At 43.8% G+C, this 139,836-nt stretch overlaps 11 protein-coding genes, 2 long non-coding RNA genes and 5 other non-coding genes across 26 annotated transcripts; 9 read left to right on the forward strand and 9 right to left on the reverse strand.

Moving 5' to 3' along the window:
* Positions 1-28,638: 28,638 nt before the first annotated feature.
* Positions 28,639-75,428, reverse strand: LOC109647194 (nuclear receptor ROR-alpha A-like). 3 transcript variants are annotated; one of them, XM_069530514.1, is made up of 15 exons: positions 74,927-75,428; positions 73,697-73,807; positions 72,179-72,254; positions 71,251-71,712; positions 48,786-48,818; positions 38,228-38,313; positions 37,463-37,604; positions 36,624-36,892; positions 36,327-36,528; positions 34,881-35,002; positions 34,235-34,367; positions 33,101-33,208; positions 32,692-32,802; positions 32,422-32,534; positions 28,639-32,091 (listed from the first exon to the last, which is right to left on the reverse strand). In XM_069530514.1, the coding sequence occupies exons 4-15, from the start codon at positions 71,405-71,407 to the stop codon at positions 31,927-31,929; spliced, it is 1,641 nt and encodes a 546-aa protein (XP_069386615.1). In that variant the 5' UTR covers positions 71,408-71,712; positions 72,179-72,254; positions 73,697-73,807; positions 74,927-75,428; the 3' UTR covers positions 28,639-31,926. The 3 variants fall into 3 exon arrangements, with proteins under 3 accessions (XP_069386615.1, XP_069386622.1, XP_069386626.1); XM_069530521.1 differs by lacking the exons at positions 48,786-48,818; positions 71,251-71,712; positions 72,179-72,254; positions 73,697-73,807; positions 74,927-75,428 and adding an exon at positions 45,654-45,803; XM_069530525.1 differs by lacking the exons at positions 48,786-48,818; positions 71,251-71,712; positions 72,179-72,254; positions 73,697-73,807; positions 74,927-75,428 and adding an exon at positions 38,447-38,588.
* trnav-uac (transfer RNA valine (anticodon UAC)) lies at positions 46,146-46,218 on the forward strand. Its single transcript has one exon. It is a non-coding gene; the product is annotated as a tRNA-Val (tRNA).
* Positions 49,144-49,216, forward strand: trnav-uac (transfer RNA valine (anticodon UAC)). The gene has a single exon. It is a non-coding gene; the product is annotated as a tRNA-Val (tRNA).
* Positions 52,757-52,829, forward strand: trnav-uac (transfer RNA valine (anticodon UAC)). The gene has a single exon. It is a non-coding gene; the product is annotated as a tRNA-Val (tRNA).
* Positions 74,476-74,548, reverse strand: trnav-uac (transfer RNA valine (anticodon UAC)). Its single transcript has one exon. It is a non-coding gene; the product is annotated as a tRNA-Val (tRNA).
* On the reverse strand, positions 74,771-74,843 carry trnav-uac (transfer RNA valine (anticodon UAC)). The gene has a single exon. It is a non-coding gene; the product is annotated as a tRNA-Val (tRNA).
* Positions 75,429-78,939: 3,511 nt separating the features above from the next.
* LOC109643905 (snaclec A13-like) lies at positions 78,940-81,013 on the reverse strand. The gene is made up of 6 exons (XM_020109165.2): positions 80,951-81,013; positions 80,590-80,680; positions 80,361-80,497; positions 79,745-79,876; positions 79,212-79,296; positions 78,940-79,090 (listed from the first exon to the last, which is right to left on the reverse strand). Exons 2-6 carry the CDS (start codon positions 80,657-80,659, stop codon positions 79,026-79,028), a joined length of 489 nt encoding a protein of 162 aa, XP_019964724.2. The 5' UTR covers positions 80,660-80,680; positions 80,951-81,013; the 3' UTR covers positions 78,940-79,025.
* Positions 81,014-82,213: 1,200 nt separating this feature from the next.
* On the reverse strand, positions 82,214-84,987 carry LOC109641297 (C-type isolectin Sp-CL4-like). Its single transcript, XM_020105705.2, has 6 exons — positions 84,926-84,987; positions 84,612-84,723; positions 84,264-84,397; positions 83,526-83,654; positions 83,230-83,329; positions 82,214-82,387 (listed from the first exon to the last, which is right to left on the reverse strand). The coding sequence occupies exons 2-6, from the start codon at positions 84,673-84,675 to the stop codon at positions 82,320-82,322; spliced, it is 495 nt and encodes a 164-aa protein (XP_019961264.2). The 5' UTR covers positions 84,676-84,723; positions 84,926-84,987; the 3' UTR covers positions 82,214-82,319.
* A 1,729-nt stretch (positions 84,988-86,716) lies between these two features.
* gpn1 (GPN-loop GTPase 1) lies at positions 86,717-91,762 on the forward strand. 2 transcript variants are annotated; one of them, XM_020105700.2, is made up of 13 exons: positions 86,717-86,927; positions 88,367-88,460; positions 88,560-88,666; positions 88,813-88,850; positions 89,043-89,121; positions 89,213-89,307; positions 89,407-89,452; positions 89,527-89,673; positions 89,958-90,040; positions 90,290-90,329; positions 90,406-90,496; positions 90,894-91,004; positions 91,364-91,762. In XM_020105700.2, the coding sequence occupies exons 1-13, from the start codon at positions 86,763-86,765 to the stop codon at positions 91,468-91,470; spliced, it is 1,203 nt and encodes a 400-aa protein (XP_019961259.2). In that variant the 5' UTR covers positions 86,717-86,762; the 3' UTR covers positions 91,471-91,762. The 2 variants fall into 2 exon arrangements, with proteins under 2 accessions (XP_019961259.2, XP_069386656.1); XM_069530555.1 differs by lacking the exon at positions 86,717-86,927 and adding an exon at positions 87,009-87,142.
* Positions 91,763-96,801: 5,039 nt separating this feature from the next.
* stmn4l (stathmin-like 4, like) lies at positions 96,802-102,161 on the forward strand. Of its 2 annotated transcripts, none has more exons than XR_011243859.1 (7): positions 96,802-96,904; positions 98,041-98,102; positions 98,210-98,305; positions 98,821-99,029; positions 99,288-99,452; positions 99,548-99,817; positions 99,886-99,984. XR_011243859.1 is itself a non-coding variant. In XM_020105699.2 (7 exons), the coding sequence occupies exons 2-7, from the start codon at positions 98,090-98,092 to the stop codon at positions 100,583-100,585; spliced, it is 510 nt and encodes a 169-aa protein (XP_019961258.1). In that variant the 5' UTR covers positions 96,827-96,904; positions 98,041-98,089; the 3' UTR covers positions 100,586-102,161. The 2 variants fall into 2 exon arrangements, 1 of the variants encoding a protein (XP_019961258.1); XM_020105699.2 differs by lacking the exon at positions 99,886-99,984 and adding an exon at positions 100,577-102,161 and having other exon boundaries at positions 96,827-96,904; positions 99,548-99,565.
* On the reverse strand, positions 102,155-104,138 carry il17a/f1 (interleukin 17a/f1). Its single transcript, XM_069530607.1, has 3 exons — positions 103,875-104,138; positions 102,873-103,099; positions 102,155-102,754 (listed from the first exon to the last, which is right to left on the reverse strand). The coding sequence occupies exons 1-3, from the start codon at positions 103,905-103,907 to the stop codon at positions 102,511-102,513; spliced, it is 504 nt and encodes a 167-aa protein (XP_069386708.1). The 5' UTR covers positions 103,908-104,138; the 3' UTR covers positions 102,155-102,510.
* Positions 104,139-108,777: 4,639 nt separating this feature from the next.
* il17a/f2 (interleukin 17a/f2) lies at positions 108,778-110,053 on the forward strand. The gene is made up of 3 exons (XM_020111881.2): positions 108,778-108,916; positions 109,416-109,603; positions 109,720-110,053. The coding sequence occupies exons 1-3, from the start codon at positions 108,884-108,886 to the stop codon at positions 109,937-109,939; spliced, it is 441 nt and encodes a 146-aa protein (XP_019967440.2). The 5' UTR covers positions 108,778-108,883; the 3' UTR covers positions 109,940-110,053.
* A 128-nt stretch (positions 110,054-110,181) lies between these two features.
* LOC109646165 (membrane progestin receptor beta-like) lies at positions 110,182-112,849 on the forward strand. The gene is made up of 6 exons (XM_069530571.1): positions 110,182-110,434; positions 110,832-111,131; positions 111,220-111,332; positions 111,815-111,965; positions 112,037-112,252; positions 112,360-112,849. Exons 2-6 carry the CDS (start codon positions 110,856-110,858, stop codon positions 112,666-112,668), a joined length of 1,065 nt encoding a protein of 354 aa, XP_069386672.1. The 5' UTR covers positions 110,182-110,434; positions 110,832-110,855; the 3' UTR covers positions 112,669-112,849.
* Positions 111,499-113,100, reverse strand: LOC138411215 (uncharacterized). The gene is made up of 3 exons (XR_011243871.1): positions 112,961-113,100; positions 112,406-112,828; positions 111,499-112,262 (listed from the first exon to the last, which is right to left on the reverse strand). It is a non-coding gene; the product is annotated as an uncharacterized lncRNA (long non-coding RNA).
* Positions 113,101-113,193: 93 nt separating this feature from the next.
* LOC109644470 (uncharacterized) lies at positions 113,194-120,825 on the forward strand. 5 transcript variants are annotated; one of them, XM_069530594.1, is made up of 8 exons: positions 113,194-113,315; positions 117,348-117,483; positions 117,781-117,841; positions 117,941-118,010; positions 118,398-118,472; positions 118,728-118,778; positions 118,924-118,998; positions 120,025-120,825. In XM_069530594.1, the coding sequence occupies exons 2-8, from the start codon at positions 117,353-117,355 to the stop codon at positions 120,336-120,338; spliced, it is 777 nt and encodes a 258-aa protein (XP_069386695.1). In that variant the 5' UTR covers positions 113,194-113,315; positions 117,348-117,352; the 3' UTR covers positions 120,339-120,825. The 5 variants fall into 5 exon arrangements, with proteins under 5 accessions (XP_069386695.1, XP_019965425.2, XP_019965426.2 ...); XM_020109866.2 differs by lacking the exon at positions 113,194-113,315 and adding an exon at positions 114,863-115,019; XM_020109867.2 differs by lacking the exon at positions 113,194-113,315 and adding an exon at positions 114,885-115,019 and having other exon boundaries at positions 118,413-118,472.
* Positions 120,826-121,220: 395 nt separating this feature from the next.
* LOC138411223 (uncharacterized) lies at positions 121,221-123,569 on the reverse strand. The gene is made up of 2 exons (XR_011243881.1): positions 122,978-123,569; positions 121,221-121,752 (listed from the first exon to the last, which is right to left on the reverse strand). It is a non-coding gene; the product is annotated as an uncharacterized lncRNA (long non-coding RNA).
* A 156-nt stretch (positions 123,570-123,725) lies between these two features.
* On the forward strand, positions 123,726-130,767 carry znf395a (zinc finger protein 395a). The gene is made up of 10 exons (XM_020109865.2): positions 123,726-123,875; positions 126,620-126,803; positions 126,901-127,046; positions 127,131-127,240; positions 127,490-127,689; positions 127,763-127,863; positions 128,121-128,379; positions 128,581-128,673; positions 128,855-128,925; positions 129,220-130,767. Exons 2-10 carry the CDS (start codon positions 126,630-126,632, stop codon positions 129,329-129,331), a joined length of 1,266 nt encoding a protein of 421 aa, XP_019965424.2. The 5' UTR covers positions 123,726-123,875; positions 126,620-126,629; the 3' UTR covers positions 129,332-130,767.
* Positions 130,768-131,021: 254 nt separating this feature from the next.
* On the reverse strand, positions 131,022-133,043 carry gtf2a2 (general transcription factor IIA, 2). The gene is made up of 4 exons (XM_020111837.2): positions 132,810-133,043; positions 131,983-132,087; positions 131,556-131,714; positions 131,022-131,293 (listed from the first exon to the last, which is right to left on the reverse strand). The coding sequence occupies exons 1-3, from the start codon at positions 132,879-132,881 to the stop codon at positions 131,556-131,558; spliced, it is 336 nt and encodes a 111-aa protein (XP_019967396.1). The 5' UTR covers positions 132,882-133,043; the 3' UTR covers positions 131,022-131,293.
* Positions 133,044-139,836: the final 6,793 nt, after the last annotated feature.

Raw genomic sequence — 139,836 nt, forward strand, 5'->3', positions numbered from 1 at the left:
TGAAGAGTCGAGTCCATCACACGATCACGTCTGCAGCGATAAATCTCTTTTCTTTCTGTAAACTGGTGACGTGCTGTCGAAGCTCACGTCTCTGACATTTGGTCTCAGAGGGAGGATGTACAATCCGAGGGGGGGGGGGGGGGGGGGGCAGAGTTCGTATCAGTCCGATAAACCAGCGCATGAATCTGAACTTTCACTGACCTTTCAGGCGTCGATCGCACTGCAGCGCTCAGGTTAATGACCTGTCAGGCTGACTGATCCCTGAGAGCGCTGTACTGTGACACACACACACACACACACACACAGGTCAAACCTTCTCGTCAGTTGGGAAATGTCTTCATGATATCACACACGTACATGGTACCTCCCCCCCTCCATGTGTCCTGTAGACATTTCTCTCCCGTCAACATTTTCCAGTTCCTCCTGGTAGATCCTGATGTGTTTCCAGGTCGGGTCGACCTCAGGGTCCTTCTGGCGGAAAACCTTCAGTGGATGGCGTCCTGGAGGATCCTCGTCAGGCTCCTTCAGATGGCTCCACTCCAAGCTCCCTCCAAATGAATCTAACTTCGACCAATTTATATTAAATTTCTGTGGCGCAACGGAGAAGCTCATGTTAAAATATCCCTTCTCCAGCTTCACAAAGACGAGAGCAGGTATCAGCTCACCCTGACCTCACTTATTGGTTCGTGAGCTTTGAAGCCTCAGTTTGACATTTTGACCATCTTGGTTTTCATGAACGAGAAGGTACCATATTTAGAAGAGAAGCGGGTGGAGCCACACCTACGACCTGCAACCATTGGGTGATACTAGCTGTCAATCACACTGTGGGATCCACCCCCCCAACACACCTGGTGCTTTCTGGTCTGTTTGACTCCAAATGATCTTAAATGACTAAATGGACATCAGCTGTGTTGAAGAAGACTTGAAACTAGAGACTGAGACATAAACTCCTGAGGACAAAGTTTACTGACGTTATAAAGTGAGAGACTGCTATAGAAACTACCAGTGGAGTCTCCCCCTGCTGGTCATTTACAGAGTGCTGGCTCATATTGGTTCCAATCATCTGATCCTTCATTTCTTTCTTTTACTGAACTATGATGTGAAGTTCAATCTGATTCGTCTTTTATTTTTAGGTTTTTAGATCAGACACTTTGTGCAGAAACACTTTCCACACTCCCTGACTGTAAAACTGACGTTATTTTGCATCTTGAACTTGATCAAAGACGTCTCACTTCAATCGTCTGTAATTTAAAATGCTCTGTATCTCCCGACGTCTCTGTGAATTTCTGTGGGAGAACGACTTGGGAACCGGAGCCTCTGATGACAAACGTAAACACGTTCTGATACTGGATCACTCCTCTTCTGTTTGTGCAAGATGTGGCGTCATGCAGTTCAAGATCCTCCGTGAAGCTCAGGATACGAATGCTGGAAGACTGCGACTTCCTGCTTTGGGTTGACAGACGATTGGAAATATTTCAAACCTTTAAAAATCTATTTCACAGTCAGTTCCTGATTCAGCTTCTGCTGCCACAGCAGGTGAATCACAGACGTCTCACTCTGCGTTAAACTGGAAGATTAGTTTCATCTGTCACACGTCGACACTGCAAACAACAAATCGAACGAATGTTGCCAGTTTTCAAGAGAAGAGTATTCAATATTATATTTCTAATATGTCGATGCAGCCTGATCAGTAGGTTTTGGTCTCGTTGACCGAGGAGAACGAGATGACGTTGGAGTAAATCCTCTTCAGTGACTTGCAGGTTCAGCCCCAGATGCTTGTGGTTCTTTGACAGAAGGAAACCCCTGAGCACAGCTGCAGTCACCCCAACATCCAGACATCAAACTAAAAAGCCACAGCAGCTGACTCAGCGGCCTCATCCTCCCAGGAGGAAGAGGAGGAAGAGGAGGAGGAGGAGGGAGGGAGGGAGGGGAAAAGGCAGAGGAAAGTGCTGTCTTGATTTTGATAAGCAGCCAACGGAATCGCTGAAGCTTTCATCTGGGACCTTGGCAGGGTGGAGTAATGTTGCTGCTGCTGCTTCTCTGTCCGGTTTCTGCTTCACTAAGACAATCAGACAGATGCTAATCCATCTTCATCTCTTACAGCTGCAGCGCTGCGTGCACAACACAGCCTCTGTAGGGAAATACATACAGTACACACACACACACACACACACACACTCTTTGCTGAGCCAGTTCAATTACGTAAAAAATGTCCTTTTGCATTTGGGGATGCAGAGTGACCTCCTCTTCCTCCTCTTCCTCACTTATCTTCAGTGTTTTAATATAATAACAAACTGTGCAGCATCATCATCAAACCAGGATCAGATTTAACTGCTGATTTAGCTACAAAAGACAAAGGAAATGAATTTGACTCAGGGTGAGACTTTACAGATGTTAAACAGATGTAAAACAATCGTTTTATATTCCGTATATTCACTTAAAAACTTAAATCATCAAAAAAAGACAGCCTCAAATACCAGCCTGTGAGATGCTGATCGTACATCATTGTGATGTCAGGTGTGACTCACCAGAGACTGATGATAACACAAAAACTGTTCACTGTGCCTTTGTTTTATTTTTTGAAGAAATTCTTGAGAGAAATGACAAAAGAAGATTGAATGTTTTGATGAGGGAGTAAAAACAGACAAAGGTCAGATGATGGAAAACATGATGTAAAAATATTTCAAGCCTGTTGTCAAGCAGGTTGTTAAGGTCCAGAGACTGATCCTCCTACAGTAAACTCCCCTGTTGTGTGTCTGTTGTGTGTCTGTTGTGTGTCTGTGAGTTAAAGCCGCTGCAGCTCTCTCATTTACCACAGATGCAGCACATCTGTCAGCTGAAAAGCTCTGCATTAAGAAAATACAACCTCCATTAGAGCTTTCCGTTAATGGACGCATCAGTAAGAGGAGGAGAACCTGCAGGAGAGAACATCCCTCTACCTGCTGACATCACTGCGTTAGAGCCGCACACTGAAAGTAAAGATGAACGACGCGTCTCCACTTCCTTCAGAAGTCAAGCTAAAGATTTCAAAAATAGAACGCTGTGGTGAAAGTGGAGCCATGATATTGAGATCCCGCCCATACATGCGCTCGACCAATCAAATAACTAATGAAAACCAAACACTTGAACGTTCATCGGTGAAACATTTATTTAACATCTACTCTTTTAGCTCGGTCCATGTCCCATCTGCAAACATGGTGGATGTGGGGTAGATATTTAATCATAGCATGACGCCTGCTTCACATGCTATTAGCTCAACTAGCAGCAGATCTCATGTGAAATGATGAAGCAGTCGGGTCAACGTTAGCTTGGTTAGCTTCGTGTCTTTGAATTAAAGGTGCAGTCTTTGAAATGTATGGTTTCTATGGTTACTATCCTGCGCTGCACTGATGGGCGGGGCTTTGGAGACAGGAACAGGAGGAGCTCTGGAAGTTTTGTTTGATCCAAATGTGTTTATCCAAATTTTAATGATTTACTGAAGCGATTATATTTTTTCATACATTACATGTCGACTCTTTAATAATTCAGAATTTAAGAGACGGTTGTGGAGAAACAAACTCGACTGTGTCTTAACAGCTGATGATGCTCGTCGTCAGTGGAGGTGATAATTGATTAACAACCTGTCGTCCGTGTGATTTTATGTTTACTTCTCTTTGAGTTGCAACGAATCAGTGTGAGTATGAGATCTCTCTCTCTCTCTCTCTCTCTCTCTCGCTCTCTGTTGATAAAGAATGTGGGATGAAATCAACATTCAGTCTGCGTCTGGCCTCAGAGTCGAAGTGAACCAGTGAACTTCTAATTGTCTTCAGCTGACAATCAGAGCTGCAGCCTGAACGCTAACGGTGTAATTAGAGGCCTGGTTTCACGTCCCCTTTACTCGTTATGATTTCACGAAATTAAATCAATTATTCATCCTTTTAGTCTTCTCCTGTTAAACAATTTGAAATGCTAAAACAAAGATGTTGGAGTCAGGAACATGCACATTACATGTCTTTTTTAATTCTTGATAAAGTGAAGCTGTTTTATAACAATTTTAATTTCGCAGCAGGAGAAGTTCTGCAGATTCTCGATGTAAATACGTTTTCGAATATGTGACACAGCTCCCGTGTTTGTCAGCCTGTCAGTCACCAAGGATTCTTCAATGCGACAGTTCGGTCTGGGAACCTTATCATCTGTGTCTGTCGTTCAGGATGTTGTGGAGATGATGGAAAACATTTTCGTCTCGTTGAATGAGTTTCAATTCGTCAGATCAGCTCCTGGAGGTTAAACTGTGATTTAACAGGAAGCAGCTCTGCTCACTTCACTGTTCACTGTCTGTCCGAGTTGTTTCATTCATGCTGCTTGTCGAGTGTCTCCTGATGCCTCCCCGTGTTCAGAGGGCGACAGACCAAGATGCCTTGTAATCATCTGTCTGTCGCTGCCGAGCCTTGACACAGAGAAGTGAAAGAGGCGACAGGAAATTCAAAGGATGTTCAGCTTCTTTTAGTCACAGACGTCTGCTCTGGTCACTTGTAATTGGACGATGCCAAAACTAAACGACTGGAACATGCATTTCTTTCTGCTGTAGCCAAGTCGCTCTGTGCTTCTGAAGAGAAAGCATGTTCGGATGAAAGAAAGATGGTGGGAGGTGGGTTTCACTCACAGCCACTTTGAGAAACCTGGTAGGAGCACGTCCTGCTTCACAGCAGCTGTTATTGGTTGAGCCTGCATGCCGGCATTTAAACTTCAATCTTTTCTAACAGTCGAACAAGCCACTGATGTTGCAGGATTTCTCTGTGCTGCAGGTTAGTGGTAGAGTTTCTGTCACCATCTCATTCACCAACTGATTTCTGCTCATTAAACAGCCTGTTAAAGCAGGTGCACAGAAATGTTACTGAGGAGACATCAGACTCAAACCTGAGACGTCCATGCTGACAAGTCGCCGCTGCACGCTTCCCTCCATAATTTGCTCTTACACATGTCGTCCCCTCGCTGCTCGCGCCCAATTAAAGTCCCAGTGGAGTGCTGCCAAATTGGTGAGAAAATGTGTTTGGACTCAGATGTCTGTGTGACCCCCTGAAGTAAGAGTGTGTGTGTGTGTGTGTGTGTGTGTGTGTGTGTGTGTGTGTCAAGCTGTTCTGTGTCCAGACTTCATTAGACAGTGATCTCTAATTTGCATCAAATGCCAACTGAATCGATGTTTGTAGTTAATGTCTTCATGGTCTCAAGATATTTGTTAACTGTGTGTGTGTGTATTCAGGACAGTCAGGTGGCTAATGAAGCCTGTGGCGTAACGAGGAGCCAAATAATGACAACGAACTCTCAGGGTGTCCGACCTTGACGAGCTCTTCTAGAAACTGCTCTCCCCCTCTCTCTCTCTCTCTCTCTCTCTCTCTCCCGCTTGTTGGAGACTTAAGTTGTTGGAAATAAAAACAAACTGCTTGTTTTGTTCCGTCAAAGAATTTACGTAACCAATCAGCATCAGCTGTCAATCATGACGTTTCAGCCCGTTTTTTCTAATAACTTATTAAAACCAAACTTATTATTAATACGAGCGTTTGAACAAATGTGCGATACAAACTACCTAAAACTACTAAATTGTTTTGGTCCATGTCCCATCTGCTAACATGAGGGAGGCCGGGTTTATGACCTATACTACAGCCAGCCACCAGGGGGACATTGAGATGCTTTGGGAGCTGTCATGACCGCCTATTTTATGTCTTTAACAGAAATGACAGTGATAATGAACAAGTGTCTCACCTAGAATGTCTCACTTTGCCTGTAAGGTAACATGAAGATGGACATTAAACCTGAACATTAACCTCTAAACGAAGTTTGTGATATCTCAGGGAAACGTTGGATGTGCGTTAAGTGCCAGCGTGATCAGGGTCGGATGTGTCTGCTCAGTTCTGATGAGAAAATGATTGCTCCCATGATATGCACAGCCAGCAGCAGGTAGGGTGGAGAATAATATAACTGGTAATTGTTGGTGTATTACAGACTCCCCTCTCTCTCTCTTTTCATCTGGTCTTTTCTGTTTCTGTTTCTTCTCCGGCTTTGGTGTGTGATTTTCATTTCATCATGTTTCAGGCGTAGTTGCTCAGCCTCGTGTTTGCACCTGCTCCAATTATCTGAAACCTTTTTATCTGAAAGTTACCGGTTGATGATGTTTCATCTCAGAAGTTCCTGTACGATGACTGTGGCCGGGCCTGTGTGATTTGTCCCATTTAAACGCAATGATATCGGAACGATTGTGGATAATAAGCTTCAATTTGTTTCTGAATAAAAGTCAGACATGAAGTCTGGTTTCTACAGATGAATATAAATATTCTCTAAATAAAATCATTCATGGGTCAACTCCTGGTGACGTTACAACACAGAAGTTTCAGGTTCTGGTTAATTAAATCAGGTCGTGTGTGTTGACGCTGCAAAAACAACCTCTTAAATCATTCAGCACACAAGGGACGTCACAAAACTCAGTCTCAGTAAAATGAAGTCAAATGATTCTTGAAAGCAAATTTGACACCACTAAAAACTCAAGCTAGAAATTGTTAGCTGAAACAAGCTAATGTTAGCGATATAGGCTTAACAAGCTGTTAGCTTAAACAAGACGCTTCGCTCGATTAAAATGATCTTGTTTTGCCCAAACAAGCAAACATTAGCCTGAATAAGCTCAAATCTAAACAATATAATCAACAAGATAATGTCTGATTAAGCTTCTTTTTTTTTTTTTTTGCCATTTCCACACGTTGTATTTATGCGTGTCCGTTGTTGTAACTTAACAGTACATAGATCTGTTCGATAAGAGTCCCTGCCTGAAGACATCCACATCTCCATATTCAGTAATAGCGCCGCCTACTGGCAACAGGAAGCGTTCCTCATGTCACAATCATCATTACCATGTCATTTTCATAGTCTGATCTATACATTTGTACACGGCAACAAAATGTTTGGTTTGATGCTCAATGAGCAATTCATCACAGCAACCGCAAAGCACGTGAGCGACCGACGACATCTCACTCATTAGAAGTGTCCGATACAGCCGTGTTAGCCAGCGTCCTGCCCGTGTCCGCACTTTCACTGGGATGCAAAGACCTGCTCAACAGGAAGCTTCGATTGACATTGTTTTAATGGAGCCATTAAGCTCTCATGCTCCAAACTGATTTTCACTCACTGGTGGTCGTTGGCCCGACCCCAGACACTAATTGGTAATAATGTAGTAGACGCTGAGTGTTCAGCTGCTCTCAGGCAGGCACTGAACTCCAGGGAGGCGTCGGAGCTTCTCTGGAGGTGATTGTGTGAACGCAGATGTCCAAGCGAGAGCCTCCAGAGTTTCTGCAGACCTTCACCACCTGGCCCCTGGTTTAAAGAGCGTCTGGAGGAGATTCTTTGCAGGATTCACCGAGAGCGAGCAGGGGGAGTTCTAACACACGACAGGAACAAAAAATAAAAAGAAGATTTAAAAAAAAAAAAAGTTTGTGGCGATAAGAGCTGACACCAGTGATCTCCACAGCTCCACGTCGGAGCAGAGAATCTCCTGAGGCGTTGGAGAAACCGCAGTCCTCTGGAGTTCCTCCGCAGGTCACGTCTGAAAACAGCTCTAGTCACGAGACAGTGTAGGAGTGATAAGACGTTCAGGAACATGGCCTCCAATTTTCCCATCAAATTGAATTTTCTACTTCAGTCGAACCTGGTTCAAGGTGAAAATCTGCCGCGTTCAAAGCCGCCAGCTTTTCTCTGCACGCGTTTCACTCGTTGATGTAAAGTGTATTAATCAGTGCTGCAGAGCCTTTGTGTTGCCGGCTGAGCAGAGCGATGGGAAAGCAGATGAGTGATTGACCTTGCGCTCACATCAAGTTTCCATCCGTTTAGTGAACAAGCTTTGGACTCGGCTTGTGTGAATCTCTTTCTTACGAAGGTTATTTCCATGGATTTGTCTCTTTTATGAGCTGTGGTCTGCTGATGTGTTCAGGTTGTTTGTTGCACAGAGAAACTCTAAAAACTCTGGTGTTTCTGTGTGTTTAATATTCGGAGATACTCTATGGTAAACGCATTATAGACTCAGAGCATTAATTAAAACTGACCTTTTGGAGGCAGCCGCTAACGAGATGTCTTCTCTGCTTTAAATCAAACGCTGAGTTAAAAACTGTTAAATACAATCGATGATCAGGCGCAGGTGGGAAACGAGTTTGACTTCAAAGTTAAACGTTCTGGTTCCTTTAACGACACGCGGAGAAAGTGACGAGCTTAAGATTAGAACGAGACATTTAACCTTTGGATGAGAAGAAAAGTAAAATCGTTTTTCTTTAATGAGCCACAGACGACTGACGCCAATCGACTGAGTCAAAGCTGAAAACATCTGAAATGAACAGAAAACACCTAGTGTGAGTTTACACACGTGTCCAATCCCTCTCTCTCTCTCTCTCTCTCTCTCTCTCTCTGTGTTAGGGTTAGGGGGAGTTATTTCAGCCATCGTAACACTTCCTTTATCCGTCACTATATCTGTTTACACACGTGAACTGAACCACAGACGTGTTCCTGACGTCCACGTCCACGTAGAAGACGAAGACGTCAACTTGGAAAGACAGAAAGTATCCCGGCACAATTTTCATCTTGATGAAAAACCACTCATGTAACAGATGGAGGGACGGTTTTGTCACCTGTCCGAGCTGAGTGATGTCATAGCTTTCCTTTCATTCGCACACACACACACACACACACACACACACACACACACACACACACACAGCCAGTAACCGAGGTGCAGACGGAGCTCGAGTTGAGGAGGAAGAGGAGGCTGCAGGGTCACTGCCCCTCCTCAGTGCGACGCCCAGAAACAATGACAGGATATTTGTGTGGTATAATTCACTCGGCTTTGCCAGAGCTGTAATTAGTCAGACTGTGGCAGAGGCGGCTCATTGTTGGAAGTCGCCCTGTTGGCAACCTCCAGATATCAGCTGCCACATATTTCCCTGCTGCCTCCGACAGGAAAAGATATTAACCCTTCACAGCAGAGAGAAAACACGGCGAAGCTTTTCTGCAACCGTTTCTATTTCCCACCACCAGAAGTTCCAGGAGCCTGGTCCTCAGTCGCAACGTCTCGTGTCCAGTGGATCAACTTCATTTTTATATTGTTGCGTTTCCATTGTCCTGAATCGCGATACTGCATCATAGATACTTCGTGCTTCTCCGTGTTGTTACGTATCTATTGTCACTGATTAAACCTGTCACTTCGTCGACAGCAGCTTTAATGACTTTGCAGCGACGCCTAACAAGAGCGTCGCCAATCACAAAGGAACTTAATGGTGTTTGTCGGACTCGTGTAACGGGAGTCGACGCCGTCAGGGGACGAACAACGGTCCCGGTAAAGAGAGGAGCTGATTGCTTGTGGTTCTCGAGGGTTCTCATCAACGCCGTCCCATCTGCATAAAAAAAGAGGCAGAGAGCAAGAAAACAAAACGGCTAATGAGAGATTAAATGGAGGAAAACAGCTCTCGCTCAGGAGAGGACGTGAGTGAGGTTTGTGTTTTGCTACAAGTTGTTTCGTGCAGATTAACAGAAAATAAACGAGGCGGGTATGAAATGTAAAGGTTGTGTCATATTTAATCGCACATGAAAGCTGTGCTTTTTGCGGAGACGTCAGCAGGTGATGAGGAGGATTCTGGGTGATTACCCAGCTGATGTCGAGGGGTCAAGTCGAGCTCGTCTTTGTTTGCGTCTCCCTCCCTTCATTAAAAATCCATTACGCTTCAGCTAATGGAGACTTAATGAGGACAAGCCTGGTGGAGCGTCCTTCATGTGTGACTCGGGGGAGACTAATCGCTGCCTGATCACCTGATCGGCCTGTTTGGCAGAGCTGGATAGAAACGATACAGAGGAGATTCACAGGTTTTCGTACTCGGGTTCTGGAGATTCTTTCCTACGTTGGTTCTCACAGGATGGAGAAGTCGGAGCCTCCAAACACCTTCACCGGTTTCATGAACACGAACGACGAATGTCAAGCTGCTTTGGTTGAAGTTGTTGCACTTTTACAAATATAAATACGACTTCACTTATCGTGAACATCGTTAACACACCGACTCTGAAACTCTCGTCCGTCATTAGTTTTCGGAATAGGTCTTTCATGTCTGTCACAGACAGAAGTGTTTGAGCCCTCATCACCAAAACCTCTGGAATCTCCTCGTCTTTCCATGTTGACATCTTCGTCTTCTACGTGTCTCTTCTTCTTCATCCTGAGATATTTGTGTTCCTCCAGATTCAGATGTCCGTCACATGTTAGAAACCTCAACACGTAACTCTGACACACACATATATATATATATAAGGTCCTGCAGAACCTCTCTACAGTCTATGGTTCTGACTCATGGTTGAAACCACATCACAAGGTTAAACTGCAGCTGAGCTCCGACAACGACTCACCTGCTTCTCTGATTATACAAACTGCTGCGAGTCATCGGACTGACTTCAGGGATTAATCCTCACTTATAGTTCACACTCACACTCACACACACTCACACACACACACACACACACACACACACACACACACACACACACACACACACACACACACACTCTCCCTCTCTCACACACACACACACACTCTCTCTCCCTCTCTCACACACACACACACTCTCTCTCCCTCTCTCACACACACACACACACTCTCTCTCCCTCTCTCACACACACACACACTCTCTCTCCCTCTCTCACACACACACATACACTCTCTCTCTCTCTCACACACACACACTCTCGCTCTCTCTCACACACACACACACATACACACTCTCTCTCTCTCTCTCACACACACACACCCTCCTGCTCTGTTCTTTTAGCATCATGTTCAGTTTGAATCCCTACATGGATTCATCCCTGCTCACATTTCAAACACTTTCTCCTCCACCTCTCTTTTCCTCCTCCTCCTCCTCCTCCTCCTCCCCCCCCCTCCTCTGGTGGTTGGTGTCTGTCAGTGTAAATCACATTAAGTTGTATAATAGGAGGCTCAGAGGAGCAGCTGAAGCACTGAGGACCATTACCTGCTCCGTTCTCACCAGATGTGCTCAGTAATCGCTGCCTGTTACTGGAAATTAAAGCTCCTGCCTTCCGGCCGCAGCTAATGTCAGGTCGTCACATTATCAGGCTGCCACAGAGTCACAGGTTCAAATCCGGTGCTAGAAGGACGAGATCCAACTAAACATCTGTATTTATTTTGAATTGTTTCTTTTAATTTAGAAAATTTGATCTAATATGTTTGATTTGGTGTTTTTTTAGAAATGATTTATAAAATGTTGTACACACGGATACACAGAAACATTCTACGTAAGAAGTTCCCATGTTCACTGTGATGTCTCCACTTCCTCTCGTCTGTGTCTCGGATATTTACTGTTGCTCCTCATTCTTCTGAATGTGTAGTTTTGTTTGTTTGTCCTTCAGTCGACCACTCATGAGCCTTTTCCATATTTATATTCTATGCGACTGTACGAGGTCTTAGAGCCACTTCCTCTCGTCTTTGTCTTTGCTCGCCGTCTTAACGCTGGCGCGACCTTTTCTCTGAGTCCTGGGCCGAGCGGCGGGTCAGCGGCCCATCTGGACGCTGCTGTGTGTGATGTTCAGGTTGGACAGGAAAGGAGAGGGGACACCTGCTGGGGGCGTGCAGGGGGCTGATGGGTAAAGTGACTCAGCAGCTGAGCGGACAGATCCTCAGAGAACAGACTGTGAATAATCAGTGAGCAGCAGGTTGAGGACGAGGACACGGCACGAGTTCCCTCGAGTCTCAGGACTGAAGTTTACGGAACAAACTCCAGAGGACAGATCACTACAACTCACAAACAGCGACACCGCTACATGCAGATGAATCCGCCGCTGAAAATAGTGCCCAACAAACGCTCCGCCTCTTCCTGTTTCATTAGCCATAGTGAGACTTGCTCGCTCTGACTGACGACGAGGGTCTTCAGGTCAAAGAGTCATTTTATAGAGTAGCGGTTACAAATCAGGGACGGAAATGTTTTCGGGAATGTCTTCACTGATGGAGAACGTCTCGGTATAAATATACCAAATATAAGAAATGCAGTTATGCGACTTTATCTATTCAACGCACAATATTCACATCACAGCATCTTTAGCTTCGTCTGTTCGTCACTTCAACAAGATTCTGCGGAGGAGCTGCTACTGCAACAAATACAAACGCAAATAAATACCAGTACTTTACAGAATGAAGCCAAGCGTCTCTCACTCCTGCAAATATTTCACATTAAAACCCCCTTTTTTTTAAACAAATGAACGGATTCTGTCAGCAGAAACCCTGGAGTGCTTTTTATTTTGAAAGGGATACAGGAAGGGTTGGGACCATATGTTCAACAGATAAACATCAAAACTCAAGCAAAAGATCATTTTCTGTTTATTCGTCTGTGAACCACAAGGTTCATCTGTTGGATAACTCACAAACGTACCTTTTTCCCAACGCCGCCGGTTGTCGCGCGATAAGAACCAAGAGAACGGAAGAGTCGTCGTTCACAAAACTCGACCCTGGAGCTTTCAAACTAGAATGAGAACAGCAGCGATTTGATGTGAAGGCCGGAAAACTCTTGATCCGTGTGAACGTGGCCTAAATTGCCCGTAGATGAATGTTCGTCGTTGAAAGTGGTCGACCTGTACAGGGTTAAGCCCCGCCTCTCGCCCAGTGTCAGCTGTGATTGGCTGCGGTCAGCTGTGAAAGAGCCGTGGTTAATGTCCCCACAACACATGATTCTGCTTCTCTTTTGCGGAGTAACAGATGAAATCTCAGCCGAGACACTGGATCAGGTTTTGTGTTTCCTGTGGCAACGAGGCGTTAAAGTAGGTTCAGGACTGAAGATGAGCTCGGAGAAGTTTGACTCTTCCTCAGCGAGCAGCTTTTTGCCTCCGTCGTTAGAAACATCAAATGAATCCGTTAGACAAACAATCGGTGAGTGTGCAGCACGTCGCCCACGCCGTCCTCCAGATTCCTGCGGAGCGGAGAGGGCGGAGGTTACATCGGCCCACCGCTCTGTCCCGAAACGACCGAGAGCAAAGAGTCAGTCGCAGGAAAGTGAATTCTCGTGGGACGTGCGGCAGCCTGAAGTGCAGGGTGGAAACAGAAGGACACGTTTTAATGGAGTTGTAAAGAGACGTGTAGGAAGTGAGTGTGTGGGGGAGTGAAGGTGAAGAGAGTCTGCAGAGGGAGGAGAGAAAAACAGGAGAGAGGAGCAGATGCTTCTTTGTCTCTCTCCACGGAGCGTTACATTAGCACCACGTTTAACTTCGTCTCCTGCCGATGATCAGTTTGGATTCTCAAAGAACAGCTGATATTTATTTATTTTCTCTACTGCCAGGGGGACGTCGTTCCGTTAAGCTCCTCCCCTGTGGCGGTCCTCGGCGTAGAGGTGTGCGTATTATTCTTCAGAAACATAAAACTGGTTTAAACGCTGCAGCTGCTGCTTCGGGTTTCACGTGTGTGTGGATTCACAGGTGAAACCAACACAAGTGGTCTCAGTCAGAACCATCGGATCAGAGATTCATCAGATCACAGTCATCAACCGTTACAACCTACAACCAAAATGTGGTTAAACAGCGCGGACGTAGATTCACCGGGTGTTTACATCCATCACATTAATACACCTAAAAGAACTCTGGCCATGTGGCGTAAACAGGAAGCAGATTACTCGGTGACAGATGGTGAATCTTTATTTTCTCGGAGCGACAACGAGGTGGAACTGTTACCGACGATCGAGGCCGATTTACGCTTCTGCGTCGAAACTCTTGTGGCGTCGGAGTTTCTTTGCTGGTGCTGAACCACGAAGAAGCATTTGCGTTCACCGCTGAGTCATGTCGGCAGCAAAGTTCACCTCTAATGAATTAACATCAAGATGAATATCGGAGGTCGCTCCTCTGGGAAGAAAAAGACGCAGGGATGTTTCCGAGCTGCGTGTCTGTGGTTCAGCTGCAGCTTCGGTTTAACAGACGTCTGTAACGTCCCAGCTGCTGCGGAACGAGCAGCGGTCCGAATACGACCCTGAAGGAGAAACGACCTGGAGGAGATAAATATCTGCTGAGTCACACAACTTTTTTATTTCATTTTTCAGTCCAACAGGAGCAGAATGAATACAGAGATGTTTGAGATGCTAATGACAGAGTGTGTGTGTGTGTATGAATACATTTAAAATAAATGTGAAATATAAAGATCAGGACAGAACCAGGTCGAGCTGAACACTGGGAGGAAGTGATGTCCATCTTTATTTATGACAAGTCCTCTTGATATTAAGACTCGTGTGAGACGTTTAGCAGAACAGAGATACTTTCACTTTCCATCTCATTAACGTCTTTTTCTTTTCATTTCAATCTAAAATATATAATGTTTCTGCTGTCTCATGTTTAAATACTTAATGTGAAGCACTTGAGTTTATTGTGTGAAATCTGATTCTCTACATGAAGATTAAACCACAATACACAAACAGCAGCTTTTCATTAATTACATTCCTGTTTATCTCGCCGTGTTAGATTCTAATTGTTAGACTCTATTGAATGTTTCAGTCAGATATTTCATAATCGTCTTTTAATTAGCTCCCTGTATTTACTTTATTGTGTTGAATTCCCCGAAGTGTTTTCACTGAGCAGGGTCTAAAAGAAAATCTGAGGGAAGAATAATGATTAAATTTACTGGAGAGAAAAACATTTTATAATTTAAAACCAAATAGATTCAAGTAAAATACATGGAAATATATTTAATGAGGAATTGTTGTATAAATGTTTGAAACAGGTCAGCTCTAAAAAAGTGAAGCCAAATCATCCTGATCACCTCCTGGTGGCTGCCTCCTCCACGTTAGCAGATGGGACATGGACAAAACTAAAAACTCAAAGTAAACACAGATGGTGTCTGTTATTTCAGGTTGTTCTTAGTGTTCATGTTTCTGATCAGTTTGGTTTTGATGGCCACCAGATCATTTTTATAAATCACTTATTTCACTGACACGCACGTCCACGGGTCTCGTGCGCTCTCGTCTCTGTCATGGCAGCAACGTCGAGTCATTTCCTGTTTATCCTGGAGGACGACACTCAGTCATCTCTCCGTTTAAAACACGACCAGGCTCCGAGAACTGAAAAAAATGTTTCTGAGCATTTCTGTCTCACAAAATAAAAAGTGTTTGAGAGTTAAATGCAGTGAAGTGCATCATGGGAAGCTCAGTTAACGCAGGGTTTGTTCCTGCGAGTCGGGGCCGTCTGGCTCGCTGTGCGTGATGTGCTGTAATGAGACGGGTAAACTTCTGCGAGGCGAGGAGGAGCTGAAAGTAGGAAGAAGACGCAGTTTTGAATTATCCAGGTTGCTGCGGCTGCACCGCCTCCCTCCTCGCTCAGATCTGACGAGCAGGAGGTTTTAAATGCTAATCCCGTCGACCTTGAAGCCCTGAGGCGCAACCAACCAGGCACGTCTCTCCTGAGCTTCCTGTCACTCAATAATCAAACACACAGGCAGAACCTCCCCGAACGCCTCCGCACAACTCACCGCCAATGATCCAAACACACAAACGCTGCGGCAAAACCCCCCCAACGATCTGCCTGAGGAAACACAAAGAGGCAAACACACACTAACCAGAACACACACTTTCATCTGCACACACACTCTAACTTGTGTGTCTGCATACGTTAACCTACACACACACACACACACACACACACACTCTCTAACCTGTACACACCTTGTCCATCACATCTTTATTTCCTACAGTATGTGTCTCAGGATGAAACGGATCCTTGGCTCCAGGTTTTCATGCAGTGAGATGTTGTTGGTTTCTAGTTTTGCTCGTGAAGGGATTTAAAGCGTGAGTTCAGATGAACATGATCTCAGTGTCTCCTCAGCGTGAGCACAGCTGCAGTGACGGCAGGACCACAGGGGCCGAGCCTGTGAGAGGCTGAGCCTGGTGCCGCAGCTCGTCCTCCTCCGAGACCCCGACAATCGTCCCCAACGGGGGTCGGCGCCGTCGCCTCCAGCTGTGTCAGAGCGAAACAGTTTACTTCTGTGATCAGTCAACGACAAAGCCTGAGTCCTCGGGGGGGAAAGAGGGAGTGTCAGCATCAGTCAGTTCCCAGGATGAAGCTGTGGAGATTAATGGCAACATGTGGAGTCACCTCACCTCACCTCAATGTGCCGTCTGCAGGGGGCGGTATGTCCTCGGCCTCGGCAGAATGAGAAGACGGAAAGAAAGAAAGAAAGAAAGAAAGAAAGGACCGTGGAGTTTGGAGGAACATCTGGTTAAATTGGCGGACTGGCGAGCAGCATCCCACCGGAGTGATGGCGGTGACCTTCACAATCCAGGATCGTGGAACAGTTCGATGCAGATGAATCCACAACAACATCAATAACTTCAGATCATGGAAATCCTTTCAACTGATCAGCAGCTGCTCCCTGACGCCTCTTTTCTTTTTAGCAGTATCAACTAATCTGACAAAAACAACCACACAGCCTAAGACACACAACAACATAACAACACAAAGAAGAGAAACCCTGAAACACGTCTCCACACTGAACTGCAGCAACGTGAAATGACAGACTCACAAATTGTACTTCAGCAATTTGTGGGAAATTGTCTCCCAGTCAAAGTGTGTGTGTGTGTGTGTGTTTGTGTGTGTGTGTGTATTTAAAGGAACATGCAGGGAGAGGATTTCCCCTCCTGAGTAAGTGTTGCTTTAAATCGCACACACACACACACACATGTTGACAGCGGGCCTCTGTGAACACGCGGCTCATAGTAATAACGTGTTTGCTCAGTCGCCTGCAGCAGCGACACGATGCTTTGTTCCTGTTACGCTGTGAAGACACTTATTTTGTAGACACGACTTTGCAAACAGCAGGAGGAGGAAAAAAAGCTTCTCCTCGGCACAGCGGATTTCCACTGCTCTAATGAGAAACGTGGGAGGATGAGGAGGTGAGGACGGGATGAAGAGTGACAGAGGTGGAGAGGAAATGATAAATGCTAAAGGCAGAGAATTGAGTTGGACTCGTCAGCAGCAGATTTTTACCGGCGAGTCTTTCCTCACCTTCATCGTCTCTTAATCTTCCTCCTCCTCCTCCGGCTACGATTTTCATTCAGGATGAATTCAAAGAAATATCATCTTCCATTTTTCCATCAAACCTCCGTGAATTCTCTGCTTCTTCTTATTTCTGAGGAAACTTGGAAAAGATTTGTCGCTGTCGGCAGTTCCACCGCAAACTTTATTGTTCTCGCTGTTCCTATGATTCAAAACGCCCGACAGGACCCGAGGACGAGAAACGTCTTCTTTACAGAAAGCACACAGGTCTGAATCCCCAGTGACGTACTGCGGGAGACTGTGCTGCATGTGCACTTTGAAAAGGACAAATGTACAAAGTGCATGAGAAGATATAAACCTCACCGACGCAGCAGAATGAAACTGTGACGTAAAAACCAGCGTTATTCAGTCTGTGAATGACTTTGATCCTCAAACTGAACTGATGGCTCCGTTCATTGTCGGACCAGTTACATCATTTCTCACTCGCTTGCATGATGATCGATATGACAACTACAGATCACAGCTGTTTTTCTCGAGTCAGGCATCGTTGGTTGTGTCGTCACTGAGCCGAGTTAAATAAACCAGGAGTGAACTGCTGAGCAGTAACGTCTGCTTCTCCCTGCGTTCGATTCTCACGTGTCCGAGGCTTTCGAGAGAACGCTGCTCTTTTATCCAGACCTCGTGAGGGGTCTTTGATTTTTTTTTGTTGTGGTCCTTTTTGTCCCACATGGATTTTTCCCAGCGCCGCTCGTGTCCGCGGCGAAGGAGCAGAAAGGTCACGGCTGCGGCCTCCCACAGACGCTCCGCGTGTGGGAGCTCTCCCTCCGCACAGGAACGACACCGAAATGTCAGAACGCCCTCTGCACACGTGTGGGTGAGCACACGCAGGATGTGTGAGGAGGCGCTGAGGTGAGGACGGGGGAGGATTCAGACAATCGGCGAGGGGCGGGGCCAGTTGCATGGAGACAATGTGGGATCAGGTGATAAACATCACATCAACATCTGAATCGACGAGTGAAACTTAGACTCTCGTCCGTTTTTAAAATAAGAAACGTGTTCGGTGTGACTCATCCGCTCCTCGTTGACACGGCCTGTGGAAGCTGCAGTGCATGCTGGTCTATTTTCTGCCGCAGCGAAACAAAAGAGTTCAGCTGGAATCAATATTATCAACTGAAATAGACGAAGAGTGGGGAGAGTGGGCGAGAGGCAGCTGAGAAACAACCTCAGCAGCCGTCGACTTCATTCCCGGAAGTTTTGTCGGAGTGAAACAGGAAGTCAGATATTTATTTAACTCTTCAACATTCAGTCGTAAAACTGACACGAACACAAGATGCACATCTTTTCTGAAACCGGGCGTCTCCATGGTTACTCCAAAGAGGCCTAACCTCCCACTGCCCTTAATTAGCGCCACCTATGGAAAGAAATGCAAATGAAACAATTACTCAGGATCCGAATAAATTCTTCCCCATCTGATATTTGCTCCCTGTGTCTCGTTAAAAATCAGCAGCTCCGCATTGTTTGATATCGAGACACCGTCCTCCTCGTTTTCGCCCTCCCCTCGTTCTCCGTGTCACATCCACCTCCTCCGCTGCTCCTCAGACTGACACCTGCTCGTCGGAGGAGGTGAAACGACGGAGGGACGGATGGTGGATGTGTTGAACGACAGCAGAACAATATGATGTCATAACTCACACGCATGGTTTACAGCGTCACATAAACGCTGGGAACGGAAACAGAACATTTCGTTTTCAGGTGGGATGAAAAAACTTTTTACAATGCATTGTGGGAAACAATGAGTCGGTCGTATCGGGCCTAAAATATTTCACCAAACATTCGGACACCGCCCTCAAAATGGCAAATTCACCGTGTGAGGGAGTTTACAGGGATTTCTGATGCACATTGAATACCCTCTCTGCAGGTTGACACAATGCATTCTGGGAAATGAAGAAAAGGACTATCTGAAGTGGAGGAAAATGAGACGAGGTGAATCACATCAGCGGTTCAGCAGGAAGCTGCTTCGCACAACAACATGTTGATTTGTTCTATTGACTGTGCGGAGACCGAGCGTCCACCGAGACGCTGACGTCCTGGCAACTGGATCAATGTCCTTTAAGAGACGTGACGACCTCCTGCTGCGCTCGTGTCCGCGGGAGACTCGCTGCTGCTTCTGTCTCTGAGGATTGAAGTTTAAATGGAAAAACATCCAGAACATCTCACAGGAAACTCAGACTGTAGCTCTGATTATACACAGAACACGCACACGCATGTAAACACGCAGCCAGGCACGCACGACCTGCGTCATGTGACCGACCTCTGACCTTTAAACAATCTGCAGTAATTCCCTCAATCTCGTTGTGAGTGTTTTCTCCCGAGAATAAAAGCATGTCTGTATTTTCTGATACGTGTGTTAAACCAGACTCATCAGCTTCTGTTATTTGTGGAATAAATATATTTTTACCTGGTGTCTATTTATCTGATCCAGTATCAAAGAAAAACATTTTATTTTATTCGTTTATTTAACACATCACATCACCCGTCAATAAAGACGGACGACGTAATCAAGTCATGTTGATCGCCTCCTTGTGGCCGGTTGCAGTATAGCTCATAAACCCTGCCTCCTCCTTGTTTGTGAATGGGACGTGGACCAAACTAAAATTCAAACAGATCTTTGTAATTGTTTCTGTTGCAATTAAGTTTTTATTGACAGCTGAGACACACTCCTGATTGGTCGCGTGCGTGCATGGGCGGGACCTAGATACCGTGGCTCCGAATGACGTCATCGCCACAAGAGGGCAGCGTTCGTAGACAAGATGTTTTAGCTTCATTTCTGCAGGAAGACGTGTTTTGCCATCTTTGCGATTCTCACGTTCATGTGGATAAAACTCCACAGAATCAATAACCCGTCGCCGTGTTGAACACAGATTTCATTTGTTGTTATCGAACCTGGACACACCGTAGCTGCCCCTGCTCCTCCTCAGTACATTTCATTATCAGCTGCTAACTCCATTTCAAGTCCCAGCCTGAGACTAAAGTGTGAATTCGTTTTGCAGTATCGGGGAATCTGCATCGATTTGTGATGCTCGTGGCGCTGACAGATCTCGCCGCTCCGTCTCCTGCGTGGACGGAGGAGACAGGAACACCAGAGCAAACGTTCCGTCCACGATTACACTGAGTGAAATTGAAAACAGAGGTGAGCTGATGTGAGAGAGTCAATCTGAGTTTTCATAATGAAACTTCATCGAGTCATTTTCCCGCGGCGGGCGCGGCGAGCAGCTCTCGCAGCGCAGCACGTTTCCAAACCTCCAGCCGAGTCGATATCACATTTAAAGTGTGAACGAACATATGGTCGACAGCTAGACACAAAAAGTTTTACTCCAGTAATCGCGGCGCTTCTTTATCTCCGCTCTCGCTGCCGACTCTTCATCCATTTATCTCAGCGTGGATCATCAGTTTAAGAAGTGAGTTATCGTTGATATCAGAGCTTCAGCATCTGTTGTGTCTCACAGGAGGGAAGAAAATATTCAAGCTCTGAATCAGATCCAGGTTCCACTGTTTCCCCAGAAAACTGCATTTTCTCTTTTTACTTTCAGTAATTTGCTTCTGTTGATGATGTGTGTGTGTGTGAGTGTGTGTGTGTGTGTGTGTGTGTGTGTGTGTGTGTGTGTGTGTGTGTGTGTGTGGGCGGGCGGGCGGGCGGAAACCGAAAGCACTTAAATCCACACACACACACACACACACACACACACACGCTGGAATAAACAGACATGTACGTCTGAACCCAGAGACGTGAGCTGTGGATCATTACTGTGTTCACTTCTTCCATCGCTGTGGTAACGAGCGGTGCGTTCCATCCGCTAACATGGAGAAGGTTTATGGTCTATACTGTGGTCAGCCACCAGGGGGCGATCCGGATGATTTGACCTCTGTTTTGAGGAGACCTGTCATGTTGTTCAAGTTCATGTCAGCGTGTTTTATGATGAATTTGCTTTAGTTGTGATTATTAACTTTGAAATACGATAATTTCCAGCCTCTGGTGCGAAACTTCAACGTGTTCTGGCAGCGCTGACACAGGCGGAGGAGGGGGTGGTGTGTGTGTGTGTGTGTGTGTGCTGGGGGGGGAGGGGGGGGTCAAGGTCGTCAAGACGTTTTTCGCTTGTAAATTAAATTCTGAGATTAATTTGAGTTCAGTTAACAGGTAAAGGAGCAGATCAGCTGCAGTTCAGTTTGTCAAATGTGGGAATAATTAAATCTGCCTGTATAACTAACACACACACACACACACACACACACACACACACACACACACACACACACTGTTGGATGCAGTGAGCCGTGCACTCAGGCTTGTAAAGCAAATAGCTTCTGTTCCATGCACAGTAAATGTTTCCCAGCTGCCATTGAGGCCGAGGGACAATTTAAATATTTATTACCTGAGATGATTGTTACCACCACCACGCCACCTGCTGTTTGTCTCTCTCTCTCTCTCTCTCTCTCTCTCTCTCTCTCTCTCTCTCTCTCTCACACACACACACACACACACACAAACACACACAGTGGAGATGTCGCTGACTTCCACTACATTTTCAGCGAGCAGGAAATATGATCTGCCATGTGTTGTCGAGTCTCTCTCTCTCTCTCTGTCAGAGTTCACATCGTGATTAAAAATAGTTTCGTGTGAACTACCTCTAACCTGAGGGGAGTGTGGGGGGGGGGCGAAGAGGTCATCAGAGCAGCCAATAAGACCTCGGGAAGTGCAGAGGAAACAGAACTGTGTGTTTGTGTAATATCAGTGATAATGTTTCTGCCTCAGGAGGAATTATAATTATCATTATTATTATTATTATTAAAGTAATTGAGCAAAAAGAATAAAAACATTCGTTAGTTAGTGATTTAAAATAAAAATTATCCAGTTGTATTTATTATTCACGTGTCGACGTCTCACTTGTTTCTACCTGAAAGAAAAAGTCGGTTGACCCTAACCCGTGACTTTAACAACGAGACTTTGACAACGAGACTTTAACAACGAGACTTTAACAACGAGACTTTGACAACGAGACTTTAACAACGAGACTTTAACAACGAGACTTTGACAACGAGACTTTAACAACGAGACTTTGACAACGAGACTTTAACAATGAGACTTTAACGAGGAGACTTTAGCAGCACAAAGATGAGGCGTGAGAATATTCTTCACGTTCTTCATGAGGCTGTTGTTGTTGAGACTTTAGTTTTTGCACCGAGATACAGATTTTTCGCTCTAAACCCAAAAACAAACACATTTATCCCAAATCAATTAACTTTACATGAAATCCAATTATGGTTCGTCAGAGTTAATCCGAGCCTGGACACTGGCGTTCCTGATGGCATTGTTTGTGCAGCAGCTGCGGCTCCAGTCGACGCTCTCGCTCTTGTTAAGCTCTTGTTGATGCTGCACATTAATGAGACCACAGCCGCTAATTCAATTAGTCGAACACAACCTTTTGAGTGCGGCGGAGAGTGGGAGGACGCTCGCTCGCCAGACATTTGTCTGGTGGGTTTGTTTTCTGTTGAGATGTGAGCTTGAACATGGAGCATCTCTGCAGAGAAGCCCCGGCTGATTCTTCCTCCTCCTCCTCCTCCTCCTCCTCAGGCCTCCTCGCTGTTACTGACACCCGAAGACGAAGGTCTAATTAATGTTTTCTCTCGACTGGACCCACTAATAGATAACAGAGCCGAGACGCTCAGGAACACACTGTCATGAGATTAGAAACCCTCCAGGCTGCAGCAACACAAACATTAACACAACAACAGCACAAACACCCTGAGGTGATTTCTGACTACCCTAAAGTTTCAGACACCACAATCTAAATTCTTACATTTCCACAAAATGATCAAATCTGGTGATATTCAGTTTTAACTGCATGATGCTAAAATCCTGACAGTTATTGTATAAACAAGTTTTTATAAAAGTCGTCACATTAATAATTGAAGCAGGTTCTCTCACCTGAAGGTCTGAACCTCGCTTCATGTTTTTTGACCTGGTAGTTTTGTTTCACGTTGTAATTGTGGGATCAGTCATCCCGAGGCCAAAGTGTCAAACATGAAGAAATGAGGCTGAAACATCTCAAACACCAACACTGCCACCTTGTGGTGACGACGTCGCTCGGAGTCAGAGTCTGTGCGGTTAGTGATCGTGGACCTGAGGTATCGACTTCACGCATTTGTCCAATCTTGATTCAGTCTCTGACCCCAAGGTTGAGAAACTCACTGTAACGCGAACATCCACAGAAACACAACAGCGAGCTCCGACGTGCTTCTGGAGTTAAACTCGTCTGAACCTGGCGAAGATAAAACTCCTGATGACTCGTTTCTCCGGGTTCGAACGAAGCAACAATCAATATCTGTATCATTTATGACTCAGGTCGATCGTCCTTTCCAACTTTCCTGAATGTTATTTCCAGTTAGCCTCTCACTCAGAGTGCAGATTAGGATACCCCGAGGCCTCGCAGCGATGGGAGGGGTGGCGAGCTGGGCAGCAGGTCGATGGTTATTGATCCGCCTCATTATTCTGCTCCATCGAACGCTCGCCATTAACTGCTAAATAAAAACCAGATGCTCTCCCTCTCTAACTCTCAGTGATGCTCGGACGCCCGGCTCTACCTTTCCTCTTCATTGTTTAAAAGCTGCAGCTTCTCATCGACTCTTTGTTTAGGCGGCAGGGCTCGGGGTTCCATCCGACCCTCGCGGTTTGGGGGAGGGGGCGTAGTTACTGGCTGTCTTAGATTTGGTGAGTTTTCGGCGGGAGCAGAGGAACTCATGAGGCGGCGGTCGATGGCGCCCGGCAGCGAGTTGCTCTTATCCAGAGAGCACAGATCTAATTCAGCCTCTCCCCTTTCAACCACACACACACACACACACACACACACACACACTGTCAGTATCAAACTATCTCCTCAGTGCTTGTTATCGGTTCGGCCTCTGCTTGCGCTCTGTGAGGATTTGTGAGCTTCTTCAATCTGTTCCGTACAAACGTGTCGCTTCAACACTTTACAACTTTTTATTCTTTTTTTTTTTATTGACTCATATTTTTTAGTTTCTTCTTCACTTTTTTTTTTTTTCACAACATGAGTCTTGCGAATGTGAGTTTTATTAATACTTCGAACCCTCATCTTGTTTTCGGCTGATGTCACTGAGCCTCGGAAAAGGCGGCTCAGTGCCGCCACCATTCGGCAGGTCAGTCCCCGCTCTTACTTTGCCGAGAGTTTGTTTGGTGTTTCTGACTTGCAGCCAATTATCCATCATGCACCAGCGGGTTGTTCACATTATAAAAAAGACAAGCCAAGTTTTCCCTCTATTATAGATTTGAAATGAGTAACAAGATCTTTTCTGGCCAACATTGAATATAAAAGACGATATCATCCCGTGATGTCATAGTGACCTCGACCTTTAAATCCGTTCAGACCTTGAGTCCAAATTTTTATATATTTCTTCACATTTTAAAAATATTCAGTCAATGAGAGTGAGACAGATGAACACCCTGAAAATCTTCAACATGTAAAAACAAATTTTCAAATTTGTCGTAGAACTTGACCAATCACAACAGAGTGTTCCAGCTGACCAATCAGAGCAGACTGGGCTTTATCAGGAGGGGGGCTCTTAAAGAGACAGGAGCTAAAACCAAGTCTGTTTCCTGAACATTTTACAATCATGACACTAAGTAAATCATCAACTTGAATATAAACAGAATGTGTGTCCTATCATAATCCAATAAAAGCAGCTCTGACGATAATGTGCAAAGATTTGTGTCATTGTCATCTGTGTGAAATATTATTGTCAGAACACGAGTAAAACTCCACTCACTATCAATGTGTGGTTAGTTTCTTAACTCTATGAAAGTAGTTTATAGCGCGATAACCTCGACAGCAGTAAAATCCGTTTTTATTATTCCTGCAGCGCCGTGCTCCCTGATAAGAACCTTTATTTCAGATAAATGCGAGTGGCACGAAGCGACTTTAAACTCCAGCGGGGACGTTGAACACATTAGAAGACGGTGAAAGTGTTGATCAGCTCGGCAGATTCGTGAGAGCTGAACGCAGCGTCGCTCTAATTGCAGAGGAAACACAGAGGATGAGAGAAACTTCCCAGATAATCCACCCGACAGACAAACAGATGAAAGAGATCAGCTACTTTTCTTTCAAAATAAAACCAGCTGAAATGGCTGCGACCAGCTCCTGTTCTTTCAAAATAAAAGCCTGATGAGACGTTTTTTTCTACTTTATCCTGTAAAAGTTAATTTGTTTTGATTTAAACATAAAGAACCTGGAGTCACACCTCATCTGATGTTTAGACCTTTTCTATGTTTTGAGTATAAAAAAAAGTCCGATAAAAGTTTATTTTGAGTCTGACGAGAGTTTGTGTGTACGACTCCACCTACAGCAACGCCCAGAGGCAGCATCTCTCTCTCTCCTCCACTTCACTGACTCACCTCTAAAAATCCATGAAACCTCTCAAATGTGTGTCTGAAGCACAAAAAGGACCTGCGGAGAAATCCACACGCATGTTTGTGCTCCGGATGTTTGTCTGCACGCTCATTAATCCTCTGAGAAGAGGAGCGAAGCGACGTGGGAGCTGGAATCAATGGAGCGAGAAATTAGCCCTTAATTAATAAATATTAGTATTCAGCTCGGCCGCTGCTGCAGGAGGAGACACCTGTGAGCATACCAACACAGCGCTGGAGCAACTGCAGGCCGCAGGTGTTTCAGCAGAACACAAACGAGGAATGAAAACAAGTCGAAAGGTAAAAACTGGTGTCGTTGATTTTTCTTTATATGATGCAACTGTTACAGAAAAGTTCTTGAGGCCTGAACAAATCTTGAATATGTTAAAACTGATTAATTTAGAAAAAAATGTTTATTACAAGTTACTGAGGATCAGAAGCAGACTGTCAAAGAAAATCCTCTTTATCGCCCCCTGGTGGCTCGCTGCAGTATAGTTCATAAACCCCCCGCCCCCTCCATGTTAGCAGATACGAAAATCAAAGCAGACGCTAAATAAATGTTTGTCGTTCTTTTCTCGCTGATGTTTGCTCAAGTGTTTCTGATCAGTTTGGTTTGAGTTAGTTAATTAATGATGTAAAAAATCATGATTGGCAGCTGAGATAGATAAAGTACGTGTATGGGCGGGGCCTCTCTCCCATGGCTCCACCCATTATCACTACTGCACAGACTCTGAAAGTCGTCACCACAAGAGGGCGGAAACAAATGAACCTGTCGTGTGTTAACACAGTGAAGAAGTGAATATCTGACTTCAGCCTCAATATCCTCAGAGACGTGATGGAGGTGGATTGGGAGAGAGACGACGAAACCCAGAGTATCTGTGGAAGGACGGACGGACGGGTTGTGAAAATAGACGAGTGGAGGACAAACAGAGAGAAAGTGGAGTGGAGTGGGATGAAAGTGAGAACACGGTGAGAAGTGAGTCAGCCGTCAGTGATAGATCTTCACCTCGACACTCAGGCAACATCAGGTTATTTCTGAACACAACCAGGCTGAAGAAGAAACGACGCTGGGCCAAACACTCACCGCACGCCACGGGGGAGGCTGACAAAACACGCCAGAGAGAGGGGGACCATGGGAAATAAAGAGAGAGAGTGTGGGAGGCGCGGCGAACAGGAGGCCTGGATGAAAACTGCTGAGAGAGGGAAGAGGAGAAACTGCAGCCAGCCACCAGGGGGCGATCCCGATCTCGGTCAACGATAAATATTCATTCGTTGTTTCTTTTGAACAAGTTGTAGAAAGTGAGAAACTATAAATACGATATAATATAATGATGTCATTTCATTATAATCATCCTCAAACAGAAGCTCTGTGTTTCCTTCTGTTAATTCAATGGATCATAGTTCGTGGTGGCTGTGGATCAGGGGGGAGAGCGGTCATCCTCTAACCAGAACGTCGGCTGTTCGATCCCTGTCTTCCCCATTCAGCGTGATAAAGTGTCCTGAAAGTGCTGCACATCGATATAAGAACATTACTTTAGCTTTGCTCAGTGAAATCTCTTCTTCCTCACATATGTTCCTCTGCGGTTTCATCACAGTGACGGTGTGAAGAGAAGCAGATAATCTCCAGACTCTGGAACAGACTGAGGCTATTTACAGTCCGGCTCTGTGCTGCTGCCTCACATGAGCGTGTCTCTCTGTGTCCACACGACGCTGCCAGGCTCCGCTGCCAAGTCTGATCCATCTCATTAACAAACACGCCTCCCCTGCGACTCCCTCCTCTTCGCTGTGTCGTTGTCCTCCTGTGCGTCCTGCTAATTAGAGCCGCAGGGCTGGATGCGGGGGTGAAGAGGTAGAAGAAGAGTCTAAATCAAAGTCTCATTCAGGGGATTCACAGGAAGCGTTTGGTCGTCACATAAACAGACGGTTTTGGCGGCTGTTAGCTCTTCGGCCTCAGGGAATCCTGAGCAACGTGCGAAGATGACGAAGGCCGAGCAGTGACACGGCAGATTAACGTCCAATCAGAACAGATTTATTTATCAATCAGGGGAGAAAAGGTGTCAGGCTGAACTCGACCAAAACCACAAACTAAACCAACACGTTCACGTTCTTATTTCTCTTCTGGCCACCGTCAGGTAGATTCATGCAGGTGTGTTTATGGGAGGCACACGACAGTGTCATCATGCAATCATGGAAGAGTCTGTGCTACTTTAAAAAACATGGCGGCCTCCGTAGAGAGGACCCGCTTCTGATGTAAATATAAAGTATGTAAATATAAAGGTTCTATTCTAGGGTAAAAAAAAACAATTTCTATAATTGAGATGAAACGAACGAGTGAAAAAATCACGAGGATTATTTCATATTAACTTTCTGCCAATAGATCATTTCACCCAAACCTGCCAGGAAATCTAAAAATACATTGAAAGAGGAAAATAAAACAAACAGAACTGAGTAAAATGTGACTTTAAAGACAGAACATGTACAGACTGAGAGCAGGGGACACCTGAGACCTGCAGAGAAAACACAAAACGTCTCTGAATGTGAAAACTCACGAGGATCCATCGACCTCAGAGTAAAACTTTGATCTGTTTGATCTGCAGGTGAAGCAGGAACAAGCCTGTGTTCTACTGCCACCTGCTGGAGAGGAATTCACTTACAGAAAATTCTTATAAACCCAATTTGTCCTCACGTCCTTTCCTCCTCTTTATTTCCATCCTTTCTTTTCCTTTCCTTTTTCCCTTACTCTTCTTCCCTCTCCTTCTTTCCTTCATCTAATGTTCCTTCTTATTTTGTCACCTCTTTCCTCTTTTGTTTCCTTTCTTTTTCTATCTCTCCTTTTCCTTTCATATCCTTCCTAACATCCTTTCCTTTTTCCTCCCATTTCCCTCTTTTCCTTTCCTATTCTTTCATATCTCCTCTTTTCCTTCCTAACTCTTCCCTTCTTTCCTTTCCTCCATTCTTTTCCTTCCCTATCTCTTTCTGACTCTTCCTTTCCTTTCCTTTTCATTGCCTTACCTTTCCTTACCCTCTTTCTTTCCTCCCATCTTTTCCTCCCTTCCGCTCCAACACAAAGGTTAGAGGTCGTTCATTTTTTATTCCTCATGTTTTTACTAAATCAGAAAAGAACCAGAGAAACCAGTGAATGAATTTTCTCTCTTTAATTTTTTAGTATATTTCAGACGCAGCCGTTCTGCTTCGTATCAAAACAAAAGAAATCGCGTTTATTCAACCGGCTCGAGTCCGACACACTGACACAGGTGCAGGCTGAGCAATTACATCACTGGATCATGAGTTTTCATAATCAGAATTACGTTTGATCATTTAAAGGAAAACTCACGATCTTCTCACGAGTTGAAACGTGTTGAAAACCCTGATTGACACGGCTGCTAAAAACATTACAAATATGTTTACAGTCCACTAACATAGCAGCTCTTTGTGGGTAATTATCCCTGTCGACTTACGATTTGTAATTCTGTCCATTTTATTTACAGTCTGTTGAACATGTTACGTTACATGTGATTCTCTCAACAGATGTTAAAATAGTTTTTCCTTTAACGAGTCTCCCTGTGAAGAAACATTCACGTTGGCACAGCTGATAAAATCCAGACCCGGCCAACGTTAAAAGTTAAACGAGCACCACACGTATGTTGAAACATTAGAAACACAAACCTGAACTAAATCTAAAATAGAACAGTGCATATTAAATCAGATTTTATACATTAAGATGCATATTAATCGACAGATAAGGTCTATATTAGAATTTACCTGTGGCCTGTACAAACCGATGAGGTGACGCGAAGAGAGGAAAGTGTGTCATCGGCGAATGTGATCATGTGACAGATGCAGAACTCCAACAACACACTGGATCTAAAGGAGATCTCATAAATTAGAATCTGCACCGTCATGCTCTGTTTTCAAACTGTACACAGTAAAGATAAAATACAACATTTACATTATTGCTTGACGTTCGGTTATGGCTGAAGTGACATCATCGTTTGCCGGAGATTATTTTGTACTTGGACGTGCAGAAGGATAAGATGAGATGAAGCTGGTGAAATAACATTTATCTTTTCAAGCAGGTTTGGTGTTTAAATATGATGTAATGATGTCGATAAAATACCAAGTGAACTTTTACAAGCAAGAGCAATGTTACAGATGTTATTTTAAAAGTGGAATCACTTGTCGTGGTTTCTCAGATGTGTGATTTGTTGGTTCGTGTGTCTGCATAGTTGAGTCGGGCACTGGCTGCATAGCAAAAACAGAAATTGGTTCGAAATGCTGATTGGGTGAAGGTACGATAATTGCGAGACGGTTTAAACTACAGGTGAAAGACCTCAGGGGGGCGCTGTTCTGTTTATTCTGGATGTGGGACATTGATTACTAGCGGGCTAGCATGCTACCATCAGTAGAAGAAATAACGTGGTCGTTGGATTCACCTCGAGACAGAAGTTGGTGAGGAAAGAAATAGTTTGATGCTGAACGTGTCTGATAGATTAGTAAAGTAACAGCTGCTGATGTAAAGTCACTGGAAGTCGGGGTTCTTACGGGGCTGCAGCACCCCCTACTGGCAAGGGTGTGTAACTGCAAAACTGTTAACTAACCAGATAATTGAAAAAAAACTTTCATTTGATTTTCCAGAGAAACGTTTCAAGAGCTTTGAAGAGCATTTGTTAATCCAACTATTACTACATTTGATTTGTTTTAAGAAAAGACAGTTTCTTACACGATCTCTATTTATGATCATGTGGTGCTTATTCAATTATTTGTGAAATTAAAGACAAACTAACTGAGATGTATTACAGATGACATTACAGATTTACGTCTTCATGTGGAACCAGTGACTGAGAGCGTCACACAGACGACGGACATCAGTGTTTCACTGTTTTCACTGGATTTGATGGAAAAAAAGAAAAACAGAAAACTTGTACTTTAATATTTGATGTCTTTAAATTTCCACTCTTTTTTATTTTTAAATCAACCACTAGGTTGGTTTAAAAATAAACTGTAATTCAAAAGAATTCAGAATACATGAGATTCACATTGGCTGAAACTGAGAAATAAGAAAACCTGCACTTCTAAGTAATAACCACTAGATGGTGCTACAGGCTATGTGCTCTCTCTCTGTGTGTGTGTGTGTGTGCTGCAGGATGAAAACAAAAACAACAGTCAGATCTCATGTCTTTGTCACGTTTAAGACTCTAAATACTACACTTCCCATGATTCTCTGTGCTCTGTTTTGAGTTTGTTTGTAAAACTGAACTTCTCCGTTCAGGAGCTCAGACGTTGATCTTTTTTTGTTTCCTGTTTTTCCACAGAGAGAAGGAACCTTCTTCTTCCACGTCCAGGAAATGAAACGTATGTAAATGTGATGATGTTTCATGTGATGCTGCTCTGTCCGGACCTGCGACCCGTCACCTGTGAATTTATGTGAATATCATCTGAATTGCGGGGGACCCGTCGGTGACGACTCATTCGAACTGTGTTAGTGAAGCACCTGTTTGAACCTGAGTGATGCATCAGTTCAACAAACATTCAAAAACATTGACTTCAAACCTTCTTCTGTTCCGGGTGATATCATTTCAGTCTCTCTCCTCTACACGAGCTGAACCTCCGAGGTTTCAAATGAAAGAATCAGCTGAGATGAGCCAGAGTTACAGAACTGCCCTTTCCATCTCTCACACTGTAAACAACACGCCGACGTGAATAGATACAGACGGACGACACGTCTCCGCTTCCTGAAACTCTCCGATACAAAAGCGGCCATCTTGTGATGATGACTTGATTTGCAGTCGGTCTGTGGAACCCTTGAACAAACGTCAGTGAGACGAGACCTTGTTTAACTTCGTCACTTCAGGGCGTCGTCACATCGTCCATCGTTATTTACAGTATGAATCAAATCTGTGTTAACTGACCATCAAGGATTCAAATTCACAGAACTTCAATTTGACACTTTGAAGATTTGATGTTTTAACTGGTTCAACAGTTAAATGGACGGATTTTTCCGACAGTCGCCCCGGATCACGCGTCCGCTTGGTTCGTTCAGTAGTTTGTCCACGAGTTAGCTCACTAGCCACCTTAGCTCACCGGACTTTTCTCGAGGATGTGTGAATGAATTCATCGTGGTTGTAAGAAGAGCTGAGGTGTCGACGAGCTGGTGACGGAAAAACTGAGGTTTCAGTGTCGGAGCTGAAACTGCTTCAGATCCTCAATGCAGGCGAAGAGAAACCACCTGACTCCTCCCTGCGTCCGAATCACAGAGCCGTGAGAGGAGGAGGCGAAGAGTTCACGTCTCTTCCTTCTCAAAGCCTCATCTGTCCAGGAAACGTGCAGCAGAGTCGTCACGTTCCTCCATGACTGTTCAAACCGGCCTCCGTCCGTCTGAATCCAGCAGCTCGCCGCCGGTCGGCTCTGTGGAGCGTTGCCATCGCCGCTCAGTCGTCGGCCTGCGGCGTCACTTCGAGGTCGGCACCAAACAGCTCCTTGTAAAGAGGAGGGAAGTGCGTCCGCACCACGTCGGGGTAAACGGTTCGGAACGCCGTCAGTTTCTCCGAGTGTCGACTGCACAGTGAACGCAGCGCTGATACTTTACATCTGAGCTGAGGACAGGAAGTGACATGATGGTTAATTTTTAATATGTCTCGGTACTGTGGCAACAGTGGGTTCACTCTGTAATCTATTACATCCCAGTGTTGTAATCTATTACATCTCAGTGATCGATGAGCTGAGTTTGAATGTGTTGTGCTGTAGTTCACAACTTTTCCACAGAGGGGCAGCGTGGAGCCATTTTATATTTTGAGTGTTGATGTTTCATGAAAAAAGTTTCTAACAACAAACTGATCAATGTTGAGAAACAATTTACACAACACACAAACCTGTGTGTGTGTTAATGTGTGTGTATTAATGTGTGTGTTAATGTGTGTGTGTACCTTGCTCAGAACTGCGTCTCCTCTGTGGTTCTTCTGCAGGACGTGTTGCAGAGCCAGCTGAGTTTTCTGCTGCAGCTTCTCCACCTGCAGCTTCTCCTGCAGCCAGGAGCGGTCTGCACACACACACACACACACACACACACACACACACACACACACACACACACACACACACACACACACACACACACACACACACACACACACACAGCTGTGAGGCGGCTGCAGATTGTGATAAACAGGCTGAAGTGAGAGAGTGAAGAGACAAACCTGCTGAGAGCAGAACGAACGCTGAGAAGAGAGCGAGCTCGTCCTCCGTCAGGTGCAGTGAACACAAGCTCTTAGCAAAGTCAAACACCGACGTGATCAGATCATCACAACCTGGAGACACACACACACACACACGAATGGTGAGAATGTTTTTTTTTCAACAATATCACAGGATCGCAAGTCATAAAAATATTTATATACAGAGTTCTGTATTAAAAACTAAGTATTTTAATGCAGGAAAATGAAGTAAAGTAAATAAAAGTAATGTTTGACAGTGAAGTAATTAAAAGTCATACAACTATCACAATATAAGAAGACACAGCAAATGTAATTGTACTGTCATTAGTAGAATTAACTATCGTAGTGACTGAGTTCTAACCTCCGTCTGTTAGAACCCTCCCCCTCTCACCTAACGCTCGGAAGACGTCAGAACCTGCAAATTTCCCATCGAAGTAAACGGCGTTGTTCAGCGAGTCAAACACTCGACACATCCGGACGAAGACGACCTCCAGAGATCCTGACAGAGAGACAACCTGAAGATTAATAATGAGTCAACTCTGATGGTGATTTAATGACTCGCGGCTTAGAGCTGGATCCATCAGTCATCACTAATTAAAGCAGATTTGAAGTTAGAGATTTTGTCTTTTGAAATTTGAGATGTCGGGAAAAACATTGATGATCACAAAGAAAATGATCGGAATGAAAAAGTTTGTAAAAAGATCCACAGATCGGCTGCTTTCTACTTCTGTCACCAAGATGCATGAACTATTCTCTGGAAAATCTGTGAACATTTTAAAAATCCCACAAAACCTGAGGGAAGGATGAAGAACCGCACCAACATTAAAGCTAGCCGGTGCAGCGGGAGGGTTCTACGTGGTCGGTTCACCCTAAATATGAAGAAACAACAGATGTAGCTGGAGCAGAACTCCGCTGTTCTTCACACTTCCTGTACGGAGCTAACATCGTGCCAGAACTTCACGAACAAACGATTCCCGACTCACGACTGCTCAACATTGTGTTGCTTCAAATCGACTTTTCAGGCACGCTGCAACACTTCTCCTTAGAAAATGACAGTTCAAGTATTTTGTCAGCTGACATGAACCATAAAGATCTGAATACAGGCGCACTCCAAATTTAGGGGCGGATGGTTTTATCGTGGACAACGGCTACTTGACGCTCATCGTGTGTTTGTAGCAGGAAGCCGTCAACCTCTCGCCCACAGTGTCTCCTAGTGGACGAGAGGTTGAATTACTCATCCTCAGTTGTTGAGTCGTACGAATATGTGTTTTTATACTTGTTGTTCTGTCTTAATGGGATATATTTCTTGTACTTGCAGTAAATACATTTGGCGCTGAACGCTGTTTGCTTTCTGAAGGATAATTAAGGAGGAATATCTTTGTTTTTCTCAGGCGTGTGTTTTGTGTGAGCGCTAGGTGGGAATTAGTAAAACATGTCGGCCGATCAGAAAAATGAATATTGCAGTAAATGTCTCTTCAGTGTGTCTGATGCTTCTCTCAGTGACTTGTGTTAAAGTTCCTCTCACCAGCTTTCAACAGCACGATCTGATCGTTCTGGCAGAGATCCATGAAGCCGTCGATGCGCTTGGCGAACTCCACCACGTACTGGATCGCCTCGGTGATCTTTAGGGCGCAGAGCTGCCACATCACCTCCCTCGGCTGCACACAACAGAGGGAGGAAATCAAAACGACGCACAGACAATGCGGTTAAAACACGTACACACCGCACGGCCACGCCACCTCTTCAGTGACGAGGAGAGCTGGCTGGTCAGCAAGCAAACCTCAACAGAAGGAAAGAGGTCGCAGAAATAAGATTTGACCTTCGTTACTCGAGACGATGACTCTTGGAGAGAGTGAAGGACACAGGAAGTAAAACACCGGGTTCACAGACTGACTCCGCCTCCTCTGTCTTCGCATTATTTGATTGGCTGTTGCTTGAAAAGTTGAGCTTTACTCAACTTCCACTGAGTGAAGCAAAGTGAAGCGTCGGGTCCACAACGCACGACCTCACCACATTCAAAGTGAACGAGCAGCGTTTCCACTGAAGCCTCCGACTGGAACACGCGAGTTCTGCGTTAAAGTTAGCGACGGCTACGTGACAAAGTACAATAACAACGACATGAATGCTCAGATGTGACCATGTGACTTCACAGACAGAAGCAGCGACCTCACCTTGCTCTGGTAACGCTGCACCTCGTCCTGCAGGAAGTTCTGCCAGCTCATCTGCTGCAGCTCCTCCCTCAGGTACTGACACGTCTCCAGGTGAGATCTGGAGACGATCTGAACCAGATGATCTGAAACAACGGACGACACCACAGCGCACTTTGATCACATCAGCCTGATTCCAACTAACTGTAGTTTTTATTATCATCATTTTTAAATTTCTGTCACACGTTTAGTGTTGTTGTTGTTTTATTTATTCTTTCGTTTTATTTTGTTTTTGTGTTCATTATTTAATTATTGACTTGTGTTTTTTGTTGGTGAAGCACTTTGTAACCGTTTTGAGAATAATAATTAATAAGGAGACAATTATTATTATTATTATTAACATGGGGAATTTAAAATAACAATAAACTTTCACTTTAAACCAACTGTAAGTAAAAATAAATTCATCCAATTCAAAATAATTAATTCTGATTTAAAACAAACCATCGCAACGGCAGAGGATCCTTTAATCGTGTTTTTAACATCCGTTCACTGTGACCCAGGAGACGAGTTTGTAAAAGTTTAAATACAGAATGAAACTTTGTCAGGTTAAGAGAATATAAGATAAGATTAAAAACATAATGTTTGTGAACGCAGCTCAGATCAGAAACAAACAGTAATTCCTCTTCTGCTCAGTGTCTCCGTGCTGCTGCTAATATGTTGCTGCATGAATAAATGAATGAATATGAAATAACACCAGATAATCCAGATAATAAAACTGTTGTTCGGACCGGGGCTCAGTGTGGGGACGATCATTTGAGAAATTCTTTTGTCAAAGACAAAATAAAAATCTCCCGGGACAAAGAGAGGAAGATTTCCCACAGCGAGCGCCCGCCACATCCCAATTGTCCCTAATTAACAAAGAGCTAATTACCACACAGAGATTTTAATGAGCTGTGGAGATGAGTTTCCAACCTCCTGCTATTTTAAACCACCTCTGTTTGCCCCACACACTCCTCTCCTCTTTGTCTCCTTCTCAATTCAATCCAAACTACTTTATTTATCCCAGAAGGAACATTCTAGTTTTGCAGTCGCCCAATCACAAAGAAACCAAACAAACACAATCAGCAGCAGCGTTCAGACGTCAGCGTCCACCTCCAGTGACGACAGGTCGAGTTTTAAATCCAGAGCTGAGAAAATACAGGTCGCCACGTTGGAGCTAAGAGAAGCGAGTATTCCTCCTTTTCTCTCACTTCACCTCTTTCAGGATATTCCCTCATCTTTATTTTCCCTCCAGCTCTGCAACCTTCTGCTGCTTCTTTACTTTTCAGAGCAGCTCACACACAGATAACTATCTACAGTTCAGCTCCACTCTTCTATTTGCTGGACCTGATCCATCCATCCATCCATCCATCCATCCATCCATCCATCTATATGATCTGTGACCCCCCCCCCTTGATGCCTGCAGCTCACCCAGTTCGGTCATGGACACACTGGGCGACGTGTCTCCATCGGTGAAGGAGCAGTACGGGAAGAAGCCGTTTCCAGATCCGTAGTCGCACAGTGGTTCTGGTTTAATGCCGTTAATATCCAGTCCTGATTGGTCGGGTGAGGGCAGGATGTCCAGGTAGAACAATCCTCCTCCTCCTCCTCCCCCTCCTCCTCCGGAGTCCGTCTGTTGGTGGAAGAAACATCCGATACATAAAAACTGTAAAATCAATCAATTCATTTCAGGCCATGATTTGTTCTTTTTGGTAAAATGCCACAAACCTTGGATGAGACTGATCCTCCTTCAGGGGAGTTCTGCTCCATGTAGCCCCCGAGCTCATCAGGGAGCTCAGTGAGGCCGTTGGAGGAGAGGCCGTATTGGGGGGAGAGCGGCTCGGCCTCTCCGGGGCTCGGGCTGCTGAGGCCGGGGTGGGACATGAGGAGGGGTCCCTGCTGCTGCTGCTGCTGCTGCTGCTGCTGGAGGCGGTGTCTCTGAACCTCAGCGTACAAACTGTCCCGCTGCTTCTTCGACATGCGACCGAACTTCACCGCTGAAGACGAGGGACAGGACGTGAGGATCTCAGAGAGAGACGAGCTAACGGTTTCCCTCTGCTTTCAGTCTTTATGCTAAGCTATGCTAACCACACCTTGAGTCACTGTGGTCTGGTCACCTGATGTATCTGAGCCACAATATAACTTTTTAATATTCAAACCTCATTTCTAACTTTTGGATCCACATCCGCTTCAGGTCGTGTCTATTGTCCAATAGGACGCAGAGGTTGTGCAGATTGTTGAACTGATGCATGACGTCATCTCGACGATGGGAATCATTTTCTGATCGATATCAGCTTCAGATCAACTCTCTGTTATTTGCGGAGAAGTGAATGTCCCTCAGTAGGAATTGTGAAGAAAACCTCACATGTTCTTAAATATAATAAAGAAGTGAATCTGCCACAGAGGTAAAAAAAAACTTCCTGGAACATTCGCTCCGACCACACGCTTCCCACACACCTGACACATCTGCTGCCTTTTATTTGTGCGTCTGCAGACTAACATGTTGCAAACTGCTGACCACCAGATGTTTCTGCAGGTGAGGGTGTGTGTGTGTGTATGTGTCTCACCGTCTCGGGACATGCCTACAGTCAGACATTTCTGCAGACGGCAGTGCTGGCAGCGGTTCCGGCTCGTTCGGTCGATCAGACAGTTTTTCTGGCGAGGACACGAGTAGGTGGCGTTACTCTGCTGACTGCGTCTGAAGAAACCCTGCGACAGGACGGACAGAGGTTTTAATTCTGCAGAACAGAACGGTCAGTGACACCTGGGTCAGACCTTCACTCGTCTTCACACCAGGTTTCTCCCAAAATCTCGATCTGAGTCCTAATAAAATATTTCGCCAAATTTGAAAAAGATAATCGCTGAGTTCAGGTGAACGTTTGCACCAAATCTGATGAAATTCCCTCGAGGTGTTCTTGAGATATCGTGTTCACGAGAATGAGACGGACGAACAACCTGTAAACTGCTTAATTAATATCCACGATATGACAATAAAAACAGACACTAAGTGGAAGTTACTTCAATATAAATGGTTAATGAGAATGTAAATAAACTCGTGTTTCATGTTTAAAACATCAACAAACGTCCTTTAAATGTCAAACTGTGTCTGAATCAACGTTTCTGGGTTTTTCGCTTCGATGAAACAAAAATAAAATGATTAAACTAAATATGAAAACAAGTAACAAGGGCGTTTTATCTCAAAATTAAAAATATATCTCGTGAAATGAACGCAGAGTGAATCAGACCCGGCGCCGTGACGACCCCTGAGAGGAAGCAGGAAGCTCAGTGTCAAACAGGAAGTGAGACGGTGTCGAGCAAGGGGCGGGGCTTACCTTGCAGCCCTCGCAGGTGATCACCCCGTAGTGGATCCCTGAAGATTTGTCTCCGCAGATTTTACAGGGAATGATTTCGATCTGAGCTACAGAGAAAAAAAAACAAGAGGAACTGTCAGAGATAAACGACAACAACAACAACGACGACACATCTATCAGCAGCTGCACCGCAAACTGTCAGGTCCGTCAAAACATCATCATCATCATCATCATCACTACCATCTGACATCAGACGTCATGTCACAGACGTCAGTGTCAAACGTGTGTCCAGTCGTTTGTATGAAGAACTGAAGGATTCGATCAAATGTGAAATAAGTGTCCGGTTAAGTTCATCAGAGGTGAAACTGCAGCGTCTCAACTTTCAACACATGGACAGTATTTATACACACAGACAGACGGCTCCACTCACACAGGCTATATTTAGAGGAGGGACGTTATGTAAGTGTGTGGACACATCAACACACACACACTGAAAACAAGGAGGTGGAGTCTGAAGCAGCGTTCGTCTCACTGCTGCTCGTTTCCCTCCATATAAGAACAATATCCCCGATTCCACGAATATCTCACCGACCGTTCAAATTATCGGCTCCGCACTCGGCGTGTCTTCTGTGAATTGCCCGAGAAGGTGCGGCGTTGAATCTGGTGAGATTTGGACACGTGACGCTTCAACGTTTGCAGTCATTGTGGGCGGGGCAGCGTGCTTACACTCTTCTTCTATGTCCTCTGATAAACTGCAGCGGCGGTCGACAACTGGGACAAACCCCAGGTCAGATGATTTCAATAACTTGATCTGACCGGTGCAGATGAACCTTCACTGTCGTCTGCCACTGCAAAAATGTATCGTTCTCTTATTTTCTTCGACCCTTAAATCGCTTTGGATGAAATTAGAATAAAATTATTTTCTTGACCAATATGTGAAAAAAATGTACGGAGGCCCCAAAGGGTCAACTGGTGAAAAACAAGCCAAGAATCCTGAGTTATTTTTCCTAATAACAACAAATAATTGTATTGTTTTATGTGAATCTCCTCCTTCCTCTCTCTCTCTCTCTCTTCTCAGTTTCTCTCTGTGCCTCAATGTCTCTCGCCCCCCCACAGGAGGACGGGTTGACCACCTGACCCAGTGAACGAGGATCCACATGATGAAGTCAGTGAACCAGAGTCACATTAACTCAACAGAAAAAAACAGAAGAACCACAGAGACGAGGGAAAAACATTGAAACGTCGATTCGACTCTCACAGCAACAGGATGAGTTGATGAATTAAAACGAGAGCAGCGACATCACGACCCACAAACTGAATCTTTGTTTCCTTCTTCGGCTCGAACATCGAACTTGTTTTATTTAAAACGTCTTTAATATCGATGACGACATAAAATCATCAGATCGTCAACGTGGATTTTTTTAGTGAAAACAACGATGCTGAAAACTTCCTGGATTTTCAACCATCAACCTTCAATGAGACTAAAATCACCTGGTTCGGCCGCTTCACGTCATCAACAACTCACGTCCTCAGTCTTTCATCTGCGTTTGGACTCAAACTGTTTATTACAGAACGTGGCTGTCGCCTCGATGATGACACAGTCTCCTGACGTCGTGGTTAAGTCGCTCAGAGACGAGGGCAGAGGTTCAGAAGTCTGTAACCAGGCGACCTGCTCTTAAATCTTCACACCAGCAACGGCTCAACTCACAAGTTCGAATCCCAGAGGACACGAGTTAGATTTTGTGACGGCGGCGTTCTTGCTGAAATCACCAGCTGCTCTGTGGCAACTTCACTTCATCACATCCGAGCAGCTGCTCTGTGAGAAAATAACCACAGACCCAAGAACAGATGTTCACGAAGAAGAAGAAGAAGAAGAAGAAAAGCAAAAACCTGTTTCATCGTTGTTTCTGTCTCGGTTTTCATTTGAACACAGTTTATCAGTTTCAGATCATCGGCAGCAAACAGCCCAGAGCTGAGCACAGGGCTCACACACACACACACACACACACACACACACACGCTGCAGTAACAGTTTCAACATCAAACGTTTCGTTGAACAAAGCTGTCGACTGAAATTAGAACCAAAGTTATTTATAACTTCTAGATTAGTGCAACAACTGCAAACACAAACTTCTGGATCTGGATCACAGAGAGTTCAAAAAATAGAAATATTAAAAGACCGAACGAGGCAGAGAGCAAAAGTGTGACGGACCATGACGGTCTGGAGCCGAACATCAGGCGTGAACGGCTCCTCGGACCAGAGGAGGAGTTCTGGGTCTGGATCAAACTGAACCTGGTTCTGTTGGTTCACAGTGAAAACACTTTGATGGACAGTTTGGATCAATCACAGGAAGCAGAGACACATTGAACCATAGAAGAAGAAGAAGCAGCTGCAGTCTGCACCTTGTCTGTGTTTGGTCTGTTTCCAAGTGTTTTTGCATCAGATGATCAATCACCTCACTTATTTTTAATTTTTTTAAGACTGTGGGATTTTGAGCATTTTCACTGAGAATAATTTTTGGATCGCGATGAAAAAAACTCAACATATTTAAGAGTGAGAGCGATCTGCTGCGGGTTGACTGGATTTAAAGGAGCTGACGGAGCTGCGAGCTCGACTGTGTGATGTGCAGCAGATAAACTGTTTTCTTTGATTTATCGTGTGTCTCTAAATCATCTTATTACACAATCAGATAAATGATCACATTTGTCAGTTTTGCTTGAAGAATTAACAATTAATCCAATCATGAAAATACTGATTGATTGACTTTACCAGCTGTTCGTTCACTGAGAACGTTCCTGTCTCTGTTTCTATCACAGTCAAATGAATCTGGATCAGCGTTGAGATTGTTTAGCGTTAACGCTTGTGATATTGATTTTTTCCGCTGACCTTTGGTTTGATGAGTGAGATGTGACAACACGTCGTCCTCTCGTCTGCTCGGCGAGTCTTTGCATCAGCAGAGCCGAGAGGAAATTGTTTTAATGACTCATCGGCTGTCAGAGCGGCAGCCGTCACACTCACAAAGCTTTCATGTTTGTCCGTCTGCGACGAGGCCGCTGTGTTTATCGGAGGAGCGTTGGACCAGTGTGTGACTCTCCCTCGGAGACCTAGACCTCCCTCAGATTAAACTGCGTTCATTCTCTTTCGTCTTCTTTTCTTCCTCGTCAGCGCGTTTCCGTCAAACTAAGAGTCGAATGCGACGATTTGCTTGTTGGCTGCAGATCCTCGTCCTGTCTGACCGAGGCTTGTGTTTACTGTGTTTACGACACAGACTGCAAATAACAGTGGGCAACATAAAGGCTCCCCCTGGTGGCTGGCTACTGTCAATCATCTTCACATACAGTGGTTTACGAGAAGAATCGCACTTTGACTGTAAGCACGCCTAGCATTAAAATTAAAAGTTGGAGGCACCTCAGTGCAGAAAAAGTAACTTTATCCATCTCCGTACTTTCAGTAGCACGTTGAGCTAATGCTAGTGAGCTATCCATGCATTTGCTGGCTCAAGTGATTGTTGAATTGTTCTGCTCTGTGCTACGCTGATTTGGATCCCTGATGATTGTGTCCTGTTACCTTTACCATCAGTTCTGTTCTGCAGCAGCTCCATGGTCTCTCTTTAAAGACAAGCAGGACCTGAGGTGTGTTTCCCTGAGAACTCTGGGGGATTGTTTTCTCTTTATCTATTATTGAACTGTCTGATTATTTTATTAAGCTGCTTCCATCTTCATTGTTATTATTACAACTCTACTTCAAAGCGGTTCCTCCGTTGCACTTCATGTTCCCGCTCCTCCTGCTGATCAGAGCTGTGGCTGAGACTCCAGCTCATGATGCAGCCGATATATTTAACTTTCTTCTACAAACAGAGGATGAAGTTTCTTCCTCGTGGGCCGGTGAGGTGAGATCTATTCTCCCCCTCAGACGTTGCTGACAGCCTCTGTTGTTTAATCTCCTTGGCGAGCTTCAACATGATCTCAGCGTGGATGTAATAACGGCAGACATATGGCACATGGAGCGCAAACACCCTCGTTAAGCCTGTCGGCAGATGAAGCGGCAGCTTGTTCCTCAGCCACAGTTGGTGGTTCAGTTGGACACTTCTCCATCAGGTCGCACAGTAAAAGTCTCTGCTCGACATGAGTTCATGTAAAGGTTCACTGTCCAGTGACCAGGAAAACATCCTCCTTTGCTTCAGAGTAATGTTCATTTCTGGAGACATGCACGACAAAGTCCGACCAGAAGAGCTGATCTGGATCAAACTGAAGCAACCAAAACACTTTAGAAGACAGCATTAAACAACAGAAGAAGAAGAGGAAGCGGCTGCAGTCTTCACCCCCGACAATAAAATGTTTGAACCACGAGGACATTTGGTGCTTTTGAACTAGTTCGGACAACTGACAACACGTTCACGTCAGACTCCGTCAACAAACCAATCAGAGTCAAGTACAGGTAGACGACGCCCACGTAGGTGATGACGACAGGACGTACGTTTGTCAGACAAAATTCTTTAGTCCCTAAATTACAATGTGAAACCAAAACTAACAGATCAAATGAAAGTATGGAACAAAGACATGAAGCTTCAGACTCTCAGGAGAGGAAACGTCCCGAACACGAAGCTTCTAATGGAACAAAGAACGTCTCAGCCTCTCGTACGTCGACACACTTCCCTCAGTTCTTATCTCCACCGTCTTTGTTCTGACGCTGTTAGTGAAATCCTCTGTCCTGCACCAACACAAACTTAAATATTATTCCACAGTAATGACGTTCAGAGCAGCAGACGAACACTGGAACCTCCAGTTTTCCCCGTGGATGCAGCAGATGCTCATGTGTAGATTCCACTGAATAATGTGTAACGAGCAGTATAGCGGCGCTAAAGTGAAGGCTAATGAGCTGCAAGGATTTTACGAGAGCCACCGCTGTTTACACCAAAAATGCTAAAGCTCGGGCAAAACGAGTCCCTGATGGATAAATTAACTGACGCGCAGAAAAATAAATAAAGTTTTTCAGAGACGATCAAAGAGCGACGAGAAAGGAGGCCGTGAAGACGCCACTGTGCTTCCAAATGTGTCAAGGTTTACTGTGGAAACACAAGATCACCCCCCACCTCCCGCTGCATATCTGAAGTTTACTTCAACTTCTACTTTCTGCTCCGCTGCTGAATTATCGACATCCCCCGGGTTTAAATGTTCTGTTCTTCCTTTGGTTCAGTCCCATTTTTTCAATCAAAAGCTGCTTTTTAACGTGAAGAAGTTAAAAACTGTAACGTGTGGCTTCAGTTTCTGTTTCAGTTCACAGCTCAAAATGTGAAAGCACAACCAGGACAAAAAGGTTCCGAGCCGAGAACCGAGACACAATGAAAAACCCTGAGGTCACATGCAGAAAACTTACATGTATGAAACCAAACATATTGTGCAACTGTTCTACTGCATCCACAGAAGAGGTTTAATGATTATATTTTAGGTTTCACCTAAAGTGGACGTGGATAACTCCTGGAGGACACGTTGTTCTTTCAACAGGACGACTCACAACTACTCCAGACAAACAGAAACATTCGAGTGTCCGTCATCGACTCAGAGTTTTAGATTGTTCAACCGCAGTTTGTCAAAAGTTGTAACGAGCAACGACAGGACGAGAGAACGCGCCAGGTGGTTTTTTGACGTGGGCGATATCAGACGCGTGAACCTCAGAGCACGATGGTCGTGTGGTTCATTTGCTGTGTGAGTTTCAGACGCTCTGTGTGTGTCCCCCCCCCCCCCCCCCCCCCCCGAGGACAGTTAAATAATCTCCTGGCTGTTTGTAATCCTGTGACATAACAGACTGGCTGAGAGCCTCCTGCACACACACACACACACGCACGCACGCACACACACACACACACACACACACACTAATTTCCAGCTCTTGTTTCGTGAAAATAAAACATATTGGAAAAGTTTTGTCGGGCAGTTTATGTTTTAATGTTGTTGCCATAACAACCAGAATCTACTTCAGCGGCCACAGAATTCAAACAAACTGAACTTTTCACTTTTTCTTTTCCTGCAACAAAACCTGTTCCACGGAGCTGAAGCTGACACTCCATCCCTGTAGGTGGCAGTAATGTGCCAATTTCTTATTTACCGACTTTTAAATTCATCAAATTTTGCACACGAAGATTTTTAGCAAACATCTCTTTCACTTATGATTTCTCTCAATTGTGCAGAACTTCTTTTGTCAGCGGTTCCAACGTTTAGTTTAATAGTTTAACTGAGCGAAACAGTTTTTTTTTGGTTTTGATGTAGAAATTCACAGAAGCAGTCTGAGAACAGGCAGCGATGCCTCGTCAGTGGGAAAGAGAGAGAGACAAGGAGACACTTCCTGTCCAATCTGGAGCCTCGAGTTAATGTCGACATTGGACGTACGAGCTGTCAATCACACAGAACCACGCCCCCGTGCACTTCGTGGTCTTAGTTATAAAATGAGAAGAAATTTTCTCATCGACTTCTAGAGAAATATTTTTTTATATTTGTATTTTATTTATATAACAACAGTTAAAACCTCAAGAAAAACGAAGAAAACTCCCCTCACGTTCAGCTATCACCTCCTTTTTCCTTCTCTCACCTCCTTTCCAGCTCCCTCTCTCTCTCCTGTTTTCTCACCTCCTCTCTCCTCCCCTCACCTCCCCTCACCTCCTCTCTCCTTCTCTCACCTCCTCTCACCTCCCCTCTCCTTCTCTCTCATCCTCTCTCCTCCCCTCACCTCCTCTCACCTCCTCTCTCCTCCTCTCTCCTTCTCTCTCCTCCCCTCACCTCCTCTCTCATCCTCTCTCCTCCTCTCTCCTCCTCTCTCCTCCCCTCACCTCCCCTCACCTCCTCTCTCCTCCCCTCACCTTCTCTCTCCTCACCTCACCTCCTCTCTCCTCCCCTCACCTTCTCTCTCCTCACCTCACCTCCTCTCACCTCCTCTCTCCTCCTCTCTCATCCTCTCTCCTCCCCTCACCTTCTCTCTCCTTCTCTCACCTCCTCCCTCCTCCTCTCTCCTCCCCTCACCTCCTCTCTCCTCCCCTCTCCTTCTCTCTCCTCCTCTCTCCTCCCCTCACCTCCCCTCACCTCCTCTCTCCTCCCCTCTCCTTCTCTCTCCTTCTCTCACCTCCTCTCACCTCCCCTCACCTCCCCTCACCTCCCCTCACACTTCTTCACAGCGAAATTATTTTGACTGGACATTTTCCCAGAATAGAATCTGAAGCTGAAGGTTTCATGTTTCCAACCTGAGGAAACACGTGTGAAACTAAACAGTGAAAACACGAAGCTACAAACACAGAGAGACGAACTCAACCTGGAACAACAAGCTGCTCATCAACATCGTCCTGTGACACAACAAACTACAACTAATACTGAAAAACTTCAGCAGTGACACACACACACACACACACACACACACACACACACACACACACACACACACACACACACACACTCTTACCTTTCATGGCGGAGATGATAAAGTACATATTTGTCAGGCCTGAGTTTCAGGAGGATCCTCGTTGTGTCACCAGCAGCAGCTTCTCTCAGCTCTGACATCATCCTGAGCTGCTGCTGCACAGCATGAGCAGCCATGTGACCGTGACGTCACCGCCCAGCCCCGCCCTCCCCTGGCCTGCCCCCTCTGATTGACATGCCTACCAGCCAATGAGAGCGGCCGGTGTGTTTGTTTTCATACAGTAAATCACTGTCAGACTCGAAGTACAGATGTTTCACAGAACATGTATTTAAACTACAAATATTGATATTGATATTTGAAGGTTTTTTTAAAAAAAAGCCTATATTTACTTTGTTCTTCAGAACTTTGGAGGGACGTAGAAATGTATCAGCAAAGAAAAGCGAACCTCTAACTTTAACTCCAAAACCAGAATCATCTGGAGATATTTAAATCTGAGATCTGTCGCTTTGTTGTTGGGTTCAAAAAGGATCCACTGGTTTCATGGTGTAGTGGTTATCACGTCTGCTTTACACGCAGAAGGTCCTGGGTTCAATCCCCAGTGGAACCAGAGCTTTCTGTTATGGTTGATGTGACACGCCCTCTAACGAAGCTGACACGAGGCAGTTGAACAATCACACCAGAGACTGGGCTTCATCAGGAGGGGGGGGGGGGTCTGTAAGAGCCAGGAACTAAAACCAACAGAGGATAATAAGTGGTGGAGTTTCAGCAATGGACACACTGAGGAATGTGATGTTTAATTAAAATTATCAACCTGAATTTGAGCATAATCCGTCTCCTTCTAAACATGAAGAAGAAACTGTGGCAGCTTCAGTCGTCATAAAAACTCAAAAGGTGTTTAGTCAGTCTGGACTGATGTAAAAAACATGGCGTCCTCCGTAGAGAGGGTCCCCTCCATGTTAATATAAAGTATTTAAATATAAAGTATTTGAATATAACGGGTCTTTTCTGGGGTAAAGAAAACTACAATTCATACAATTTAGATGAAATGAACTCGTGAAAAACATCATGAGGATGATTCTACAGTAAGTTAGTTCCCTTTCACCTGAATCTTACACACTGGATGTAAACACATTGTTTGTTTTATCTAAACACAACAGGAACATGAAACTAGCAGCTTGAGGATCTTTGTGGAACCTTGTGAAATTTCTCGGCGACCAGTGGCGGCTGACTTCCTGTCGCACTTGTAACGCTGATGCTGACGCTACCCACAAACGTCACCATCACTGAAGTTTGTTTATGGTTTGTGTTTCTCACATCCGGACAGAGAGTGGCGCCCTGATAAACACAACATTACACAAAAACAACCACATGGCGAAGTCTCTGCCGCCACCCACCTTCTCTGCGGTTCGCATAGCAAGCAGTTCAAAGAAACAAAGAGGGAGATGAAGTATGAAGACGTGTGTGAAATGTGAGAGGAGAAAAACCACAAAGAGTCGCCGGAGATGAAGATAGCAGAGTAAATGAAGAGATGGCGTTTCAGCAGAAAAAGTGTCCACCAATCACATCCAGCCATTCGTCCATCACACGCTCAAAGTTTTCAAATACTTGATCATTCGTGATTCTTCATAAGATTCAACTGCTAAATGACTGAAGTGTGGTTTTCTTAGTTATTTATAATACAAATAATCGTTCAACTGTAAAATATTAATCACATTTCTTTGCCATAACTGTTTGATAACAACATCTCGGGAATCACTGAAGTTTTAAAATAATTATCAGCCGATATATCGGGATCAGTATCTGCTCCCAAAAATCAGTCAGGCTTTGAAATGTACAATCTGTGTCTCATCTAAACATGAAGTGACCTCAGGATCTGAGGGACGGAAATGTGAGATAAAAACTTCAGACCAGTTTTACTTCTATCGACCTGCTGATTCAACATGTTGCTCCATGTTGTTCTCGTGTGTCTGAGCCGTGGAGAACAACAGAACTTCCACTACAACTAAAGTTAAATAAGACTCAGCAGTAACTGAGCGAACTCAAGCAGCTCCAGCTAACTGGCGTCTTTACCCATCATCCCACACTGCTTCATAAAACAAATCCCGTCTGAGCCGCGGAGCTTCGGTGAAAACGATTAAACTCAGTGAAAACAGCCGACCTCGGTAAACGCCAGCGCCTGAAGGCCGAACGACTCCTGGCAGCAGAGAGAGGAAAGTGAGCAGCAGCAGGAGCTTCATTCTTCCTGTAAATTGGCAGAACAGGAGGAAGATTTACTCTTCGAAAAGCTCGACGTCTGGCGGCGGAGCCCCCCCCCACCCACGTCAGAACGGGTCAATAGACTCCCGGCAGCACGTTACGAGTTGTTTGGAAAAAGCCTCCACGGCTCCCAGAGGATCAATGTTTCTCTCTGCGATGATCCCAACCTCACATTCATTATCCGTCTCTATCAGCTCTAATGAGAGCGACTCGACTGAGGCAGCGCTCCCTCGTCACTCATTTATCCTTATCTCCCTGGAACACTCTCCGCTCAACACGTTCTTCTGTAAAAAAAAAAACTAGTTCCAGACAGGAGGAAACTTAAAGTGTCAGAGCACCACAGAGACCAGAACCTGCACCGGCAACAAACCCGTCCACTGAGCCGACTCCACCCGCCCTCAGATTCTCACCAACAAATTAAGAGATTCGCTAACACTTGATATTAGGGAACACACAAAGTGAACATATCCCAACAACTTGATTGTAATTCATGTACAACAACTTCCTTACTTACCATCAATAAGCAGTAATTAGGAGGTTATTGAGGTAAAACTGTTAGTTAATGGAGTAGCTGCAGAACAAGGTCATTAAGAATAAGGCATTAATAAGTGTTTTATAATGAATAATAAAGATCCGATATGCCTCTAATATCCAGGCTAATAAGCAACTAGTTAATGGTTGATATGTGTTCCCTGATATAAAGTGTTACCGTAACTTTCTTTCAAACAAACTGAGGATGATTCATTTCTCAGATATAAACGCTCTCACACTGATAAAATCCTCAGCGCTAAGGATTCTGGGAAGTCAGTGCATCTCCTGGACTCACAATTTGAAACATAAACAAGTCTTTCACACCCACGTCCACAGGAAACAGTGTCGGCCACATAAACCAGAAAGAACAGGAAACAGGGAACTCACACGTGTGCGTCTTCTTCACTGCAGCTGACAAACCTGCAACACAGAAGAAACAGATGTGATCAGCCGTTCACACTGAAAGAGTGAAGTATAAACACACTTCATCAGAAAACATAAATATACCATCACATTGAGTGACTGTTTACAAACCCAGCAGCTCCACACACGTAATCATCTGGAGATAATCAACCAACAGTTTGATCCAGTATCTCATTAAATACGACATGATGACTTTGAGTTATCACACAGGAGGTGCTGGGTTCAATCCCCAGTGGAACCACAGCTCTGTGGTACGGCTGAATCACTGAGGTGAAACTTTGTTATCGAACAATTCGAAAGCGGAATATCGACCCAGCACAGAGGTTTCATGGTGTAGTGGCTATCACGTCTGCTTTACACGCAGAAGGTCCTGGGTTCAATCCCCAGTGGAACCAGAGCTTTCTATTATGGTTGGTGTGACACGCCCTCTAACGAAGGCCGAGCGGAGGCCGACATTTCCTACACGTCCCTGAAGCAGCTGACCGATCGCAGCGGAGCCGTTCAGTCCCCAGTGGAACTGGAACTTATGTCTGAAACTCACTGATGATAAAAATCAATTAAAAGAAACACGTGTGTCACAGCATGGATCAAGTTTTGGGCCAAAAGATTCAGGTCTCACAACAGAGAGATTGTGTTGTTGTCATTACGCACGTTTCTTTGTTTTGTATTTGCGAAAATAAAACGCATTCGTTTGCTAATGTTGTTTTGTTTTTTGTGTTCGGCAGAGAATCAGCGGCCGAGGTCGTGACGGACACGTGTTGGTCTGTAACTAACAGAGAAAGTTGTGGAACGACAAGAACACAATCTTCCTGATGTTACACCTGAAACTTTTGGTGATCCACACGGTGATGTCAGTTATCTGGGAGTTTAAGATGTAAGTTCTGGCTCCACTGGGGATTGAACCCAGGACCTTCTGCGTAAAGCAGATGTGATAACTACTACACCATGAAACCTGTGTGACGCTGCCTCGTTCACTGAGAACAGAATTCTTTAGGCTGAGTGAGTTCTGGACCATCATTTAAAAAAAAGGACAGGGGAAAATGCCGACGATTCATTGCAACATTTTATGGTTGCACCAATCCACGTAATTATAATTTCTGCTTTTGTTTGTCGGACACACAATGTGAGGGCGTTTCACTTTGTTATAAGTCCTGTTGTGTAACTGTTGTGTAAGTCTGCTCCCTGCTACTGAGCGGAGGACGCTGAGACGAGGAAAAAACGAAAAGGTGAAATAAACGATCTGGTTGATTTCATTGATCAACAAACACAAAAACCTTCCTCAGCAGAAAAACACTCTGCTTCTTGTTTCCAGTTCCATTCGTCGTCGTCGTTCATCTGCAGCGACCTTTGCCTCAGAAAATGAAACGTGCTCACAAACACTCCCCCCCCCCTGCAAACGCTTCATATTTCAAAGAGGTGATAACAGCCGTTGTCTTCACGCACCTACACGGCTTCATCATGGAATCTAGGCCAGATTAGAATATTCATTATCTCTGACCTTTTCAACTCCAGGCTGCAGGAGGAGCAGCTGCAGAGAGAATATGTCGGTGAGAAGAAATGAAGACGACGAGCTGAGGAGGAGAAAACCACCTCCACAGACTCTGATGAGCAGGGCCGCACCTGTGCATGAGTGTGGGGGCCCGTTTCCACGCTGGGCCCCCCTTTATGGTTGTTCTGCTTTTCTTTGTGTTTCTTTTCAGTTTTGCTGCGTTGGTGCGTGATGAGGTTTCTCATCTGTGGGCAGTTTTGTTAATTAACTAAAAAACCTCCGTCCACACGCATCACTCGACCTTTCACACTGACAGTCGGTGGTTGACACAAAGACTCGAGCTGCAGCGTTAATCACCTGGTTGTTGTGAATAAAGATTGATTCAATGTTTTGTTGAACGTCGATGCTTCTGTTTTTCAGAGTCCGTTCACTGAAGCTGTGTCAGGAGAACGACGAGCGCTCAGTCCTGCAGGCGGCAGCAGCTTCAACCTGCACCGTCTACAACTCGTGTCAGCGACTCTGACGTCTGTTTAAAGACATGAAACGCAGCAGGCTGACAACAGCGGTGGAGAGAATCTGCCTGTCTCCCTCTGAGCCTCGGCACCGATTACAGCTCACGCTTCTCATAATTGTTCAGAGCGAGCGGCTCCTCGTAACAATTATAGTGTATGAGCAGCTGCTGCCAAAGTCATTTCACTGCTGCTCATCAGGGAGCTCGAAACAAAAAGAAGGGAAGAGGCTGAAACGAGAAACAGCCTTCGTCTGGCTGCATCAAATGAGCTGAGGATTTAAGATGGCGCAGATAAAACGAGATTTAAGGATTAATGACGGGAAGCGAGTGAACTTTCAGTGACTTGTTTTAAAGTAACAAGAGGAACTGAGTCAACGCAGCGGCTGAGGACGACGGAATATGAAATTCAACGCAGACAAGATAATGTAGATTACCCCACTTCATGACCTTTACATGATTTACTCATGTTTAATGAGACTTTAGATTATTTCTCTCACATAAACCTGAGTAAAATAACATTTTAAGTCATTTCCGCATATTTGTTCTGTATTGAGGATCAATGTGTCACTGTCTCTGAGTTTGGAGACTCGTGAAGGAATCTGTCAAACACACAAACCACTGGATCTGAAACCGTTTTCTCAAACGTCCCGAGCCACACGAGGTACTGCACGGGGTTTCTAACACGTGACGGACGTGAAACTGGAAGAACACAAATATCTCAGGATGAAGAAGAAGAGACATGTCAGCTTGGACAGACTTTCCAGATGTGAGAGATTCCAGATGTTTTGGTGATGAGGGCCGACGCCGGTGTGGATGAGCCGTAAACATCAACACGGATCTTTCCACAGCGGAGTTTAGACGTCACGTCCTGAACTACTGCGTTTAGTTTGAGTTCAAATTAAAAACAGAGAATATGATGAGTTGGTGATTAAAGTTCTTCAGGGTCAAAACTAAAACTGCAGAGTCTAATCTCACTGGAGCTGGAGTTCATGAGCTGATAACACTAAAGTACTCACACACACACACACACACACACACACACACACACACACACACAGCTCCTGTTTGTTTCCTGTCTAACCACAGTAACGTTCGCTGACACCTCAGAGAGCGACGCATTAAAGAGAAGAAGCTTATTACCAGCAGCCAAACACAACTGACACACTGCTGCTGCAGCTGAACTCTGTGGACACAGGTACAGGAGACGACCCCGAGACACACACACACACACACACACACACACACACACCAGTGTTTATCCAGAGTGTTGCTCTTGTCAACACGAGGCGACATAATAACAACAGTTCAGATCAAACACAAAATGAATCTTCTGCACTTTGAATCAAACAAACAGGAGGAAGTGGTTCATGGTGATGAAGTGACGACAGAGAGTCACTGTTTCTGAACAACAATGAACAGATAAGATACATCAGGCTCTGACGCACACACACACACACACACACACAGAAGTGAGTCTCAATCTGTCTCTTGTGTCCTCAGGTTTGTGGCTCTTGTATCTCATTAAATGTGACATCAATACAGAGGTTTCACAGTGGAGTCGTCAGGTCCTGGGTTCAAACCCCGGTGGACGGGTGAGACCGATAACGAGCCACGCCTCTCACTCCTGGTCAGTCAACGTAAACACTGATCACAACCAGAATATAAACACATGCACCTGAAGTCTGTTTACTTTGCTCTCGTCCAAATCAAATTCAACATCCAAGAGAATCAATCAACATTTATTTATATAGCACCTTACAAAAACCAAGCGTTGACCAAAAGTGCTTCACAATTGCAAATCCAAAATACACAAACAGCAAACACGGGACAAGAACAACAGTTTCATTTGAAGGCTCGCTCAAACAAGTATGTTTTTACATACGTACATTACTTTGATGGGGTTCAGCTTCTCAGTGAACGAGGCAGCGTCACACTGGTTTCATGGTGTAGCAGTTATCACATCTGCTTTACACGCAGAAGGTCCTGGGTTCAATCCCCAGTGGAACCAGAACTTATGTCTGAAACTCGCAGACAACTGAAACAACTTTCATCATTAGTATCAATAATGTTCCCCGAACACAGACGTGAGCCAGACATATATATATATATATATATATATATGTATTTAAAGGTACAGTGTGTAGAATTTAGTGACATCTAGTGTTGAAGTGTCATGTTGCAGCTGAACAGCCCTCCCCTCCCCCTCTCCTTCAAAACACAAAATAGAAACTGTGGTAGACTTTAATTTTCATAAAAACTCAAAAGGTGTTTAGTTTGTTCAGTCTGGACTCATGTTAAAAACATGGCGGCCTCCGTACAGAGGGTCCCCTCCATGTAAATATAAAGTATTTTAATATAAAGTATTTTAATATAAAAGGCCTACAACTACAATTCATACAATTTAGATGAAACGAACTCGTGAAAACATCATGAGGATTATTCTCCATTAAATTTCTGCCAATAGTTAAACTTTTGTCTTTACTGTTTCTGCAGAACGGAAACTTGCCGTAAACCAGCTCTGACTGAGTCGGACCTGTTTAACTGTGTAATGTTACTTTCAATACTTTCCTAATTAATAAATAAATAAATAAATAAAAGAATAAAACGTGGTTGTCGTTACAAGAAAACCTAAACACACACTGACTGCTGACGAACCGGAGGGAAGAGAAAAGTTTCCACTTTGTTTCTGGACAAATTTGGAGCCGAAGCTAAAACCAAGTTGTGGGATATGAAACCAGACGTGATGTTGCGTTGTCAGCTCCGATGAAACCTCCGTTACACGAGATATCAGATCGTGCACATCACAGCTCGGCCCGGCAGGAAGACGCGTCCTCATCACGCAGGTCAACTCTTATCTCACATCACAGAGAATCACAGGAAGCAGGTGGAACACGCTGCTTGTTCCACTTCTGATCGGAAACACGTTGACAGATAAAACCGAGAAGCTGCTGTCGAATATTTCAACTTTAAAACGATTCATCACATTTCATAATCACGAGGATGTTTTGATGTTCTTGTCTACAGAAGGAGACGAAGGTCAGAATATTCAGAAAATTCTCTTTGTGTTTTCGTGTCTTATTCAGAATAACATCTTGATGAGGTTCATATCGATGTGGTGGTAGTAGATTCAAATTTAAACTCATGCTGAGACGTGTTTGTGTCCACGGTGAAATTATTTGGTTCAACGAGTTTTCACGTTTGTGTGTAAAAAATATTGATCGGAGCTTCCACATAATTTTTCATTTTGCTTCCTACCTGCTCATAGTCTTTAGTAGATTTTCTGAATCTTTCGGGCTCCAAACTCTTACAGCCTCAAACGTCAACATCGCTCTGTGTAACAAACAGGGGAGAAGGATTTAACATGCGCTGAATGGAGCCGTCCTGGCATCCATCTTTTCAATTTTCAGGGGTGGGGGGGGGGGGGCGTCAGGCTGAGTTTAAGCGCTCTAAACTGGTAGACGATAAGTTAATCCTTTTATCCGTGTCATTGCCGCGGGGCGACTGAAATAAACGCTGAAGTGGGAGTTGAGAAGAATCTGGTGAAAGAGTAAAGTCGATGAGCTGCAGCCGCGAGAGAGGAACAGGAAGATACTGCGGAGAAACCAGAAGGAATCAATGAAGGTGTTTAATAAGACACACAGCTTCATCGAGGTCACACTGCGAAACTCTCCATCCAAAAATGAAGCTTTCACCTCAGGGAGTTAAAACAAGGTTTTATCTACATCGCCAACTAGTGGTTTGACTGTGTAACTGCAGAGAGACACAGCAGTGAGGGCCTCATATGAACCGGGAGTTAGATTTTTTTATCTTTCTGTGCCTCTTTTCATTTCGAGGTTGCAAACACGGCGTCGTGAGCACAGAAGCCGAACAAGCAAAGTTCTGTGTCGACCAATCAAACGCCGGAGATTTCCCACCAGCACAGACGCAACGTTCCTTTAACATCAAGCTTACGCTTCATCCGTCGATCCAAACTTTCACTGCTTCAGCTGAAACCTGTCACTTCGACTGCTGCCGTGCCCTCGAGCAACACACTGACGGCCAAAAGCTTTACAACTCTGAGCTCAGCCAAGTTAACAGACACTTCTGTCTGTTCTGCCTGCGTCCGGAAATAAATCAGTGTGTGAGTGAACGGGTGTGACAGTCGTTCCATCCATCGTGTCGACCGTGCGGGCGACTCACCTGAGCTGCAGCGGAGCGGCTGAATAAATCACAGCAGCGTCTCCAGACACACACAGGAGCTAAAAACAGGAGAGCGGAGGCAGAGCGCGGCCGACTGCTCGTCCCCGAGGACGCTCCTGGAACTTCTGAAATATCTGTGCTGCCCTGAAAGGCCGCGAGCTGCCGCACTCTCAGGTACGCCGAGAAAAATGGATTGAGAAATTGTATTGCCGCTCCGACAAATGACTCAGAACAAAAACATCAACTCAGGAAAAATGTTTCTCAGGTGTTGTCTGACAGAACGAGCCTCTTTCACACCTGGTTTAGTTCAGACCTTCAGATTTAAGCTCCCTCTGACTTCAAACGTGTCAAAGTTAGTTTGACCTGCAGCTCAGAAATGTCGACTGCATATTATAGATAAAGAAGATTTCCTGCGATGGAACCACGTTGTTTTTTTCTCCTTAATCACTGACTCTCTCTCCTCGACTCTCTCCCTGCTGAATTCGCTGCGCTGGTCCGGAGGAACACAGATTGATGCTTCTGGCCTCATTGTTAGCCAGTGACCAATGGTGTGATGGTACGTGGTGGGGGTGTTGTCATTAATATCTCCCCGAGCTCGGGCCGGAGCGGAGCAGCTCCGACTCCATCTTTATCTTCATCGACCGAGCCGCAGCTCGCCAGGCCAGGTGAGAATCCATCATGGCTATTATTACCTGAGGCTCCGCACTGCATCCATCTCACACACACACACGCACATACACACGCACACACGTGTATTTCTTTCTGTAGACGTGAGGACACACATTGACAAACTGTATTCCCTCAACCTTAGATTATACTACAGACTATATGAAACCGATAATTAAATGAAGATGTTTATCAAAATGTTCCTTTATAACTTTCGTTCTTTATCGTAAGGTTCCAGTTTTCCAGGAAACTGAGGCTGAGTTTGGAAAATGATTTAGAAAAGATGTTCAGCTTCAATCACAAGACAAGAAATTTTTCATGCGTTCAAATAATTTTAGGCCGCGTTCTGAAAAGCTGTTGAACACAGCGTAAACAGCTGTCACCGTGGTAACAACAGCTGGAGAACAGGGTCACTTCAGCTTCCATGAACAGCCTGAGGCCCGAAAACCACGAGGCCGCGCTGTTTACACTGATTCACTGTGTTTCCTTTGTGTCTCCTCCTCGGAGCCGACGCTGTCAAACATCATCCTTTGTCGTATTTAACACATGAGCTTGTGCAGCTGTGACAGGACCCTGAAGGCAGCACGAGTTTCCCGAACACTGATTGACTCAGCCGCTCGTCCTCGGCTCAGGACGGAGCTCGGCCTGCAGGGGGCACCGTGTTATTTAACACACAGGCTGAACACGAAGCCCACGAGGAAAAAGAGGAAAATGAGAAACTGGTTTGAAATGTGTGAACTGAGCGAGGAGCGGCGCAACAAGAAGATCGCAGATTTTTTTTTTAAAACGAGGTCAGAACGTAACTGATGCTCAACTTCCTTTACTCCACCTTCGATTTTAGATGATTCAGGTCCACACGTCCAAACTGTGACCAGACATAAACATCCTTTCCTCAGTTTTCAAGATTTGCAGCTTGAGGAGGAGAAACTTGGTGTAGAAGTCTGAATCACATGATAACGTCCGTCATCAGAGACTTCAGGGCGACGTGACTCAGGAGGTAAAGTGGTCGTTTCATAATCACAGACACTGAATCTGTATCTGATGCTTGCGGCATCAGACTGTGACCAACATTCACCACAGGTCTGAGTCACTGATTAATAAATGAAACAGATTCCTGTTTCGCTCGTGTTGCCTTCAGGTGTTTTCACGTCTCTGTCTCATGGAAACACTGAAGTTTCTGTACAGTTTCTATACGTTTGTTGTTAAACTCTACAAACAGCTCGGAGGCTTCGCGTTGCATCAGGGTTTCATCAGCCACGAATCAGAGAGCAGCAGAACAAACAAAGCTCCATCAGGAGCCTGAACGCAGCATCCAGCTGTCAGAGAAAAAAAAAATAATCAAAGACCGAAGCATCTCTGTTCAACGGCAGCCAAAAAAAAAAAAAAGTACAAAATAAATAAGACCCAGTGAGACGAATCAAACACAGATAAATCCCATCAGACGAATCAGAATCTGGAGCCAGAGAGAAAAAGAGATTCACAGGCTGGAAGTCCAGAATCTGCTGGAAGAGGAGACGACTAAACAGCTTCTCATTGGCTGAATCTAACCCCGACATGTTCCTGTGAGAGTTGTGATGAGCACTTTATTAGGAACACCACAGACCAGGTGATGTCACGAAGGAATCGCAAACACAAGCGACAGATTCCGCATCAGGCGTCTTGGGCTCAGCGGCACAGACGGGTTGAGGAGTTCAGACATCCTGAGACGAAGCGGTATCGATAAGTCTTTTAACGTGTGTGACGGAAGCTGAACGCATCGCGAACGAGGACGGAAGCGTCAGTTGCGTCTTCAGTGTGAAAACTGCTGCAGATGGTTTGTGAGGACGACACAAGCGTCTCCTCCTCCATCTGCTCCCAGCAGGCCGAGCAGGTGAAAGGTCACAACTCCACCCACCTCGCTGCAGGGAGGTGAGAGCCAGGACAACGGATTAAACGCACGCTGTCGCACATCTACACTGACACAACCTCATCACCGTTACCATCACTCACACCTTGAGGACATTTACATTTTAAAAACACCGGAGTGACTCCTCCTCCTTCTTCCAGGTCACAAACGGCGAGAAGCAGCTGAAGAGGGAAACAGTCGACTGATGGTCCGACACATAAATTCACACAGAGTCTGTTGAAGCTGCGTTCAGCCTCCTGCTCCGTGTTAATGCATCACAGTGAATTCAAATCCTTAAACGCAACATGCTGCTAAAACCTCGATTTTTAAAAACCGAGATGTCGTCTCCTGACGTGCGGAGCAGCTTCTGTCTGAGGCCGAGAGGTGACTCACAGCTTCTTACAAAACATGTACCGATTCAAAATGAAAACCAAACACCGCCTGGACACGTGTTTGTTTTATCGGGCGACGCGGGAAACGAGCGTTTCATAGTTTCCTCATTATGAGAACAGAGGGAGGTTTTCGATTCTTTTTCAGACAGAACGAGAAAAGAAAAGTTTTCCTTGAAAAGAAAAAAAACTAATTTGTCTTGGAGAAAAACTCAGGGTTTGTAATTTGTTCTGGTTTCATCGAAAGGTGAAGCTGCAGAGTTCAGATGTTCCACAGGAGAAGGATCCTGGGTTCACTGTCATTAAGTCATTTGAATTGACTATTTCATAACCACAGTGTTTCTGCCAGAAATATTTTACCTCCTCTGAATGTGACGAGGTTACAAACTGTAGACTGAAACCTGTGAGTGCGTCCGTTCCAACAAAGACACATTGAATACCAAAGAGTTCACAAGATATGTTACCCACAGTGCATCACACACTGATCTGTGAGCTGCTGTGTTGAAGCCTTCTGTCTTTAAGGAGCAAAGGACAGGAATGATTTTCAGTTTTAAATGCTGGAAAAAAAGAAAAAAGGTTCCTGGAATGACACCTTCAGAGGAAACAAGAAGCAGGAGGCGTCATGATTCAGAGGAAGATCACAGGAAGTCAAACTGTTTCCTCTGGAAGCTGAAGCAAATACTGGAGACCTTAACTCCCACAGCCGATCCCCCCCCCCGACAGAGTCCATGAATCACCGATCGGACCAAAATACTTTTGGCCCCAAACAAATTCACTTTCCGCATCCAGGCAGAAGTGAAATGACCAATCAGAGCGCAGGAGGCAAGAGGCGACGCCCAGAATATTAACGAGGACGAACACAACAACACATTTATATTTCACAAAATATCTGTTTATTTATTTTTAATTTTAAATGAACCAAATGTTCCTGTGAACCACCTACACACACAAACACACACACACACACACACAGACACACACAAACACACACAGACACACACAAACACACACAGACATACTCACACTTAATAACGGAGTGATGACACACTTTTCTGATAAACAACTTTGTCTAATTCCAGTTTCCGTCTTATAGAAACGTTGTTAGACTGTGTGTGTGTGTGTGTGTGTGTGTGTGTGTGTGTGTTTGTGTGTGTGTGTGTGTGAGATGAGCTATCATGCCTGATATTATAATTTAAAAGGGTTTGGAAACGCCAGCCTCCTACTCACACATGTGGCTGAGAGATAACACACTCACTGGACTGTGTGTGTGTGTGTGTGTGTGTGTGTTTAATATCAGTGATAATGTTTCTGCCTCAGGAGGAATTATTAATTATTATTAATATTATTATTAAACTCAGGATTTGACCGCTGACAGCTTGTTGTTGTTGACTCTGTATTTCAGAGCAGCCTCAGTTTCTCTCTGGTTTGGTTCGTTCAGCGTCGGAGAATAAAACTCAGTAAAGTTTGTCTCCGAGCGAAACGCACACGGTCTCACCTGCACACGTCTGTCACCTGAGGACAGAACGTCCTCGCGTCCTTCTGAAACACTCCCCTGCTCCTGTCGTCGCTTTGTGCCATCAATCATTGTGTCTGTGTCGACTTTCTCACCGAACGTCTCATCTGAGAAACACAAATGAATCAATACCGGGAGAAACTGCCGAGGCCCCGCAGGGCGAACGAGTGAGCGGAGAAAAAAAAACAGAAAGAGAAAGTGAAACATCTCTTTCACTTCAACTTTGGTTCACTTTGCTCAAAGTTACAGGACGACCTCCTTCAGAGAAATGATTTTACAGACGTGTGTGTCTGTGTGTGTGTGTGTGTGTGTGTGTGTGTCAGGTCAGTCTAAGAATATCAGCTCAGGCCGAACCCTCCTCTGTGAAAAAATGGGAGTAACCACCTCATCGATCACCAGCGACTCAAACAGACGACTCCTCTTCGCTCTCCTCCGTGGAGACGAGCGTTGATCAAGGTGAGAGCTGCACCTGAGCGAAGTCTCTGCCGAGGAGGAAAACTGTTTCTCAGGAACTCGATTCAACTAATTGGGTTTTCACAGGACAAGTAAGAAGGAATCAGGACTGTCCATCCTCCATGAAGAAGAAAGAAGTTTCCTATTGAGGGAGACAGGACGTACAGAAAACTTTCAAAATAAAAGTCAAGAAAGACTGAAGTCTCCCGGGTAGAGGACAAGAAAAGAGAGTGATTGTTTTTAGGAGGAAACCAAAAAGGAAATACACTTCCTATTTGAGGATTGAAAAACAGAAGCTTCCTGGGTTCAGAGCTAGGAAGGAGGAAGCTTCTGATTATTAAAAGAAGGAAAGGAGGAGACTCCATCAAGGAAAAGAGGAAGGAATGAAATGAAATGCAACAGGAAACTTTCTATTAAAGGGGAAGAAATAAAAAACCTTTGTAAATTAGGGAGCAAGGAAACAAACTTTTCAGGGTGGGGATTTAGGGAGAAGCAGCAGGAGAGAAGCTTCCAATGAAAAGCTTTTAATCAGTGAACATGAAGGAAAGTTCCTTTTAGAGAGAAGAGGACGGAGGAAGATTCACTGTGGTATTTTCTGAAACCAAGCAGTCAACAAAACTCGTCTGTTGGATCATGAAGACGCGGACAGAGCTCACTGGGATTTCTGTGATGTGAACTTTGAAACAGATCACATCGGATCTGAGGGAACACCTGAAGTCAAACTCTAGAAACAGTTGTTCAACGAGAGCAGGTGAACAATCAGCGCTGCAGAGGACGAACCCTCCGGGGACAGTGAGACATGAAGTGAGACATCGACAACTTCAATCATGAGCTCGTTAGATTAACAACATTTTCTGATCTCAGAGTCTGAATCAAGCTTCGTGTCTTTGTTCCGTAGTTTCATTCGATCAGTTTCGGTTTCACGTTGTAATTTAGACGCTGAAGAATTCGGTCTGACGTCCGTCCGTCCTGTCGTCATCACCTACATGCGCTGCTTCTACCTGTACTTGACTCGGATTGGTTCGTAGACGCCGTGTGACGCTGGCGTGTCGTCAGTTTGGGGGGGTAGTGGTGTTTATATCATCGGAGGTGCAGACTGCAGCTGCTTCCTCTTCTTCTTCTTCTATTGTTTCACTGCAAACAAGCAGAACCAGGGTTCAGTTCGATCCAGACCCAGAACACCTCCTCGTCTGGGCGGACTCAATTTTGGTTTCGGTTTGTTGTGGTCGTTGGAAATAACGCTGTCTTGTTGATGTTAGCTTAGCATTAGTACTAGCATCAGAGTCTATGCTGTCAAATCTCTCTATGAACAGTGTGAAGTTCGTGCTCTGCAAAAATACAAATACAAAATCTGTTTACATGTAACCTTAACAGTCACCTCTTACACAGAGAAATCAAATCAGTGATTGACACGTGTGTGTGTGTGTGTGTGTGTGTGTGTGTGTGTGTGCAGCTATAAACAGACACACTAACACAGTTTGTCACCTTGAACGCTCATTTCTGTTTTTCTGCAAATGAAGAACTGAAGAATAAGCTGGACTGATTTCTGTACAACACACACACACACACACACACACACACAGTTTTTTCATCTCGGAGAGAAAAACAAACATCTTTGCATCATGTTTGTCTCCCTGGTGGATTCACATGGAGAAAAATAATCAGACGCAGAAGAACTTCTTTCATTTTTCTTTGGTTTCAGAGTCCTGAGGGACACACACACACACACACACACACGCACGCACACACATACACACACACACACACGCACGCACGCACACATCTGGATGTGTGAGCTTCTGCTGCAGCCATTAAAAAAATATTCATCCCTGAGTTTTTGCGTAAACAAACTATTAAACTTGATTCACATTCATCAGTTTAACATAAATAAGAGACTAACAATGAACCCAGTCTATTTAAAACGATCCTGGTTTATGTGATATAATGTGTTTGATGGTCGGAGGACGAACCTTCAGTTCCATTTTGAACAGAAGGAATCTAAACGAGCTGAATCCACAATTCAAGTTTACATGAGAAAAAACCAGACCAGCCTCACCTCATCAATACAAATGGAGGATTTTTGGCAAAGGGAAGTATTTCTGCTGATTTCTGTGATTTAAAAAAAAAAACAAAACAAGGAGCACGTGTTGGAGACATCATTAACACTCGCTCGTGGTGAATCCGGCTGCGTTCTAACATTCGGCTCATTCCGGAGGTTCTGCAGAGATCAGTGCACGTCTGAAAATGAGCCTCGCTTTTTTCAAGCTCTTTCTTCACTGAAGCCGCTCGTCGACGGGCTCTGTGAACTCTGGGTTTTCTCAAAACACCACGATGTCACCATTGGTCTGTGAGCTGCCTGACAGCACAAACGTGTTGTATGTGAGTGTGTGTGTGAACACCAGACGACTAAAAGCTTCAATGACTCTGTGACCTTCATCTAATCAGTGGAAATAATCCAATTAATAATCTCATCAACACGTCCGAAGAAACGAGAAACTCTCTAAGCTCAGACTCTGCAGTGTTTCAGACGTGTGTTGTGACGTCTGAGCTCCACTGAACCATTTTTTTACGTTTCTACTCAAAGTGGATTTAAGAGTAAATTTAGTGAGAACAGACTCGAGGCTTCATCGCTGAGATTTTTGCTCAGGTTTTGTATCAAAGTCAGAATTTAGTGACGTGACCTAAGAAACAAACTGATTGTTTCAACGCCGCTAACATTCATCACAGTGGGACGTTCAGCCCTGATCCGACACTTCACCTCCAGCGTCTTTCAGCTTTAATCCGAATTTTTCCGCTCTGCGTTTCCTCGCCACCGCCTGGCATCACCCCACGTCTGCGCCGACCCAACGAGATAAACCGTTGTGACTGATGAAGACAATTAGTGTTTCCACACTGTGTGCGAGAACAAAGGGGGAGACGAGAATAGCTTCGTATGCAAATCAACCCCCAACATCCACTCCGCCTCCATCGACGCCGGAAAAAACGCACTGACATCAAAGGGAGCGGCTGACATGGCTGCGCACTGATCAGGGCTCACAGACGTTTAAATGAAGGTTCCCTTTAATCCAGCAGGGAAACTTCACCCGAGCGCACGCACACGCACACACACACACTCACACGCACACTGACTGCATGTTTGTGGTACCGCTGCAGAGATAGAGAGAAATAAAAGACGCCACCGTGTCAGCAGCTCCGTGAGGCTGCACATCATCCATGGAGCGTTTCACCGTCTTCATCTGCAGCCGTGCTAACATGTTAACGTTGGCCTGCAGCTGCCGTGTTCAGATGCTTTCTCACACCGGCTTTGCATTTTGCATCACAGTTAAAGCCACGAGCACGTCTGCGTTGACTTTTTGCAAAGTGAAGCCTCCCCCTGTGGCCATTTTCAGCTCGTCACGGCGCTAACCCAACCGAGTTTCATCTGAGGGGCTGCATCCTTCAGAGGCTGCGTTTGAAGACAAATCCGCATCACTGGCCCGTCTAGACTTTCCAAAATCTGAGGCTCGTTCAGAAGCATCCCTCCGTCCTCAAGAAACAAAGGCTCCAACGAGCAGCTCCTCCTCGGCCGAAACTATCACAGGATTCATCGAGCTTCAGTGACGAACCGCTTTTCTAAGAGGTCACGATACTGGCAAGCGACAAGATGTACGATGCTTGATTATCAAACTTTAACTCAACTGGAAAACTAACTACACACGTTGAAAAAAATAAATTAAGAGGCATTTAAACTATTCTCTGTTTCTAGGCAATGGCAGTAAAGGCAGGGCAGGCCGGTGATGCTGAGGATGAGGGACTGGGACATATAAACCGCGCCTCCTCCACGTTAGAAGACGGGACATGGACCAAACTAAAAAAAGAAAAGTGCACGTTAGATGAATGTTTCTTAAAGATGGTTTTGGGTAATTCTTATTTTCAAGAGTTCATGTTTCTGATCACTTTGGTTTCAATTAGTGATTTAATGATATAAAAATGGGCTGAGACGTCGTGATCGTTAAGACTGATCACTACTGAGCAGGTTCTGGATCGAAATGACATCATCAACACAGGATGGCAGCAGTGGTCTCTTCTAATTCAGCTTGTGAGTGCATTACTGCCACCTACTGACCTGGAGGTGGACCTGCATTAGTCTCTCTCTGAGTGAAGCAGTTCTTGGTAAAACCAACGACAATTCTTGGCTTGTATCGTGTTCGGTGCAACGCAACTCATCTGCGGAACCTCCGAGGACTCCGATGTCAGCGTCAGAACTTTGACGACTGAAATATGAAACTGCTTTTTGATTTTTGATGAACACGTGGACGTGTGCACACACACTGACAATAACATAAATCTGGGTTCAACAAAACAAAACTTCTTCAGGCTCAATAATGCATCTTAACCTTTTGTTACTGAAGGAGGAAAAATAAGTTTAAATTGATCTTTAGTTAATAAATCAGTTAATGTTGAATCGTATGATCGTCCTGCTATCAGACGCCCGTCACTGAGACAGATCGTCCTCATCATTTCATCATTAAGGACTGAACCTTCGTTTTATCTGGGGCACGCAGCGATGGAGGAGAAACACAAACCGTCTCACACATGGGAACTGTCGCATCACAGTCGTCAGCTGAGAGCTCCAGTTTGAAATAAAAGTTTGATTTGGGAGATTTTAGGTCTAAGAATGAATGAATCAGGCTTTAGTTCAATACTTGTAATAGACATTCAGTCAGTTATGGTGAAATCTTTGTTAAAGTCTATAGTTAGTTCTGGTTCAGGTCTATAGTTAGTTCTGGTTCAGGTCCTGAACCATCTCTGCTGCTATAGGTCTAGACTGCTGGTGGAACTCCCATCATGCACTGAGCACTTCTCTCTGTCTCTCTGCCCCCCCACACTCATTTATTTATTTTAATACATGTCAATGACTACTTCACTTTGTACTCCCATAGTCTCTCTCTCTTTTTCTCTCTCATTTCAGATATCTCTCACCCCCGAAATTCAGGACAACAACTTTTACCATTATTACTATTATTAATTACAATATCTCAGTAATTCATTATGATATGAATTGTGTTGTTATCAATAATAATTAATAGTCTTTACACTGTTGTTTACATTTTAACTAGTCAGATCTGATACCTGATGGTGCTCAAGTGTTCCCAGTCTCTCTCTCTCTCCCCACTTCCTCCCCCTCCCCACTATCCCTCTCTCTTCTCTCCCCTCTCTTCCACCCATCTCTCCTCACCTCGCCTTTTTCTCTGCTCACCCCCGGTCGAGGCAGATGTCTCCACATTGAGTCTGGTTCTAGAGGTTTCTCTCTGTTAATGAGGGAGTTTTTCCTCCACAGTCTCAAAGTGCTGCTCATTGTTCAACTGTTGGTTTCTCTAGATTTTGATTTTAAGGTCTTGACCTTCTATGTAAAGAGCCTTGAGATAATGTACATTATGATTTGGCGCTATACAAATAAAATGGAATTGAAATTGAATTGAATCTTTCAGGTCAGTTACGACTCTGAGCCCTGTTATCTTCTTCTGCGTCTGATCATGTGATCGTAACTCGTCTCCATCTGATGCTGCAGCAGGATCGAGTTCCGACAGCGATAATTAAATTTCCACCACAGCTCTCCTCTGTCTTTATCAGGGGGCAACAAGGCGTGTTCAGCCAAACAGCCCCGCCGCCACACAACGGAGCCGCCGACACGCTAATTAACAGCTGGTTTCAGACCAGAGTGAGAGGTAATTAGCATCAGAGCCCAGTAATTCCCCTCATGGAGATTGAAATGGAGGAGGAGGAGGGAGTGTGATGTGAGATCAGATGAAAACAAGTAAAAAACTCTAATGAAAAGTTTGACTCTGAATCTGTACGTATCTCTCAATCAAAGAAAAATACCCGTAAAATCTACACCACAGGTGTAAACAGGAAGTCCTGTCATACCGAGACAAAACGCTCTGCAGGCTGAGACACGACAAGCAGAAGATAAAGGTTCAAGGTTTATTGTTCGTAATGAAGCTAAGACTGAGAACAGGATATGCTCTGGCAATCAGAACCAATCAGATCACAATGATTGATGCAAGTCCATCAGTGCTGAGACCTGCTTTCAAAATTGTTATGCAAAGAAAATGAAATTGTCAGAACATATTCACTGATCCACTGTGTGGACCACCATCAGCAAAATATGACAAAGAATGTTTTAGTTCAGCAGAATCAACAGAGCATTGCACCATACTACTTGGAAATATGATTCTATGTCACATTGTGCTGATCATCAAACACTTTCCTGTTTACTTAAGGATCAGTGGGTTTAGTCTTGTTCTCATTTAGGCCTTTTGTGTTCCGAGGATAAATGTCCATGACTGTAGGTCTTTTGTTGAAGAAGTTATCAGTCTTAATTCACATTTTATTTACATGTCACATATCTTATTTGCTTATTTCGGCTCTTCTAAGAAAGTATATATTTTCCAACGTCTAATATTCTTTGTTTGGGTCGATCTTGTCAAAAGTGGAACGGTTCGTAAAATATTTATCATTAATCACTCGTGTCCTGCACTCTCCATCTCTCTCCCTTCCACCCATCACAGAACAAGTGGGTGCCCCGGCACAAGGAGCAGGGCCCCAAGACCATTGGCCAGATCCACAAAGAGACTAATCTGGAGGGCCGACAGTTCAACAAGCAGCCCGACCGACGTTGTGTTTGAAATTATTATAATTGTTCGAAATATCTTGTCTCCCTCCCTCCATCAGAGCTGCTGCGGATGGACCCCGCCGAGCAGCAGGGCAAAGACGTGGCCCTCCAGTCTGTTACTGGCTTCTTTGTGTGGCTCCATGAGGTGAACTAAGGCTGCCGATCGCTGAAACTGACATCAAACTCTCCTTTCCATCTGTTCTCTTTGTTCCTGTGAACTGTCAGCCGTGGGGTCACTATCCCTGATAAACTGGGTGCTGTTGTATGATTTGTTTTCACGATGAATGGGATATGAGAATAAAAGATGATGAACACATGCAGCAGGGCCTGAGTTAGTGTTTGCCTCTGATCCAGTTTCCTTTATCAGTCTGAAAAGCTGAAACACAATGTTTGCATTTGGCTTAAGTTAAAATAAATATGGAATAAATTCACTAAAATCATGTGGCCGTTCAAATCCTTTCAATAATGGTAAAGCAATAGGAACTTTGCTTTATGAGAATAAAAGTAAAACTAAAACGACGACTTAAACATTTTGGTGTTTACGCTGAGTAAACTGTGTGTGACGCTGTTGTATCTGTTTAACAGCAAACACGCTCAGAACGATTCAGAACCTTTAAATCCCTCACGTCAGCTTTAAAGTCCGACCTTTGACCTTCCAGTGGAGGAAGGTCAGCTCTGCTGTCAGTCAATGACGGCCGAGCTTTCAAAAGCACACAGACGTTTTTTTCTGGAGCCGGACGAACAAACCTCTGCAGATACGTTGAGTTTAAATGAGCTGGTTTTTACTGTGACCAGAGACATTTGATTTAAAACAACTTTACAATTCAAGTCTGGCTGCAGTTTAAACAAATCCCACGGTTATGCAGGATTAAGATCTCGTGTCACATTTCATGTGCAAAAACAACATCATTGTGTGCAGGACATTTAGAAACTTGAATGTGGTGCTATGTGAACAGATATATAATATTCATACTAAATCATGACTCGTCGTTCGGGAGCAGAAACGCTGTGAGAGGGGAACTGATGCGGTTACAACACATAATTCAACGACGCCTTTCAGAATTGAGTCAGTGTCTTAAAACATCCATACAACAATGCAGTGAAGTTCATACATGACAAACCGTTTGTTAATGCAGGCTGGACAGATTTATTTTTTTAACTTTTTTAGTGTAAAATCCAAATATGTTTTCAATAAATTTGCTGATAATTCTACATATATTTGTGGATTTCTTTTATGTATTTAAAACAATAAATGTTTGTGTGCGTTAGGTGGATTTTTTTTTTTTTTATAGTAATATGAAAAGAGTAAATTCTCTTAAAAATTTTCTGGAGTCATTCATATACAAACCACGAGACACATTTCTGAATCTTCCCATACACATTGATAATAGTGGGCCATGGGAGAAATAACTTGAAGACCGTAACTTACCAGATATTCCTTGAAGAAAGAGTCTGGATCTTCATTGAGGTAGATGACAAGGCTTTTCAAGATGCACTCCCTTTTTGGTGTTTATGTCATCACACTAAAACGGGGGGGCAAAGGTCCAGACAGAATTTAGACAAATGTGAGTGTGACAGTGGCACAAATAGAAGAGGTTGTCTGAAGGCCAGAGGGTAATAAATGCTGAAGTGTTTCAAAGCAGCATAGCTCACCCCGAATCCTAAACTCCCCCAATGAGCGAGTAATTGCATCACGCTTACATATATCTCTAATTGCCAGAAAGTCTTTGATGCTTTGCTCGTCCTTTTTCCTTGAAGATCTGCTCGTCTGAGAAGAGGTCCAGCTGAGACATGGACTTTGATTGCAGTGGCTTGATGGTGATACGCAAGAACTCTGCATTCACCTGAAAAATATTGACCAGTTGACGATAACCAGTTGTTGCATCACTATGCATTTACTGACTGACTTCACCGAGCTGGAATAAGGCTTGCCACCAGAAAGAGAACAGAAAGAAATGAATGAAAAATAGATTTCTAAAATGTTTACATGTTTACGCTTGTTGAACGTGTGTGTTGATTGACTTACATATTATCTTTTGCTCGCTAACGTTTTACTGCATTTACAGTTACATGCTCTTCTACGGCCAGGATCTAGAATTTCTACTCCGACCAGCCAACAATCATGTTTATTTCATTCGCCCCAGAACTGCTGGTTGGACACGGGGCTGGGTTTAAAAAAACTATTCTCTGATTCAAATCTTTGAATGTATACCTTTTCATGTGCATGACCCCTTTGTTCACATAAGAATAACCAACATTTTAGTCCCCGGGGGTAAAGTTGAAAAACCAAAACACTAATCAAGCCAAAGTCACTGTGTGAAAGGTTCCCAACCCTAAATTTCGAATTGAACCCCAAATCTGAGCGGTCTAGATCAAGGCCAAGTCATTTTCCAGGTAAACCCTAAAACATGGCGGTGACAGTAGCATCTCTGCTGCAGAGCTGCGGCCGGTGTAAACAACAACTCCGTGACTCGGAGCCGTTCCACTGGATTGTATTCCACTGTGGACTTTATGCGGCTGGTGTTTCCCGAGCGTGAGAGGGGAGGGGCACGGATGTTAGCCTGAAAAGAATCAGTGGCTATGAGAGCTCATAATTCATAAACGTATATATGACACATTGTGGCTGTTAAAAATGTCCGTGACCTGAGACTAACGCCCAGTGGTTATAGACCTGGTCAGGTCACCATGGTAACTCACTATATCTTAACTATCACTCTGCAGCGAGGGAAAGACGATGGTTACCTAGCTAGCCAGATTGCCCGCGAATTACGACTTGACTAAAAACGAATGTTGTCAATATTACGGAATGCACATTATTTGTCAGCAGGATACCTTAGAAACTACAACAAAACATATGTACTTACCAAGTTTCAGTCTTACAACTGGTGGAGAAAGTTTTGCTTGCAGCTCGAAGTAGACTGACAAAATGGCTGCCGAAAAGATCGTGAGAATCAACCACTTGGGGGCGGTCCCCCAGTTAAACTAATTTATTTTGCGTTTACGAATCTGATGAGTGAAACAATTTTTGTGTTACATCTGTTAAATATGTATGAACATTGTTTAAATAGATATATATTAATAAACCAAACGATTTTTTAATGTGTCGCCTCTAAGAAGGGCTTGTTAGACAGCTGTTACGTAATCGACTCTGATCGGAGAAACTCAGTGAAGCTTCATCAGATCTCTCTCTCTCCCTCTCTCTCTCTCTCTCTCTCTTTCTCTCTCTCTCTACCAATAACGAGATGCAGGAGAATCTTCTGTTTGACTCTTGACTTTGACTCTCAATGGTCCAGATCAACAGACCGAGGTTTAGTTCGACCAGAGGAGGAGGTGATCTGGGTCTGGATCAAACACAGTGAAAACACTTCTTTGGATAGTTTGGACTTTTGGACCAATCACAGGAAGTAGAGACATCATTAAACAACAGAAGAAGAAGAAGGAGAGGAAGCAGCTGCAGTCTGCACCTCTGACGATATAATGTTTGAACCACGAGGACGTTCGTTTGGTGCATTTGAACTAATGATGGAGAAACGTTTCTGTCCGTTTCAGCTCCCGACTTCACAACACACACTAAACAAACCATGTTGTCATAGTAACAGGTGTTCCCGTTTTTTCCATTTCACCAGTTTTTCAATGTTCAATGTTTATGTTAGATTCACTCATTCATCACTTCATTACTGCTGAGACACTGCGTCATGTGAAGACGTCACAGTCCAGGACCAGAGTCAGGTCTGGTCAGACATAAGAGTGTTAGAGTAGAGTTGAGGAGCAACACGAGTCTTCAGGAGCTTCAGCTCGACCAACCACAAACCAGAACAGACGATGGTCTGTGATTGGCTCCAGAGCTGGAGAGTGAGCTCCTGTGATTGAGTCCAGACCCAGAAGAAACTCTGGAGACAAACATTAGTGACTGAGACTCTGGAGGTCAGGGGTCATCAGTGGAGGTCATGTGACCTTTCCACAGAGAAGTCGTTAATAAACAAATGAAAAATAATAAATGAGTTTGAATTATATCTTTTTCGAGATATCTGAATACACGTCACTCCTTCAGATGAGATCAGAACAAACTCTCATATTTGTTCACACAAACACTCACAAGAAACAAAACGTTCTTTCACAGTTTGACTAAACCAAATCTTCACCGTTTACAAACTGGAACTGCAACTTTTTCACACAAATAATCAAATTATTATAATCAATTATAAATTGTGACGAATAATTATTCTGTCAAACCTTGAATCATTCTCACATTTAGGGTTTTGGTTCTGAAATGTGTGATGTGATCAACAGAAACTGGACAAAGATGGAAAAACTAAATAAAGCAGCAGCTACACATGTTTTCTTCTCTGGACGATAAAGAACCAAACATCCTGGATCACCGGTTCTCTGCAGCAGCAACATGAACAAACTAAGAATCACAATCCACAGCTCCTCCAGCTGCAGCTTCACTCAGCGGCCCTCGGCTCGGAATGTGTCCGACTCTCAGTCACTAACAACGGCTTCAACAACACCAAAGTTCCGGTCACTTCACAAACTGCTGCGTTCAGGTGTCACACGGAAGCTGCGCGTAAAACCAGGTTGAGGACGCACCGTGGCACAGCGCGCTCCATCCCACCGTGGGAACTTCCACCGCAGCCCGACACAGTCACATCATTCACCGCGAATAAAACCACCAAGCACTGCTCCTACCTTTACTGGAGCCCGAGCTGCGCGCACTCCTGCCCGGCGTCTGCTGCTCTCCGCCCCGCTCCGCCTCCACACTCAGCGGCGTCTCTGTGAGCGGTGTGCCCGGCTCAGAGCCGCTCCTGCCCGGCTCGCTTCCTGAATCCTGCGGGGACGACTCCATAAATGCACCGAGAAAAAAAATAACACTGTGGCTCGAACAAATCCCTCTCCGAGATCCGTGGGTGTCAAAGCAGCAAAACTAGAACCGACGAACCGAACCGGGAGTAGGCGGAGCGGTGTGTTGGAGCGGCGGGAGGAGCGCGTCTGACAGGCGGCTATCAGGAGGCTCCTGCCGGCGCCACTGGAGGAGAAGACGCCGGGCTGACAGCGAGGGAGGGCGGCGCTGTGGAGGGATCCGACCCGAGCAGCTGCTTCAGATCCACTTCACCAGTGAACCGACACACATCTGGAAACTCCAACTAGTCGCTATGGAAAGTGAGAATTAAAGGGAAAGAAACTGAACTTCATCACCTCAGTTTAGAATCAAGTTTCCACACGATTCTTTTATTCTAAATTTCCTGATTTATTAAACAAGTTGTGCAAATAATGTTCAGAGTGAAATTAAGTTAACTCAGATGCCCTACATCTTTTCAGTTAAAATTAATATAATAATAATAAACCGTGTTTATACAGCACTCTTTAAAAGCTGAGTTTGACTATAGAGAAATAACAATCAGCAGGATGCAATGTGACATGAGTCAGAAGAAAACTTGAAAATAAAAGTAAATTAAAGGTGAAAAACTGATAAAAACACAAAAGCAAATCTGACACGTGAAAGCAAATCTATAAAAATGGGTTTTAAGAAGTGATTTAAATGAAGTCAAATGTAATATGAGGTGTTTTCTAAGTCAAATATACAAAAAGATCTGCTGCTGCACAGAGAGACGTTCACCTGTTGAAGCTCGACTCGGTCCACTGGAACCAGAAACTTAGAGAACCAGTGGCAGCTGCCATCGTCGTGAACTGGGCTGTAAAAAAACACAGACAATAACCACCGTTAAAAGGTGCGTGAACAGAATTTAGAATTTAAACAGGTACGATGTCAACGTCGCTTATGTTGACGAGGCCCAACCGCCACAGCTGCACTAACGTCAACGGTTCTGGAGACACGAGACTCAGTCGGACAGAGATTTACTAGATAAACAGTCGTCTGTAAATATTGTGTCTCAGTTCAGGGGCCACATCCTTCGGAGGCCCCCCCCCCCCCCAATAATGGAAGGTATAGGTAGGCAGTATAGGTTGTAAACCCCGCCTCCTCCATTGAGCAGATGGGACCTGGACCATGTCGATCCTCTGTGGACCAGATTTACCTTCTCGATCCGGTGAGTTGGGTCACATTTGAGAAAACTCTGCCTCAGTAGAGTCCCCAGTGATTCTGTTCGTCTCTGACAGTTCGAACAACATCAGACTCACACAAAGTATAAAACAAACTAAGTGTTTTATCCCATCTAATCAAAGTCGTCATTAAGAATTGGTTTTCATTTAGTTTGGACCCGAGCAGCCGCCTCCCTCTTCACCTTTTCATCACCAATTTCCTTTTTTGCCAAAAGCTTCACAATGCCTGGAACATTTGAACGAGAGGATATTGCTCCAGATTTCATCACTTTAATTAGCTCAGATGAAATAAAAGAGCTGGATATGATGATTATGTGGAGCTGAGGCGTTTGGCAGTCGTCTCTCGCCCGCAGTGAAAAGCCTCAGGAACGCACACGTTTCTCTCATTTTAATGTCACCCAGGGTAAAGAAACCACCCACCTGCTCCACACGGCTGCTTCTGCTAAACTGCTCTCAGATCTCAGCAGAGACACTTTGCGTTGTAATCTCTATTGAAGCATTTTCATGCATGAAAATCTAAACAGCGGAGAGAAAGTTTCTTCAGCTTCACACACTTTAAAGCAGGGGCCTCAAACTCAATTTACCTGGGGGCCGCTGGAGGCAGAGTCTTGGTGAGGCTGGGCCGCATCAAGTACTCCACAAAAAAAGGTTTTCAGGTATTTAAAAAAGTACAACTTATCCACTCTTCTCAATCTTTGTGATGAACAGTTCTTCAACATGAACGGTTTCAATCAAGTGACTAACGCCGCTAATTCACTTTGGCTAACTTGACAACAAACGCCACCGGAAGCTGTCAGGGCGAGCACGGCCCGCGCAACGACTCGACAAAAAGGTGCATTTGAGAAAAACGCGTGGGCCGCACTGACACTAAACTTTGACGTCAAGTAGGGAGCCGCAAAATATGGTCCAGCGGGCTGCGAGTTTGAGACCCCTGCTGTAAAGACTGAGTGTTGTTGACTCGTGTTTACGCTGATGGGAAACTGTCTCCTTCAGAATTACATTTATTCATATTTTTAATCACGAGAAGAGGAAGAAAGTCAGAAGCTTCAAAATGCAAAGTTGGCTGAATATTTACGTTTACTGGGGGGTTGGATCCAGTGTCGTCCATTAACCAGAAGGTCGGTGGTTTGATCCCCTGCTCTTCAACTCTGCATTCTGAAGTGTCCTTGTGCAAGATACTGAACCCCTGAAATCACATGTTAAATAATATTAACACACGACCATGCAGCAAACGTTTAGGAGTCTGTGTAACTTGTGTTTTTTGGTTCTTGGGACATTCCAACAGAACTTTAGGGGCTCTAGTGTCAATGGAAGCTTCCAGAGCAGAAGGTTTTGAGTTCCTGAAGAGGTTCTGCAGTCAGTTACCAGACAGTCTTTATGGAACAGCTTTATGAGGAGGTTACTTCTTGAAGGTTTTCTTTAGGTTCTGGTTCCACTGCTTCTTCAGGGACTCGATAGGTTCTAGATTGTGTTGAGGAGGTCGGTCTGTGTTTGAAGGTGTGGGACGGATCTCTGGTTTACGGTGAATGACATAAGATTCTACAGTGGTTCTCAATGTGTTCATGCATTTTCTTCCATGTATAAAATCTAAGTTGTCATTGGGAGAAACTTCAGTTCTGCAGCATTAGTTGTAGGAGCTGGACTAATATGTTATATATATATATATATATATATATATACTAATATATTTTAGTTTGAAAACAGACATTTTCAAAATAAAATGACGTATTCTGGCTCTGTATCAGTTTTAAACAAAGTCCACAATAACGTGGCCAAAAACGCAGAGTAAGTAAATAGGAAGATGCACATGATCTCAGTACACAGGATTTTCATCTGAATGAAAAGTGAAACGTGTGGTTTCACTGAGGATTGAACTCAGGACCTTCTGCGTGTAAAGCAGACGTGATCACCACTACACCATGAAACCACTGTACTGAATGTTCATCAAGATACAGGACTGTGTCTGTAGGATTTATTCAGAACGTTTAATTATAAGTTTGTTTGGTTCCTGGGAGTGAATGTCTGAATCTGTATATTGGACGCACAGTTTCCTCATATGTGTCTGGGTGTTCATTCTTGTATTTTATAAAACTTGACTGGTTATAGTCAATGACTTGTTTTATTACATTACTTATTTCAGCCATAGACTTGGTTCCACTGGGGATTGAACCCAGGACCTTCTGCGTGTAAAGCAGACGTGATCACCGCTACACCATGAAACCACTGATTGCGAGACTCGAACCGATGATGCAACAACCCCCATATGAATTGGTCCAAGTCATCACTTTGGCATGACGTCACTCACAGTAGATGAGTTTTGTCTCCTGCAGCGGAGACAGACGTCCTCGTCTACAGCTTCCTGAACCTGTGACCCTCTCTCTGTGTGAATCAGAACAGCCTGAGCTCCCGATCATCACTTCAGAGATGCAACAAACATGAGTCTTCTTTTCATCGTCTCTGCAGGTTCACAGCAGGGACACAGGACGCCGCACAGGAAATGAAGCTGTGATGTAATCGCAGTCTGATTTTCATTCCTGAGCTTCCGACTGTCGCCTCCTCTCTCCTGACAACAACAAAAGGCTCCTCCCCTCAGGTTATTGACTGCTGGGTTCAATCCCACATCCCATAATAAGAACAGAATGTTTTTTCAGTTGTTGCTCTGGGTTCTTCATCATCGTCATCATCATCTCTCCTCTTCATCAGTCCCTGCTCACACACGTGTGTGTGCATTGCAGCTGTAATTTATCTTGACGAACGACACATGAACAGTGAGGTCAGAAAACAATGAGATGATTTTCACTTCCTCTGGGCTCAGCTGGGTCGAGTGGAGGTCAGGTCCCAGGATGAAGTCCCTGAAAAACATGTAAAGGAACTTTTATACTTTTATACTATACTTATACTTTGATACTTTTATTTTAAAACTCCTCACGGTCAAAATTAAAAGGTAAAACTGGATTCATCAACGAAAAACAATTTGATTTCATTGATTCTATGATGAATTTTTTTGACGGATTCATCTTTTAAAAAACGGCTTCGGTTTCATTCAAACATAAAAACATAAGAGGAGAAATATTCTCCATGTTCTGACTTAAAACAACGTGTTGGAGGCTCTGACGTCGCTTGTGTCGGTCGTTCTGTTCCAACAACTTCAACAGTCGATCTAAAAAAAAATACACATTTCCAACAAGGCTCACTACAATAGGTTATACACCCCTCCTCCATGTTAGCGGATGGGACGTGGACCAAACAAAAAGGTTAAAAAAAAAAAAAAGTTAAATGTGTTTCTCAAATGTATTTTTTGTAATTTCAGATAGTTCTTCTCACACTGATGTTTGTTCAAGTGTAAAAAAACTCTCTGAGACTGACTCCTGATTGGTTAAGCATGTGTATGGGCGGGACCTCGATACCACGGCTCCACCGACGCCAAATGACATCGGAAGCACAAAATGGCAGCGTTCGTATCCGAGATATGTCGGCTTCATTTTTGTACAACGGGAGGAAGTGGAGATGCATCGTCCATCATAATCTACAGTCTATAAACCTGTGAAGACGTCGTCCTCCACTAACACATGATCATCTCTGATTGGACAGTTTGGATGTGAGCTAGTCGTCATCAGTTACAGGAAACACAGTAGAGTTTCATATGGATCTCATTTCTAGAAGACGATGTTCAGAGATTTTTAGTTTTAGCCATCACTGCATGTTCATCCCATTTCTTTTCCTGCCGGTGGAGAAGCTGTCCTGCTGCTCACTCTCTGTGTTTTACATATTTAAGACTTAAAAAGATAAAAGATGGGATTTGTTTTCGTACAACTTTGTGAATAATCTACGTGCGTCTACATCATCCTGATGGAGCTCAGTTCATTAAATACAACACGGTTCATCCGTCTCCTCGTCTCTTACATCTGAGCCTGTTTCCTGCTCAGATCATCTGCTGTGATAAATAAAAGCTGAGCCGATAGAAGAGCAGTGATCAGAGGAAACTGAAGCTGCTGCAGCTTCGTCCTCTCACAATAACAGAGCGTGAGTCATCGTCAGATTAGCAGCTCAGTTCAATAATTCAACGCTCCTCTGTAAGCATGAATTATTGAGTCTGGAGACGGTGTCCTGCTCTGTGAAACCACTCGACTGAATATTTAAATGTGAATACATTTATCTGAAAAAGTGCCTTTGACACAGTAACGCTGCTGATGTCAGGTACTGTTGTATCCAGAGTCAGTACTCAGAAAAAATGCAGTTTCTCTGAAGCGATTAAAACCGATGAACGACACATAAACCTGTCGTACAGATTTCATTTTCAAAGAGACTCCAGATTTATATTGAGGAGCATTGGAGAGATCATTAAGAGAAAAACTGTGACGGGGGAATTTACAGAGAGGAATAAATACACAGGTCCTCACACTGATAATCTCATCTGAGCTCTCCAGGGACGTCAAGGTTCATCAGGAGAAATGTGAAACTCAATCTGTAACTCTCATTGTCACAACAACTGAGGAGCCAGAAGATGCGACAGTATACGAATGAGCGAGAGAGAATAACTGAAGGTGCGATCGATGGCCGACACATAACTCGACACATTAGTCTGTTTGTTTGGCAGCAGGATGAGCAAATACTTCTTTTTCTTTTTCTTTCTGTGAATCATATGTGTCAATAATCTGAATCCAGCACAGGAAGGATGATATTGGTTTGATGTGAGGTGAAGATGTTAAGGTCTGTGACTTGTTCTGGTGTTCTGTAGTTGAACCTGCACAGGCCGGAGATTCCGATGAAAAGCTGCTCATACGTTCCTGTAACCATCTGCACACCATCCTCTTATCATCTTCACATGAATCACTAATAGAGTGTCACAATCATTTCATCACACTCAGCCCTGATGAAACACAAACTACAAAGGGAAGTTTTTAAATTATAATGCTGTGCATTAGCACTCACTGAATATTTTCTTTCCTTTTTAGCCGGATGCATTTTAATAAGACGTGCTGCATAAATTTGCATTTTTCTGAAAACTCGGAGGAGAGTTGAACATGTGAGGAAGGAGGCTGAGCAAACCGGACTGTTGCTTATTGTGATTTAACTCTGCTGCGTTTTACGGTTTTATGTCGTGTTTCTACAACAACTTTTATTTTTGACACGATGCAGTTCAGACAGGTTCGCTCCTTACATGTGATTTCACTCAAGTCCAATGTTGTGTTCATTTTCAAAAACCAATGAACCAATCAGATGTTTGCTGGTGAGATTAAAAATCATGATGTCAACTTCCTGTTCCTCAACGGGCGCAACTGTCTGCTGGGTAAAACTGTGTTAGCGGGTCATTCTTCATTTCCTCTCCTGATGTTCTCAGTTTGTTGTTCTACGCTTCGTGTGCCTGCGCCCTGAGCTCAGTCTGACAGGCTCACACCGCCTGGTTCATCTGTGCAGCCCCTCTACCACTGGGATGCATTCATCTGTCAAACGGGATCTGCCCCGGAGCTGCTTCAGCTGGATTTGGTCGTGAAGACGACGAGTTCCCACGCTGCTTCATGATGTCCTAGGTTTTTAGTTGTTTTGATTGAGGGACCCCTTGTGGCCAAAGTTACACATTGTACGTTTCATGAAAGCGTAGCACGAAGCCATCCAATGAACTTTGGAGTCTGAGGTCACGCCCCCTCGTTTCTGAACATATGTTTTTCTTAGACGAGTATTAAGAGGTCAGAAATGATTGTTACGACTTCATCGGAGTTTGAAGAATCTGAAACATGTCGTCTTCTATCTCTTCATCTCGTCTTCACTGACGTGAGACTTTATTTGAGTCCCAGATCTTGTTGAAGATTCATTCATGTCAGTAACATCAAGACAGAATTTTCATCCAGTTAATATGTTCATATTGAACCTCACAGTGTTTTTATTCTTATTGTAAATTAATAGTTTGCATAATTAAAATGGTCGCCTCTCAGTGTCTTCAGTGCTGTTAGGGTGTGAGTGACAGCTGTGCTCTACTTCCTGGTGTTGCAGCACCACCTGGTGGCTGCTGGGTCCATGAAAAATGACAACACCACAGAAAATAAAATGTTTTTTTTTGTTTCTCTTCCTCATTATGTTTTAATAATTGTTTTGTGGGTCACAGAAGATGAACGTTCAAGACTGTAGTGGAGTAAAAGTTTCATATTTAACAATTTAATTGTTGTAGAATAGAAATATGAAGTATATATACATATATTTAAGTATAAGAATAGTGTACATATATATATATACTTCAGTATATAGTGAACTCATGTACAGCACTTCACTAACTACTGTGTAAATTCTACTGAACAAAAACATTGCTGAACAAGCAGCATGTTTGATGCTGAACATTTATTGCAGTAAATATCAACTTCTGTATTCCTTCAGAATTACATTGTGAAGCTGACTGGTTCATGAGACGATCACATGACCTTCTGACAAACAAAGTTCCGTGTTGATGAACATGGGACGAAGTTCCAGTGACCCCCTGGTTGAGACAATGTAAGTGTTAAGTATTTGAATATAAAGTATTTAGATACAAAGTAATTAAATAGAAAGGACTCATTCTAGGGTATAGAAAACAGCAATTTGTACAATTTATAACTTACAAAAAAGCTCGACACAGTCATTGTTATCTGAAGGGTTTCTGAGCGCCACTGGTCCACTTCCATCAGTCCACTCATAAGTCCCGTCCTGAACAGAGAAATCATTCAGTCTGATGTGAGTGAACATTGAACCCCCTCAGTTATCTGCTCAGTCAGATGTTGTTCAGTGAAACTGACCAAATCATCGTCCTCTGATAAAATCAATATATTTACAGGTTAATAACAGCAGCTCTGCTGTATATCTGGAAATATAAATGACATTAACAGGTAAATGTGTGATCAGGTCGTCTTCTTAACCTCACTGCTTCACAGCCTCGGACCCTCACTGAGCAGCTCAGGTCACTGTTCACCACAAACACACTGAACCACTGAGCTGAGGTTTCACATCTACACTCTGTGGAGGCACTTTGATCAAAGCTCAGCTTTGGGTGGAGAGACGTGTTGTTTCATTGTTGATGGAGGAGTTAACGTGAAAGAAAACACGTCTTTAGAAATCTAATTTTAACTTCACGTGGACGTAGTTTCTCACTGCTCACCTGTTGTCTTCTGGCTCCGACCCAGTACGAGGCTGTCTCAGATTTTTCAAAGATCATCATACACATCGCTCTGTAATGACTCCAAAAAATCCCGATCTTCACCAGATGACCACCTTCACTTTGGCAGAAACTCTGAAAACAACAACAACAATCAGAACTTCACCATCATGTGTTCAGTGTTAAATAAGAAATTAAAATATTGAAAAACTGAAAATAATTTATAAAGTCACTGAAGAAAATATAAGAACTGAACTTATTCATTTTTGAGTTTTATCAAATAACATTTAAAAAGATGTTTTAAGACGTCCACTGATATAAATATAATTACAGCTTCATAACAGCAGCTCTGCTGCGTATTAAAGGTAAAAACATGGTGTGACGTGAGTGGCAGTCTCTCCAGGAGCTCCGTCTGTGTAGTGTCTTGATTGTTCATAAGTTTCTATTTGGAAATAGAATTAGATGAACATATTAAAATGTGCGATCACAGTGAAAGTCACTGCTTCACAGCCTCTGACCCTCACTGAGCAGCTCAGGTCACTGTTCACCACAAACACCAAGTGTTGCTTCATGAGGTTTATTTTCTGTCTCTACACTGATGTGTGTGTGTTTTCATCACCTCTGCATCATCAAACGTTGCCTTGATCGGTGCTTCCTTCATACAGTGACTGGCGTCCAGACGATACCATCCTGGATCACAAGATTCAGGTGACATAATACTCTCGCAGTATTTGGGAATGTTCCTCCGTATGATTCCTGATTCCGTGACACAAAACAAAGAAGTGCTGTCAGTTGTGTGTCTGTTGTCTTTGTCAAACATCATGTTGTGATTTGTGTTTAATAATTACCGGCTGCAGAGTTCCTCATGAAGCTTAGAGCCACCAGAAGAAGGACGGCAGTTACCGGAGCAGGACGCATGGTTCAGACCTCACAGAGTTTCTGAATATCAGTTCAGCTCTGTTACAAATTATTTCTCGTCAGACATTTTCTGATGCTGAAATAAAGACTTTTTAAAAGTGTAAGTTCTAAAGAGAACAACCAAAGAGCTGTTAGAGGCGTGTGAATGATGTGAGTGATGTAAGTTAGAGAAACACCTGTGACGTGTGATGTTAATATCATACATTTCATGTCTCTACTCGTTCTGTTCTCCACAAATCTCAGATCAAATGTATTTTTCTGTAGAAACATCCAGAGACAAAGAGAACTCACCTCAGACGTGATGCTGTTGTTCTACCTCCGTCTGGATGTCTCACCTGTGACACTTAAATATTCTCCTCTGATGCCTGAAAACATTTAGATTTTAATGTTCAAACACAGAAAAGAACAGAATGAAATATTAAGTGACATTAACTTAAATAATAAACATGTAGATGTGATGATTTTACTGTTCAAATATCAACACGACTGTGTGTGTGTGTGTGTGTGTGTGTGTGTGTGTGGACAAACAGCACTAAAACCTCAGGCGTCTCTACTCAGCGTCTACATCAGGACACAGCTACTTTTCAAAAATAATGTCACTGCTTCATTTAATGGGACAATAAATAAAACTGTTAAAACTGAACATCCTCATAAAATAATATCAAAGATGTGAAACTTTGACTCTGCAGCTTCAGCCTCACTCATTCTCTCCCCCCACACCAGATCCCCTCCCCCACCCTCATCATCTCCAGCACACTGTTGCGCCTTCGACAGGACGCTGAACTTTTCTCTTGTTCTTTTCTGTGTTTGAGCTTTAAAAATCAACCTGAATTCAGGGACCCAGACGTCAACATTTAATACATTAAAGTGTCAAAACTCATCCAGACTGAGGAAGAACAATGAAAAACACCAACACGTCTGAGATGGAGCATTTTAAGTCACAAAGATGTGTCTGCTTTCATCTTTTTCTGTTGCAACAACCATCAGAGAGGTTTGATTTCCCTCTTTTGCTTTATACAGATGAAGAAGTTGTTTGTTTGTCTTCAAAGCAGCATCACCATCATCCTGCTTCATCAAAACACAAGAGCAGCCTCCAGCTTTGAATCTACATTCTAATCCAACTGTATGACAGAGTGAAGGTAGAGCTGCTGTCAGTCAGATGAAATGAGCCACTTGATGAGGTGATTAGGAAACCTTGCTGTTATTATTATTATTATTACTATTATCAGTGTGTTATTTTCTGATATCTCAAATAAAACAGTAAATGTCGTCATGATGAAGTTTTTTTTGTTTCTCTTCCTCATTGTGTTTTAATAATTGTTTTGTGGGTCACAGAAGATGAACGTTCAAGACTGTAGTGGAGTAAAAGTTTCATATTTAACTCTGAATTGTGGTAGAATAGAAATATGAAGTATATATATATATATATAAGTATAAGAATAGTATATATACACACACTTCAGTATAGAGTGGAAGTGAACTCATGTACAGCACTTCAGTAACTATACTGTGTAAATTGTACTCAACAAAAACAGCAATGAGACAAGCAACATGTTTGATGCTGAACATTTATTGCAGTAAATATCAAAGCCTGCGTTGGTGGAAGTAACAGTGAACCAGAGGGAACAGTGGAGAACACTGGCTCATCAGCTTGAGACAATCATCCTGCCTTTTGACACACAAAGGGCCTTCTTGAAGAACAGGGCAGTTCACTCCATCGACCATACACTGAAAAAGCAAGAGGACACATCACATTCAGATTCAGGGTCATGATGGGTTTCAAGTTCAATATCTAGAATTATTTTCCACAGTTGAACAGCAGCTGTTGGAAAACTTTATAAAAACATTATTTTCCTCATTTTGGGTCATTAAGCATAGAATGCTGCAAACAGCAACTTCATTCAACTGCTAAAAATCTCTTAAGTTCACAGATGTGTGATACATACAGATTCGTGAAGGCACCATTAATGCTTAAAACGACACACATGCAGGTTGTGAAATAACACATGCTGCCTTCCAGACGACACCTTTTCATCTTCTTACTTTAGCGAGACAATGCCAGGCCACATTCTGCACATGTAGCAACAGCTTGGCTTCTTAGTGGAAGAGTGAGGGTACTGGACTGGCCGGCCTGCAGTCCACACCTGTCCCCCATTGAATATGGTTTGCATATTAAGAAGCATAAAATAAGACAATAGGTCTTCAGACCATTGAGCAACTAAAGTCTATTATAAAGCAAGAATGGGGAAAATAGCACTAAGACTGCTCTTGTTCAGGTTATCAATGACATCGAGATAAGAACTGACGAGGGCAGAATCTCAGTTTGAGGATAACTGGATATGAAATTCTGTATTCAACACAGTCAACCACAGCATATTTCTAGACCACTGGAAAACTGGATCAGATATTCTGGCACTTCACTAAACTGGTTTGACCCTTTAAAGGTCAGTCCAGTGTGACTCGGTTTCTTTTTTTTAATATTGGATTTACTTAAAGTCCAAATGGTCATTATTATGTTAACAGTTTTCTTGCTTTTTAATTCAAACCTCTTTTCTGTCATTTTCACTTACTAAATCCCATCATCTCCATACAGTCCTGCCTCTGATGTAAGGCTCCAAACCACCTTTTATATGGCACCAGTCCACTTCCATCCAGCCACTGAAATGTACCCTGAAAAGAGAAATCAGTCAGTTTGATGTTAGTGAATTATGAATAACCTCAGGCATCTACTATCAGATTTGGTTCAGTGCAAGTCACCCTCTCTGAAGGCCATTTTGCAAAAGCTCAGTTTTGGCTGGTGGTCATTTCATTTTGGACAGAGGGCTTAATGTTTGCGTGTACGAACTCTGAGACTCTTACTGCTCACCTCTTGTCTTCGGGCTCCTATCCAGTACTGATACATGTTTGATTGGATGACCACCATACACGTCAGTTTGGTGGAGTCCATCTCATTCCTGATTGATACAAGAAGACCACCTTCCTTTTGACAGAAACTCTGAAAGCAACATAAATAGGATCAGAATTAAGTCAACGACTATGTGTTCAGTGTTGAATAATAATACAAACTACTTCAAATTATTATGTGAATAAATTCAGTGCAACGACAGAGCAACGACCCCATCATAAAACATCTGTAAAACTGAGGACACCTGCAAACAATGGCTGTTATCCCTCTTTACAACTTGTATCAGAAATGTAGGTGAGATCTGCAGTTGTTGTTCCCACAAGAGGAAACCAGGAAACCATTTACACGTGAGAACAAACGACAAGTGACTCAAAGGTCAAATTTATGTTTAGCTAAAGTCTTACTAAACAATAACGAACAAAGTTGAAGAAGACTCAAATGATAAAAATTTGCTGATTAGCAATCTGTTTACTTTCTCTTCTTCTGTTAAAGAACACAACACAGTCACTTCCCTGAGCTTTTCAATAATTTCTACACAGTAAGAAAATTCAATCTGGTGCATTAATAAAATATTTCTTGTTGATGAAACTAGGAAAGATTAAGCTTGTTGCAGCTATGAGCTGAGCTTCATACACTCTGACTATCTGAGCAGGATGAGGTTTATTTTATGTCTGTGATAATTAACTGTGTTTTCTTCACCTCTGCCTCGTCAAACGTTGCCTTGGTCGAGATTCTCTTCACACAGCGGCTGCTGTCCAGACGATACCAACCTGAGCCACAAGATTCAAGTGGACTCTCCTCACATTTTTTAATCAGCATTTCCCTTAATCCTCCTGCAACACAGAATGAATAAGTGTGGTCCATTTTGTGGTGCTGTTGTCTTACTAGAACATTATTACCTACACCAAGGATGCTATGTTTTCATTACTTATCAAGCACTGAACCATTTAATTCATTTTATGTCTGTTTCTTGAACAGAGTGAGATATGATATCAGCTATGCTGGAGGTATGTCCTTCTGCTTTTGTGTCTTGTGTTTGCATCTTACCTGCTACAGGGTCCGTCATGAACATCACCAGTAGGAGGACGACAGTTACCAGAGCAGGACGCATGACTCAGAGCTCAGTGATTCTCACAGCCGTCCACAACTGGAATATCAGCTGGAAACATTTCTGAGTCAGTGATTAAAATGTGGTCATCCTCTTACGGGCATATGAATGATGTGTGTATTAAGTGTTTAAGTAAATAAAACGCCTGAGATATGAGGTTAATTTAAAAAAAATATATGTTTCTCAAACAAATATCAGATCTAATTTCTTTTCATTTTTTTTCCAGAAACATCCAGAGACAAAGAGAACTCACCTCAGACGTGTTGCTGTTGTTCGTTGTTCTACCTCCGTCTGGATGTCTCACCTGTGACACTTAAATATTCTCCTCTGATGCCTGAAAACATTTAGATTTTAATGTTCAAACACAGAAAAGAACAGAGTGAAATATTAAGTGACATTAACTTTAACGATAAATATGTAGATGTGATGATTTTACTGTTCAAATATCAACACAACTTTCTGTGTGTGTGTGTGTGTGTGTGTGCATCATTTTTATTCATTTGTTTTACTGTCGATTTAAATGCGGTTTTCTTACTCTTGGAACAGATGGGTGTTAATGTGGAAACAGGGAACAAACACAGAGAACATGAGGCCAAGATAAAGAAGTGTGTGGATTACCTCTAAATCATCATCATCATCATCTCTTCATATAGCGGCTGCTGTCCAGACCATCCTGAACCACAAGATTCAAGTGGATATCTCGCTCTGCAATCTTTTAAGAATCTGGTTCCGAATGACTTCAGATTGTACGATTTCTGTGTCTGAGTAGAAAATCATTTTTTGACTTGTGTTTGATTCTTTGCAGCTGCAGACGTCATGAAGAACAAAACCACCGGAAAATGGACGACAGTTAACTCAGCAGGACGCATGGCTCAGAGCTCAGTGATTCTCACAGAACTCCACAATTTCAGACATTTCACAAGTTTTTTTTGATGTTCAAATGATTTATTCTTAAGAGTATAAGTTGTTGATCCTCATAGAGATTTGTGAATGATGTATATTATTTGTCAATTAAACTGATATACAACGTTAATATTATTAATTTTGCCTCAGGGGTGTTGATGCGGTTCGTTGCTCAACTTCCACTTAAATGTTCTTCTCTGATGCCCTGAATACATTTTGATTTTAATGTTCAAACTCAGACAAGAACAGCCAGTAAACAATAACTTTAATAAACATGAAGATTTGATTTTACTGATCAAATAAGTACAGGACTGTGTGTGTGTGTGTGTGTGTGTGTGTGTGTGTGTGTGTGTGTGTGTACACTAATGTAAATTTAAAAAAAAACTTTTTTATCTAAAAAAACGTTGGTGTGGATTTAAATGTTTCCTCACTTCCTGAACATAAAGTTGACACCTCACATGCCTAAAAAAAGGATGAATAGTTTTAACAGTATTATTTATCATCCCATTGAATGGTGCAGTGACATCCCAGAAAGGTACTAACTAACCAGCATAACAATGTCCGTCTATTCTGGGGATGGGGAAACCTTTTACCGTCAATAGTCATTTCAGTTTTTATAACGTCCTTTAGGGTTATACCAAATCACAGAGCACATATAACACTTACCTTCTCTCTTTGGTATCTACAAGTGATGATGATTTGTACTATTTCTAACGGAAAATAACTTTCACATCACAATATGTCCTTATATTTATAACAATGGTTTTTAGACTTGCTCATACAATCAACATGTGCCCCTGCACTTCACTTCACGACATTTCTACACAAACCACTACAATGGCAGCATTTTTTAAATGTAATTTCTAGATTTGTATTCTCTTGTCCACCTCATTCTGACCTGCCTGCTGCTGTAACGTATATAATAATAATAATAGTAATATAGAATACTGTTATGTCATGTGCACATCTATCCAATGAAGATACTAATAAAAAAGTAGGAATAATAATAAAGTATCTATCTATCTGATAACTTGGTGGTATACTTGTAGTAGTATGTACTCACTGATGTGTACTCAGTGTACTCACTGATGTGTACTCAGTGTACTCCTCTTCATCCGCCCACCGCCTCCCGTTTTACGACAGTACCAGTGTGTTGACAGCAGGCAGTTGCTACAACATCCAGCATCATGGCGGATGTGTGTGGTCCCGGTCCAGAGGAGCCTTCAGTGGGGAACCAGGAGAGTTCCGCGGCGGGCGGAGACGCTGGAGCACCGGCGGCTGCTGCCCGGGACTTACCCGTGTGTCTGATCGTGCTGGGGATGGCGGGGTCCGGGAAAACCACCTTCGTTCAGGTCAGTTAGCTAGGGCAGCTAACGGCGGCTAGCCGCACGAGTCAGGTTACGATCAACAAGCAGGGAAAGATGGTGGATTTAAAAAAGTTCTGAACTCCACCGACCCCGGGGTGTGTGAGAGGAGGAGGCTGCTCTCATGCTCGTTATCTTACCGGCGACTGTCGCTTAGATTCTGTCAGCTGCACGTTGTTATGATGCTAACTGCAGGTCGACAGGTTAGCTGTTATGATTCTGTTAGCAGGAGGCTAATCATGTATTAGCTGTCCGTATTAATATACTAGCTGTAGGTAAATAGGTTAGCTGTTTGTTATCAATAAACTAGCTCTATGTTATCAATGAACTAGCTGGTATAGTATTAATATACTAGCTGTAGGTAAATAGGTTAGCTGTTTGTTATCAATAAACTAGCTCTATGTTATTAATGAACTAGCTGGTATAGTATTAATATACTAGCTGTAGGTAAATAGGTTAGCTGTTTGTTATCAATAAACTAGCTCTATGTTATCAATGAACTAGCTGGTATGGTATTAATATACTAGCTGTTGGTTATTTATAAACTAGCTTTATGTTATTAATGAACTAGCTCTATAATTAATAAACTAGCTGGTATGGATCTGTTAGCGGTAGCCTGGAAAGATGGTGGTTTAGAAAAGTTATACATTAAACGGATCTCGGAGGATACGACAAGACAATGACTGACTGTCCTCATGCTCGTTAGCTTACCGGTTAGCTGTAGGTGATTAATATGCTAACTACAGGTTAACAGGTTAGCCGCTAACCGTTAGCGGTTGTAGCTCTGTTAGCTGCAGGTTAGCAGGTTAGCGGTTGTGGCTGTGTTAGCTGTGGCGTTTGAGATTTCTGTAAAAACGGCGACGTTTAAACTTTACTTCTTCTGCAAAACTCTTTTCACGACACTGCCCTCGTGTGTGTGTGTCCGTCACTCACCGGATCTTCACGGAACCGGAACCGAGATTCTGTCAGAACTTTTCCCGAGCCGTACGGTGGCCCCGAGGGTCAAACCGCGATGACATAAATCCAAAACAGCATTTCGTGTTCCGGTTTGACCCTCGAGGCCTCCGTAGCTGCAGGTGACGAGCAGGTGACGCTTCAGACTCAAACTGTAGTTTACTTAGATCGTCGACTGTAAACGAAGACGGACGCGTGTCCACTTCTGAAAATATCTTGGATCCAAACAATCTTACACGATGATCATCAAATGAGTAATAAAAACCAAACTTATCGGAAACAGGAACACTTGTCCGAACATCAGAGAGATAAGAACAACCTGAAATGACAGGAACCATCTTTGAAACGTTTGTCTTTGGGTTTTTAGTTTGGTCAATGTCTCGTCTGTTAACGTGGAGAAGGAGGGGTTTATGTCGCACACTGCAGACAGTGGAAAGCTGTTCTTTCTGCTCAGAGACTTTTCTGTTCTCCAGAGGCTGACAGCTCACCTCCACTCCCGGAAAACTCCTCCGTACGTCATCAACCTGGACCCTGCCGTCCATGAAGTCCCCTTCCCCGCAAACATTGGTGAGGACCAGCCTATTTCCTGGACAGAACATTCAGAGTGTCCCTCCTGGTCGCTGTAATCTCCAGTGTGTGTGTGTGTGTGTGTCCTCTTTCCTCCAGACATCAGGGACACTGTGAACTACAAGGAGGTGATGAAGCAGTACGGCCTCGGACCCAACGGAGGCATCGTGACGTCACTCAACCTGTTTGCCACACGCTTTGATCAGGTGACAAAAATAAACTAAAGCTAAAGTTCTGTTACAGTTTTATCCAAAGTTTAGTTTCCAGACGCAAAAATCCTGACAAACAACCGACTGAACTGAACCGCGATCATACATGTGACTGTGTGTGTGTGTGTGTTCATGTTGTGCAGGTGATGCAGTTCATAGAGAAGAAGCAGCAGAATCACAGGTCGGTATCAGTCTGTGTTGTTTCTGCACAGATCCGTGTTTTCTGTAAAGCTGCTTATGACAGATTCATCCTCATCCTCGTCTAGTGACAGTTTCCTGTTTGACTTAGTGGTTGCAAAACAAAATGTTGCGGATGCCCCATAGACTTTGTATCTCGTTTGTTGTTGTACCTGATGACCTTCGACCTCTGCAGGTACGTGTTGATTGACACCCCGGGTCAGATTGAAGTCTTCACGTGGTCGGCGTCTGGAACCATCATCACAGAGGCTCTGGTTGGTTCGCACTCTGCATGCTGGCTTTTTTTTTTTTATTCTTCACCGATCATGTGACGGTCATCTTAATTTCATTGTGTGTGTGTTTCAGGCGTCGTCTTTCCCCTGCGTCGTGATCTATGTGATGGACACGTCCCGCAGCGTCAGCCCTGTCACCTTCATGTCCAACATGCTCTACGCCTGCAGGTACCAGACTGAACTAACTACAGAGGCTTAGATGTTGTTGTAATCTAAAATGGACACGAGCTCAGAACTGAGTCTCGACTGCTGTTTGTTTTTCTTCAGTATTCTCTACAAGACCAAGCTGCCCTTCATCCTCGCCATGAACAAGGTGAGGTCACTTCCTGTCCGCTGTTGAACCGTTAAGGTAAAGCTTATCTTGACTCGATGACTCGTCGTTCGCAGACTGACATCATCGACCACAGCTTTGCGGTGGAGTGGATGCAGGACTTTGAGGTTTTCCAGGACGCTCTGAACCAGGAAACGTCGTACGTGAGCAACCTGACGCGCTCCATGAGTCTGGTGCTGGATGAGTTCTACACCAACCTGAGGGTAAGAGGAGCGGCTCAGACCACAGAACTTTATCGACTTATAGACTCAGTCTTTGTAAGTAAAGTTACTTTGTGTATAACGACACAAACTGAGGAAGAATTTAAAATAGAAGTAAATGGAAATAACTTAAAGGTCTGAACAGGAAGTCAGTTCTTTTTATAAACATCCAATCAGGTGACTGGATGTTCGGGTCCAGTGGATCTGATCAGTCTGTTAACGGTGGTTTAGCAGGACGCAGTCTTGACGACAGAAACGTCCTGACGGTGTTGTCCCTGTGTCTGCAGGTGGTGGGCGTGTCCGCAGTGGCAGGAACCGGGTTGGACGAGCTGTTCGTTCAGGTGGAGGACGCGGCCAAGGAATATGACAGGTCAGTGGGCGGGGTTAACACTAGTCACTGCAATGTTAGAAATGAACTTTAACTGAACAAATAATGAATTTACTATTTATGCTCAATGATAAAGTAATTCACCAAATTGTAAAATATTCTTGAGTTGATTATAATACATCTGTTATTATTCTTGTAATTATCTCTGCAGCCTGATTAAAAAGACTGGAGATGTTTCAGACTTGAATCTAACATCTCATGTGTTGTTTGTCTCACGTCTCTCTTCCTCAGAGACTATCGTCCAGAATACGAGAGACTCCGCAAACAGCTGGTGAGTGTGTTCGTGTGTTTTCTGTCTTTTCTTTCCGTCTGTTTGTCCAAGTTTTACCTGACGTTCTGTCCGTCAGGTCGAGGCTCAGAGCGTGAAGCAGCAGCAGCAGCTGGAGCGTCTCAGGAAGGACCTGGGAGCCGTCAACATCACGAAGACACCAGCTACAGGTAGAGCAGCAGCTTCCTGTCATTTCATCGAGGAGTTAATTATTATTCGCTTTAGAAAACTTTCAAAGACTTTATGAATTAATGAACTGGTCAAGAACAGATTTTTTTTTGTAGAACAATTTTTAAAAGTCACATTTCTGTTTTCTGTGACATTGTTATATAAAATTTCAAACCTGTGAATCATATAAAAGAATCTTCTTTCTGCTGTTTAATGTCTCGCTGCCACCAAGAGCCACCAAATCAGTGTCTGTATTTTATTTCTCAGATTTTTCATACAGAGAAAGAGGAGAATAAAATTTAAGAAAATGAAACTGAATTTTATAAATGACACAGACAAACAAACGGATCGGTGATAAAATCTTTTCGTCTAATTGACGGGTTGACTTCCTGTCCACAGAGGAAGCTCACATCGATGGACCCAGTGACCTCATCATGACTCGTGGTAGCCGTGACGATGGCGAGGAAGAAGAGGAGGAGGACAGTGACACGGATGATATTGACCACAACGGTGAGAAGAAAAAAAAAAAAAAACACCTGAAAAGATACAGAAACGTGTTCAATTCATGACCTGACTCAAGTTTCACTGTCAAATCTGCAGTTTCTGTTGCAGTGATTTTTTTTTTTAGCTCTTATTGAGTAATAATCAAACTCAAACAACATGAAATGAAAACATGAAATAATTTTCAATCTGTTTCACTTTGAGTTTTTTGGCCTGAAAATCTATTTTCTCAAATGGGCTGCTTCTGTAGTAGCTGCTCTCTTCCTGCAGAGGGCGATGTACACAGATATAAACTAAACCTCATCGATTCACCTGAATTAACATGAAGAACCTCCGTCAGCTCTGAATCTTCCTTTTCAATCTTTCAGTGACGGAGGAGAGCAAAGAGAGCGACGCTTTCGGGAACTTCCTGAAGGAGAGGAAGGAAGTGGTTCAGGTCCGAAACAGGAAGAGCGCGATACCAGAGGGACCCTGACCTCTGACCTCTACAACCTGACTGTGAGCTGACCTGTGAGGGAACAGTTTCCCTCGCTGTGGTACAGACTATTACCTGGAGCAGATACTGTGGATGTACAGGTGTCGGATGAGCTCCAAGGAGCTTCCTGTCTGATCAGGTGACCTCTGACCCTGTGATCGGCTGCTCCTCAGTCCTTCCTCATTATATAAGTTATATTTTTATATCAAAGCAGAATCTTCTACTCTTTTTGTTTTCCTCCACTGTTGATGCTTGTAGAACTGAAGGAATCAAATAAAGCTTTCAGTCCAGATGCTTGTTCGAGACTCGACACTTTACTGATCAATAATCCTGACGATCGAAAACAGGACTGAAGGTTTGATATCGGCTAAAACAAACGTGATCAACATCTGATCCTTGTCATCACTGAAAGTTCTGCACCGTAAACACTGATTGTTGAATTCTCTTGTTGAAGCCTCGTGATTGAGAGAAGACAACAGAACGAAGTGAATCTCCCACTGTATCGCATCAGGAGGTGTTTGACTTGATGTTATTGATCTGTGAGGTTTCAATCAGTGAGGTTTTAATCAGTGAGGTATTGATTAGTGCCGAGCTCAGACAGAAGCCGAGTGTCTTCACAGACGGAGGCTGTGGTTGTGTTTGAATGTCTCCATTCATGTCTAAGCTCTGTGAATGGACCCAGATTGTCCGCCTCCCGACCATCTGCCAACGCTCTGCCAACACTCTGCTCCTCTTTGTCGCCTCCACACTCCGGCAGCGTGGTGGGACTGAAGAGCGGCTGAGTCACTTTCTCCTCACTTTGTTCTGTCAGTGTGAAAAAAGCTGCTGAAAAGAAAATCAACGAATTCATAAAATACTGAAACAACAAGAAATGTTCAGCTTTATATTCAGGTTTATTTGTAATGAAGGAAAATCTCCAGCCGACAAGAATATTTCAGACTTTAACTTTGCTCACTTCGAGCGTTCATCTGTGCACAAAGGAATTCAAAGTGCAAAACTCTGCACACAAAATGCTGCGCAAATGTTACTCTGCATGCAAAGTGTCAGTCGCATCAAATCAGGTTATCATGCATCAGAATCACATCGTTGTTTGTGTCCTTTAAACGGTTCCATGACACGATGAAACGTTACAGAAGAGAAAAACATCATGAACCTGTTTTTAAAACCAAAGAAGGAATGAAAACCAGTTTTATAGTTTGTTGTGTTTATTGTTTACTGAGGAACATGAAGAGTCCGACTTTAAAGCTCCAGTGTGTAAGATTCAGGTGAAAGGGAACTATTGGCAGAAATCTAATGTAGAAGAATCCTCATGATGTTTTCACCAGTTCGTTTCATCTAAATTGTATGAAATGTAATTTTCTTTACCTCAGAAAAGACCCTTTATTTAAATACTTTATATATAAATACTTTATATTCAAATACTTTATATTTACATGGAGGGGACCCTCTCTACGGAGGCCGCCATGTTTTTAACATTAGTCCAGACTGGACAAACTAAACACCTTTTGAGTTTTAATGACAACTGAAGCTGCCACAGGTTCTTCTTCATGTTTGGAAGGAGAGGGGGAGGGGAGGGGTGTTCAGCTGCAACATGCAACTTCAACACTAGATGTCACTAAATTCTACACACTGTCCCTTTAAACTTTTTATCTAAATAAAAAAATACACAACTGAACTGAAGTTTTCTCTGTCGATCCACAAAGTTTGAGTTTTATTCAAAGCACCGAACACAGTGCACATGTATGTAACATGTTTGACAGCAGGTGTCACTCAGTCATCAACGTGTTGTGGAAAGTTCAAACGTGACGATGTGAATGCTGACGCAGCGCTCGCACGATCGTTTTACCGTCTCAGCTTTTTCTTCAGTTGTTGACACAGCTCCTGCAAACGATTTCAACCATTCACATCAAAATGTTCCACACTGTGTTTTATAGTAAGTGCTTTATGAAAATGTGTTGTTTCAACCTTTATGAAGAACCTTGTATTATTATTAGATTATTATTATTATGAGCTGAACTCTGGATATTTCTGTAAACTCTCTCTCTCTCTCTCTCTCTCTCTCTCTCTCTCTCGCTCTCTCCGCCTGCAGCAGTGAATCACCTCCGCTGACATTCAGCCCACACTGCTGTCTCTCCTCTCTCTCTCCTCCTCTGCGTGCAGCTCGCTCGCCCCTCCCTCTCTCCTCTGCAGTGGGCTCCAGACACGACCAGCAACAGAAACACTGAGAGTCACGACGTCTCACCGACACAAATAAAACACACACACACACACACAGATACACTGGTTTTAACCGGTTTAGATTCCTCTTGAGCTGCCAGCGTCTTGCTCACCGGCCCCTCAGCAGTGCTCATGAGCGGGGATTGAACACCTTTGTGTTAATCCGGGATTCCTCAGATCAGAGTCTGTATTTTTTTTAAACTTCCTCGAAAGTTCATTCTCACGCTGGAGGCCCGACCGTCGGCAGCAGGGTACCTCAGTATGCAGACTGGAGGAGCTGGGGATTGAACCACAAACCTCTGGTTAGTGGACGACCCGCTGTTCCTCCTGAGCACAGAGTCACATGTGAGTTCTAGTCTGTTTCACCAGAGGAGCAACGACGATTCTCACATGAAGGTTCAGTGGCTGCTGCTCAGCGTGTCTGAAAACTGTGAATAAAGATGGATGACGTGACAGCTCCCAGTTCACCTGGATCGCCCCCTGGTGGTTGCCTGCTCTATAAAACCCCCGCCTACTCGTTAGCAAGTGGACTTTAAGTCAAGTCAAGACATCTTCGTTGTCCCCTGAGGGCAATTTGTTGCACAGCCAGCGAACAGTGAACGACAAAACCCAGGAGCAGAAAAGAACAATATAGATAAATGCAATAGAAACGAAAAAAGTATCTCAAAGACCAACGACAACAGAAACAAATCTTTTAAATCTGTGAGAATCCGCAGCAAGAGGAAGCAACAGAAACTCTTCTTGACGGCTTCATTCACTTTTTATTCGTGATGGACACGAACCCAAACCAACAGATGAAAGTAAACGTGACTCAATAAAACAAGAATTAAAACGCTGCTGTCGAGTCAAATCAACATTAAAGCTGCTGAGCCTCCAATAACAGTACGTTAGTTCACATCCAGTTTCCACGTGCGACTCAAAGGTCCGTCTGTCGTTGTTTCAAGATATTTATATGTTGAGATAATTAATATATTAAATTATGCACGACCTCGACAGATTCAACACAAACACACCTCATGACCTGATCAACATCATGACTCATGTCTTTCTTTCTTTCTTTCTCTCTCTATCTGTCACATTGTGATGACATCACTGTGTTGAGCTCGGTGCACTGACCTCATTCTCAGTGACATCATTGCTGAGACTCCAGAGATGATGTCATGATAATGGCTTCCCGTTATTGCTCTTCTACAAACCCCGCCCCCTGCAAGCCCTTGTTTATACACACGGCCGTTCCATTCTATTCTGTTCTGTTCTGTTTTCTTCTGTTCTGCTTCACATCCACTGGACAGAAGCAAAACTGTGACATAAAACATGTTTCTGCTGAACACACACACACACACACACACACACACACACACACACACACACACACACGGTGTGGCTCAGAGCTCTCAGCTGATTGGCTGTAGGTGACATCATCAGTTGGTATGTGGGGGTTTCTCCTGCTCTCTGCTGCAGCATCTCACTCACCTCCACACACACACACACACACACACACACACACACACACACACACACACACACACACACACACTGCAGCTGCATTACATCATCTGGTTCAGTGTGAGGACAGTGTGTTCTACTCTGGTGCATGATGGGAGCTGTAGTTCCCTGCTGTCATGTTTCTCACGTGTGCAGGTTTGAGGATTGTCGTCATTGTCACGGTTACTCTGTTGTTATAAAATATATAATCCTAATATAACGACAATTACTTTTTAATCTTCAGGACCGTTTACGCTGCAACCAGGGCTCAGCCTCAGCTGTCAATCATGACGTCTCTGCCCGTATTCATATCATCAAATAACTGATGGAAACAAACTGATCAGAAACGTGAACACTCAACGTGTGTTCTCACGATCATAACGTTAAAAATGTGTTAAATCTCTCTTTGTGTCTGTGGTCTCCCACGTAAAATCTTTTTGAGTTGAAAATCCTCAAGTGTGTTTAAGTTTGGTCCGTGTCCCATCTGCTAACATGGAGGGTGGTGGGGTTTATGACCTGTACTGCAGCCAGCCACCAGGGGGCAATTTAAATACTTTGGCCTCCTTTTCAGGAGCTGTCCATGCGTGTGGACAATGATACACTGCTGCAACTACAGGTGGCGCTATAGTGACTTAATACAAATGGTCACAACGAATGTTTTCCAAAAAAACGTTTTCCTCTGAAAAACAGCATCGAGATGAACGTGTTCGAATCAAACTTTATTTCTGTAAAGAAGCTGAAGAACGACGAAGAGGAGCTGCAGCGTCTGAATGAAGAGAGCGACAGACAGACGATGAGTTTATCTGCCGACTGCAGCAACAGATGGAGGCGTTCACACACACGATCACACAAACACACACACACACACACACACTCACACACTCACACACACACACTCACACACACTCACACACACACACTCACACACAGTCAGGATGAGTAACTGTTCATTGTCAGCCTTTAAATTTAGTGCTGACATTTCCTCAGAAACATCAAACTGACAAACCAGATCAAACTGGATGAAAGCAGCTCATCACTCTACCTTTTATTTCAGATTTTTTAATTCTGTGCGAAGGTTTTTTCTTTGCATGAGTTTGTGTCACGGCATCGTCCTGAGAACCGGAGGAACGATGCAGGTCAGCGAAGTGACCCGCAAACGAATTCTGCAAACACACGAGGAGAACAGGTCACTGACAGGTCAACATCACGAGTACACGATAAACACTACAGGTACAGGTACAAGTACAGGGGAACGTCAAACTACAGGTACAGGTGCAGCAGTGTAAAGCAACGTTATGAGCAACACTGACAGAGTGTGTGTGTGTGTGTGTGTGTTTGGTTGTCTTTAAACTTAATTATCCTCTTTATGAATAAAAATCATTTTCAGTTGATGTTTCTTCACCAGGATGAAAACAAAGATGTCATATTGATTTTTAAAGTTTTTATCTTTTTATTCAAAATTCTGTTTCTCACGATTGTGTGTGTGTGTGTGTGTGTGAGGAGATCAGGATTATTCCTCTGAACCCACTCCTCCTCCTCCTCCTCCTCCTCCTCCTCCTCCCCCTCTTCCCTCTGCTCTGCCCTGTTGGACCAATCACAGCCCAGTATCCCTGGCAGCCAATCAGATGGCTGCTGGGTGATGTCATGCAGCAGGCTGCCTTGTGGTGCTGATGCTGCTGAGCTGCAGATCCTCAGTGTGAACAGAGAGAAGAGAGACGAGCATCACTGCAGGGTGAGTGAGCCTCTCACACACACACACACACACACACACACACACACATTTCTACTTTTATTTGTTGTTTATTTGTTGTGTACTTGATGTTTACTTGTTTTTTAGTTGTGCACATATTTGCAGCAGCAGCTTTTCCTCAGATTCGCAGCGCAGACGAGCAGATGAACATGTTTTTCTGTTTTTGTTCTTCTCTCGTTTGTTCATCTGCAGCTTCTGCTCGTCATTTTCATGTTTCCTTTGTATTTCGTCTTTGTTGCATCTTTTATTTTCTTAATTTTGTATTTTTGGTGAGTTTAGTTCTGGAGCTCGGCTCTGCAGCAGGTGATGCGCTTACTGGCAACAATGACATCATCGCTTAGTCCTCATGCAGGCGCGCACACACACACACCCACACACACACACACACACACACACACACACAGTGTTCAGTTAGAGAAGAATCCATCTGATAATTTTAACAGATTCAAGTTTTTAATCTTGTTTCTGCAGAAAAACAAATGTTTTATTTGCTGTTTTTCAGTTTTTGCATCAGAAGAATCCATTTTTAGATTTATGATGTGAACTCATATTTGATGTTGGATGTAAATCTCTTGATTCCTGATCCGAACAGTATAAATAAGTTTAACCTGCAGCTCTGGGTCCAGTTTAATGTTTTAGCTCCATCGTTTAGTTAATTTGTGAGCTCGAGGCTCATGATGAGGAAACTGTAGATTCTGACCCAGTTCACCTTCACTGTTGCTCAGTTCCAGTTGCAGCTGCAGCTTCGTGTCTGTTTGCTGCTGATTCAGATCTTCACACCTCAGAGGATTTTAACCTGAATCTGAAGCTTCTGCTGAATCCATAACGACAGCAGCTCAGATTTGTGTGAACGAATCATAAAACAACAAAATCTGTCTCATGAACAAAATCTGAGGTTTGAATTAAAATGAAGTGAATTCATTTCTCAGTCTCTAAACAGAAACTCTAGCAGAAGTACAGAGTTTGCAGGAAACAACAATAGATCAAAAGAGGAAGTGATGCATTAGATCAGATGATGTTTCTACCTTTGAGGAAACTGAAGCATCTCAGTGTTTCCTGCAGCTTGAACAGACTCAGTTTCTCCCGAGTTTGACTCGTGTGTGTGTCTCTGTCCTCAGGACGTGACTCTACCTCACCACAGTGTCTTTGACTGGAAACTGCAGCACCATGACTCTGGCAGGTAAGACTCCTCCCTGATCACTGATTATTGATTTCCTGACTGATTACTTCGAGTTGATTATTTTTATTAAATGTGTCACCTGCAGTTTGTATCTACGCATGTTTCAGCATACAGAGAGAAGATGCGAGAGCTCCCCCTGGTGTCTCTCTTCTGCTCCTGCATCCTTCCTCAGCCCAGAGACACCACAGTCGACAAGAAGGAAGGTCAGTCCCACGCTGTTCTGTTCTCTTCTACTCTGTTCTGTTCTCTTCTACTCTGTTCTGTTCTCTTCTACTCTGTTCTGTTCTCTTCTCTTCTACTCTGTTCTGTTCTCTTCTACTCTAGTCGTCTTACGCTCAGAATCGTGTGATTAAACAAACCCTCCTCCTCCATTTTCCTGCAGAGCAATAAAACATATGGTTTTATTTCCTATAATCATAAACAAAACAAGTGGATTTCTACTGAAGCTTCAAATCAGATGAAACCGTTACTGAAACATTATTTACTTCTTCTTCTAAAGGTTCATCACATAAAACTTGTGTGAACAGAAGATTAGACACAAGTGAACAAATGTTTCTCTGACAGGAAGTAAAGTAATGTTGTTACGTTCTTCATGGAAATATTAATTATTTAAAGATGCACCGGGTTTAATGGCCTGTGTACAATAAATTAATATGTTCAGTTCACGCTGCTGCAGAACTAATTGTCCTCGTTTCACGGTCTCCTGTTCTTCTTGCAGCGGGCGTGGTGGACTTGAACCTGTGCAACATCCGGGACATGGAGGTGATCGAGCTGAGCAAGCGGGCGAGCGGCCAGGCCTTCGAGGTCATCCTGAAGCCGCCCACCTTCGACGGCGGCCCCGAGCTCAGGGCGACCACGCCTCCTCGCCAGAAACCTTCGCTGGAGGAGATCCAGAAGAAACTGGACGCCGCTCAGGAGAGAAGGAAGGTGAGTGAGAGGAATAGTAATGTATTTCATTCTGGTGAGATTCAGTGTGATGGATAGACTGGTGGAAAAGAAGTAGCACTAGACTTGATCCCTGAGGAACACCTCCAGGTATTTTACAGAGTTTAGTGATGATCATCTGTTTCATAAAGCTGCTATCTTTCTTCTCAATCAGCATCGATTCTGATTTAAGTTAAAGTTAAAATCAACCAAATCTTTTGGTCGAGAAATAAAAAGATTGTAAACTCTTTCTCCCTCTAGTGTCAGGAGGCGGAGCTGCTAAAACATCTGGCCGAGAGGAGGGAGCACGAGCGGGAAGTCGCTCAGAAAGCTCTGACCAAAGAGCGGCAGGAGCATCGCGCCGAAGCCAACAAGCAGCAGCGGCAGATGCACCTGAGCGCCTCACAGGAGCGGCTGCAGGAGGAGGTGAGGACTCGGGATGTTCCGTCACGTTTCACTCGCTCACCGAGACGATTCATGAATCTGTGACTGAGTTTGTGTTTCTTTGGTTTGTGTTCCAGGACAAGCACAGTGTGGAGGTGAGGACGACGAAGAGCAGGAGGAGGAGGAGGAGGAGGAGGGGTGGTGGGAGATGTGGCTAGCTTAGCTTAGCATAGCTTAGCATAGCTTAACACAAAGACTGGAAACAACTGGTTCACAAATAAACCTACCAACACCTCCAGAGGTCCTTAACGGACTTGCACTAAATGAAATGTGGACAGAACTGGTGTAATCTATTACACAGTAATAATAAGAACACTGTTGAGATGCAGGAAGCCACAGAGAACGATGTCCGAGACGCAATTCCAGAAACTTAATCAAACTTGATTTCAGAGCAAAACAAAGTCAGAATCACGAGGCAGTTAAACATGAACTTATTTTAATTTATTCTGTCGCCACAGTTTCACAAGTTTCTGATTCATTCAAATAAACTAAACCTTTGGCTGAAACATTTAAACCTTTGTTGTAGAGAAGAGTTGTCCTTGGACATGGTGTCCACACGTGTCCACACAAATATTCAACTGTAGTTGATCTTTTTAAAGAAGAGAAAGTTAGACTGAAACTGATCTCAACAATTATTGGAAACAATAATTATTTGAATCTTTATCCAACAGTCAGATCCGTCAGGATGAGGAGCGGTGTCGTTTAATCAGACAAAAATAAAAACAACTGAATAACAAGACACTGGAGGAAAGACTCTGAAACTGAAGCAACACAGAGATGAAAACATGACGACAAACTGACAAAGGAGGCACAGACACTTATATACACGAGGGAGGCAGGGCTGATTGAACACAGGTGAAACACATGAGGAACATGTGCAGATGATCACAAGGGCAGGAAACAAAGTTACAGACAGAAAAGGAACATCATTTCAAAATAAAACAGGAAGCGTAGAACTCAGGTAGAAACAACTGAACATAAACACAAGGAAACGCAGGTAAAAGTAAAAAAAGAGACAAAATGAAAAGTGTCCAACAGAAGAAACAGAGTCAGTGTCCAGACACAGGATTCATTTGCTGACTCCACTTCCTCTTCTCCTCTTCCAGGTGTCTTGATGGCCTGATCACAACACAAGCTGAACTTTCTTTGGAAGCCATTTTAGGGGGCGGATGAGCTGAGGATTGAACCCGGCGCTGCTCCGACTGGGAGGTCAACAGGAAGAGACTCTGGAAACATGAGAGAAGAAGAAAACACAGAGGAGGACCGAGGGCGGTTCCGAGCGCTCGACCTCCTCTAAACAACCAGGAGAAAAACTTTGAATGAGATGAACTTGTGAAACGACAGCTTCATCATTCGATGCTTCGCAGGGGTTTTACTGTGCTTTGTTGCCATGCCAACAGTGCCAATGTGTTCATGTGCGTGTGATTGTGCATCGAGGAATCAAAACTGTCGTCACAACACTGAAAAGTTGTACACGACCAACCAAGCTGACCCGACATCTCTCCGACAGACGACGGACTCAAACCCAAACAAGCCAAAGGATCAACTGGACCGTCTGCATCTGGAAACACAGCTCACCTGAGTGAAACAGCTCCATCTGCTGGACAGTGTCCTTCATTACATCTACTGATCAGGACAACGTTTTGAAAGGTTAAATCTCTGCAGTGTGGATCTTCATCCAACCGCGGCTGTAGGCCGGTACAGCAAAATCAGCCTGAGTGAACTCCGACGAGAGATGAGTCACCAACACTCACCGACAGAGCGATGAAACCACAGAGACAAGGGAACCCACAAAACCATATCTGATCAAGACGATCACAAGCTCGAGTCAGAGTGAAAACGCAAACAATAAAAAGACGATACGAAGACAAGCTCCGAGATAAAACGTTGATGCACAGATGAGACTTCTTCTTGAGGTCGAAACTAATCACAGTCAAAACACCAGAAAACAACTTCATGAGATCAGCAGACGTAAAAAAAAACAGACGGTGAAGCCAATGCAGACGTGTCTGAAACCTGTGTTCTGTGTAGTGACCAGCAGGGGGCGACTCCAGTGGTGGTTTCTATAGAAGTCTTTATAAGTCAGTTGGTAACATCAGTAAACTTTGTCCTCAGTAGTTTATGTCTCAGTCTCTAGTTTCAAGTGTTCTTCAACACAGCTGATGTCCATTTAGTCAATTATGATCAAAATGCATGGGGGGGGGGGGGTTTGATTGACTGCTAGTACCGTCCAATGGGTGCAGGTCTCAGGTGTAGGTGGGCGTGTCCTCAAGCTCTCAGTCAGGCTCCACCCTCCAGCTCCTCCAAATATGATCATTTCGGGTTTTAAAAAAAACAAGATGGCGCTGAACAAACACGTCGAACTGAGGGCGACGTCACGGGGGGGTCGCCATTAGATTGGAATGCTTTAACAACAAACAGACTTCATCAGGTTGTGGCAGAAACCATCTCATCAACACTGCGGATGAATGAATGAATGAATCCTACTGATGAACAACTGATAATCGATTGTGTCTAGTGTTTACAGCCGTGTGTGTGTGTGTGTGTGTGTGTGTGTGTGTGTGTGTGTGTGTGTGTCAGTGTGTTTCCCTGGCAACATCAGTGTAAAGCAGTCAGAGCGTGATGATGATGATGATGATGTACAGAAATCACATTATATTTTAAACTCAACAATAAAACAGTGACACTTTGCTCAGTTTCTTTATTGAATTAACACAATTGAACTTTAAATACAGTAACATTAATATGACATCACTTAAATAAAATGTCACTTCAAATAACTTAAAGCATAAATAGAACACATCCAATAATAATGTGATGTTTTGTAGTTTCTCCAGATAAATAAAATAAGATTAAATTCAATAAATATGGGGCTAAGAGAGACTAAATGATCGAATGGGTCACAGAGCAGCATGAAGACTTCACCTCATCACTTCAAATCAAATACAGGAATAAAAGATGTTAGCTGCCAGTTATAAAAAGGATGTGTGTGTTTATCTTGTCAATAATCGATGATATCTGAGTTATGATGTTATTTTCGTCATTGCTGTTGTTGGATTGTGGGCCGGACGCAGGTGCAGCCCACAGCGATGAGGCGGGACTCCAGCTTGTAGTGGTAGCTCTCCGCCGATGCCGACTTGACCCGTCGCAGCATCAACATCTGGTGCATTATGGGTCGGGACTCCAGGCTCTGGTCCTCCACGCCCTCCAGGTTGAGACAACCCTGCAGCAGACAGCGGGCCTCCGACAGCACCGGGGGGAGGAGAGAGGCATCATGGAAATTGCTAAGGACGGAGGAGGAACAAAAAGTTTTTACTTTGAATGTTTCAGAGCAGAATAACACTTATATGTATATATATATATATATGTATATGTTTGTGAGGACCACGTGTTCATTCGTACTTGTACGTCCACGGGGAGATGGAAGCGTTCTCCAGTGGTCTGACGTTTGTGGTAGGAACCAAAGATTTGGGGTCCAGTTGCAGGGGGACCATTCCTGCCGCAGCATCATCAGTCTTATTGCTTGTCTTCCCTGAGTGTTTTGATTGGCCGCCTCCTCTCGGCATCGCCGCCGCCTTGCTGCTCATCACCATCATCATCATCATCATCATCGCTACAACACAGGCGGCCTGAGGAAGAGGAAGGTGAAGAAGTTTTATAAAATAATCTTCATCAGGAGAAAATACCGAAGCTGCTTCATATACAAAATATACTATAGTTAAAAATACAATGAATTAATCATTTTAAAAAAGTCCATCACATATTTAATTACATTTAAATCACATTAAACTAACTACTCATGTTTCAATGAAGAACATTTCAAATGTTCTCTCATCAAAGTTTCCTAATAAAATGTTTTATGCAGAAATATTTACTCAGTGTTAAAGATTAAAGTCTCTGAAGATAAAATACATTTAAAATCAAAAATATCATCAAGATTGTTCAATATTAAATAAATATGTCAATAAATAACATTCAGGAAATATTACTCCAATAATCAATATATATATATATATATATATATATTTATATTTATATACTTCATATAACAAACATTCATATAATTTACTATAAAATGTACAATATCATAAATAAACTTTAATCGTATATTTATAAATGTAATAAATATAAAGAATAGATGAAGCATTTGTTTTTTGCATTGCTCTTTTCTAAATAAAAATAAAACCTGAGCTAAAGTTGAATTAAAAATTAAATTAAATTGTAAAACAATTCAGTAAAGTACTTGTTGTATCATTCATATCTTTTCATTTGTATATTCAACATCAAACACTTTCAAACTTCCAAACAGAAACTTTTCTAAAAACTTCTGAACACGTCGTTCTGGACTAGCGTCGTGATTTACGACTTTTAAAACCTCTGGAAGAAAGAATCCTCTTCACTTACGGTCACGTTCTTCGAGCTCGATGTAGAAAACATTCTGAATTCTTCTGCTTCACACGTCGTCTGTATCCGATTTGCTTCTCTTTGGTTCACGGTTCGGTTCCCCGGGTTCAGATGGAGGTGCAGGTGCTGGTGTCGGTTCTGCGTCTTCACTGATGCTCTGGTGGACGACGATCGAAGCTTTTTATCCTGATCAGCGCCGATATCTTCCTCTGATGATGTCACCTTCTGTCTAAACCACACCGACCGCACAGCATGATGATGGTTGACCCACTTTCCCAATCATGTTTCATACTTGGGTGAAATTACTCTGCACTGAAAAGTTGCAGCATATTTTAAATAGGTTGTCTTTTCCTCCTCGGCCTCCACGTTCAAACACACGATGCATTTTACATTTAATCTGATGAGTGTGAACTTTACCAACATCTTCATCAGCGTCAGAATCATTTCTACTTCAGATTCACAGTCAGTGTCATCCGTTTGTCCACCACGTCACACTGTGACTGATATATCGAGATTCAAACATCTGAACGTGGAGGGAAACGTTCATACTCAGTCTGACTGTCTGAGGTAGTTTAACTGATCTGATAGGGGGCGCTCACGAGCAGCTTAAGTAACAGCAACTAGAATGTCACACTCATAATTATATATATATATAAAATCATGATAAACTATTTGAACTGAACATAATGAGTTGTTTGAACTATGAGTGATTCTCTCTCCGACTATTTTTTTCAATTTTTTTTTTGGTTTGGTTCAGATTTTACGCGACATCTGCGTTAACGTCTTTAACGATGCAACAGGAGAAACTTGTCGGCAGTATGACATCACAGGGTTCTGCTGCGGGGGCCCCCGGTCACTCCGGGCCCCTGACCCAGTCGGGGCTCGTCCCCTCTTTCTTCATCCCTCCTGACTTGTTTCAGTAGCATCATGAGATGCAGGAAGTGAGCGTCTGACCTGGTTTACAGTCGTGATGTGACTCAGCTCGCTTCATGTGGGTTTTCTCAGCCCACGCTGCCGGCTCACCCCTGACCTGGTTTGATTGACGGGTCGATGCTTGTGACTGATCCAAGGGAGATTTCCTGCATCTTCCAAACGCTTACAGGCCACGTATAACATCATGTGTGTGTGTGTGTGTGTGTGTGTGTGTGTGTGTGTGACTGCAGCAAACTGGCTCACTTGCAGAAGCATGAAAAGTAAATGAATGTATGAATATCAATAACACTGAGGTCTGTTTGATGTTTGACTTTCTAAGATTCTCACTACTCGACCGAAGATCAGTGACTGGAAACACACACGTTTGTGAAGGTGTTTGTGTTTGTGTGTGTGTGTGTGTGTGTGTGTGTGTGTGTGTGTGTGTGTGTGTGTGTGTGTGTGTGTGTGTGTGTGTGTCTGACTCAGATTTCCGTAACATAAATCAAAATTCCTTCTTCTTTAGTTGTAATATTTCTCCCATTCAGGTTCAAATAAACTTCTCAATGTTTTTTAAATGACTGAACAATATTAATATATATATATATATATATATATATGTATATGTATATGTATATATATATATATATATATACATATTGATTAATATATACATATATTAATATTAATAAGAATCACACACAACAACAGCTGACAAACCGCATCTCCGTCACCATGGTTACAGTGATGATCATTCAGGGAGGTTATGTTTCAGAAGTGATGCTGGTTTGGAACAAGATTAGTTCTTTCTTATTGCCACAGGATTTTCTGTTGTCATGGTTACAGTCATTAAGTTGGTAATATAATGAATAAATACATCAAATATTGATAAATAAACCAGATCCAACCAAAGTGCTGCTCTGGGTCATAACCAGACTGTAAATAAAAACCAAAGCCAAAGCCTCGATTTGTTTCATCCAAATTAACGAATGACGGAAACCAATCGTAGCTGCTTCCTCTGGCGCCCCCCACAGGACAAATAAGTGCACAAGAAGAGCAGCGTGGTCTCCTCAGCAGCCCGCAGGCGTCGACTGCAGAGACCCACCAGTTTCCTGCTCAGAGTGAAAAGTGCTGACGGTGTTGACAGTAACCAGATGAAAATCTAGAGAATAATCAGATGCTGCAGGTTTCATCCGTCGACCAAATCAGGTCAGAGGAGAGATGCTGATGGTTCAGATTACATCACAAGCAAACCACAGCACACGCCCCCACTGCATCTACACGCAAACAGGAAGTCTCACAATCAAATCACAATGATTCATTTATTTCAAATCATCTTTGTTCACTATTCAGTATAATAGTCATAGAAATCTTCTTAGAAATTTTAAAACAGTTGAAACAAAAAAGTATTTTTTAGGGCCACATTTATTATTATTATTATTATATATTTTTGTCATTAATTACGAGAATAAAGTCATAAATATTCTAACTCGTTGTTTTAGAGGAGGAGAGAATGAGGGCCGTGGAGCATTTTGTGGAATTGTACTTTAGTTTAGGTTTCACAAACAAGGAGATACTTAATCTTTATTCTCATAATTTATTCCGAAAGTAATTTTTTTTTTAATGTGGCCCTAATACTCCGTCATACAAAATATATATAAGTGCAGATTTTTAATTTCAATTTTGCATCAGGAGAAAGATGTTTTTTTTAGTCCATCTGTCACAGTATCTGTTATCGCCACCAGGGGGCACAAAAGTTAACATGTTCACTAATTGTAACAGCTTCAAAAAACATCTTGGAAACATCGAGTCATAAATTAATCCTGAACCAACAAGTGACGTTTTTATATGAAGATCAGAAAATATTTAAGAATCCAGAGATCAGTGACTGGAAACACGTTTGTAAGTAGGTGAAGGGGTGTGTGTGTGTGTGTGTGTGTGTGTGTGTGTGTGTGTGTGGTGTGTGTGTGTGTGTGTGTGTGTGTGTGTGTGTGTGTGTGTGTGTGTGTGTGTGTGTGTGTGTGGTGTGTGTGGTGTGTGTGTGTGTGTCTCCCTCAGATCTCTGTAGCCTCTTTAAATCGAAATTCTCTCTTCTTCAGTTGTAATAAATGTTTTTCTCTCATTCAGGTTAAAATAAACTTCTAAATGTTTTTTAAAACCGTGACGACTGATCATGTGAAGTTTTCAGTCAGGAACATTACGTCGTGATTACAGTTGTGATCGGCGCTGAAGGCTCCATTCTTTGGACGTTCCCTGGATTAGCCGAGCAGCGTGCTAAGACAAAACAAGGAACGTGTTTAGAACCCCCTGTTGGTCGTCACTGTACATTTGTTTGAGATGAATATCGTTTAACGCAACCGTGTTTGGACGCGGCGCTAAAAGGTGGAGGCAAGTTGCAGCAGGCGCGGGCGGCGGTGTAGCTGAGCAGGGATCAGTGAGGATGAGGTCGTATTTAAAGGAACCGTCTTGGTGAGGGCTGTTTCCTCTGGCGCCCCCCACAGGACAATTAAGTGTATAAGAAAACAGCATCGTCTCCTCAGCAGCCTCCAGGCGTCGACTGCAGAGACTCGCCTGACGTTTCCTGCTCAGAGTGAAAAGTGCTGACGGTGTTGACAGTAACCAGATAAAAATCCAGAGAATAATCAGATGCTGCAGGTTTCATCCGTCGACCAAATCAGGTCAGAGGAGAGATGCTGATGGTTCAGATTACATCACAAGCAAACCACAGCACACGCCCCCGCTGCGATGTGACAGCACGAGAACCTCTGCGACGACCGTACATGGAAACAGGAAGTCTCACAATCAAATCACAATGATTCATTTATTTCAGATCATCTTTGATTCACTATTTAGTAAATTATTCATAGAAATCTTCTTAGAAAATTAACAGTTAAAACTAAATATGTATATATATCTTAAAGCTTCCAAGTGCAGATTTTTAATTTCAATTTTCAGTCTGGAGAAAGATGTTTTTAGTCCATCTGTCACAGTATCTGTTATCGCCACCAGGGGGCACAACATTTGAAAATTAAAAAATGGACATGTTGACTTATTGTAACTTAAAAAACATCTTAGAAACATCAGGTCATAGATTTGTCCTCAACCAACAGGTGACGTTTTTATATGACGATCAGAAAATACTTAAGAATCCAGAGGAAACACTTTTTTTCAAACAAGACCTTTGGGTCAAATCCGGAGAACTGGCTGTGGAGTTTGTCCCGATGCTCATGAAGAAGAACATGGGTTCACACGGTGCTCTGTCGGCTGCGGCCTCCACCTCCTTACAGACACCGTCAGCACCATGCTAACAGACATGCTAACAGACATGCTAACTGACGGCTAGCAGCAGACAATCAGAGTTGTTATTGGCTCAACAAAACACTTTCAACTCCCTTTGAACAAGTTAGATAAACCTGAGCCGAATCAGAATAGACGTTATCTCAAGACACTTTAAACAGAAGGTCGAGAGCAAAGTGGAAAAACCGAAAGTGAAATTATTGTTAAAGAAACAGTGAAGCTGGATCTGAGATCATTTTATGATTTTATGAAATATTGTAAAATGTGTAAATCCAAGACTTGAAAAGACAAATGAAAATATTCTACACTTTCACATTTCACCAAATTCTGTGGAGGGGAATTAGAACCATGTGAAATATGTTCTGGAAGAAAATGTAGGATTCTGGGTTTAACTAGAATTTAACAACACAAAGGACAAACAGGCTGCGAGCCGACAGATCTTTATCTGCAGAGATGTTGAGTCAGGTTGAAATCTACAGAACAGGGTGAGAACCATGTGAGAAATGATTTGTACTTTTTATATATAAGTTCTGTTTGGAAAACAAAATAATGAATTTGAATCTGAGATTAACTCTCACTTTGTTCCCAGCCTGTAGACCTGACTCATTTCTGTCGTGATGATATCAGTGAACGCTTGATTCCACAAACTGACACAGATAAATCTGAGAGATAACAGGAATCTCCCCGTCATGTCTGCCGCCGGTTATCAGCTCTGACATCGCTGTGATCTGAGGATCGCACATCTTCTTAAATGGAGCTGAACTCAGAGCCGTCACTCTCAGGAACCAGACCACGTCCACAACATGAGGCTGAGACGCAGCGTCGGGGAACTGCTGGTGAGCATCACGTTCATCCACTGACACCAACCGATGATATTTTGATGATTTTTATTTCATTACGTCGGACTGAGACATTCGCTGGAGGCCCTCACGGCAACAACATTCATAGGTGCACTTCCTCTTTAGCAACTTGTCTTCAAGTAAAAGCAAAATGATATCTTGTATCAAGTGGAATTACAGAGCTTTTATTCTGAAAAGTTGAGATTTTGTGTGTGAGGATTGTGTCGTTTGATGAATGAAAAATAACATCAGTTCTGTGAATCATTCAAACTTACAACGTGTTCTCACTTCACTCTGAGCCACAGACCATTTATAAAAAACACAAACAATAAGAAGTGACAGAATATTGAAGAAGAGTTTGAGGACGACAAGAAAAATTCTGACGCATCAACACAAGAGAAACACAACATCACACACACACACGTTCGCAACACACTCTGACCTGGTTAAAAACATTTCCTGAGTTTTGAGTTATAATCTTTCATCCTGTCCACAGGTGTGTTGCATTGCATTGTGGGTAGTCGTGTCCTCCTCCTCCTCTTCCTCCTCCTCCTCCTCCTCTGGGGTTAAAGCCCCCCCTCCTCCTGGATGTGACTCCTTGTTGGCGTTCTCCTCCGAGGTCGCCTCCTTTTCTGGCAGACAGAACAGCATCCACAACAGGTCTCTGTCTCCATGGAGGTGGAGGTCAGTTTGACAACACACACACACACACACACACACACACACACACACGCACACACACTGAGTGTCTGTTGTTTCACTGTGACCCGACGGTTGTGCTGCTGCTGCTGTGTCTTCAGGTCGTCCACCGTGAAGAACCGGGTGCCCTCCACCCTCTGGGAGGCCGAGTGCATCGACGTCTTCTGCTCCGGGCCGAAGAAAGACAGCTTGATGTCAGTTCCCATCTACCAGAGCGTCCTGGTCCTGAACCGGCAGCGGGGGGCGCTGTGCTTCACTGCGTCGTACATGTCGGTGGCCGTGGGCTGCACCTGCGTCTGGGCCAAAACCAGCGAGAACTGAAGCTGCAGCTCAGAGAGGAGAACATTCAACATCTGCCGATTGGTTGTGTTGATTTGTGTGATTGTGTTTGATCCTCTGACCGTGTATGTGTAATTAAAAACACACAATATGAAACTTGTCGACTTTACTTTGTTTGGTGAAAAGCATCAGAACCGAGTGGTAAAAGAAACTTTCTCAAACAGTGTGTGTGTGTGTGTGTGTGTGTGTGTGTGTGTGTGTGTGTGTGTGTGTGTGTGTGTGTGTGTGTGTGTGTGTCGAGTCTCATGACGTCTGAAATCCTCAGCAGAATGAAATTAGCTCTGATTAGTTGAAAACAAGAGCACACAGTGTGTCTGTGTGTGTGTCTGTGTGTCTGTGTGTGTGTGTGTGTGTCTGTGTGTCTGTGTGTGTGTGTGACAGTGGTGGCTGTGCAGCAGGACCAAGCAGCGAACAGCCAGTGACACGGAACAAAACAACGAAAAATCAGAAACGTTTTCTGAAGAAGAAGAAAGTCAGGTAGGTTTATGACTGTGTCTGTATGGAGGATAATTAGTGCCCTGTGAATTTTCATGAGTTAAAGAAAAGAGAGTTTTCTTTCTTTTCTTCTTTTTCAGAATTCTTTCTCCCCCCAAAATTTAAAAAGTAAAAATATTCCATGTGGTCCCGATCCTCCTCCTCCGTGGTCGTGTGTCATTGTCTTTATTCACAGTCTGTGGTCTTTCACCTCATTTCACTTTAAAAGTTCAGTGTGTAGAATTTAGTGACATCTAGTGTTGAAGTGTCATGTTGCAGCTGAACGCCCCTCCCCCCCTGAAACGAACTCGTGAAAACATCATGAGGATTATTCTTCATTAAATTTCCCTTTCACCTGAATCTTACACACTGGACCTTTAATTGTTCATTTTTCTCACAGAAATCATCAGGATTGTATCCCATCATGCCTCGGGTGTCGTTCTCCCCTCCCACTCTGTTCCTCCCTCTGCTGGAGCGCCTCCTCCCCTCCCTCCCCCCGACGCTGCCAGACATGGATGTCCCCCCTCTGTTCCGGCAGCAGTTCATCCTGTCCGGGTATCGTCCCGTGGACTTGTCCTGGCGCTGTTACGTCCTCAGTCTCTTCCAGCTCCACAACGAGACTCTGAGCGTGTGGAGCCCCCTGCTGGCCGCCGTCTACATGCTCACGAGGTTCCTGATGTTCGCCGTCCTGCAAGGGGGGGTACTGACACCGTCCTGTACTGTTTGTTTGGCCTCCTCGGGTTTGACCGCCACGTGTGTCTGACCTCTTTGACCTCTGACCCCCTCAGGGGATCCTGGGAGTTCGGCTGCAGGGTCCTGAAGGTCAGGGCTTCTCTGTGGACGCGTCGTCGCTGCCTCTGGTTCTCTACGTCTTCTCTGCTGTCACGTACCTGAGCTGCAGGTGAGGCAGTGAGTTATTTGTTGCTGCTCACACTGACGTCCCCCGGCAGTTTGTGATTCACGTTAATTCATCGGCTTCATTTGAGTTTAAAACGGAATGAATGGATCTCAGATCTATTATTGTTTAATCTGCCTCCGTCAGTTACAGATCAACACAACGGTTCATGTTTGAATCTAATGTTCTCATCATAATGATAATCATTATAATAATAATGTATAAATACAGTAAAATCAGATTAGGAGACTCTCATTAATGCAACATATGTTAAAGTCTGATCGGTGAAGCTGGATACAGACGTCGATGTGAGGTGACTCTTTAATCTGTGTTTGGTCTCCACCTCCTGACATCAGGCTCCTCAGTGCTCCACATGTTCTCCAGCTGTTCTGACTGAGCAGCTGTTCACGGACAGAGGCTGATTACAGATGTTCCAGTCATGTGATCTGTCACGACAGAAAGCTGAGATTCAGATTTGCTCGTTGCAGCGCTGCAGTCCACCTGCTTCGCTCCGAGCAGACGCATCACTCGCTCTTCTACCTGGAATACGTGGGCGTGGCCGTCTACCAGTACGGCTGTGCTCTGGCCCTGTGTCTCTACAGCTCTGACACCGCCTGGACGCAAAGCATGCTGGGACAGGTCAGTTCACGTGTCTTGCATCCATCCTCATGATGCGTTCAGGTGTCCTCATGAGGCAGGTTTTTCTGCAGATCTTCCTCCCAGTCGCCGCTGTAGCCTCCTGGCTCTCCTGCGTCGTCTGCTGCTACGCTGAACTTCATTTCCATCGACCGTACCCGCGGCTCAGGAGGATCTGCCAGGTGGTCCCGATGGGCGTGGCCTACCTTCTGGTCATCAACCCTGTCACCCACCATCTCGCCAGCCACAGCTGGATGAACACCTCCACACCTCATCTTCACTTCCTGCAGGTGAAGCTTCCTAGTCAACATATAAACACATCACTTCCTGTTTCCACTGAAGACAACTCCTCTAAAAGTCAGTGCATGTAAACGCACTTCTATCATTTCTCCACCAGGTGGCGCTACTTCTGCTCTCTGTCTTCTTTTTCTCCTGCCCTGTACCTGAGTGCTTCTCCCCCGGCCGCTACGACATCATCGGCCACAGCCACCAGCTCTTCCACGTCCTCTTGTCTTTCTGCACGCTTGTCCAGCAGGAGGCGCTGTTCGACGACTTCCTGTGGCGGCGGCAGGTGCTAATCAGAGAGTTCGGAGAAGAGCGCCTCCTGCTGGCCTGCGCCTCCTTCCTCGGCCTGACGCTCTGCTGTGTGATGACGGCGCTCGCCATGAAGAGAACTCATGTTCAGCTACTAAAAGAGGGACGATAGAAGAAGAAGAAGAACTTCAGACGGGATTAATTCATCTTGATCTAGAAGCCGGAAGGTTTGAGTTTGAGTTTGAGTTTGAGTTTGAGTTTGAATGTTCCCTGAGTTCGTGCTCCAGCTTCTTCTCACAGTCAACACATGCAGGTTGTTTGGTCGTTCGTCTCTGATCAGCCGGACAGAGACAGAAGAAAAAGACAGAGAGTCAAGATCTGCTCCCTCGAGAACATTCTTCATTAGCTTTACTTCCTGTCAGTGTGTTTTCTGTAGTTCCGTGTACAGCTCTGTGTATTTATACCTTTATGTTTCCACCCTTCAGTGCTTCCTGTGTTTTAACAGCTCACAGGTGATTGGTTCGCTCCTGACGAAGAACTCAGGTGACACCGATAGATGATTGTCCAGCTTGAAGTTTCACGGAGGCTGCTCATTGGCTCCAGACGTTCTGGGGTCCAAAGTTTTATTTTATATTTACGTGGATCTAAAAATAAGTCTAACAAACATCTGCACAGGAAACTGAGAAAAAAAAAAAAAGTTCCTCTTTGAGCTGAAGCGTAGACGCAGTTATCTCTCTCTCCCAGTTCTCTACCGGCCTCGCTCGGCCAGTCAAGCGGTAAGCGACAGTTGCAGTGTTCGGGCGGAGCCGCAGATAAAGTGTGAGTTTCAGTTTGAGTTGGACTTTAATAAGAACAGCTTTGTGTACTATACTGTGTGTACTATACTGTGTGTACTATACTGTGTGTACTATACTGTGTGTACTATACTGTGTGTACTATACTGTGTACTGACAGAAAAAACTATCCGCACACACACAGACTTCGACAAATAAATCTTCTTCCTTCATGTTCTGTAATCCAACATCATGTCATCATGTTCATATTGTGTGTTTTTAATTACACATACACGGAGCGGTCAGAGGATCAAACACAATCACACAAATCAACACAACCAATCGGCAGATGTTGAATGTTCTCCTCTCTGAGCTGCAGCTTCAGTTCTCGCTGGTTTTGGCCCAGACGCAGGTGCAGCCCACGGCCACCGACATGTACGACGCAGTGAAGCACAGCGCCCCCCGCTGCCGGTTCAGGACCAGGACGCTCTGGTAGATGGGAACTGACATCAAGCTGTCTTTCTTCGGCCCGGAGCAGAAGACGTCGATGCACTCGGCCTCCCAGAGGGTGGAGGGCACCCGGTTCTTCACGGTGGACGACCTGAAGACACAGCAGCAGCAGCACAACCGTCAGTTTTCATCACGCAGTCTGTTTGTCCAGTGGGTGGCGCTAAAGGAAAGATCACGGACTCAGAGCTGGAACGTGATCGGGTTCAGTTAGTCAGAATTTATTTATTACACCTTTCACAAAAGTTAGTGTCAAAGTCCGTCATGACTCACAGGCAGTTAAACAACTGCACAAAATACTCAGTGTCCGAGATAAAATACTGAATATGATTTTAAAAAACTACAGACATATATAAAAGTAGATAAAATATGTATATATGGATGAGGTTAGTCGACAGAAGCTAACAGGACACAGCTGACACAACCTATTTTGGTGTTGCTAGCTTGCTGAACTGTACGAACACGTTGCGTTATTTGGCATCCGTGTTGCTGTTGCCTAGCAACGGCAAACACATATACATATATATATATACGTATAACATTTGTGGGTGTGGTCAAATCTTTTGAATGCTTCATTTAATTCCAACCTAATTGCTAATGTTCAGACTCAGACCATGAATGTAACTGCTGAGTTTAATGTCATTTAATTAGAAAGAGCGAAGTTTTTAACTTTGAGCCTGACGAGGTCACGTTAGCTCGTAAACTCGTCTGTGTCTCTTGTTGGTGCAGTGAGCTTTTTAAAGAGAAGAGCATAAAAACCATCAAAGCTTCAGAGCTGAAGCGGCCGGCCACTGTTACGTGATTAACTTCCCATCGTCAAATGTGATCGGGATAGCGCCACCGTGTGGCCAGTTTCTAAACCAAGCTCAAAAGTGTTTGAGCCATTCAACAGTCTCCGACTCGGTGAGCTGCTTCAAGACCCGAGAACAAAAACACAAGAGAACAGCAGCGGAGAACGTGTGGAAATAAAACTCTGAATCATAAGATCCATCAGTGTTGACTTTATGGTTTACAAGACAAGAGGAGTGTCTCTGTGTGTGTGTGTGTGAGTGTGTGTGTGAGTGTGTGTGTGAGTGTGTGTGTGTGTGTGAGTGTGTGTGTGTGAGTGTGTGTGTGCGTGTGTGTCTTTAAGCAGCTCAAACAGCTCAGTGTTTGTTCAGTCTGTCAATGAGTAAACCTGCTGCAGGAACACCTCCCCACACACACACACACACACACACACACGGTGTCGGAGCTGTCACAGGTACGTTCACACTTTATTTCTTTGTTCATGTGAAGTTAATCACTCGGTAATAAAATGTATTTTTGACGTTCACACTTCTGTGGGATGTTCTTCAGTCGCAGGTTGTGATGTCGTTAATGTTGTCGTTATTTACTTTTGAAGAACAAATGAACAGAAGCTACAAACACAACGCACCGTCAGTAGAATCACACGTATCTGAGAATCTCCACAGAAAACCTGACGGAGACATTCATGTGAACATGAAATTATAAATGACGCACAGTATTTATTTATGTACAACAATATTATTCTGTTCTTGTTAATACTGAAGTTTCATATCTCATGAGGTCGTACTGAATATTTTAACAACAGTGGTGAAACTGATCAACCTCTTGATGCTGTCGAACATCAGAGTTCTGTTCGTTTTACGATTCATTTGTAAACTTTATTAGTTAGATTGTTTTTGCGAAACACAAAGAAGTAAATTGTGATGTGTTGTCACTAATATTTAGGTCCTCATTGTAAACGTGTGTGTTTGTAATGTTGTGTTCTCTTGTGTTGGTACTTCTGGTCATTAGTGAGTCGTCCTCAAACTCTAGTTTGTGTTTTTATAAACTGTCTGTGGTGCAGAGTGAAGTGAGAAAACTTTGTGTTCATCCTGCCTGGTTCATCTGCACTGAATGTTTTTCATCAACTGAAACTGAATTTTCTTTATCACTGTTCACGTGTGGTTTTTCTATTTTAATTTTTCCATGATTGTATGAATGTTGTTTTCATGATGGAGACAGAACCCGTCGAAGGTCGGTCCGATCTGGTGAAATGAAAAACAATTTATCAAAACTAACTTCCGGTCGTCGACCTCGGCTGTAGTTTATCTGAGGACCTAGAAGAGGACAGGCTAGCCTCATCCAAACGACACCAAACTCAGCACTGCACTTCAGTGAACCATCAAAAATACACACGTCAGGTGTGAAGACGATAAGTTGAACGGTTTAAAGATATTGTTCCCGCAGACAGACGGACGGACGTTTGTGGAATAATTAGAGATGAACTAATGAACAAAATATGGACAACACACATTTCAATGTGTTTAATAAACATTGTGTAAAAACTAAATCGTGTTTTCATCACACACAGACATGGAAGAGTCAGACAGACAGGACGCTTCATTCTTAAATTATTGACGTAAATGTATCGCAGCTCTCTGGACGTGTTCGTTTTGTTCAACTGTTGCTGATTCGAATGAGGTTCATGTTCGTGTTTCTTGAAACAGGAAGTAGCGACAGAGCTCAGCGTTGTCTCGTCCGAATCAGATTCATTTTTCTTCTCTTTATGTAAAGTGTGTTTTTATTTATCACTGAAAACAAAAGACCTCTTGTTCAGTCAGTTCTGTTCATTCACACGTTACTAAACAACTTGTCGTGAACTGCTTCCTGGGTTTCCTGTGTTTTGGGATGAAGCTGCAGCTGAAACATGAGTCGTAAACTGTTCACAGGGTTTGAACTTTGACCTCCTGTAGTCATCAGTCATGTTAATGAGCAGAACTCTACTGAACATTATCAGAGCGTGTGTGAGTCTGCGGTGACTTTTTAGAGACGTCAGTCGTTTCCTCCACACGACTCGAAAAAACTCAAACCAAACAGCCTCAAGCACATTTTCTTCTTCAGTCTCATTTCTCACGAGTGTCTGAGTGAGTTTAAAAAAAGGATCATAGTCATTTATTCAAACTGGTTTAACTTCTTTACATTTTCAAATATCAAAACGGTTACATCAGCGTGGAAACCTCCGAGCTCAGTCGTCGTTTTGATGAAGTGCAAAAGTTTCTGCTGAGAATCAACACACACGTAAACTCATCAATAATATTAGATCAATTAAAACTCCACAGACGATTGATGACTTTTATAAAGACTCACTCTTTATTCTTATAGTTTGATTCTGGATGATGAAAAACTTAGCTGCAGTGTCGCTTCCATCCACGAAGAAGAGTTCAACATGCATTTCCTCGTGTTGAGCTCCAGGAGGCGCACTCTGGAGATTGCTCAGAATTTCCGACACAAAACAAAACAAATCTGTGTAGAAACGAGGTGAAGCGGGTTTAATTATTTAAAAATAGAAAAAATAGAAGCACGGTCTAAATCTCCTGAAACTACAGACGAAGAATCAGAGAGAGAATCTGAACAGTGTCTCAACAAACTCCGCCCAGTGTGTTCAGGTGTGTCCGAGCAGCGCCGACCACGCCATCAGTAAACTGAAGTTCCTGTCAGTCAGACAGACAGAGAGGTCGCACAGAGGCTGATCGTCACATGACTCACGTCCTGCTCTCTCTCTCTCTCTCTCTCTCTCTCTCAGGGATAATGGCGGCAGTCGGAGCCGGGGTCAGCGGGGTCATCGGGTCGTGGTTCCTGCCATCAGGAGTCGTCGGGTCCCTCCTCCTCCTGCTCCTCCTCTCCATCCTGCTCACGGCTCTGTGCAGCGAGTGCAGCAGGTCTGATGAATCCGAGCGTGTTGTTTGTTTCTGTCTCTGTGAACACGAGCCGAGAGGAAACACCTCCGAGCCTCAGAACTTCACCGAGAGACGTTCAAACAGAAATCCTGCACCGTGATGCAACGAATCCACCAAAAGAATTCTGATCTTTAGTTCAGCCTCAGGTTTCTAACTGAGTTCAACTGGAAGAATCCAAATATCTCAGGATCTAATTCATTTGTACTTTGAGTGTAAAAAGCTGAATCTTCAGATGTTTCTTGTTAAAACTTTGTTGTTTTTTTTTCTTTCGTTTTCCAGACGTTCGTTTGAGCTTCAAGAATCAGAGAGGGACACAAATCATTCAACTCTCATCAGTGTGGTGAGAGACCTTTGACCTTTGACCTTTGACCTCTGAGCGTTTGTCTGTTAACGTTAAAGACCGAATAGACTGAACGTTTGACGTCGTGTTTATCAAAAGGTGAAACTTGAGGAACCTGTGATGGAGAGAGTCAACCCTGTGATCAGCGATATTCAAAACGACGAAAAAGGTGAGTGAACGTCTGAAAAGATGAACGTGTGAATGTGACTGAGGGGAAAGAGACAGAGACAAAAGTGAAAGTGAAAACCAGCTTTCATTTCTGTGGTTTTCAATCTTTAAAACCTGAAACCTGAGAAACTCAGAGACAAGAAAATAACCAGCGACAGATAATTTAACAGATGAGAAGTTTCTCTTAAGGACGAAACAGAAAATCCAGCAGAAAGTTCACAGAAAAACTGTAGTTGAACTGGTTAAAGTGAACAACGCCCACATTATATCAAGATTAAGGATTAAGATTCCTTTTTATATTAAATATAAACATATTAAATGTATTCGTATATTTTTATTCATTTAAACAACTTTAGAAAACACAGAGACTTTTATTATTAATAAATAGATTTTTCTTTTGAAGGAGACTCGCTCTCGTTCACCTCCTGGAGGAGCCACCTGGAGGCGCCACCCAACAACCAAGGTCTGTTAAGAATAACCCGCCGTGCTCCCAAGTGCGTTTCAGGGTTAAAGAAAGCTTTCAGCTAACTGACGGAGCAATGCTGTTGCCGTGGTTACCTGAAGGTTATAACACCTCTGAGTGATCTCATGATTGGTTTCAAATGACACCCGACAGCCTCACCCTGTTCCACATTTAAATCAGCTGCAACATGTACACACAGTAACTACATACATGTGAATATGTCTCGTGTGTGTGTGTGTGTGTGTGTGTGTGCAGATGTTCAGACCAATGGCTGTGCAGCAGTGATGGAAGCGTCTCCTGCTGGTCGTACGTCATCGTCCTGTTTTATAAACTTTTACTTTAATTGTTTTTTATTTCAAACACTGAAGCAAAGTAGAAACTACATTACTACATTTCCCATGATGCATGTGTGTGTGTGTGTGTGTGTGTGTGTGTGTGTGTGTGTCTAAAGAGTCCAGGGCTGTGGAGGAAAACTCAGTCCAGTTCACGGCGTGGAGGAGCCACCTGAGGGCGCCAGAGCAACAAGGTAGAAATGTGTGTGTTGGTAGAAAAAGGAACTTAGATCCGCTGCTGATAAATATGAAGGAAACACGTGTTCACAGTTTCAAACCAGTGAAAGTTCAATCTGTGCGTTCAGCAGCAGCAAGTCACTGTGAAGCAGTTTCACCTGTGTGACAACAGGAAGCGTTCACAGATGAGTTCACACTGAGCGCATGTGACACACTTTCACTTCTACACCAAACATTTTCTGGTTCCAGCTTCAAATGAATGATGATGTTGGAAAACCCCGGTGACATCATCATTTGCCACAGTTGGAGCGTTAAGAGCACAAAGTGTTTTCAGAGAAAACTCTCTTTGTTGTAAACCAAGTTTTTCCGTATTCATTTTTATTTTGCGTTGGACGAATAATTTCCTGTTTTACTTTATAGTTTCTATCGTTACGTGTCTCTTACACCTTTACTTCCTTCCTTGTCTTTTGAGTTTGTCTCCTCCGCCCTGATGACTTTCATCTGTGTCCAGTTTTTTTTTCTTGTGCCTTTATCCGTTGTTCGGTTTCTGTTTTTCTGAGGTTCGTTCTTTGAGCTGAATCACAAACTGTAAACTTTGAATAACAGAAAGTTTATCGCGTGTGAAAGAAAAGGAAAAAAAAAAAGAATGAAGGAGAAAGGGAAGAACATGTTTAATAAGATAAAAGCCTGAGTACGGAAAGGAAATAAAGAAAAGTGAGAAACCAACATGTCCTCATCAACATGTCCTCATCACTGAGTCTCTCAGGGCTGCGTCTTTCAGAAGCTTCAATTAAAGACCCCCCCCCCTCGGCCCATGTGTACTTATACACATCTGTACACAACTGCAGCTCAGTTACTAAGCTGGTGAAACTCATAATCCTCCCCCTCCTTTGACCTTTGCCCACGAAGGAATCGACTCCTGTGTCCTTTTACATGTGTGTCCAGTTTCCCGTTGTCTCATCGTCCATCCACACGCAGGACGTCTAGAAAAGTCTAATGTTACAAATAAGACTGTTTAAAACTGTGTCTCTCTGTCTGTACAGATGTGAGCTCCGCCGATTCACACTCAGACCACATCTACCATTCCATCGGAGGAGGGCGGGCGGACGCCAACACGGTGACACCACCGAGGACCAATCCTGACCAGGACGGAGGCGGAGACGACACAACGCGCCCCCCCGATGCACCGACGGTGGATTTTAGTGACAGAAATTCAGTTTATGCTCAAGTCAGCAAGAAGGTGAGACAGGCCCCGCCCCCTGCCCACACAGCTGAGGTGGGACAGGTGAGGGAGACAGAGGAAGGGGAGGAGCCTTTACCTCCGCTGCCTGACAGAGAGACGGAGAAGGAGGGATGATGGAGTGATGGAGTAAGAGGACAGAAAAATGAAAGACCAGAAAGATAAAACATCAGAGACAAAGGATATCAGAATAAATGATGGACGGATAAGACTTGAAAACACAGACAGACAAATTACAGAAGGTGAACAAAGAAGGATAAATAAAGACAAAGGACGAGGAGGAACCATGAGAGATGAAAGACGAGGAGAAGGGATAAAATACAAAGGAGGAGAAGAGACAAATGAAGGACATGAATGGAGGAAAAAAAGACGAGGATGAAGGACACATGAAGGACGACAGATGAGACAGAGACGTGTTAATCACAACTCATTGTAAATATGAACATGGAAAAATGATTCGGTTTAAAAGGGATGAGAGCAGGTTTAATTTAGAGCCTACATTTCCCATAATGCAAATGTGCAGTGTTTTCATTGGCTGAGGGATCTTAATGTGTAAAGTGGTGGAACGTCCCTTTAAAGAATCACGAATAAAAACATTTATAAAACAATCAGTCATAAGATTTATATCATCATGAAACCCATGTCCCAGCTGCTGACTGGGAGGAGGCGGCGTTTATGGCCTAACCTGCAGCGAGACACCAGGGGGCGATCCAGAGGATTTGGCTTCACTTATGGGAGTTCAGTTCTGTGTGTGTGAGTCAGAGGTCACATGATGCTGCTGTGTCATGAGTCAGTGTAACTGTGTGTGTGTGTGTGTGTGTGTGTGTGGTGTAACATCCTGTTGTGATTATCTGACTCAGCAGATCTTTGGGACTGACACGTTCGGCACGTCGACCATCATCGTACTTCTCTGACAGACGACACATTTCTTCACGGAGGGTTCGTCAACGTTCACAAACACAAAACCTCGTGGAGGGGAAGTTCGACCACAGTGAAGGAAAATCAACAAAGCTGCTTTATTTCTTTTTTATCCTCAAAGAACAGTTTGCAACAGATTTTCAAGCAAAAAAATCTGATGGTTCCATCTGAAACAGTTCAGATCGCTGAGTCTGTCCCAAGTAAAAAAAAAGATTGAAAACACATCAACTCTGCCAAAGATTCATCGTCCGCTCAAACTGACGAGTTTGAAAACGCTGCTGGACTGAGAGGTCGTCACCGATTCCTCTGCCGTCACATGACCTCTTGTCGTCACCAACAGCTGCTGTTCAGCTCGGTTCTGTGTTTCACAATCCGTCTTCAGCCGCTCGGTGTGGACGGGGATCAAAGCTCCATGTGTGACAGCTTCATCGAACACTGGACCGTCTGTGATCTGTCCGTCATGTCTGAAGAACTCTGTGTCCGTTCACTTTTGGCCAAATCGTGAGTCGGTCGGTTTTTGAGGCGTCGCCACAGAAACCGATCGTTGGTGAACGTCTGAGTTAATCAGCCAGTGATGTCATCATCAGCTGATCAAACAGAGGCGAACTGCATTCTGGGTGATTTGATCACAAGGTAAATTAACCTAAAACACAGAGGGAGAATACGGTTCACCCCCGACACACACACACACACACTCACACACACACACACACTCACACACTCACACACATACTCACACACACACACTCACACACACACACTCACACACACACACTGATCTGACATTTTAGTAATAATTTCAGGCTGGATAAAAAGAGCTGAGTCAGCTGACGGAGATGGAGAAACACTGATAATCACACGTTACAAATAATAATGATAATGTGAGCGACCCACCCACCATCATCACCACGGTGATTTAACGTGATCAGGTGATCAGGTGAGCGCGTGTGGTGTCGCCATCACCACAAGATGGCAGCGTTCCAATCATAGATGCTTTAGCTTCATCTCCGGGGCTGATGGGGATTTGTCGTCCGTCTTTATTTACAGTCTCATCACAGATTATCAGCGGTTGATCCTCTCACAGCTGCTCAGTGTGAAGATTCACACTCATTGTTCACTAATCAGGATTAAACTCGACAACAGTAAAACAGGATTAACACAAACACACTCATGAGATAATTCTCACAAACTTCACGTCTGTATTTTGTTGCTTTGATTAAATGTCAGTTTTAAATAAGTGTGTCACTTGTTTGAGTCCCGTGTGACTTCACAGTCAGCAGTGTCAGCACGTACACAACGATGAGATGTGAGCTACGTGCTGACACACACACAACATGCACACACACACACAGGGAGAGAGAGGGCGGTTGAGAGAGGAAGGATCACAGTGGGTTATGTAATCAGGGCTGATCCCCACCCACAGGCTGCTCTTTGTTATTACTGTTATTACTGCTACACACACACACACACACAGTTAAAGTACACACACTGACATATAGACATGGAAATACACACACTCACTCATTCTACACACTGACACACACACACACACAGTTAAAGTACACACACTGACACAAAGGCATGGTGATACACACATGCTACACACAATAACACTATAGATTTGATATGAAATCATGCAGCTGACACGTGACTACAGGAATCTGTCCTCACACACACACACACACACACACACACATGAGACATATTCACATGTATGTAGTTACTGTGTGTACATGTTGCAGCTGATTTACTTTAAACATGGACACACACACACACACACACACACATCTATACATGAAGTGTGTGTGGTTCCATTTCTCAGTCAGTAAACAACAGACCTCAGTGGGGTGTGTTCCTCCACGGATGCTCTCCACCAATCACCGTCCACCTTCCTCCCACGTGGTTCCCTTGTTTACTACAGACCCAGGAGCCACCGCGGGGGCTGCTGGGAAAACCCGGAGCAGGATCAGATTCGGGGTTTACACAGGAACAAACCGGTGTGAGTTCAGTTTCATCCCGGTTTCGTTGATCTGTGCACGTGGAGCAGTGACCTCTGACCTCTGACCTCTGACCTCCACGCTCTCAACCAATCCTGAGTCAGTCTCAGCTGTCAGTCATGACGTCTCAGCATTTTAACCACGAACACGAACACGTGAACAAACAGCGTGACACGAACTAACTACAAGGACAGACACCGTCTTAACGTCATCTATCACCAGTACTGCCGCCAGCCACCAGGGGGACGTCCGGATAATTTGGCTTCTCTTGCGGGAGCTGTCGTGACGTCCATCTTTATTTACCGTCTGTGGTGTGAAAGTGGAATCAACCTGAAGGTGGCGTCTTTCTAGAACGTCTTCAGTTTAGCGTCCAGACAGAAAAAAATCGAATCATCACAAAAATATTTGTCTTTTTATTACAAAAGTCTTTTTTTTAATTTATAACTATTACTACTGACAAACCACCAGAGGGAGTTTGAGTCTAAGTATTACATAATGGACAAATGTGGACAAACCAGAGCATTTAAAAAAAAAACTCCCTTCCAGATGTCCAGGTCTGATCCGGTTCAGGTTTTCAATGATACTGATGTGTGTTCAAACTGGCTGCAGCACACACACACACACACACACACACACACTAACACACACACACACTCCCAGCTCCCATTGAAGAGCAGTGGACACATCCTGACCTACTGGAAGTGTTGTTGTTGTTGAGCTGCAGACTGAGACTGTGCAGGTACGTGACAACACTCTCTCTCTCACACACACACACACACACACACAGACACACACACACACACACACACACACACACGTGCTTCAATCTGACTTTTGTGTTTCTGACTCCGGGGGTTTTTCCAGGAGAGTGAAATCATGGAACGTGTTTTGCAGGAGCACGTTTCCTCCTCAGTTCTCGTGGTGACTCAGGGAAAGTGAAGATGAGTGAAGCTTCAGAGTCTCGTGGTGCTGCTACACAACAGTTGTGTAGTTGTTCTGTTGTTTCCACTGAGGGAACAGTTGTGTAGTTGTGGTTCAGTCTGGAAACTAAAGACAAACACTTTGATTCCGGAAGGCTCCGCACATGAACTTCTGTCACTGGTGGAGAAAATAAGAGTCTGATTTGTGGCTGTTGTTGTTCATACAGGACTTTTATTGTGGAGGGTGTGAACTCAGAAGAGAAGGATTGTGATTGGTCCAGAGCTCAGCGCTGCAGACAGACAGGGGGGTGTGTTTGTACAGTACATGTACAGCATGTGTGTATTTATACTGCACCGAATCTGGTACTTCACTTCTTACTGAGCTGTGAATACTCAACATATCACAGATAATAAATACTTTCAGTGCATCAGAATATTCATTTAAAACAGTTTGAAATGTTTTACTAGTAACAGAGTATTTCTACTGTGACTTCAGGTTTGAATGTGTCTGTGGTGTCACCAACATACTATAATCACAGTAAAAGTATTGTAGTTAGAGTAAATGTACTTCACGTAGTTACAGTATCAGTTGACATACAGTAGTAACAGTGGAAGTACTGTAGTTACAGTAGAAGTACTTCATGTTGTTATAGTACCACAGCAAAAGTATGGTAGTTACAGTAAAACTACTTGGTGTACTTACAGTATCACTGTAAAAGTAATGTAGTTACAGTAGAAGTACTTGATGTACTTACAGTATCACAGTACTGTAGTTGCAGTGAAGCTATTTCATGTAGTTACAGTACCACAGTAAAAGTATTGTCGTTACCGAATGACTTAATGTCGTTACGGTATCACAGTAAACATACTGTAGTACTGTAGTACTGTAGTACTGCAGTGATCTGTTTGTCTTGTTCCCCTCTGAGATGTTACAGAAATATTCAAGTTACTAGTGTTAAGTACTGACATAAAGTACAAGTACTACTGAATGACTCCACTTGTAGTACTTTGGTTTTCTTCTTCTTCTGTCTGGAAACGTTATTCTGAGTCAGCTATTAACTGGAAACCAACTGGGGGGGGGGGGGGGGGGGTGTCACATTTCATCATGTTGCCACGGCGACACAGTTTAATAATGAATGTAATTATCATCAGCAGATAAAGAAACATTGATTCAGTCGAGTCCGTCTGTTCATTTATTTTAATCCTTTAGCTGCTCAGTTAGTTACTGAAGACACACACACACACACACACACACACACTCAGACACACACAAACACTCAGACACACACACACACACACCCACACACACAAACACACACACACACACACTGACTGTAAATGACTCTGCAGCCTGTGACTCACTCTGATCATCAGATCTATGAAACTTAGAACAGGTTCGACCGTCAAACTTAATCCAGAGCTTATTCTTTCCCAGCAGCCTTGTTGGGGGGGGGGGGTCTTCAGCTGCAGTTTTCAGGGGGGGGGGGGGGGGGTCTTCAGCTGCAGTTTTCAGTCATTTCTTCACAAACCATCAGAAATCTTGAAGTTCGAGCTCAGTTCCTTTAAATCAAACTTAAATTGGAGGCGTTTGCTTCTCGTCCTGAACTGAACTGTAATTTTCTTTCTCCGGCTCAGTTTCTCTTCATGTGATTATTTAAAGCACGTTGAATGTCCCTCAGTGAAAAGCTGCAACACAAACGTATCTGCTGCTGAGTTCTGGACGTGTGGTCAGATGATTTATGACGTGTTCTCTGATCGCTTCTTAATTTAAAACATCACATCTGCAGTTTTAGACTTTTCATTTACTGCTCCTTGTGTTTAGTTTCAGAAGAATCTCCACAGAACGACTTCTTTTAGATGCAGACGTTCATTTATAATTTCACTTTGATTAGTGAAAACAAAGATGAGGAACTAATTAAAGGAGCCGAGTCCAAAGAGTGTCAGTGATGTGACGTTCCACAACTTGTCTTGAGAACTTCTTCAGTTGTCGTCGTGACTTTTTAACTTTACTGACCTCTAGTGGAGGGATGTGGACATGCACATTCAATTGAATTCATGTTGTGACCGTTCACCAGTGTGTTTAGTCCAATCAGCAGCGAGGGTCTTTAAGACGATCTGTCCTCCACTTTGGTTCAGACCAGAGTGTCTCAGAGACAAACCTCTGGTTCAGACGCTCATGTTCAGAACTCATGATGTTGCTATGGGCCTCAGCTGCAGAGTTGCTGGTTGCAGGATAATTATCGTATTTGTACGACACCTGTGTACGATCATGATACATGATGTACGATAATTTGATCATTTTGTGACACTTTTGTAATCTGGGTGGAGAAACATGGATCATTTCTGTGTTTACGCATTCACTGAAACGTCCCATCTCTACTCTGAACGATCATTTTCAAACTTCTGGTACGAAACTTCAATGTTCCTTATCTGGCAACAGCTCCGGGCTGGTGGTCAGTGATGTTCAGCAAACCGAGGTGGCAAACATTCCTTCTGTTGAACATCACCGTCACTGTTAGCATGTTAGCATGACAGCGTCTGACCTTCTCTGAATCTCACGCAGACAGACGGACATGTTACCAAAGACCCGCCTCGGGAAGCGTTCTCCATTTGGTGCGTCGGTGAGCTCCACCTGCACGACGGCCGGGAACCACACTAACCTGGAGACAGGTGAGACTGGCATCGCCATGGCAACAGCAGCAGGACCACAGGCCGTGAGCAGAGTCAGACGTCACCCCGGACTGAAGGTGAGAACAGGAAGCGTCGGGTGTTTCTGCCCGGTGCAGCTTTGATTGACGGGTGTCTCAGCCAATCACACTGAGCCGTGGTGTTTCTGTCCTCCAGGTGTATTTTCAGTGCGGAGGAGGAGGAGGAGGTGAGTCTCCAGGTCGGGTGGATCAGCCGGACCTGATGAAGAGTGAAGTTTCTGTGTGGTCAGTGCCTCCGTCCAGCAGCAGATGTGTCTCATCCTGCATCGACGTCCCCAGGAGGTCAGACGTCTTCTCTGTGTCCCTGAGTGTCTCCTCACACAGTCCAACAAACAGACTCTAACTCAGTTTCCTCTCGTCCTGCAGCCAGAGGAGTCCACAGGACGTGGACATGGACGAGCTGATGGCGGCGATGGTTCTCAGCAGTTTGTCCTGCAGCCCTTTGCTGCACAGCTCGGCCAATCCAGAGCCGCCAGGTACGACAGCCAAGGACAACAGTAAAGACAGAATCAGGAGTTTTACCTCTCGTGTCTCATGATGTTGTTTCTGTAGAAGAAACTTCCAAAATGAATAAGAAAGAAAGAAAAACTCAATGACTCAAAATTATGATATTTGAAATTAATTGAGGCATTAATTAATTAATATAATGGCCTCAATTGATTTAAGTTTTAATTCATGTTTAAATTCTTCTATACAAACAGTAAACGCTGTATTTTGTGTTTCAGCTCCCCCGATGGACTGTGGTGGCGGCGAGCTCTCCGACAGCAGCAGCGGCTACTGGAGCGTCGGCCACGCCAACGGAAGCCCGGCACCCTCTCCACCAATCACGGAGCCCGACGCCAGCCCGGTCACGCCCCCTGACGAGGGGCTGGAGATGGAGCTGGAGCAGGTGTTGTTTGACGAGCCGGCGCCGCGGAAACGCAGGGTGAGAGGGCGTTTACGGTAATGACATGCGGCGGTGACAAGGTCAAGTGCTGATGATGCGTTTCGTCCTGCAGAACTCTGTGAAGGTGGCGTACAGGTGTCTGTGGCCGACCTGCGGGAAGGTGCTGACGACAGTGGTGGGAATCAAACGCCACATCAGGACAACACACCTGTGGTAAGAGGTTTTTCTGTTGAAGCTCATTTTTGCCAAAACGTTGAAGGAAAAATAACCAATAAAAATGTCGAGTAGTTTTATTATGTTCACAACATATTTATTTATTTTCATCTTCATCAACTGCTCTTCTTCCTTTTCTCCTCAATCGTATTTTTGAGTCCGCCATTTTGAATGTTTGTACAATCTGGACTCTAGAGACAAAGTTTAAGTTACGACCCGATGAACGTCTCTGACCTTTGACCTCCGCCCTCTCACAGCCGCAGCGGCGAACACGAGCGCTGTTCTCGCAGCGAGGAGGATTTTTACTACACTGAGGTCGCCCAGTGTCAGTCTCCTCCCCAACCTCCCCTCTGTGGCCCCGCCCCCTCCTCACCCACCACCTCACCTGCCTCCCCCTCCTCGCCCGTCAGCCCTGCCCCTCCATCTCCCCCCTCCTCGACCAACGACGCTCTGAGTCGCTCCGCCCCTTCCTCCTCCGGCAGCATCTGGCAGGTCCAATCAGAGCACTCCTACCAGGTATGGCGGGGCTTATCAGCAGTGATTGACAGTTAATGTACGATGTATATTTTAATAAGATAAATTTAATTTGTAACGTAACAGCAGTTTGTTTTTATTCCAAAGATTTTTTTCCTTATACTGTTGGAAAATACGAATAAACAGCCGATTAACAATTTGTGTTTTCTGACACTGAACTCTAACGTTTGATTGGTTCTTTAGGCTCCACCTCCCGGTCATGTGGTTTCAGAGGTAGCCTCCAGCATGACTTCCTGTCGTTGGACAGCCCCGCCCTCCACCTGCCACAGCAGACAGGTAACCTGTCAATCATGTTTATCAGCGAACAGAACGGAGCGTTTGCACGTTAGAGATTCTTCAGCGTTTCAGTCGGAAGCTTAAACTGTGAAACTCAATCGTTCATCAACAAACAAACAAACGATTTCATGGACGAAGGTTGTTTCCTCCCCCACGTTAACACTGACTCCTCCTCTCTCAGGGTTTGCCGTTTCGGGAGCGTTCGGTCAGCGTAGGAGAGCAGTGGCTGCAGCACCAGAGCGCCCCCTGCAGGTCAGTACACATGCTGCCTCCTGATGTTTCTGTGGACGGCTCCGTCTCTTTAAAGGTTGTGAAGGAATGAATCTGGACGTGGAGATGTGTGACTCAGAGGATCAAAACAAACTGTGATTTAAATCTAAAGACTCAAATAGGAAAAAAAAAATGTTTCACTAGTCTGAAAGAAAAATGCAGATCCGTCCAAAATCTCAGAATAGAGCATGAAATATGTTTTACTCTGTAGAGCGTCGGGATAGAAGGCAGAGACGCACTTAATGGTGTTAACAGTGATGATCAATCTGTGTGTAGGAGGATTCGTGGTGAAGCCAAGAAGTGTCGTAAAGTTTACGGCATCGAGCACAGAGATCAGTGGTGCACGGCCTGTCGCTGGAAGAAAGCCTGCCAACGCTTCCTGGACTGAACGGAGGAGGAGCAGTGGGACTTTCTTACATCTGAATCCAGATTCTTTTTATACTCTTTCTACATTTGCTAAAAGTGTCTTCTTATTCTTGAATGTGTAGTTTGTAGATGAACCCGTTTCCTGTTTTACTGAAAAGATTTGCGGCAGCTATGATGTGACCTTTGACCCTGAGGCAGCTGAGAGTGTTTTTGCATCCGGCCGACTCTCCTCAGGTTTTCTGAACAAAACCAGCGTCTGTGTCAGGATCAGAGAAATAAATAATAATAGTAAATATGCAAACGAAGGTGGACGACACGTAGACACGTCCCACAAACACATCAACTGTGTCCACACGACTCTGAGAAGTTTGGAAATGCCGTTGGTCTCGTCTTAGTTAGAAAACTACGGGGCTATGTTGGATGAACAGAGACAGAACTGTTTGGAAGCGATGATGTAGACGCTCACAGCCTCTTGCTGATTGGATCTTTTTCTGTCATGATGTTGCCGTGGCTGATTCGTCTCCTGTCACATGACAACCAGCATCAGCCTCAGCTACCAGAGTGGAACACGGAGAATCAGGGGTTACTGACCCTGTTGTCTTTGCTAACAGCTGTTGTGAAGTTAAATCCTGTATTTTTCAATGACACTAATTTGTACACGTGGAGGAGACGAGATGTTATTTGAGATTAAACCTGAGATTCCTGCAACTAACAACCAAATAATTCCTGTTTCACCGACTCTTGTCCGCCCAGTGTACGTTAGTGCAGACGGGGATTCAAGTCGTAGCAGAGCCGAGACACTTGTGTGGACAGAGACTGGTTTAGTTTGAAAATGTCTTTGGACGGATGAAGCCTGAACTGTCCACATGTCCAGATTAACCTGGGCCCCAACATGCCAAGATGGTGCTAGACAAAATGCCAAACTCAAGTCTTCGAACGGCAGCTCACACAGCAGCGGTCGACGTCACAGCGGTTTGAAGTTCAACGTCACGTGGCGTCCGACTGGTCAAACATTTCATCACATCGGTCTCGTTAACGTCCTTGGTGTCTCCACCGTGATTTTCGTACACGTCACCGTAAATATCATCCGTTCGTCTTTTCATTCCTCTTCAGCTCTTTGTTTGAAAGCAGAAGCCATGTCCACCTTCATGCAGTATTGATCCACACGTTTCATCACAAAACAGATATATTCCTTTATATTTCATATCTACTTTATCCTGGTGTGTATCCACAGATATTTACCGGGTCCATATATCCAGTGATTATTCCTGAAGTCTTCAGAAGGCGTCATCGATACAGAACCCGGTTCATTTGCAGTAAAAAGAGAAAAGTTGTATTTATCTTCTACGTGTTGTAGCTTTATGGAAATGTTGATCAATGTAATCGTATCGTTTTTAAGTTGCACTCTTTTATACATGTGAAATCCTGACGTTCTTTTAATAAACGAGATGAAAAACCTTCCGTCTGCTCCGGTGTTTTCTGAAAGTCGAGTGACAACTGTAGCGGACACTGCATCCCAGAATGCATCATAAAAGTAGCGTGTGATCAGCAGACGCTGTCAGTCATCATGTTGTGAAACTCAAACATGAGAAGAGGCAAATGATTTGATGATCAAAATAATTACACATCAATCAACCAACAGACAAAATAAATCTCACATCATCATTATTTCATTTACTGGAAGAATCTCAAGTAAATCATCAGCCTCCGTGTTTTAAATAAAGTTTTTATTAAAGATGATTGAGCTCAATTATAACAGCAACTGAACAAACTCCTGTAAACTGAAAATAAAAACAAACAGTGACTGGTCCACTCTGACACACACACACCGCACAAACACACTCACACTCACACACACACACTCACACATTCACACACACTCAGCTCTGACTCTGCTGTAATAAATTATATGTACAGTCCAGGTCCGTCTGTGGCTCCAGCCGACACATGAAGAGTCGTCACTCTGCAGCACTCGAGCCCCAGTCTGCAGAGATAAACACATTCAGATAAAATTTATATTAACTAATGATACATAAAGTCGATAAACACGAATTCATGTTGAAAACCTGAAATATTTCATATCGATCAAGGTTTAACTTTTAAATACAGGTGAGTGTTACTGGCAAAAACTATTCATTATTAAAACTACGAACTCACAGGAGTGTGAGTGTGTGTGTGAGTGAGTGTGTGTGTGTGTGTGTGTGTGTGTGTGTGTGTGTGTGTGTGTGTGTGTCTTTTACACTTACTCATTTATCACTCTTGTTCTGGGTCGACTCACTCTTTCCGTCACAGGCAACGATCTTGACCTTGTCGACCTTCACCAGGTCGGTGACCTCTCTGAACTCCACGTCGTTCAGAACAAACGTCCACACGTTGTCGCAGAACCTGTAGGTGTTCAGAGAGCCCTGCAGGGGGAGACACACCACAGCTCAACCACGACACACTGATACGTTACAAAAATAAAACAACGTCCGCGTAGTGTTGTAGCTCCGTGTCCACAATAAACCACATCCACACTGACACGCCTGAAAACATGTCGCGTGACCTTTCACCTTCACTGGTCATGAGGCGTAAACAGGGAGGAGACCGTCTACTCTGCTTAGTTACAAGAAATACTACGGACGAGGAACCGCGATGGTGAAAAGCTTTTTTCGACGAAGAGGACGGACTCACCCTGAAGTTGACCCGGTTGCGGACTCTGCTGGCGAGCGCCGTGTTGATGGCTTTGTCGAACTGAAGGAGGACCTGAAGAGCCAGCTGAGGGGTGATCTGCTGGGTCTGGAGAGAGAGAGAGGGAGGGAGGGAGGGAGAGAGAGAGGGAGAGAGATTAACACTTCAGCTCAATCCAAACCACACAATCCCAAACCATCATCACATCAGGTGTTCAGAGGTTTGAGATGAAGCTGTTTGTTTGTTTGTTTGTTTGTTTGTGTGTTGGTTGGTTTGTTTGTTTGTGTGTTGGTTTGTTGGTTTGTTTGTTTGTCAGCAGGAAAACATAAACACTGTTGAGACTCTTGATGGAAGAACGAGTCACGAGTCAAAACACAACTCAACACAACGTTGGCACAGATCCAAACAAACGTGTTGTGTTCTTGAAGAGACCTGGACCACCGACCCCCTCTCTCTCAGTGACCCGGGGGTCGGAGCCGTGAACACCTTCACTCTCTGAGCTTGATATAAACCCGCACGTGCTCTCGGCGGAGGTGTGGGATCGTTTCCACCTGATTCACGAGGCCGAGCGAGAGAAAAACCATGACGCCGAAGTTACATCCAGATCTGGTGGGTTCACGCGCTCCTGGGTTCACGCTAACACTCTGATCTGAGTTGAGCTGCAGCTCCTCCTCCTCATCTCCACAGTAAACTCAGAAACACGAGAGAGGATCCGTCCAGGAGCCAAAACAACACTCAGCTAGCCCGCTGGGAGCTAACCAGGCTAGGAGTGGCCGTTAGCAGGGAGCTAACGCGGGCTAGCTGCGGTGCTCGCGGCGGGTGTGAGTCACCTGGATCAGCTCGTCCAGACTCTCCTGCAGGCTGTTTCCCAGGGTGGTGTTCCGGTACAGCTGGTACGCCATGACGGGAACAGCCGAGGGCGCGAAGGACTACAGAAAACTATCGGAGCTAACACTCTAACAGGCTAACTGAGCTAACTGAGCTAACAGGCTAACTGCTTCCCTCCACTACGAGCTGCTGAAAGCACCGGAAGCTACCAACGTTTCCGATAACACATTTCAAAATAAACATCGACTCCCATTTTTAATTTCACACCAAGGATAAAACTTCGACAAAAACTACTACTACTCTGGGTACCATTACTACTACTGCTACTACTGCTACTACTACTACTGCTACTACTACTACTACTACCATTACTACTACTACTACTACTACTACTACTGCTACTACTACTACTACTCTGGGTACCATTACTACTACTACTACTACTACTACTGCTACTACTGCTACTCATCATCATCATAATAACAATAACACTCAAATGTTTAAGTATTAAATTATGTTAATTTAGTTTTGACTAAATAGGTTTGTGAACTGTATATCTCAGAGGAAAACAGATAAACAGATAGAAAGATAGATAGATAGATAGATAGATAGATAGATAGACAGATAGATAGATAGATAGATAGACAGATAGATAGACAGATAGATAGACAGATAGATAGATAGACAGACAGATAGATAGACAGATAGATAGACAGATAGATAGATAGATAGATAGATAGATAGATAGACAGATAGATAGATAGATAGATAGACAGATAGATAGACAGATAGATAGACAGATAGACAGATAGATAGACAGATAGATAGATAGATAGATAGATAGATAGATAGATAGATAGATAGATAGATAGACAGATAGATAGATAGATAGATAGACAGATAGATAGACAGATAGATAGACAGATAGATAGATAGACAGACAGATAGATAGACAGATAGATAGACAGATAGATAGATAGATAGATAGATAGATAGATAGACAGATAGATAGATAGACAGATAGATAGACAGATAGATAGACAGATAGACAGATAGATAGACAGATAGATAGATAGATAGATAGATAGATAGATAGATAGATAGATAGATAGACAGATAGATAGATGTCACTGTAAAGAAATAGGTGCTAATGGAGATATTGACAAACCAGATAGTTTAGGTATGAGTTGAGTATTGAAGCCAAATATAAATACAGATTTAAAGATAGATAATGGCTCAGCAGATGTAAATGTGTTTTAGAAAAGTGAAAACAGAGCAAGAGCAAAACTTTAACTGCGAGAGTAGAGATTTAAAAACTGTAAAATGAAATAAAGACAAACAAAGTCAGTAATGGTGACACATGAAAATGAAAGATACTTTGTGTGTTTCTCTAGTTGTGTTTTCTAGAGAAACACACAAAGTGTTTTATCCATGGTGAGGAACCATGCGCTTTAGTTTCTGGTTTTATTTTGAAGGTTTTGACTCCTGCTCACTTGTGGAATGTACGGAAGCTGGAAAAGACCAAAACAGACTCAAACAATAATGGTTCATTTGTTTACTATTCTATTAAAGTGTCACTTCAGTTTTTTAATTCGTGTATTTAATTTTTCAATATTTCTCATTCATATCAATCACTTATCACTTTAGTTATTGGACTTGCTGAACTCTTACATTATTTTACTAAACTTAATTAGTTATTTAATTAAGTTGGATGATTGATGTTGAGCATCAGCCTGTAACATTTTCATGTATTCATCTTTACTCGTGAGAAGCTGTAAAGTAAATGAAGGGTGCTGTTCAAAAATCTCGCCACTAGATGACAGCACCACATCAAATACTGGAACCACCTCAGCGTGTCTCTTCTTCTGTGGTGTTTCCCATCTCACACCTTCTTTGTGTTTATTTTGACTTCCTGTGTGTTGTTGGATTAACAACTAATAAATCACCTATACAATTTAAAACCATCATTATTGAGTTGGCCTGACATTACTTTACTTTCAGCTGTTTGATGTCTTTTTATTTCTCTACTTATTTTTAGTGAACTCCATAATTTAATTTGCTGACTCCATTGACGTCCTTTATTCACCTGTGACGTTTTCTGTTTACTTTAATTATTGTTGGTTTTAAACTGTTTGACTTCTGTTGCGTCCCAGAGAGTGAGCGCCACATCGTTCTGTTTTCACAGCTGACGCCCTGACGTGTTCCTGAAGTGATCTGGAGGTTCTGGATGTGAGAACATAAATATTTTTCAAGAACTCTTCCCGCAGCCTTCTAGTAAAATGTCTTTCTTTTTCTCAATCTTTCTTTTCATGATCCAAGCGACTGAAGCCTGCTGACCACGACGCTCTGTTTATGTGATGTCATCACAGTGTGTGATGACATCACAGTGTGTGTGAGGATGACACGGCCTCAGACTGCAGTGGACGCAGCTCGGCTGCTGCCCTCAGCGATCCTGTCTGATGGATGAGTTCTCTGAGCGTCGTGGGCGGAGGTTTGTTAATGAACAGATCTGTTTCTACCAGACACTCCCCTGACCTCTGACCCCACTCCGTCTCCACACGCTGAAGGCAAATAAAACACAGCAGGTAAATACGAGGCAGCGACGGAAAACCCAATTATCTCCAGGGAGGGAGTGTCGGCTCAACACAAAACTAAACGATTAAAAATGATCCATGAATTTAGAGACGCAGAGAAAAATAAAGTGAAGCTGTTTGAGTCTGTGTGAGAACAGGAAGCTCTGATGATGATGGATTCACTCACTCACTCACTCACTCACTCACTCACCCTCTCACTCACTCTCTTACTCACTCACTCTCTCACTCACTCACTCTCTTACTCACTCTCTCACTCTCTCCCTCACTCACTCACTCTTTCACTCTCACTCTCTCACTCACTCACTCTCTTACTCACTCACTCACTCACTCACACTCTCCCACTAAGTCACTCACTCTCTCACTCACTCACTCACCCTCTCACTCACTAACTCACTCATTCACTCTCTCCCCCTCTCACTGTCTCACTCACTCTCTCACTCACTCACTCACTCATTCTCTCACTCACTCACTCACTCACTCACTCACTCTCTGAGTCACGCACTCTCTCACTCACTCTCTCACTCACTCACTCTCTCACTCTCTCACCCTCTCACTCACCCTTATAACACAAACAGCCTGTGGAGACAAGAGGACAGAAGGGGTGGAGCCTCTGAGACGATGCTGTCGGACACTCTGAGCGGTTGCAGGAAGTGAAAGTCAAAGTTTTTCCCGTCAGTCATCGGGGTCATGACCTCTGACCCGCCGAGTGAGTGGTGAGCAAATAATCTGTCGGTGAAATCGCTGCGTCATGAGGAGTGAGATCGATGACGCGACGGCTGCTCGGTCCGTTAACATCCGTTTACAGCCAAGTTCATCATCGGAACATTTTTCAAAGCTGCGGAGAAATCAAGTGTTCACCTGACGTCACAGTGAATGAGCTGATTCACGGTCACATGATCATCAGCGGAGCTCAGACATTAATAATTCAGATTTATATTCCCATCACCTGTAAACAGCTTTTACTGATTCACCTTCTCTCCATCATTAGAAGCCTTTGTGTTCCATGAATGGAGCCGTGTTTGTGGGGTCGGACCTGCGGCCTCGTGATGGATGATCTGAGTGAAACACTGTTTAATTGTTGAGTGTTGATCAGTGTGTGTGTGTGTGTGTGTGTGTGTGTGTTAAACAGCTGATTAATGGGAGGCTGCGGCTCCGTCTCTCAGTCTTATGTTAATGAGCTCATTAAAAATGCAGATTCAGTCCTCGGAGGCCGCTCAAAATTAATTGTTCTCATTGACTCGAGTAATTATTTGTTTGCAGATTTAATTTGGGGATTTAGACGAGTCGTGTCGTGGCCGCATGATTTGTGTGTGTGTGTGTGTGTGTGTGTGTTTGTGTGTGTGTGTGTGTGTGTGTGTGTGTGTGTGTTGTAATCCAGACTTGCTGCAGAAATAATGAAAACTTCGTAAAGACTCAAGATTCACCTGTTTTCCAAGATGGTTTCCAGAAATGAGCAGAAATGAGAAACTCTCAAAGAACAATCAAATATTTAAACTTTATTTTCACAAAGAATTAAAAATTGAACTTCTGTGTTTCCTCGTGAACCAGCGGGTTGATTGACAGCACCACAGGAAACTGTGAAATGTGCTATAGTAGGTGAAAATGAGCTCAAATCAATATTCTTTAATGGTTGAAACACATCTGGGGATAATGACAGATGCACATCTGTAGCACGGTTGTTTTGTGGGTTGTTTTAAGATGTAACTGGAAACAAGAGTTTCAGTTGTGATTCAGAAGAAAATCATGTTTTCAGCTGAATCGATCGTGGTTAGCTTCTGTTTGCAGTGAACTCAGTGATGTGAACTGTCACTGGATCACATGCTACTGAAGGAAACTTAAAAACATACATGAAGTTCTGCTCGTCTGCTCGTTTTAATCTGTAAGTGATTTCTATGTGACGGTCAAAGCTGCTGCTGCTGCTGCTGTTCTGTTATGTTGAACATTTTAAAATCACTTTTGAAACAAAATTCTGCTTGTGGTGACAGCGTGTGTGTGTGTGTGTGTGTGTGTGTGTGTGTGTGTGTGTGTGTGTGTGTGTGTGTGTGTGTGTGTGTCGTCAGATGAAGACAAACACACTGTGTGTTGTCTGTGTGATTTTGGTGGATTAGTCCTTTAATGAAGCAGCTGTGATCTCACAGAACAAACATGGCGGCTCTAATTAGCCGGTTTGAACGAGCTGCTGTTGACGTTGAGCTGAACTGATCCTGAAGCTTCGTCCTTCAGGTGAGTCGAGACGAGAAGAGAGAAACTTCACGTTCACTCCAGCTTCAAGTTGGAACAGAAATACGTCGCTGAAAAGCCTGAAAGTGATTTCAAAAACAAAACCAACATGAAGTCAGACGACTGTGAGGCAGTGAGGACGCCAGGCGTAACCATAGCGACTCGATGAGGTTCCTGAGCAGAAGGTGTCTGTGTGGACGGAGCCTCTGTGTCGGTGAGAACAGAATCTGCTTCAGGACTCTGTGACGTCCACTAATGTGTGTGAATGAAATGATTTGGTTTTATTTTGCTTTTAGAAAATATTTGATTTGTTTCATCATCATTTAAGAATTTAGGTCAAATTAAACAAAGAACTGAAGTCAGATATGTTTTACAGTGTGTGTGTGTGTGTGTGTGTGTGTGTGTGTGTGTGTGTGTGTGTGTGTGTGTGTGCGTGTGTGTGTGTTGCTGCAGGACAACTGTCCAAAAAGAATTAATAACTGTAATTCAGCTTTTTTAAATGTGCCACTTAATAAGAGCTGAGACATAATTAAATTTGCGGCCGAGTGACCTTGAGAGTTAAAACATAAAAACATGATGGATGGAAGGAAGACGCACACACACACACACACACACACTCACACACACACACACACACACCTGAAGTTCTCTGTGTAAAAAGATCTTTCTGTGTAAAAACAGTTTTCACGTTGAACAGCGGAGACGTTTTTAAAGTTTCGACTCTTCTCTGTTTTCCTGTAAACAGCTGCTGTTGTGATCCTGACGTCATGAACCTGTAAATTACTTCCTGTCATCGTCATGTGACAAACCTCAGAAAACGAGACGTTAAATTTCTTCTTCTTCTGTCTCTGCTCCGTCGACTCCTGCCTGAGATAACTGGTGTCGTAAGTCATTCCTTCACACTCGACACCGCCGACCTCCTCTCACAGTGTTTTATGAACGTAATCAGACGCATCAATCACGGCGAGGCGGCGGGGCCTGCGCTAATCCTCGCGGTCTGGAATTAAATGGCCCTCAAGACTAATGGAGGAGCAGCCTGAGCTTTCATCTCCTCTGTCACCGCTCACTCGTTTAGTAATCTGATTACACTCGTTAACTTCACGTCCACGTCGCTCGCTCCAGACATGAGTCCAGGTCCGATCAGATCTGATCAGGTCTCAGTTCCTCACGGAGAATGTAGATTCAAACGTTCGCTCACGTTTCACTGTCCACGATGTTTAAACAGGTTAAAGACACAAAACAAAATGAAACAACTCGGATACGAACACTGCCATCTTGTGGTGAGGACATAATTTGCGGCCAGAGACTGTGCAGCAGTGATCACGGAGTGGAGCCGTGTTATGGAGGTCCCGCCCTGTCTGTCTGACAGTGGATGTGGTTGGACTCTTTATTTAAATGACTCTGAGGTAAATGTCAGGCAGGATGTGACGACGGCGGTCACAGCTGTCGTGTTGAGCGAGCGCCGTCATTGAACTGTGCGCCGACGCAGACGTGTCATCAGACGCTGACTATCTGTCTTTGTCTCCTCGTCTTTCACCAAACTTGACAGAGAGGAAGCACCGGTCACAGAGAGGAAGCACCGGTCACAGAGAGCGGTCGAACCACCCGCTGGGACTGAGACTCATCTGAGGAAGAGGAAACGACTGGTTGGTCACAGTCTGGAGGGAACGCCACAGGTGAACAGACGTCTGCGGAACAGGAAGTCTTCACACGTCCTAAACTTTAGACTTGGACTTAAACTCACCTGCATGAATTCAGTTCATGAAGAGCAGAGACCAGAGGACGTGTTTCAACCCCCCCCCTCCAAATATGGTTACCTCTGGTTCGACAAAACCAAGATGGCGCTGGACACGATGTCAAACTGAGGCTTCAAACCAACAGGTGACACCACGGTGGGTCGATTCCTGCTATCAATGTTCAGACGACCCTGAAGCACATTGGTCAATAAGCATGAGTTGCAGTACCGCAGATGACCACTGGGACAGGACGTGACTCATTACTGTCGAAACTGACATGATAAACACAGTGTGTGTGTGTGTGTGTGTGTGTGTGTGTGTGTGTGTGTGTGTGTTGATGGATGGACGGATGCTGCACTAAACCATATGTTCACGAACACGAGGCGACACCATAATGTGCTCGTTGGTCGGTTTAACTGGAACGTCAATACTGTATCGACCGAAACGTCAGACACACGGAGACCTTCATTAACCTGCCA

The sequence above is a fragment of the Paralichthys olivaceus genome, chromosome 1 (genome assembly GCF_024713975.1).
Source record: "Paralichthys olivaceus isolate ysfri-2021 chromosome 1, ASM2471397v2, whole genome shotgun sequence".
NCBI lineage: Eukaryota > Metazoa > Chordata > Actinopteri > Pleuronectiformes > Paralichthyidae > Paralichthys > Paralichthys olivaceus.

Coding starts and splice junctions, on each gene's coding strand:
- znf395a (XM_020109865.2), top strand. CDS start 126,630: ATGTTACCAAAGACCCGCCTCGGGAAGCGTTCTCCATTTGGTGCGTCG. Junction 127,241..127,489: donor GGCCAATCCAGAGCCGCCAG/GTACGACAGCCA, acceptor TTTGTGTTTCAG/CTCCCCCGATGGACTGTGGT. Junction 128,674..128,854: donor CCACCTGCCACAGCAGACAG/GTAACCTGTCAA, acceptor CTCCTCTCTCAG/GGTTTGCCGTTTCGGGAGCG.
- LOC109646165 (XM_069530571.1), top strand. CDS start 110,856: ATGCCTCGGGTGTCGTTCTCCCCTCCCACTCTGTTCCTCCCTCTGCTG. Junction 111,132..111,219: donor TCGCCGTCCTGCAAGGGGGG/GTACTGACACCG, acceptor TGACCCCCTCAG/GGGATCCTGGGAGTTCGGCT. Junction 111,966..112,036: donor CGCAAAGCATGCTGGGACAG/GTCAGTTCACGT, acceptor GTTTTTCTGCAG/ATCTTCCTCCCAGTCGCCGC.
- LOC109647194 (XM_069530514.1), bottom strand. CDS start 71,407: ATGGAGTCGTCCCCGCAGGATTCAGGAAGCGAGCCGGGCAGGAGCGGC. Junction 36,893..37,462: donor TGTAGGCATGTCCCGAGACG/GTGAGACACATA, acceptor CCTCGTCTTCAG/CGGTGAAGTTCGGTCGCATG. Junction 33,209..34,234: donor GATCGTGCTGTTGAAAGCTG/GTGAGAGGAACT, acceptor TCTCTCTGTCAG/GATCTCTGGAGGTCGTCTTC.
- stmn4l (XM_020105699.2), top strand. Junction 98,306..98,820: donor CACAGTCGACAAGAAGGAAG/GTCAGTCCCACG, acceptor TTCTTCTTGCAG/CGGGCGTGGTGGACTTGAAC. Junction 99,030..99,287: donor CCGCTCAGGAGAGAAGGAAG/GTGAGTGAGAGG, acceptor TTCTCCCTCTAG/TGTCAGGAGGCGGAGCTGCT.
- LOC109644470 (XM_020109866.2), top strand. CDS start 114,944: ATGAGTAAACCTGCTGCAGGAACACCTCCCCACACACACACACACACA. Junction 115,020..117,347: donor CGGTGTCGGAGCTGTCACAG/GTACGTTCACAC, acceptor TCTCTCTCTCAG/GGATAATGGCGGCAGTCGGA. Junction 118,473..118,727: donor GGCGCCACCCAACAACCAAG/GTCTGTTAAGAA, acceptor GTGTGTGTGCAG/ATGTTCAGACCAATGGCTGT.
- il17a/f2 (XM_020111881.2), top strand. CDS start 108,884: ATGAGGCTGAGACGCAGCGTCGGGGAACTGCTG. Junction 108,917..109,415: donor GCAGCGTCGGGGAACTGCTG/GTGAGCATCACG, acceptor TCCTGTCCACAG/GTGTGTTGCATTGCATTGTG. Junction 109,604..109,719: donor CTGTCTCCATGGAGGTGGAG/GTCAGTTTGACA, acceptor CTGTGTCTTCAG/GTCGTCCACCGTGAAGAACC.
- il17a/f1 (XM_069530607.1), bottom strand. CDS start 103,907: ATGTTTTCTACATCGAGCTCGAAGAACGTGACC. Junction 103,100..103,874: donor CGAGCTCGAAGAACGTGACC/GTAAGTGAAGAG, acceptor CCTCTTCCTCAG/GCCGCCTGTGTTGTAGCGAT. Junction 102,755..102,872: donor ATCTCCCCGTGGACGTACAA/GTACGAATGAAC, acceptor CTCCGTCCTTAG/CAATTTCCATGATGCCTCTC.
- gtf2a2 (XM_020111837.2), bottom strand. CDS start 132,881: ATGGCGTACCAGCTGTACCGGAACACCACCCTGGGAAACAGCCTGCAG. Junction 132,088..132,809: donor GTCTGGACGAGCTGATCCAG/GTGACTCACACC, acceptor CTCTCTCTCCAG/ACCCAGCAGATCACCCCTCA. Junction 131,715..131,982: donor GCAACCGGGTCAACTTCAGG/GTGAGTCCGTCC, acceptor CTCCCCCTGCAG/GGCTCTCTGAACACCTACAG.
- gpn1 (XM_020105700.2), top strand. CDS start 86,763: ATGGCGGATGTGTGTGGTCCCGGTCCAGAGGAGCCTTCAGTGGGGAAC. Junction 88,461..88,559: donor CCCCTTCCCCGCAAACATTG/GTGAGGACCAGC, acceptor TCTTTCCTCCAG/ACATCAGGGACACTGTGAAC. Junction 88,667..88,812: donor TTGCCACACGCTTTGATCAG/GTGACAAAAATA, acceptor CATGTTGTGCAG/GTGATGCAGTTCATAGAGAA.
- LOC109641297 (XM_020105705.2), bottom strand. CDS start 84,675: ATGCGTCCTGCTCTGGTAACTGTCGTCCTCCTACTGGTGATGTTCATG. Junction 83,655..84,263: donor CAACGTTTGACGAGGCAGAG/GTGAAGAAAACA, acceptor TGTTGCTTTCAG/AGTTTCTGTCAAAAGGAAGG. Junction 82,388..83,229: donor TATGGAGATGATGGGATTTA/GTAAGTGAAAAT, acceptor TTGCTTTTTCAG/TGTATGGTCGATGGAGTGAA.
- LOC109643905 (XM_020109165.2), bottom strand. CDS start 80,659: ATGCGTCCTGCTCCGGTAACTGCCGTCCTTCTTCTGGTGGCTCTAAGC. Junction 80,498..80,589: donor CATGAGGAACTCTGCAGCCG/GTAATTATTAAA, acceptor TCACGGAATCAG/GAATCATACGGAGGAACATT. Junction 79,877..80,360: donor CAACGTTTGATGATGCAGAG/GTGATGAAAACA, acceptor TGTTGTTTTCAG/AGTTTCTGCCAAAGTGAAGG.